This window comes from Myotis nattereri, assembly GCF_964212035.1.
Source record: "Myotis nattereri genome assembly, chromosome: 12".
In the NCBI taxonomy this organism is placed as follows: Eukaryota; Metazoa; Chordata; class Mammalia; order Chiroptera; family Vespertilionidae; genus Myotis; species Myotis nattereri.
This window is the reverse complement of record NC_138087.1, coordinates 11,519,698-11,640,492: the sequence shown is the minus strand read 5'-3', so window position 1 is coordinate 11,640,492 and position 120,795 is coordinate 11,519,698. Positions and strand designations below refer to the sequence as shown.

Genomic DNA, 120,795 nt, shown 5'->3' with positions numbered 1-120,795 from the left:
ATCATGCCCTCATGCCATGATGCCCTCATGCTGTCACAAGGAGGCTGCGTTTGCAGTGGGTGCGTGCTGGTGGGCGGGGCTGTGTGTGTGAGGAGGTATGCACGGGTCGGCAGGGACTTGATGTTGTGTGTGCGGTGCAGAGGCGGGGCCTGGCGACCGCTCCGCATGGCGAGGCCTGGGGGTCCCGCTGCTCTGTGTGCTGGGGAGGTGCAGGACCCCCAGCTCCAGCCTACCTCTTTGGGGCAATCCATTGAGGAGCCCCGGGGTCCCAGGTCTTGGTGATTTCATACGTAGGGTCACTATATAAAGAACTCTTAAAAATTAAGGGGTATCACACCCACAAGAATGGCTGCTATAAAAAAGACAGATAACAGCAAGTGCGGGAGAGGATGTGAAATCAGAACCCTCATACACTGCTAGTGGGAATGTAAAGTGGTGTGGTTGCTTTGGAAAACAATTGGACAGTTCTTCAGAATGGTAAACATACAGTTGCCATATGACCCAGCAATTCCACTCCTGGGTATTACTCAAGAGAAATAAAAATATACATTCACATAAAAGCTTGTATGTAAATGTTCTTACTGCCACTCTTCATCACAGACAAAAAGCGGAAACAACCCATTGTCCATGAACTGATAAATGGATAAACAACATGTACTCTTTATCCCTGCAGTGAAATATTTTCCAGCCATAAAGAGGAGTTAAGTACTTATGTGTACTTCAACATGGATAAGCCTTTAAAACATGCTAAGCGAAAGAAACCAGTCACAAAAATTCACAGTGAGGGATGTTCAACAATGTAACGGATCAATTCTCTTCGAAGGTGTCAGGATCATGAAAGACAAAGAACCACTGCAAAACCGTTACTGACTGCAGGGACAGAAGGCCAAGCGAAAACCTGTTCTCTTCTCTGTGAGATTCTAGCTAGGTCGTGGAAAGAAAAAGTGGAAAACTGATGAAGTTTGAATAAGGACTGTAGTTTATTTATTTTTTTTAAAATATATTTTATTGATTTTTTACAGAGAGGAAGGGAGAGAGATAGAGAGCTAGAAACATCGATGAGAGAGAAACATCGATCAGCTGCCTCCTGCACATCCCCTACTGGGGATGTGCCCACAACCCAGGTACATGCCCTTGACCGGAATCGAACCTGGGACCTCTCAGTCCGCAGGCCGACGCTCTATCCACTGAGCCAAACCGGTTTCGGCAAGAACTGTAGTTTAGTTAACAGTATTGTCCTAATGTTAATTTTCTGGTTTTGAGCATTGGCTATGGTGATAACAGTAGGGAAAAGTGAGGGAGGGATATTTGGGAACTCTCTCTACTATTTTTCAGCTCTTCTGTAAGTCCAAAATCAGGTATGAATAAAAAGTTATATATATGTGTATAGTGTGTGTGTATCAGTGATAACTACACTGACACCATTCTCCAAAGTTAATCAGTGACACAAAGAAGTGAAGAAGAATAGAACTTAAAATGGATTTGTCCTTATTTATCTTCATTAAATGACAATAATTAAGCTGAAATGCCACAGCAGAAAGTTCCCATAGGTACAAATGTTCTGACTACCTTTGGCGGAAGCTTACAACTAGTGCACCCAAGAGCTCCTTAAATGGATTTTACTCTAGCATGCCAAATTAGTGTTACTTAGTGTATAACCACAAGTCATTTTAAACTTGATTCCAAGTCCAGCTGATAATTCATTACTGTGGGCCTAAAATACAGGAAAACCCTCGATTTAACAGACTTTGGATTTAATGGACAAAATTTCCAGTCTGTATGCCATCTGTGAAAATTAATAGCCTGTTAATTTTAAAAAACATTTGCCTATAATTAAATTAACAGGTTTTTTTGGTTATTAATTCACTGCTATTTTTAACCAAGTTTAGTGAACAGGCCCTTTGTTGGGAAAAAAAAAACCCAACACTGGTTATTTCGCCAACATCAATAAATATCTACAACTATAGTTTATATTTAAATCCAAGAGTCAGCGTTCGTAAACAATGTTCAGGGAGTGATTAGCCTGCGATCATATCGCATCCTCAGCGACTATTGGCTATGGTGTCACGTGACGGGACTCTCTGCAGCAGTTTTCACCAGTGGGCTGCTGCTCCCACACGCGCTCAGCCCCGGCCCAGCCGTGGGCACTCATTTACTCGAGGTGAGTGGTGAATGCACCCATTTCCTAGCCCTATTCAGTATGAATTTAAAATGACTGTAATACACACAGAAAACTTTTCTGTGAAATTAAGCTTTTCTTACATACTTTTTATTACACAAATGTGTCTACATAAGTAACAACAGGTAAACTAATTTGTCAATTTTTTTAACATACGCATTTGAGAAACCTACTTTATATAACGGACTTTTGGCTTTCATGGACACCCCCTTGCCCAAATTAGTCCATTATATGGAGGTGTTACTGTAATGAAGATTATGTCTTTGGTGGAGCATAAGAGAATCAATATTAGTTCCTCTCAGCCACTGGTCGCAGTCAAGGCAGTGTGGAAGGGTAAAACTGCCCCATCTCCTAATGCTGCTGAGGTGGGGGTGTTGAGGAATGCTGAAAGATGGGCTCGCCTCCTAAATCACCACCTGTGTCAACAAAAGCAATTCTGGAGGTAACGATAGTAAAATCCACTTGTATGAATAGTTGAAACTGCCTCAACCTTGTGTAAATTTTACTAAAGTGTTTGCTGTTTTGTATTGACCTGTAACATACACTCTAAGTAAAAACATCATGTTTGCTGTGAAAGATAGTAGAAGGCAAGTCCCCTGGCACGGCCTTCCCACCAGAACTGTCACTCCCAAACACTCTCATGTGAGAATTCTGGCCCCTTGTGTCCCTACTTTACTATGAGTTCTGCAGTCACAGCTGAGGAGGGTTATCGGGTGAGCCCCAGGGCTATTCCACGGTTACCAGGGATTGGTGTCTGGTTAGCCAAGTTACACAGTCAGCCAAGAAGAAACCTACTACGCTTCCACGAGGGTAGGAAGGGGCAGGACGTATTTTCCTATGTGGTTTACATGAGCCCCAAGTTTACATTTGTATGGTATGAAGCTGTAGTCCTCTTGTTACAAAGTGTCTTTTGTAGGTCTGAGTTGCATATCATGTCCTATGTAGGTGTAAAGTTGCAACCGTGCAGTTTTCATCAGCGTCTTCTCAACATGTGGTACTGGAGTTGAGAGCCTGGACAACACAGAGGGAAACTTACTCAGCCAGACTTCAATGGGAGTAGAGGCTGACTCTTCACCCTTTCGTGTGTCCACATCCACAGACTCTTCATCCACTGGGGAGGGGTTTGACTGGAGGACACCCAGTGGGAGCCTATAAAGTTGGGGGCCCAGGGCAGAGACCCTGATTCCCAGGTCTACAGGTGGTACTAAATCCAACAAAATGAAAATTGAATTCCAATTGAAAAAATAGGACATGATAAACAAACAAGGAATAGACAACTATTTCATGGAATAGAATAGACCCATGCTTAATGGGACCCAGCATATAATAATTGTAACAACACTGAGAACTTTGTTGAGAGCTCACTACATACCATATTCTCTTTGACCCCACTTTACTTATGGGGAAACTGAGTCTTAGAGAGGTACGTATAACGCCCATGTTGTCAAAACAGTGCCATGGCTCTGCTCTTTTTTTCTTTTATTGATTTCAAAGAAGAAGGGAGGGTAGAGAGATGGAAATACCAATGATCAGAGAGAATCATTAATCAGCTGCTTCCTGCACACCCCACACTGGGGATTGAGCCCACAACCGGGCATGTGCCCTGACCAGGAATCCAACCGTGACTTCCTGGTTCATAGGTGGATGCTCAACCACTGAGCCACGCTGCCCAGGCCATGGCTCTTCTCTTAACGACTTAAATATTTATGATAAAGGTAAAAGGATCTCAGTTCAGTGGGGAAGGGATGAACCTTTCAATAAATAGTGTTGGGGAAACTGGGGTAATACTACCTGCTATAACTCCAGTGGTTTAACAATCCTATCTAATAAAAGACAAACATGGTAATTAACCGTACCTCCACTACGCTTCCCATTGGCTAATCAGCGAGATATGCAAATTAACTGCCAACCAAGATGGCGGCCAGCAGCCACACAGCTGAAGCAAGCAGGAGGCTTGCTTGCTCCAGTGATGGAGGAAGCCAAGGTTCCCTGCCTGCCGTGGCCCGGCTCTGAGCTCCGAAAGTAGCAATGTTTCAATTATAGAAGACAAACAAACCCCAGATACCTGCTTTCACCAAGCCTCAGCCTCAGAGCTGGGAGCGCCAGTGACGGCAACAGAGTTTCAATTCTAGAAGGTAAATAAACAAATTCCAGAATTAAAAAAAAAAAGAAAAGAAAGAAGAGGCTGGGAGCTTCAGTCGCAGGCCAGCCTGAAAACGGCCCTCAGCCCCTCACCCAGACTGGCCAGCACCCCAGTGGGACCCCCATCCTGATCCGGGACACCCTTCAGGGCAAACCAGCCGGCCCCCATCCATGCACCAGGCTTCTATCCTATATAGTAAAAGGGTAATATGCAAACAGCAGAAAGACTGGGAATGACTGGTCACTATGACACACACTGACCACCAGGGGGCAGACGCTCAATGCAGGAGCTGCCCTCTGGTGGTCATTGCGCTCAGCCACAAGCCAGGCTGATGGCTGCCAGTACAGTGGTGGTGGTGGGAGCCTCTCCTGCCTCCTCAGCAGCGCTAAGGATGTCCGACTGCAGCTTAGGCCTGCTCTCTGCTGGCAAGTGGACATCCCCCGAGGGCTGCCGGGCTGCCAGAGGGATGTCTGATTGCCAGCTTAGGCCCCATCCCCTGGGGAGCAGGCCTAAGCCAGCAGGTGGTCATCCCCCGAGGGGTCCCAGACTGTGAGAGGGCACAGGCCAGGCTGAGGAACACCCTCACCCCCAGTGCACAAATTTTTGTGCACTGGGCCTCTAGTATAAAATATTACTTCTTTCTCACTTACAGTCCAACATGGGTGTTCCTGACTGGTGGGGGCTTCTCCTCCAAATAATACTGTAGGGATGAAGATTTCTTCAATATTAGGATATTTCCACTTTCAAAATATGGTTTGCAAGGGTGTGTGCTCAATTGCATCACCCAGAAGGGGAACGAGTGTGGAGGATGGGAATGGGAGTATTTATGGGCCAGGCCTAAATGGGGTCCATAATTTCTACCCACATCATGTCACTAGAGCTTAGTCACATGGTCACACTCCACTGCAAAGAAGGCTGAGAAAGGGAGGTTGCCATGTGCCCAGGAAGAGGAAGACCTGTGTGGGTGAGCATCTAGCCATCTCTGCCAGTTACCCACTGAGGTTTCAAAAATAAGCTAGATTTGGACTTCATATCCTATCCATGATAAATTTAAGGTGGGTTTATAAGCTAACACCAAAGTCAACTATGAAAGAGGCAGAACAAAATATTGTTAATAATCTTGGGGTTGGAAAGGTCCTTAACAAATCACAGAACCCAGAAGCTATCAAGGAAAAGATTGTCAGATTTAACTGCATGAAAACTAAAAATATCTGAAAGATACTGTAAACAATGTAAAGGAAGTAATAGTTTTCTTTTCTTTTTTTTTAAAAAAAATATATTTCTTTATTGATTTCAGAGAGATAGGGAGAAGGAGAGAGATAGAAACATCAATGATGAGAGAGAATCATTGATCGGCTGCCTCCTGCACACCCCCCCATTGGGGATGGAGCCCGCAACCCAGGCATGTTGCCCCTGGCTGGAATCGAACCCAGGACCCTTCAGTCCGCAGGCTGACGCTCTATCCACTGAGCCAAGCTGGATAGGGCTACTTCCTTTTCTTAATACAGTTCACATACATCACTATATTTATAATCAACAATAGATAAATATATATAATATAAAAATATTTAGAAATCTTTGAGAAAAAGACAACTCAATGGAAAAATACATCAATGACATGGACAGGGAATTTTCTGAAGAAAAAATCGAATAGCTGCCCTACCCGATTTGGCTCAGTGGATAGAGGGTCGGCCTGCACACTGAAGGGTCCCAGGTTCGATTCTGGTTAAGAGCATGTACCTTGGTTGCGGGCACATCCCCAGTAGGGGGTGTGCAGGAGGCAGCTGAATTGATGTTTCTCTCTCATCAATGTTTCTAGCTCTCTATCCCTCTCCCTTCCTCTCTGTAAAAAATAAATAAAATATATTTAAAAAAAAGAAATAACTCTTTAAAAAAATCGAATAACTAGCAATACAACATAATCAAAGAAGTGCAAATTTAAATAATAAATTATTTTTGCCCATCAGTTTTGCAACAATAAAAAATATTTATATACTCAGGATTAAAGTGAATGTGAGAAAATAGGAACTGATTTACACTATTGGCAGAAATATAAATATAAAATCACAGTATTTTAGAAAGGCAATTTGGCTATACCTATCAGTTAAAAAGTTCTATAGCATTCAACCCAGTAATTTTCCAACCCAGCAACATTTTGCACATGCACCTAAGATGGTATAACTAAGAATGTTCATGGCATCAATCTTTCAAATATTAGAAAAATTGAAGCATTTAAATGTCACAAATACCCAAATATCTCTTAATGAGCAATGATGGTATTGCTACTTTTCTTACAAATAGCGCTTTTGGTTTCAAGTAGATCTAACTTGGGTTGCAAGCCTGTCAGACCAGGTAAGAAAACAAAGACAGAATTAATAAAAGGAAACAGGGGTGTCTAATAAATTCAAAGCCAAGATTAGAACCTGGAACTGGTCATCGAACCCTCTAGGGACTCTCTACACATAATGTGCTTCATCCCACCAATCCTCAAGTGTTCTTGTGAGACCCCCGAAGAGGGACCCTCACTCTGTCCCTCAGATCGACGGCGACCCCAATCAACCGCAGGAGACGTCACTTGATGCAAACAGCAAGAGGCTTTATTCCAGCGCGCTGGGGCCCAACTCGTAACTCACGCAGGAGCAGAGGAGCTGGACCCCGAGAAAAGAGTCTTTCAGATATTTATAGGCAAAAATCACACATCAGGGAGGGGTTGCATGCAGGAGGGTGAGAGGGGAACAAAGAAATTCCAAAGGGGTCTGGTTTGTGTCTTGATAGGGCATGAGATTTACTCATCATTCCTGCCTGGTGTTTTCACAACCTGCTCTTTGTGTTGGGGCTATTTCCTGGAACAGCCTTAGGGAGGGCGTCATTCCCTCAGTTCCTATCTCTAGTGGGGGAAGCCTGGGGAGTTGAGATAAAACCGGCAGCTAGGCCTGGCAGCTGGGCCTGTGTAGTCTGTAACATTCTTTTATTCTTTCATTCTATCTGATCCTTATCCAATTCGAATCAGGTCTGCATTGAAAGACCTACTTAAGCCAAACTTCAAATTCTCAGTAAGTTTTTTTTATTGCAGTTTACATACATCACTATATTCATTTCTTCTGTAGCAACCAACTTGTACTTTTTTTTGTTTTGTTTTGTCTTTTTGTCCTTTTGTTCTCCTTTGTTGTTCTTATAAACCCTTGTGTCGAGGTGTACTTCTTTTTTTAAAATACATTTTTATTGATTTCAGAAAGGAAGGAAGAGGGAGAGATAGAAACATCAATGATGAGAATCATTGATTGGATGCCTCCTGCACGCCCCCTAATGGGGATCCGAGCCCATAACCTGGGCATGTGCCCTTGGCAGGAACTGAATCTGAGATCCTTCAGTCCGCAGACTGAGTCGAGGCGGCCAGGGCAACCAATATGTACTTCTTAATCCCTTCACCTTTTTTGCTGCTCCCCCAACCCCCCTCCAAACTGGCAACCAACAAAAAGGTCTCTGTGTGTCTATGAGTCTGTTTCTGTTCTGCTTATTCATTTTGTTTTTAGATTAAATTTTTGGTAGATATGCATTTATTGCCATTTTATTGTTCATATTTGCCAAACAGAACATTGAGAAAATTATTTTGGAGAATTTTAATGGTAAAATATCTTCCTGTGAATCTCAAAACAACTGATCAGACATTTTTATCCTATTTCACCTATGCGTATTTGTAAAGTTGCCTTATCTGCACTCGTAGCTATGGAGACAAATTATTGAAAAGGATTTATGTTATGCTCAGACTCCTACGCTAACTAGGATAAAAGCAACCAGGCAGCTTCAAATGCTCTTATTGACAGTGTATTTCCAAAGTGAAAAAATAATTTTGTTTTGTTTCAAGATTTTATTTTGAAACTTTGAAGTACATTTAAAAAAGAGGGTTTGAGGTATATAGCCTTCCCAGAAGAGGCCTACATTTTAACAATAGGAAAAACTATTGTAACAATGTAGTAAGTGCTCTGAGATGGGTCTTAGTATTCTTCAGAGTCCATACATACTACGGGCTGGTGGCCAGGTCTGGGGCGGAACAGACACCAGGAATATGATGATCCACACACACTTCAGACAGCTTTCTAGTTGCAATAAAATGGAGCCAAGCGAGCTGCATGCCCTCAGCTTTGCTCCTGCAATCACCCTCTGCCCGCTTCACAGGCTCCTGGCGTGCCTTTTATTCTCTGGTGGCAGAGGGCACGTGGAGTTGCAAGGTTACGGTTAGTGAAGAGTCATTTTTAGAAACAGAAAGTCAGTGTTCTGTTCTGAATGATTCATCTTGCACTCCGGGGCATGTGAATGTTAACAGTTAACTATCAGTTGGTGCTTAATCTGTTAGATCTTGCTCAACCCATAATTTGAGTGCTCACTTTTTCTTTTTTTACTTTAAGTATGAAAGAGATGGATTATATTTTCCTTCCAGCTGATTCAGAAGTAAACAGCGCAATCATTTGGTATTAAATAGTGAAAACAAAATGAATGTTTACTAAATTAAGTGGAATGAGAGGTGAACTTTCAGCTTTCCACATCAACTATTAAAGTATCAAATTGGATTTAAGCCCTAAAACCTGAAAGTTTTGGAATATGAGGAATGTGGCTAAGAAATGTAGGGACCCCATTTTTTATTTATTTTTTTTAATTTTTTTTAAATTAAATCTTTATTGTTCAGATTATTACATTTGTTCCTCTTTTTTCCCCCCATAACTCCTCTCCTCCCAGTTCCCGCCCCACCCCCCGCCCTCACTCCCCACCCACTGTCCTCATCCATAGGTGCATGATTTTTTGTCCAGTCTCTTCCCGCATCTCCCACACCCCTTTCCCCCCCAATAGTCAGTCCATTCCCTTTCTATGGGACCCCATTTTTTAGCCTCTTCTTTTTGTTCAGCAGATGTGAGGTATAATCCGTCGGCAGTTTTCAGAGGCATCCTTCCAAAGGATTTATCAAGTTATGTGATTTGGGTTAGCCTCAAGTTTTCTCGTATGTAAAATGGGAATAATAACATCTGCCTCACAGAACAGTTGATATTAGAATGTAAGTGAAGCATCCATTTTATTATTGTAGGCCTCCAGGAAATGTTAGCTACATACTATTTTATTTATTGAAAGATACTTTTACTTGGTTCAAAGTTCAAAAGATACAGAGTTATATGCTGTATCTTTTGAAATCTTTTCCAGCCACATAATTCTCCTTGGAGTCAACAGATGTATCATTTTCTTGTGTATCTTGCTATTCTGCTTAACTAAAAGCAAAAATGTATATTCTTTCCCTATTTTTTAAAACACATGAATGAAATCTTACTAATTCACATTTTTCCTTTTTATCACTTAAACTGTATCTTAGAGGTTGTTCATATCAGTAACATTTTTTAATAACTGTGACTAAATTAGACATAGCTGTGTATCAGCGTGTGTGTGTGTGTGTGTGTGTGTGTGTGTGTGTGTGTGAGAGAGAGAGAGAGAGAGAGAGAGAGAGAGAAAGTGCGCGAGCGAGAGAGCTAACGTGCTCTAATTTAATTGCCAATTCTAACCCTTGACTACTGGATATTCATTCATACATTCATTTTATTAATTCATTCAACAGATGTTTTTTGGAGGCTTATCACGAGTCAGGCTAGGCTCTGGCAATACAGCCAAGAGCAAATGACACAGTCACTTTTCCCCGTTCTAGTGACTATGCGCTGGACATTCCACTCTGTGCGGTGCCTCAGCCTACCCTGGCCCTGGGGGCCGACTGTCAGGCTCGGACCTGCGTGGTTGTCCTGCATCCCTCTGGCTCGGGGTGTGGTCCAGAGGCGAGGGCGGGCGACAGAGGAGTCTGGACAGCGGGAACCCTGCGGGGAGCCCGGAGTCCGCGTGGATCCAGACGCAGGGATGAGCCAGAGGCCTGGAGACTGGGGGGGGGGAACCGCCGGCGGGGGTCCTCAGGCGACTTTGGGGCCTCGGTCCCAGACGCGAGCGGACACGCCCGAGTTCGTGTCCCTCCGCCCGCAAGCAGCGCACGGGTACCTGGGAGCCCACTTCCTAAAACCCCACCAAGATGGGCCCCAAGGCCCCGCTCACGAGGTCGGGACGGATGCCCAGCTAAGCCTGGGGGGAGTCAGGGGCGAGGACAGGGTCGGTTCGCAGCGAGCTCACCGCTGGGCAGACGGACACCGGTTAAGAGACGCAGCACCCCTGGGCGTGTGGCGAAAGCTCGTGCAGCGGGAAGGCTTCGGACCCGCAGAGCCAGCGGCGGGAGCCGAGCGCCGGGAGGACGCGCCGGTCCGGGGGCCCCAGACCTTTAAACTCCGGGCGCGCGGGAACCACAGCCCAACAGCCACAGGCGGGTCGCCAGCCAACCACCGCCCCGGACCCGCCTCTCGCCCAACGCTTGTCCAATCAGCAACTCTCTTGCCTCCCGCCCCCGCCCGTCCCTGTCCCCGCGCGCCTCCGCCCCTACGATCCTCCCCGGGCCCGGCAGAGGCGGGGCCCCCGGCGGGGTGCCGGGGCGAGCGCTGACGTCCACGCTCCCCGGGAGTTTCGAACGCAGTTGGCCTCCGGGCCAGAAAAAACACCAGCGGCGGCCAATGGCCGGCCAGGAAGAACCCGCGCGCGGCGCCGGCCCCGCCTCGCTCGGCTGGAAAGAAATGCCGATCCGGCCATTGGTTCGCGGGACCTGTCACTCCTCGCTGCGGCCAGTGGGCAGGCGCCTCGCTGTGATTGGTCCCGCCCAGGCGCGAAATGTAACGCGGGAAAAGTCCGAGTGGGGACCGCAGCAGCAGGTTGTTATTTTGGGGGTTCGGCGGCGTGAGTTTTGCTTTCCTGTCCCCGCCGGCCGGGCCGCCCGCTCTTCCCGGCTCTGCCGCCTGCGTGTGAAGAGAGGAGGGCGGGCTGGCCCCGGGGCTGGGGTCCGCCCTCACCCCGGTGCCCGCCGAGCTGCCCGGCTCCATCGCTGGCCGCCGCACAGGAGGATTCCGGGAAACGTCCGCGGCCATGAGCCCGCGGGACTGAGAGCCAGCGACTCGGAGCAGCGCGGGCAACGGGAGCGAAGGGCCAGCGGCCGGCGGAGCTGCGAATCGGGGAAGGGCGATGATCCGGGGTGTGGAAGTGCCGATGGCGGACCACCCGCCGCCGCCGCCGCCGCCCGTCATCTTCTGCCACGACTCCCCGAAGCGGGTGCTGGTGTCGGTCATCAGGACGACCCCGATCAAGGCCACGTGCGGCGGCGGAGGGGAGCCGGAGCCGCCGCCGCCGCTCATCCCCACCAGCCCCGGCTTCAGCGACTTCATGGTGTACCCGTGGCGCTGGGGCGAGAACGCGCACAACGTGACGCTCAGCCCGGGTGCTGCGGGGGGCGCCGCCTCGGCCGCCCAGCCCGCCGCCGCCGCCCAGCGCCCGGGGCTCCGCGGCCGGGGCGCGCCCCAGCCCGCCGCCTCGGGGGGCGAGGAAGAGGAGGAAGCGAGCAGCCCGGACAGCGGCCACCTCAAGGTGAGCGGGGCGGGCGGGGCGCGGGGCCGCGGGGCGGTTAACGGCGCGGCCGGGAGCTGGCAGCGCCCGCGGACGCGGCGGGTGGGGCGGGGCCGAGTTTAAAACGCGAACTTGCTGGGGCCGCGGCGGGGGCGGGGGCGGGGGACCGGACACTGACGTCACTGCCGCGCGCCAAAAATCGGGCCCCTGCGGGGGGTGGCGGGGCGGCGGCGCGGACGCGGGGGGAGACCGGGCGGCCGCCAGCAGGTGCAGGGGCCGGCGCGCAGCCCGGGTCGCGGAAGCCGACCGCAGAGTCCGCTGGCCTGGGAGGGAGGGAAGGAGCTGCCCCCTGGAGCTTCTCGGGGTGCGGGCGGGAAGGGGCTGCGCAGCCTCTGCTCCATCACCGCAGATCCCGGCCCCGGCCCCGACCCCGCCACAGAGGCCTGCGGAGGCAGCCGACGAGTGAGAAGGCGCGTCGGGGAATCTTCGGCCGCGGAGGTCGGGCCCTCGCCGCCCTCCGTGCATCCAGCGACCTGCTCTGCTAGGCGCTGAAGCACAGTGGCCTACGACGCTGTGGTCGCTGACCTCGAATTGATCGACTCCGGGACTGTTTAGCGCTGGGAAGGGTGTGACTGCCTGGTGCAGACCTACAGTTTACGGATTGGGCAGTTGAGGCTGAGCTGGAGCCTGGCGAAGGGACCTCCCCACGGCCGCTCAGCTGGGCAGTGGAGAGCTGGAGCTGGGCCTGGGGCTGGGTTTCTGTGGCTCCTGGTCCTGAAGCCTGTGTTCGGGCTGCCTCTCTGCATACATGTACTCAGCTCTGTAGACTGTCAACTCCAGGGGGGCTGCATCATTTCTCTCTGGTAGACCGAGTACCTTACACACTGTAAATGTGGAGTAAAGGTGCTCAGGAAGTAGTTATGGAATGAATGAGTGGTGCTACTATAAGTCAATATTCAGATTCTGTGTGTTAACTGACTCTATAAGATAAGCATCTTGCCAAAGATAAAACAAGTAAATCACCTAGTGGATAACTACATCTGTATTGGCAAATACTGTATTTATAAATTGAAACAAGTTTGATCATTTTACACTCAGTAGCAAAGATGTTGAAACTCCGTGTTGTTTGAGCCCCAAGGAAATGGATACACTTTGTGTTTCTAATGTCATTGTTATTGAAGAGCTATAAAGTTACAAAACTAGGAGCTTTGACACACTTCAGCGCTTGAAGCTGCACTTAAGTAAAAGTTTGAACAAGCAGTAAAAATGTGCACAATAGTGCTGAGTGAGTTTGTGAAGGAACCAATCACTCTTGGCTATCTCTAGGTACCCCTTCGTAAGATATATATATATTTATTTTTCTTTTTTTTCTTCTGGTGTTTAGACCTTTTTAAAAAACATGTTAGGTTATATAGTTGAGCAACATAAAGGCATACATGCACAAATACTTGTGGAAGGTTTTGGAATTATTTCATTAATTATAATCTAATTTGGGATTACCCAAGAAGATTAATGTTATCCTAGGCAAATGAAATCTGTATATATATATGTTTCTTTTGGCCTAAAACAGACTTATTTTCACACAAACCTTTTATAAAAGTTGCTCACGCAGGTTTGGATTTTATTTCCACTTTGTCCACCTCTTTTCAGAGCTAAAATATACGGGAAGTTATGAAGAATGTGTAAAAGTGAAAAGGTGTTTTATATTTCCTCAATCTTTCATATTGTAACTGTTTGGTAAATTATTAGATGAATTGATTCTAACTTGCCCTCTCATCAATGAACAATCCAAATACAACTCCAAAACTTCACTCATTTAAGCTTCCTCACCTTGCAGGGTTGGGGTGGTTGGGCAGGGTGGGGGAGTCTGGAATATGCCTTTATTTAAGGAAGTCACCGAGTATGATTTGTGATCGTATCCTCTAAAAACAGGGCGGCCGTCCCCTTTGTTTTCCTTCACTGAAAGTACTTACATGGTAGTTCTTCATCTCCACATGCTCATGGTGACGCACACTGATTGGATCTGCTTACTTTTGGGGACGATGGGACACAAGTTTGCAATAAAGCTGGTGCTAGTAGCACACTCCCCGCTACCTCCTTCTCAGTATGCAGGTTAGAGGCAGCAGCAGCTGTGGGTATGAGAACATTTGTGTTCATTGGTTGTCTGTTGCTGCTGCTCCCAAGGGAGGTGCCTGAGTCCTGCACTCCTGGTATAGCTTCTACTTGTTCTGTTTGTTCTTCCCCTGCCTGTGGGAAGAAACTCATCATCTAGCCCAGTGGTTCTCAGCCTTCCTAATGCCGACACCCTTTAATACAATTCCTCATGTTGTGGTGACCCCCAACCATAAAGTTATTTTCGTTGCTACTTCATAACTGTAATTTTGCTACTGTTATGAATCGTAATGTAAATATCTGATATGCAGGATGTATTTTCATTGTTACAAATTGAACATAATTAAAGCATAGTGATTAATCACAAAAACAATATGTAATTATATATGTGTTTTCCGATGGTCTTAGGTGACCCCTGTGAAAGGGTCGTTGGACTCCCCAAAGGGGTCTCGACCCACAGGTTGAGAACCACTGGTCTAGCCACTTATTTTGGCCCCTAAACACAAGATTGCTTAGCACTTTTGTGGGACTAATTACATATTAGCATTATCTTCTATAGAATTTTGGGAGGGAAGGGCAGGTCTGATTTCCCTTTGCCATGAGGTATTCCAAGCCTCCCACCTTGTGCCCTTGTACCCTCTCCCCAACCGCATTAATGAGGTTACTTCACTGGCTTCTCCGTGCTTAGCCTCAGATACCATTCACCCTTCAGGACCTGTCAGCTGCCTATCCTGCTTCCCCTTTCATCCCCTGAACTCTTCAACCATCTGATAGCTGATTAGTACAGAGCAATTACTTCCATATTAAACACAACATGTTAACACATTGCGCACCGCATAGAAATTTCTAAGACATACACCAGGGACTGCACGTTACTTAAATCATCATAATGCACTTTGGGTGTTGTTTTTCAATAATTATAACATTTTTATTTACAAAAACAATTAATTAAAGTCCCTAGTACTTTTTTAACGTATGGTACTGTGTAAAACATTTTCCTCTGTGAAGAGGGACCGAACAAAATTTACATAAGTATCTAGATTCGCTCCTTTTTCCATGGGCGTGAAAAACGAGAACACTCGTGAGAGGTCCTTAACAGATGGGGCGCGAAACACGAGAAAACTCCTAAGCGGTACGAAATGTGTTAAAAAGTTAAAAATGGAACTCCCATTTGACCCTGTGATCCCACTTCTAGGAACATATCCCAAGAAAACAGAAACACCAATCAGAAAGGATATATGCATCCCTATGTTCATAGCAGCACAATTTACCATAGCGAAGATCTGGAAACAGCCTAAGTGCCCATCAGCAGATGAATGGATTAGAAAACTGTGGTACATCTACACGATGGAATACTATGCTGCTGTAAAAAAGAAGGAACTCTTACCATTTGCAACAGCATGGATGGAACTGGAGAGCATTATGCTAAGTGAAATAAGCCAGGCAATGAAAGAAAAATACCACATGACCTCACTCATTTATGGATAATTAAGACCATTATAAACTGATGAACAAAAATAGATACAGAGGCAGAGCAACATCGAACAGACTCAAACTACAGCGGGAAGGCCAGGGAGGGTTTTGGGGGGGGGGGGTAAGAGATCAACCTAAAGACTTGTATGCATGCATACGAGCATAGCCAATGGACATAAGACATTGGGGGTAGGGGAGGCCAGGGGAAGGTCAAGGGGAGAAAAAAAAAGGAGACATATATAATACTCTTTGTAATACTTTAAGCAATAAAACAAAATTAACGGAAAAGAAAAAGAAAAAGCTAATAGACACACACACAAAAAAAAAACCAGTATGGTGATTACCAGAGGGAAAGGAAGATTAGGGAGGTAGAAGAGGGTAAAGGGAGGATAAATGGTGTTGGAAGGAAACTTGGGATAGTGAACACACAATACAATATACAGATGATGCCATTTTATTAACGAATATCACCCCAATGCATTCAATATTTAAAAAACAAAACAAAACACACAACATGTTAACGTAGTAGCTAGGTTCTGTGTTGAATATTTTGAATTCCTTTCCCAATTTACCTTGTTTACCTGATGAAGGAGGAATTAGAGAAAAGAGTCCCCAAGGTTAAGATTAAGTAATATCATATAGTAAGTGGCAGAACTGATTGGGACCCTCCACAGCCCTTGCACTTAATCCCTACATGATAATGCTCCCATGTATAACATGTATGAATTGACTTTAGGGGTTTATTATATTTCTAGTATTAAGCTAATGCAAGGAGACTGTACACATACTATCGATACCTGTCTATATCTTAATGGAGATGCTTTATGAGGGTACAGACAATATAATAGACACATTCAAATTAAGACTTGGAAAGTTTTGCAGATAGGTCAAGGTGGGGGATAGAGTTAGGATGCAGGTATGGGAACCATAGGAAATTTGTATCTAAATCTGATTTCGAAAGGGGAAATATGATAAATTTTACATTTTCTCTTTCTTGTCAATGTACATACGCCTCTCTCTGAGACTGATTTTCCTTTTCCTTCTATGTTACTTGAGTACTTGATTTGAATTTTACTTTGTATAAAAATGCGTCAAAGACTTTTAGTTCTTTAGTAATTACATGAATACCAAGTTTTAATACAACTTTATCTTTTAAAAATATTTTTATTGATTTCAGAAAGGAAGGGAGAGAGAGAGAGATACAAACATCAATGATGAAAGAGAATCATTGATCAGCTGCCTCCTGCATGCTCCCCACTGGGGATTGAACCTACAACCCAGGCATGTGCCCTTGACCGGAATTGAACCTCGAACCCTTTAGTCCTCAGGCTGACGCTCTATCCACTGAGCCAAACTAGCTAGGGCTTAATATAACATTTTCTAAAGCCTAAGTAAATGTGTACATTATGTTAAGTGGGTTGAGAAATAACCCAAATTTTATTAAATAATTTTAAAGTTAGTTATTGACATTGAGAACTCAAAACATTTATCATGAAATAGTTTAGAAAACACTTTGAAAAGTCATTAATCTACCTCTGGAGGTATTGAGATTCTATTTAAAAAATTTACTGAAGTACGAAACATTTTTGGCAATTTAATCATCTTGCTTCTTTCTTGTAGCTTCTTTTGCTGCACTTGCTACATAATAACAATGGGGTGTCTTGGAATTTGTTAACCTTTCCTTGCAAATCAAGCAGTCGCAACAAGATTTCTCTCTTAGGCTACAGGTATGTTTGGTTGCTGATGAGACTATTATTGTCAAAATGTACCTGGAAACGTTTTCTCATTGCTAAGGCCAAAATGAAAGTGGTCCTTTTTAAGTAGCACTGCTTATTATTTATTTTTATTTTTTTTAGCACTGCTTATTTTTATATGTATTTACAAGATGCTCTTCAGCTATTGATTTTAGGGCATTAGATCATTACTTATTTGCCTGGCCTAATTTTCTTAGTTCAAAGAATGCACTTGGTGGAGTCTTACTTGTATATGGCTAAGATGTTGTATTTTTTTAGCTATCTATTTCTCATCTGGAAAGTATACATGCATGGTTTGTAGGTGAAACAAGATCTTAAAGAGTTGCTGAAAGCAGCCAAATGATTAACTTTTAAAAGTATATCTCCTTACTAAACGTGCTTGTTTGTTTATTTTTTTTACCAGAAACATTGAAAATAGAAATGGGTAATTTAAAATTTTTATATTGATGAACTGATCAGTTATTTGAAATTGTAATAACCGGCTGCACATCCCAGCCAGCCCTGTGGTCCTGCTGTGCCTTTGGCCAGGGCCTTACCAAAATGCCATTTCAAATAGAACATTCCATGGGAACCATGATGTTTGCCTCTCACAAATTTGCTGGGGATAAAGGCTCTTTAACAAAGAAGGATCAGAGAGTACTCGTGAGAAAGGAGTTCCCTGGGTTTTTGGAAAATCAAAAAGGCCATGAGGCTGTGGACAAAATAATGAAGGACTGGACCAGTGCCGAGACGGCAGAGTGGGCTTCCAGAGCCCCTCTTCACTTAACTGCTAGGCTGCCATCGTTGCAGGGACTGTTTGTAGAATACAAGAAGCAGAAGAGAAAGAAGCAGGCAGCACTGAGCAGTTCTCCGCCCTGATAAGAGTTCTCCCAGTGGGTTGCTTAAGGAACCTCTGCTCCACAGCTTCTCCCTGTGTAAGGCTTTGATGAGCAGATTGGGATCCTTAGGAAATCTACATATATAAAAGGCTAATATGCTAAGTGTCTGACCATTTGACCATTCGACCCATAGCTATGCTGCACACTGACCACCAGGGGGTAGATACTCAAAGCACAGGCATGGAAACATGTAACAGACTGATGAATCTCAGAGGGAAGGGAGAGGTGGCGGGTGGGAGGAGATTAACCAAACATCTTATATGCACACTAGAGGCCCGGTGCACAGATTCATGCACCGGTGGAGTCCCTCGGCCTGGCCTGTGGGGATTGGGCCAAAACTGGCAGTCCAACATCCCCCAAGGGGTCCCGGATTGCGAGAGGGTTCAGGCCAGATGGAGGGACCCCACTGCTGCACGAATCCGTGCACCGGGCCTCTAGTGTACAAATAAAATCCCACCCCCATTTGACAGGAGAAGGAAACGCCAATTAAAGCTAGAGAAGCTTTTGATTTTAATATTGCTTGTATCCTCTTGCCTCAATAAACACATTTGTTTTTTAGTTCCTAAAATGAAAAAATAAAATAATTATAATAGTCAACAATATATTTTTTTGGTATTTAAACAATATTAGGAACCCTGCCTGGATAGCTCAATTGATTAGGGCATCTTCCAATTCACCAAGGTTATGAGCTCAATCCCGATTCAGCGCAATGTACGAATCAATCAATGAATGCATATATAAGTGGAACAACAAATTGAAGTTTCCCTCCCTCCCTACCCCTTCCTCTCAATAAATACATATATTAGGAAAAGGATTCTTTCAAGCAGAGGAGTTGTATCGCTAAGGGTTTTAATTAACCTGATTTCATGTTCAATTTCTTAACAGAATCACCTTTTTTATGCATCATATATGTTACATTTGTTTGTTTAGCATTTTAAAAACAATATTTAAAACAATTATTCATGATTTGACCATAACCAGCAACAATCTTACAATTATTGCTGCTCAATAAATGGTGGCAACAGATTCTCTAATTTTATTCCGATCTCCCTTTACTGATTCTGGATGAACAATTTTTTGGAAGCTTGTGCTCAGAGGTCACACAAGTAATTTGCTCTCTCATGTTATTAGCCAAAGCGAGTTATGTGGCCAGGTTGGCCTTATTGGGGCCCACAGCAAGAGAGGGCAGTGAATCTATAATAATAAAAGGGTAATATGCTAATTAGACCAGACGTCCTTCCTTACAAAGTCGGGCCCAAGGGAAGCCATCCTGGGTCCCAGGCACCTATGGGTGGCTGGAGGAGGGAAGCAGAGCGGGTCCCAGGTGCCTGTGGGCGGCCGGAGGAAGGAAGCAGCCCAGTCCCGGGTGCCTGTGGGCGGTCAGAGGAGGGATGCCGGTGCTGGCAGTCGGGGGAAGGGAGGCCTACTCTTGCACGAATTTGTGTTCATTGGGCCTCTAGTATTTTTATAATATAATCTGCCACTGTGCCTTTGCACATTCCTTTTTTTAAAAATTGTGGCAAAAAATACAACATAAAATGTATCATCTTAACCATTTTTCAGTGTTAACTATACATATTGTTGCGTACTAGATCTCTAAAACTTTTTTTATCTTGTAAAACTGCAACATTACTAGTATACCCACTGAACTCTTTTCTCCCTGCCCACAACCCTTGGCAACCACCATTCCACTTTCTGTTTCTAAATGTTTGACTACTTTAGCTACGTCATGTAAGTGGAATCATGTAAAATTTGTCTTTTTGTGACTGGCTTATTTACCTGAGCACAATGTCAAGGTTCATCCATGTGTAACATATGGCGGGACTGCCTTTTTCAAGGCTGAATCCCGTTGTATACACCATATACTTATCCATCCGTCTGTCAGTGCACACTTAGGTTGTTGTGGAAATAGATTTTAATATCTAAAGAAAAATTTAAATGTGATTTATTCTGTAAGGTAGCTCATCCATGTTGAGATTGAGCTTTTCAAGTAAATGTTTATAAAGTGTAATTCAGTAACATTTAAAAAATCACAGTGTTATGCAGTCACCACCTATATCAAGTTCCACAACAGCTTCCTCACTCTAAAGAAAGCCCTGCATCCCTTAAGTAGCCACTCCCTACCCCCTCTACAGTTAGTCTCTGGAAAGCACCCATCTGTTTTTGTGTCTGGACCTACCTAGTCTGGATGCTTCATCACATGGAGTGATACAATGTGTAGCCTTTTGTGTCTGGCTTCTTTCACTTCGCATACTGTTTTTGAGGATCTCTGCCTTGTAGCATGTATCATTTCTATGGCTTAATAACATTCCGTTGTAATGAAAGAGAAGAAGTAACAACTGACACCAAAGAAATACAAAGGATTATAAGAGGTTATTATGAACAACTATATGCCAACAAATTGGAAGAAATGGGTAAACTTCTAGAAACATAAAATTTTCCAAAACTGAATCAGAGAATCTGAATAGACAGATTACAACTAGTGAAACTGAAGCAGTAATAAAAACAACAACAACAACAACAAAAAAACTCCCAACAAACCAAAGTCCTGGACTGGATGGCTTCACAGGTGAATTTTATTAAATATTCCAAGAGGAACTGACGCCTATCCTCAATTCCGAAAAGTTCAAGAAGAGGGAAGGCTCCCAACTTCATTTTACAAGGCCAGCATTAGCCTAATTCCAAAATCAGTTAATGACACTAGAAAGAGAGAAAATTATTGGCCAGTATCTCTGATGAGCATAGATGCTAAAATCCTCAACAAAAGATTAGGCAGTTGGATCCAGCAATACATTAAAAAGATCATGCACCATGATCAAGTGGGATTTATTCTGGGGATGCAAGGTTGGTACAGTGTCTACAAATCAATAAAAGTGACACACCACATAAACAAAATGAAGGATAAAATCCACATGATCATGACAATAGATGCAGAAAAGGCATTGCATTTGATAAAATCCAGCTCCCATGTATGACAAAAACTCTTAACAAAGCAGGCATAGAGGAAACATACGGCAAGGTAATAAAGGCCATATATGACAAACCCCCAGAAAACATACTCAGTGGGCTAAAACTACCACCATTGTCCTTAAGATCAGCAGCAAGATAGGGACGTCCTCTTTCACCACTCTTGTTTAATATAGTACGGGAAGTCCAAGAGAGCAGTCAGACAAGAAATAAGAGGCATCCAAATGGAAAGGAAGAAGTAAAACTCATTATCTGTAGTTGACATGATACTGTATATAGAGAACCCTAAAGATTCCACCAACAAGCTAAGAACTGATAAATGAATTCAGTAAAGTAGTAGGATACAAAGTAAATAGAAAAAAAAAAACAGTTGTATTTTTATACAGCAATAATGGATGCTCAAAAGGAAAACTAAGAAAACAATCCCATTCACAACTGCTTCAAAAAGAGTAAAATACCTACGAGTAAAATTAAGGATGTAAAAGACCTGTACTTGGGAAAAATTATAAGACAGTGAAGAAAGAAACTGATGAAGATACAAATAATGTGGAAGCATATACCACGTATTCATGGATAGGAAGAATTAACATCATTATATTGTCCATACCACCCAAAGCAATCTACAGAGTCAACACAGTCTGTATCAAGATAACAAGACTAGAAAAAATATTCCAGAAACTTAAATGGAACCAAAAAGACCCCGAATAGACAGTGACCTTGAGAAAGAAGAACAAAGTTGGAGGAATTATGCTGATACCAAACTATACTACAAGGCCATAGTAATCAAAACAGCATGCTACTGCTCAGCTGGTGTTGCTCAGTGGTTGAGCGTCAGCCCATGAACCAGGAGGTCATTGTTCGATTCCTGGTTGGGGCACATGCCCAGGTTATGGGCTCCATACTCAGTAGAGGGTGTGCAGAAGGCAGCTGATCAGTGATTCTCTCTCATGATTGATGTTTCTATCTCTCCCTCTTCCTTCCTCTCTCTGAAATCAATAAAAACATGTAAAGAATACCTTAAGCCAGCATGGTACTGGCATTAAAAAAAAAAAAGACGTAGATCAATGGAACAGAATAGAGAGCCCCTAAAATAAACCCATGCCTTTATGGTCAATATTTGACAAAGGAGGTAAGAACAAAGAATGGGGTAAAGATAGTTTATTCAACAAATGGTGTTAGAAAAATTGTACAGATACGTGCAAAAAATTGAAACAAGACATTGTACCACCTGTTAAACTTTTCCACTGTGACTGAACCCTTTACATTCTTACACAATACACAAGAATAAATTAAAAATGGATTAGACTTAAATGTTAGACTCAAAATCATAAAATTCCTAGAAAACATAGGCAGTAATATCTCAGATATTTCTCATAGCAATAATTTTTTCTGATATGCCTTCTTGGACAAAACAAAAGAAAAAAATGAACAAATGGGAGTACATGAAACTAAAAAGTTTTTGCACAGCAAAGGAAACCATAAAGAAAATGAAGACAGTGCACTGAATGGGAGAACATATTCACCAATACACCTGGTAAGGTATTAACATTCCAGATTTTTTAAAAAATATATTTTTTATTGATTTTTTTACAGAGAGGAAGGGAGAGGGACAGAGAATCAGAAACATCAATCAGCTGCCTCCTGCACACCCCCCACTGGGGATGTGCCCGCAACCACGGTGCATGCCCTTGACCGGAATCGAACCTGGGACCCTTCAGTTCGCAGGCCAATGCTCTATCCACTGAGCCAACAGCTAGGGCCTCATTGTAGTTTTGATTTGCATTTCCCTAATGACTAATGATGATAGGCTTGCTGGCCATTTGTGTAACTACTATGGAGAAATGTGTATGTCCTTTATTCATATTTTAATTGGGTTGTCTTTTTGTTGTTGAGTTGTAAAAGTTCATTATGTGTGCTCGTTTCTAGACCCTTATTAGATATGTGAATATCAATCCTATTCTTTTTGTCGCTCATGCTTTTGATGCCATATCTGAGAGTCCATTGCCAAATACAAGGTCAGGAAGATTTATTTCTGTCTTTTTTTTTTTTAATTTCTTTATTGATTAACATATTACATATTGTTATTTCTGTCTTTTTAAGAGCTCTTTTAGTTTTTAGCTCTGCCACTTCGATGTATGATACATTTTGAGTTAATTTTTTATATATTGTATGAACAGGGGTCCAACTTCATTCTTTTACATGTAGAAATGGAGTTATTTTAGAACCATTCGTTGTTCTTTCCCCATTGAGTGTTCTTGGCCCCCTTGTTGAAAATTAATTGGTCATAGATAGGGGTTTATTTGTTGACTTTCAATTCTATTTTATTGGTCTATATGTCTTTCCTTATGCCAACACCACACTGTCTTGATTGTTGTTGCTTTATAATAGGGAAGTGTGAGTCCTTCTGTTTTGTTCTTTTTAAATATTGTTTTGGCTGTTGGAGCCTCTTGCATTTCCATATGAGCTGAGGATTGCTTTTCCCATATCTGCAAAAAAGGTCTTTAGAAATTTGATAGGGATTGCATTGACTCTCTAGATGGCGTTGGGCAGCAATTGCTGTCTTATCTTAAGCCTTTGGGTCCAAGAACTGTATCTCACAAGTTTTGATATGCTGTATTTTTGTTTTCGGTCATGTCAAAAGTATTTTCTAATTTCCCTGTGATTTCCTCTTTGATCCATTGGCTGTTTCAGTGTGTTGTCCAATTTCCACATGTTTGTGAATTTTCCAGTTTTTCCTTCTGTTACAGATTTATAGTTTTATTCCATATGTGTCAAAGTAGATACTTTGTATGATTTCAGTTTTTAAAAATTTATTGATAGTTGCTTTGTGGTCTGATATGGTGTGTCCTGGGAAATGTTCTATGTGCACTAGAGAAAAATGTGTATTTTGCTGTTTTTGTGTGGAATGTTTTGTATATGTCTGTTAAGTGTTAAGTCTTCCATATCTTTGTTGACTTATCTAGTTGTCCTGTCCATTAATTAACAGTGAAAATCTCCAGCTATTTTTGAACTATCGCTTTCTACCTTCAGTTCTGCTACTTTTCCTTCATACAGTTTGGGGACTCTTATTAGGTATGTATGTGTTTATAACTATTATCTCTTTTTCCATTTTTCACTTTTAACCTATCTGTATTTTTGAATCTAAAGTGAGTCTCTTATAGACAGCATATAGTTGGATTGTTTTTTTTTAAATCCATTCTGCCAATCTCTACCTTTTAGTTGGAGAATTTAACCTGTTTACATTCAAAGTGATGGCTGATATGGAAGAATTTACTTCTGCCATTTTGTTATTTTCTATATGTCTAGACCTATTTTGTTTCTCAATTCCTCCGTTACTACCTTCTTTTTGTTTAACTTATTTTTTGTAGTGTAGCATTTTCATTCATACAACCTTAGCTTCTGTAGTATAAAAAACTCTGTTCCTATACAGCTCTTACCCCCTTTCTGTTATTGTAGTTGCAAATTACATTATATTGTGTTCCCATTAATATAGATTAAAAATTTTTTATACTTTTGGCATTTGTCTTTCAAATTATATAGGCAAGAAAAGAGGAGGTACAAGCCAAAAATACAATAATTCTGACTTGTGTTGTTACATTTACTCGTGTTTGAGTGCAGCTTTGAGTTGTTGTCTAGTATCCTTTTATTTCTGCCTGAAGAACCCCCTTTAGATTTATTGTAAGGCAGGTCTCCTAGCAACAAACTCTCTTAGCATTTGTTTATGTAGGAATGCTTGATTTCTTCATTTTTGAAGGATAGATTATTGGTGACTTTTGTTTTTTCTTTCAGCACTTTAAGCATGTCTTCTCACTGCTTTCACTAGTTTCTCCTGGGAAATCAGTTATTAATCTTATTTGTGGACCCCTTGTATGTGATGAACTGCTTCTCTCTTGCTGCTTTCAAGATTCTCTCTTTGTAGTTGTCTTTTGATAGTTTGATGTAATGTGTCTCTGTGTATCTGTTTACCTGGTATTCTTCTTGAAGTGCATTGAGCTTCTTGCATCTTCAGACTTGTGTCTTATCAAATTTAGGAACTTTGCAGCCATTATTTCTCCAAATATGCTTTCTGCTCCTTTCCCTCTTGCCCCTGTCTTCAATTATGTTGGCATACTTGGTCTCAATGTTTGTGTCCTCCCCTGAAGAACTGTGTGTTCAGATCCTGACCCACAAAGATGGTGGTGTTGGGGAGTGCTTTGGGAGGTGCTTACGTGGTGGGAGCCCTCATTAATGGGATTAGTGCCTTCATCAAAGAGGTTCTGGGAGAACCCTTTCTCCTTCTACCACGTGTGAGGACACAGTGAGAAGGCGCTGGCTAGGAACCAGGAAGAGGGCCCTTACCTGATCATGCTGGCACCTTGATATTGGACTTCCCAGCTTCCAGAACTGTGAGAAATAAATGTCTGTGTTTGTAAGTTACCCAGTCTGGTATTTCATCATAGCAGCCTGAAACGACTAAAACACTTGATGTCCTACAGGTGTCTTAGGCTCATTATTTTCTGTTTCTATTTCTCTAACTCAGTGGTGGGGAATCTGCCAAGGGCCATTTGAATGTTTATAACACTAGAGGCCTGGTGCACGAAATTTGTGCATGGGTAGTCTCCTTAGGCCTGGCCAGTGATCAGGGCTGATCTGTGGGGCAACTGGCGGGGCGATCAGGGGCCCTCACTGGCACCCACCTTGGCTGGCCTGGTGCTACCCGCTCGCTGGCCCTGCTGCTGCCAGTCGGGGCCTGTGGGCTGGGGGCAGCTCCTGCGTTGAGCATCTGCCCCTTAGTGGTCAATGCGCATCATAGTGATCGGCCATTCGGTCAATTTACATATTAGACTTTTATTATATAGGACTAGAGGCCCGATGCACAAAATTCGTGCAAGAGGCTTGGTCCTCGCAGCGGTGGCAGCTTGCCTCGGCCCTCACAGCCCCGGTTTCGTCCGGAAGGTTGTTCAGCTGTCCGGTCTAATTAGCATATTATGCTTTTATTATAGAGATTATTCACAGGCCATATAAAAGTATCAACTTAAAAATTAGCCCACTATTTTTGGTCATACATTTAATTAACTCACCCTAATGTCTTGGTAGGGCCAGACCAAATGATCTTGTGGGTGTATACTGCCTGTGGACCAGATGTTCCCATCCCTGCTCTAACTAGATAATTTAAGTTGACTTATCTTCAAACTTGCTAACTTTTTCTTTTTGCCCTTTTAAATCTGCCATTAGTGATCTCTAGTCAAAATTTTCATTTTAGTTATTGTACTTTTTAGTTCCAGAATTTCTTTAAAAAAATAATTTGTTTCTTTATTGATATCCTCTATTTGTTGAAAGAGTGTTCTCCTGATTTTTTGTTATCCCTTATTCATTTAAAGTTTTTGTCTAGTAACGCCAATGTCTATTTTTATTAATTTTTTCTCTATATGGACCATGCTTTCGTTTCTTTGCATGCTTTATAATATTTTGTTGAAAACTGGATGTTTTAAATATTATAATGTGGTAACTCTGAAAATCAGATTCTTCTCTCTCAGAATTTGTTTTTGTTGTTTGCTGTGGATTCTAGTTGTCTGGCAGGTTTTCTAGACTGTTTTTGTAAACTCTATTTTGTTATGCTTGTTCTCTAAAGTCTGTTTCTTTAGCTTGTGATCAGCTCATCCTTTGAGAGAGATCTTGAATGCCGGGAGTCAAAAAAAGAAAGGGAAAAAACCCTGTAATTGTTGCAGAATGGCTCTGTGCCTTAGCTCTTTTTCAGCTCTGCCTTAGTCTTCATTTCCCGCTGTGTTGAGCCTAACATCAGCCGAAGGTGAAAGCTTCCCGCCTTTTTAGGTCTTTTCTGGGCATGCTTCCCACCTTGGGCAAGTGTGTGGCTTTCTCAATTCCTGTCCTTAGGCTTCAAGGGCACTCCCCAATGCCCTAATTTCCCAAAGACACTCTCTCCCCAGTGTTTCCTCCCAGGCTTTTGGCATATTTGTTTGCCTCAGTTGAATTCTTTTGCCCCCGGTGGCAGCACATTGTCAGTTGCCTCACAGAGGTTTTGAGTAGCACTGTTATACCCTGGAGAATTCTAAGATAGATCAAAAACACCCTGCATCAGTCCTTCAGGTCAAACAGACACAATTCTTCCATAATAATGTCTGCTCTGCTCTGCTCTGCTGTGCTCTCTCTGGAGCCAGGGACTAGGTTCCCATACTGAGAGTGAAGGCTGCTGCTTCAAGACCACTGTGTAGTAAGGAGAGGGGCAAGGGCAAGTGCAAAATGCTGTAAAGCTTTCCTACTATTTCAAGTTGCTTTTTTCTTGACTCAGTTCACTGAGTTGCTGTGATTTCCTGGAGCTGTGACAGCTGATTGTGACAACTCGATTTTTCAGTGATCTGGGGACGGATGGGTCCTTGAAACTATCTACTCTACCATTGTTGGTGATGTCACTCAAGAAGGAGTTTAAAAAGTCATTTATTATGATATTTTGCTATAATGAGTGGAGTCCAAGAAATATAATAGTGTTTATACAAATTGTTTACAGGATGGAATCCGGCGTGGTCGACCCAGAGCAGATACTGTCCGGGATTTAATAAATGAAGGAGAGCATTCGTCCAGCAGAATTCGTTGTAACATCTGTAACAGGGTGTTTCCACGGGAGAAATCGCTCCAGGCTCACAAAAGGACTCACACAGGTAAGTTGAGCCAATTTTAGAGAATGTCAAAAATAATACCTAACTGAAAGCTGATTTGATGTTTGGGCTTATAAATTAATTTTTTAATTGCCTTATATTTTCTCATTGTAGTTTTTTTTTAAACAGGCACTGTGTAAGTTACAGGTCCAAGGTTTGTGGGCCTGATACTTCAAAAGAAACACCAATATTCAATGGATCAGAGTTTTGAAGTAAGGAAAGGTTGATTGAGAAAGCCTGGCTTGAGAAGATGAACTAATTATCAAATCCATTTTAAGAAGAATCTGGAATTCAGGCATCTTTTATTGTTAAGGGAAGGGAGGAGGGGCAAGGCAGGGATGGGTGTAGGCAGGTAGGTGTTGAAAGGGATCCAAGGAAGAGTAAAATTTCCCAATCCCTTTGTTCCCAGTTGGTCCTGGTCCATTGACACCCACCCCTCCCCGACCCCACTGATCTGAGATCTGAGTCCAGTTATGGAGGCTCCTGTGAATTGTACATATTTCCTACCTCTTGGGGGTGTGGGGAAGCACCCTCTGTGGCAAGGGGCTGCTCTTGCAGAAACTCTAGCTCAGTTGGTTAGAGCATAGTCCCTGCTATACCAAGGTTGTGGGTTTGGTTGCCGGTCAGGGCACATCCAAGAATCAAGTGGAGCAACAAATCAATGATTCTCTCTCTCTCAAATCAATAAATAAAAATTAAAAAAAAACCAACCCAATACTGCAAGCAGAATACCTCTAGGTAATGATCATACCTATAGCAGGAGCTGTTAGCTGAAGGCCAAAAGAGAGAGGAAGCATTTTACTGTTACAGGTAGTCAGTTTATTTTTTGGTGGAAAGTGATGGCTTTCTGAACCACATGACTTCTGAAGTTATAGGGCAATTAATCTAGAAGTCAGAGGAATGTTATTACTACATTTAATGTTATCCTTCTACCTAGTTGAGTTTTACTTGATAGGCCCTTGTCTGTATAATTGTTTAAACGGACTTGTAGGCCATATACTAAAATAGTAATTGTCAAATTTTTAGTAAAATTTCCAGAGCCCTCAGTGTGCCATGCAAGTGTTTGACCTAGCCATTAAATCCAAGGTGAAGCATAACTTTTCAGAATTAATGTATTGTATGCAGCTATTTCAAGACTATCATACATCACTATTTGTGTTGTGTAGAGAAATGATACTGGCAATTAAAATACCATATAGAAAGAGAGCAAAAAATATAGCGTCCTTGCTCTTTCCACAGAGAAAGGAGGCCTCAGAAGAAGGAGCCTTATGGTTCTAGTCATGGTATCTAATTGTTCACAGTTGAGGAGACTGAGGTACCAAAAGGCAAATACCACTGCTTACACCCTCTCCTCCCCTGCAGTCTGCTGGCCCCTGGAGTAGCACATGTGCCTCGACTAATCTGAAAATGGGCAGTGTGTGTGAAGTACACTTGAATGATAAAAAGAGAGTAAATGATGTCCTTAATACTTTCTGATACTGAGTACATACTGAAATGATAATGTTAGATACAATGGGTTAAATAAAATACACTATCAAAATTAATTTAACCTGTTTTTCCTTTTTAATGTGGCTACTAGAAGTAGTTTATACTTTATTTCTGTTGGGCACTACTGGTCTGGCATTTGGGTTTTTAACTCTTAGTCCCCTATTTTTCCCACTATGGTCATCACCTATTTCTTTTTTAGTTTTTGAAAGAACATATTTTAATGTTATCTAGAATACAGCTAAATCCTTAGCTAAATTCCTAAAAAAGGGTAAAATTTGAATTTTGAATCATAGACTATGGTGTCCAAGAAGTTTTGACTATGAACCATTCAGTAAAACAATTATTTAGTGAATATCTGATTTTGAGAATTTTTAAAAAAATTTTCACCTGAAGATATGTTTTCATTGATTTTTTTTTAGAGGGAAAGAAAGGAGGGGGGGGGGCAGAGAGAAGTGTGAGAGAAGAGAGAGAAATATTGATGTGAGAGAGAAACATTAATCTGTTGCCTCCCATAAGTGCCCCACCAGTGACTGAACCTGAAACCTAGGTATGTGCCCTGACTGGGAATCGAACTCCCAACCTTTTGGTGTGTGGGACAACGCTCCAACCAACTGAGCCACCAGGAGGTAGTTGCTATGACAAAATTCTGCCCTGGCCAGAACAGAATTTTTGTATTTTTAAAAAATCTGAAAAATGGTGGCAGAGTAGGAGGATGCAGCACGGACATGCTCCCAGGAACAAGCTGGAATTACAACTGAAATACGGAAAGGCTTCTGGAATAATCAACGGAAAACTCGGACCGAAGGTGGAGACCACATAGAGACTGGTAGGAAGGGTGGAGGCGTGAAAGGGCTGGCCGGGCACCCACAGACAGCAACTGAAGTCCCGGAGAGATATTTCAGTTGTGGGGGGGAGCCACTGAGAACTCGGGAATCTAATCCCGAAGATGGGCTTCCCCAGCAGAGAGCACCAAACTGAGGAGGGTACTCACATAACAACTGACGGTGAAAAGCAGTGGGGTGCTGTCTGCCAGGGAGTGGCAGCTGGAAGTTCGGGCACCCTCTTAAAGGGCCAATGCACCTTGTGCTCTGGCAGAGGGAGGGTGAAATGGACTGGAACTGTGAGAGCAGAACCCAGGCCTGGGGACTTGGGGGATAGAGCTCAGAAGGCAGACACCCCAAGTTTCCTGGGCTGAGTCATTCTCTCACAGAGCGGAGGACATCTTTCCCTATATACACCTCTGCCTCGCCTGGGGGGAAGACAGTCGACATACCCTATTGTAAAACACCTTGCCCTGAGGCCACTTAAGAGTTTAAAAGTAACAGTTAGCCTCCAGGCAGAAGCAACTGCCCCACCCTGTTGAAAAAAAACTCTCAGCACACCTGAGGATGATTGCCTGGGGGCAATTCAAGCCAGAATCCTATTAGTCTATAGACAGAGGCGGTCTCTGGAGGCTTTGCAGGCTTTTCATCTTTGCCTGATCCAATGAGACAGAAACAGTTTTTAACACTGTCCTGTGCTAGAGATTGAGAGGTGTAGAGGACCTACCTAAGACATAGTCACAAACCCAGACAAACAAAATGAGAAACAAAGAAACAATCCCCAAATGAAAGAGCTAGCGAATTCTCCAGAAGAAGAGAGAAATGAAATAGAGATAAGAAATTATCTGAAATAGAGTTCAAAGTAATGATGTTAAAAATATTCAACAGGCCCTGACCGGTTTGGCTTAGTGGATAGAGCCTCAGCCTGAGGACTGAAGGGTCCCAGGTTCGATTCCGGTCAAGGGCATGTACCTTGGTTGTGGGCACATCCCCAGTCGGGGGCATGCAGGAGGCAGCTGAATCGATGTTTCTCTCATTGATGTTTCTGACTTTCTGTCCTTCTCCCTTCCTCTCTGTGGAAAATCAAGAAAGTATATTTTTAAAAAAATACTCAACAATATGAAGAAAGATATAGTAACTATGAAAAAATAACAGTCTGACATAAAGAATGACATAACACAAATAAAGAAACATTGGAAAGAATACACAGCAGATTAGGGGAAGCTGAGGATCGAATTAGTGAATTAGAAGACAGTTGAAAATATCACTCAGAGAACCAAAAAGAAAAAACAATTTAAAAAAAGGGGGAAAGCTTAAGGGAGCTGTGAGACAATGTGAAACGTAACAATATTAGAATAGTAGGTGTGTCAGAAGAGGGAGAAAGGGAGAAAGGAATAGAGAAGGTGTTTGAAGAAATAATGGTAGAAAACTTCCCTAACTTGGTAAAGGAAAAAGTCACACAAGTTCAGGAGGCACAGAGAACCCCAAACAAGAAGAACCCAAAAAGATGCACACCCAGACACATCATAATTAAAATGCCAAAAATTAAAGACAGAGAGAGAATCTTAAAGGCAACAAGAGAAAAGAAAACTGTTACCTACAAAGGAGTTCCCATAAGGCTGACACCTGATTTCTCACCAGAAACTCTACAGGCCAGAGGGGAATGGCATGAAGTACTCAAGGTGATGGAAAACAAGGATCTGAGACCAAGATTACTATATCCAGCAAGACTATCATTCAAAATAGACTGTCAAACAAAGAGTTTCCCAGACAAAGAAAAAGGCTAGGGAGTTCATCACCACCAAGCCAACATTACAAGAAATACTAAAGGGATTGCTGTAAGGGATTGTTGAGAAGAAGAAACAGAGAGAGAAACCTAGTCATACCGAATTCAAATGGCTATAAATAAGTACCTCTCAATAATCCTAAATGTAACTGGATTAAATGCTCCAATCAAAAGGTGTAGGGTAGCTGAATGGATACAAAAACATGACCCAACTATATGCTGTGTACAAGAGATCCACCTCAAAATAAAAGACACACACATGGTGAAAGTGCAGGGATGAGAAAAAAATTTCCCATGCAAATGGGAAAGAAAAACAAAAGCTGGAGTAGCAATACTCATATCTGACAAAATAGCCTTTAAAAGCATCATGCTAAGCAAAATAAGCCAGTCGGAGAAAGATGAATATCATATCATCTCACTCATTTGTGGAATATAAGGAACAACATGAACTGAACAAAAATAGAGCCAGAGGGGAAAAAAATATTCTAGAAGCATAATAGAAGTAATCCTGTTATTTGCAGATTTTTAATATTTCCTACAACTTTTGTGATATCATAATATGTTAGTATAGTTTTGGTAATATTATACTTAAAATCCTTTTATTCTTGAAATATTAATGTTTATTGCATGTGACATTTAAAATCATTTTTCTTGAGATGTTTATTACATGTAACATTATATTTAAGATCGTTTTTCTTGAAACATTATGGTTTATGTAACATTGTATTTTAAATCGCTTTTCTTGAAATTAAAAAAAAATCTGGAAGAAAAATCTAATTAATTTGAAATACCCCAAGTAATTGGTTTGCAGGCTGTGGAGTACATGTTGCCAGTGTAGATAAGATTCAAGACCATGTGGCATAATGAAAAGATCTCTGAGTCCCAGTCCTGATCATTAATCCACTGTGTGTCACCTGATACTTCCAGGTATCGGCCTGCTATGCTGTATGTCAGGAAATTGAACCCAAGATCATGGAATAGTTAAGATCTAATAATATATACTTTATAAAGAGCTTCTCTCTTACTATTTTAAATAATCCTCCTGTCTCCTGTGTTTTATTACCTTGTGTCCAACTATCACAACCATTTAGTACATTTCTAAATAATGAGAAATTTAGGGAGGACTGATTCCTGGTCTTTGAGTTATATTGGAAGAACCAGAATATAATTGTTGATCAAAGAATAATTTTTCAAGAAATAATTATTTAATTATGACTGAACAACATTGTTGAGCACTTCCTCCAGCCTAGCACTGTGTTGAGTATGGGAATTAAAGGGAGTATGAGGTGTTGTGCATCTTTGTATAAGGAGAGTTCCATGACCCACGAGCAACACAGGATACCAAGTGAAAGGATACAGAGCTTCCTTATTTGGAGGTAGGAGGAGTTTCACTGAGAGCCTACAGGATTGAGAAGGTCTGAATGGGCAGAGAAGATAGGACTTGCAAGGAGTAGAGCAAGATGAGGAACTGTCCTAGCTGGAATGAATCTCAGGTGAAGTAAAGATAAGCGCTGCCCCTTAACCCAGTAGCTACATTGCGCATCTTCGGGGACCAATTAGAAGTCAACAGATAATTATTATTATTATTTTTTTGGTTAATCCTCACTCAAGGACATTTTACCATTGATTTTTTTTTTTTTTTTTTTTTTTTTTAGAGCGAGGGTAAGGGAGGGGGAGAGACAGAGAGAGAAACATCTCCGTGAGAGAGACACATCAATTGGTTGCCCCCCAAAAGTGCCCTGATGAGCCTGCAACCGAGGTACATGCCCTTGACCAGAATTGAACCCGGGACCCCTCAGTACACAGGCCTACCCTTTATCCACTGAGCCAAACTGGCTAGGGCTCAGTAGATAATTGTTATTTGTCCAAGGAGTGTAGTAGGTTTTGGGGTTAGTTAGGAGGTAGTTGCTATGACAAAGGCAGGAGTTCTGTGCCAGCTGTTTTGGAAGTACTGTGCAGGTGGAGTGACTAGAGGACAGCCAGGGCTTGTTCGAGGTGGAGGGGCTGCCAGTCGACCAGGGCAAGTTGCAGGGGGAGTAGGAGTGGGAGACATTGTAAAGAATCTGCAAGAGGTGATTTGGATTATGCGGAGGAGAAAATATGGGCTCAGCTGAAGATGATAACTTCAAGGATTTGAACCTGGGTACCTAAAAGCTCAAGGCCTAAGGAAAATACTGTGCTCCCAGTGGACAGCTGCTTCAGAGCATGGAAGTGCTGCCTAGCATTTTCACTTGCAGTTCTATACAGGCTGATGTGTTTTATTGTTGTTTGGCATCATGACCTTTATCAGGGGTGGGGAACGTCCGGCCCCTGGGCTGTATAAGGCCCGAGAAATTATTTGGTCTGGCCCTGCCAAGGCAACCGCAGGCAGGACTCGAAATTCAATAAATCTAGGAGCTTTTTTCATAGCAACATAAATATATATGAAGTGAATAATATTATAAATAACCAAATGGCCCTTGGCAGAAAAAAGGTTCCCCACCCCTGATCTATATAGAGATTGATTCTCTCCCCCTGCCCCTCTTCTAACCTTATTTTCTCAGAAATAATATATCCCATCTGTCTACATAGGTGAGAGACCCTACCTGTGTGACTATCCTGACTGTGGCAAAGCCTTTGTTCAAAGCGGACAGCTCAAAACGCACCAGCGCCTTCACACGGGAGAGAAACCTTTTGTTTGTTCCGAAAATGGTATGATGTTAGGAGTTAAGTTTATGTAATAACTAGTAGTGAGTTAGTAGTTAAAAAATAACTTTTGCTCAAATTTTTTGAGAGGAGAGATTTTTTAAATCAAGATTTTAGAAAACACCATGTTCAATTTCTGAGGAAAGATTGATTTTTAAAATATTTTTAGGTGAAAATCTTAAAAGGCAAATAAAAATACTATATTCAGTTGTAGGCACTAGAAAAATCTATGAAAGTAAATACAGCCTTTAGAGTAGGCTTTTATGTTGATTTTAAACATTTTATCTGTTAAACTCAAGAAAGCATATTGTCTGTGTTTTCAGTGAAGGGGGAAACTTTTCCATTTTATTTATTTTTTTAAGTGTATTTTATTGACTTTTTACAGAGAGCAAGGAAGAGGGATAGAGAGTTAGAAACATCGATGAGAGAGAAACATCAATCAGCTGCCTCCTGCACACCCCCTACTGGGGATGTGCCCGCAACCAAGGTACATGCCCTTGACCGGAATCGAACCTGGGACCCTTCAGTCTGCAGGCCGACGCTCTATCCACTGAGCCAAACCGGTTAGGGTGAAACTTTTCCATTTTAACACGCCACTGTTAGTAATTTCTTGTCACTTTTCTGAAGTGATTTTCTTAACCTCTTATCACAGTTTCTTAAGATGTTTTTCTTGTGCACATTTTTAGGCAGTTACAATTAAAATTCAATGCAGTTCTGTTTTGTAGCTCTGTGGTTTTCTTCTTATTATTATTGTCAGTTACAGATGTCTTCAGGCTTTTTATCTAGTGAATTTGCTGAAGCATATACTAGTTATATCTGGATTTCTGCCCTAACCCCACATTGTTCAAGAGTCAGCTGTACACTGATTGCCTTATTGATATTGAATATTTAATTTGCTTTAAAAATTGTTTGTTACCAACAAAGCTAAAGGTCACGTTTTCCTACTTAAACTTTGTTCAAGCTTTGTTCATCTTTTGGGATGTTGCCTTATGAGAGAGCCTGAGAATACAATCCCAGGGTCGGAGGGTTTGACCATATTTATGACTCATGCAAATGAGTCACTTCCCAGGGGGGTTGCGTGCATTTATAACACAGTGACCGAGAGGTGAAAGACCATCGCCCGCCCCCCTCATGAGCATTGGTGAATACTGTGCTTAGGGTTTTATTTCCTCCTCCACCTTAGGGAATGCTGTCTCATGGTCTTACTTACTTTTCTGAGCATTTCCCATGTGGGCCGCAGTCCCGATGCTAATGGGTGTTTCCCTCTGTGCTTTGTAGGCTGCCTGAGCAGATTCACCCACGCCAACCGCCACTGCCCCAAGCACCCTTACGCCAGGCTGAAGCGGGAGGAGCCCACCGACGCTCTCAGCAAGCACCAGGCGGTGGACAACCAGGCTGCTGCCGAGTGGTTGGCAAAGTAAGGCCCCCCTGGACCACGGCCACCCCGCGCGTGGGCTGACGGGACTTCCGAAGTTCTCTCATTTTAAATAAGTTGCTTCTATACACATTCTATGAAATAACTTGAAAAGGTGCTTTATTTCTTAAACCACAGGAGTGTTATTAGGACCTGTGTGTGATAGAAAACTATATGATTTTAATTACTCTTGAGTAATTAATTGTCTGTACCACAGTGTATTTTAAAAGCAAGAGTTTTCCCTTATTTAAAAAGGATATTTAATGCATATTTCATTTGTTAGTGCAATGCCTCTTCATTTTCTTATATTAGAATTAGATCTGTGCTGTTATTGTGGGGATATATGTATATCCATATTTCCCCATATCTGTAGATACAGATATACGTATATGGGTAGAGCTATATAGAGAGAGATGTCCCAAGAATCACCCAGTTTAATTTTTTTTAATGGCAGCGAGGGGGGCGGGCAGTATAAAAAATGTTCCCTAAGGGTATTTTGACGTAAGGAGTCATCTCTTCTACACAAACCGCCAGCTGCTGACGGTGCCACTCCCTCGCTTTCTGGGCTTCCTCTGCCCTTGGGACAAAGTCTAAGCCCCTGAGTGCTGCTGAGCTCTGCCTCCCTCTGCAGTGCCGGCTGGGCCCCTGCTTTCTCAGCGCCGCGCTCCCTGCGGTTTCCGCGCTCCCTGCGGTTTCGGCCGTGCTCACTGCTGCCTCTGCAGGTAGGCTGCTTCCCTCTTCATTCAGCCACGAGGCTTAGTCTTCATTTCTTGCTCAGGTTCAACCTCACTTCAGGAAGTTCTTCCCCGACCTGCTCGCCAACCCCACACACAGGTTAGACTCACTTAATAGATACTTTTGTAACACACTGTGTTTTCCCTTTCAAGACCTGCATGGCACGCACTCGGGGTCCGTCCCCCCTCCTGCACTGAGCTCCACAGGGCAGGGCTTGTGTCTGCCTCGCTGCTGCATCACTTCCTACCTCCGCTCCCTCCTCCTGGCTGGCCTCCACTGCCCCCTTCTCTCTCATTTGGCTCAAGCCAGAAACTTGTTGGTCATCCTGTCTTTATCCTCTCTCCCATCTACTTCCTTAACAACTCACATTCAGCTACGTCATCCCTCTCAATCCATTCTCCATGCTGCTTCCACAGGATCTTTGTAAAATGCTGTGTGATCCTCAGTACGAAGTCTAAACTCTGTTGTGGCATTCAAAGCTCTTCCGTACCTGGTCCCTGCCGACCCAGTTAAACTTATCTTTTGCCACTCTCCTTTTCTAGTTGTCCTTCAAGTCAGACTGAACTGTTTGCATTTCTTTTTTTATACCTCTGAGTATTGCCACAACTTTTCCAGTTTGAGTAGCCTGGATTTCCTGACATCTAGTAGTTGTCCCTTTTTTTGTATCTAATTTTAAAAACAGGTTTGCTGAGGTATAATGGACATACAGTAAATTGTAAATATTTAAAGTGTGCAGTTTCACACATTTAGACACGTTTGCATCTGTGAAATCATCACCCATCAAGATCATGAACATATTCATCACTCCCAGCATTTCCTCAAGCCCTTTCATAATCCCTCCCTCCCACTTCGACCTGAACAACACTGACCTACTCCTGTTACTATGCATTACTTTGCATTTTCTAGTGTTTCATACAAGTGAAGCCATGCAGTATGCACTCCCTGTTTGTCTGGCTTCTTTCACTCAATTATTTTGAGATTCATCCATGTGTCAATAGTTCATTCTTTTTTATCACTGAGTAGTAATCCATTGTGTGGATATACTTCAACTTGTTTATTCAGTCATCTGTTGACGGACATTGGGTTATTGCAGGGTATAAATAAGGCTGTTATAAACATTAATATACAAGTCTTTGTAGGGGCATTTTTGGATGTAATGATACTGTCATTTATTTCTTTAATTTACCAAGTTTGCATTTTCTCTTGTGAATCACCAGTTGGCCATGTCATAGAATAATGGTGGAGTTCTTAAATTTTTGAATAAGTTCTATGTGTTACAGATATTAATCTGTAAATCATATTTTGTAAGTTTTAAGTTTCTCTTCGTTAACTCAGTCAGAAGTCACCATCCCTCTGTGGATTGTATAAATAGGTTTTTAATGTTTATTTGTTCTACTATTTCTATACCTTAGTGCATTTTACATATGATCTTTAAGGCATAGTTTAATGGCAAAAACACATGATTAGAGAGTTGAGTATGAGACCCAGAACTGCCAGTTTTTGAAAATCTGAGAAAGTCCCTCAACTTCTTGAACTTGTATTGTTTCCTCTGTAATGAGAAATGTGAAATCATTCTGTAACTTTGGGAACTAAAATGCATTGAATACCGCGGTAAAGAACACTTTCTTAAACAAGCAAAGTAAACCTTTGAGGACGTCAGCTATACCCTCTAATTCACGCGGTTGCATGTCCCGTAGGTATTGGGAAACAAAAGAGCAGCGCACCCCCACCTTGAAGGGAAAGCTCGCGCAGAAGGCGGACCAGGAGCAGCAGGACCCTCTGGAGTACCTGCAGTCGGACGAGGAGGACGACGAGAAGAGCGGGGCCCAACGGCGGCTGCAGGAGCAGCGCGAGCGCCTGCACGGAGCCCTGGCGCTCATCGAGCTCGCCAACCTGACCGGCGCGCCGCTCCGCCAGTAGCCTGCACACTGACTCCCACTGTACAAAAGTACTGCCCAGCATACTTCAAAAGTAGACCCTTGGGCATAAGCTAAGCACCTTATTTGCTTACCATAGGCTGCTATTCTGTAGAAATTGATGAAGAATGTTATTGCCCCAAAATATGGGGTGAGAGAGAATTGCACTTTTTTTTATATGGTAATGGATTGTTGTAAAGTTTAAAATATTTTGTAAATATGGGACTTCTAGTACAGGGTAGGAAACTACGTATTGTGGGAAGCTAGATTTTGCAAGTTTAATGCATTCATTGGAAGCAGTTTTCACAGGAAGCACTTTCAGAATAAGACACTTTTAGAGAAAAAAAACAAAAGCAGAATGGGACATGTAGCCAAAGAAGGTTAGGAGAGATTATTTATAAGATCATTTTTAACAATTTGTACTAGTACGTTTAACAATACTGTCAACACTGAAGTAAGTGAGAAAGTGGAAGATGTGTGAAAGATATTTTTAAATTGCAAAATAGTGTGACTAATAAGACTAGAGAAATGGAAAACTGCCTATTTCAGAAGATGTCCTAAGTTACGGATTTTGAAAGAAAAGTAGATATTTGAGGATCTTGGTAAGATGCATAATAGTTCAGAATTTTTAAAATTGGAGTAAAATTGGTCTTATTCTATCTTTCTGAGGCTTTACAACTTACTATGATGTTTAGTTTTGAAAAGCACTTGTTATCCCTCTCTTAACTTGGGAACTTTTGCACATTTCTTATTTCTCATTTGCTGAAATTGAGTGGTTAATCTTGCAAAGTCTAGGTAACCTGGTAATTTTTTTTTTTTTTAAATATGGGCCCTGTACTGAGATTTGGCACTTGGATTTTTATTAATAAAAGGGACATCTACAGGGTTGTTTTGTAGTGAACTGTTTTAGATCTTTTGTTAGCAAACACTAAATTTCAGTTGTACTGCTTGTTTAGAATTATTAGCAAATGAAAGCCTTCTATTTATATTTTCAGTGCATAAAGCCACCTTCTTGCTTTTCAGAATAACATGCCGAACTATTTTGTGCTCACTAAATTCAACTATCAGTTAAACACTGCAGAAAAGATTAGCTACTCAAATAAGTAGGCTTCTGGGATAGTTTTAACTGCATGTGTATTAACTTGTGTGGTGGTTTTAAACCGTTTTTCCAAATAGATGCCATTTTTAAACACCACTTTATGTACTGAAGCATGAACAGAAAAATCAAGAGCTGAGCGGTTCACCTCCTGTATGTAGGCAAAAGCCTCGATCATTTTAGCCTCTGTTTTAAGTAGAAACTAAATAACATGAACAACAGAAATTTTTAGATTGCTTAATTGGAGTAAACCTCAGAATAATAGAGGGAAACATGGCTCTCCAGCGCCTTTTACTTCGTAGCCGACAGATATGGTTAAACATTATCTAAATATATGCTTCTTTCTCCCCAAATCCCAGTGTGCTGCAGTCACAGTTCCACGTGTAGCTGTGGGGAGGGGAGGGATTAAATGCCTTGAAAAGGAACAAAAGTGTGAAAGATGGTAACAAATAATGTATATGATGAGGACATACTTTACAAATGTAATCCTCAGTACAGTAAATTACAGATCTTGAAGGATTTTTTAAATAAGAAAATTTATATTTGTAATGGTCTAAGAATTTTGTTTGTAATCTGATATATAGAATTTTAACTTGGAGCACTTATAGGCACAGTAAAAGAGACTATAGCATTGAATTTTCTTGGTTTAGCTGTCAACATTTTTCTCTAGATTTTTCCTTTCAAGTATGATTTAAATGAATTATAAAAAGCAACACTTACCAGTCTTGGGAAATCTAAAATTTGATGAAATTACATAAAGAAGGAAGATGGTAAGAATTTAAAAAATACAAATACTTGCCAATTCAAAAATAATACAATTTAAGGCCTTCAAAAGTAAGGGCTTTTGTTTCTCTGGTCAGCTTTTGTCAACTATAATAGTTATATTCACATTCTTTATTTGTATAATTGAAAGTTTCAGAAATTATTACAACTATTTACTATAGAAATATTTAAAATATAATACTTCAAAAGTAGATTCTTGGGCATAAGCTAAGGGTTTTTTTTGATATAAGCTATATACTTGGACAAAATACATTGGCATTTAAAATCTGAGGTGTGTTAGGACTGCTTTTTGTTTTAAAAATGTGGTTTACATTCAAATTTTTGAAGTGTTTTATGCTTCATATGGCTAAGCTGTAGTTTGGCAGAATTAACAGCATAAGAAATAAACATGCTGTAATTTGAAAAGATGCTTTGAATAAAATTTTAATTTACAGTTTAAAGTACATGCTCATTCTTGAACCCTTTATAATTTGTTTTCCTATCAAAAATATAACAACCATGATTTAAAAAATTAAGATTTAGAAAGAAATGTCACCTATGGCTCCACAGGCTTCTTTTATTATTTTGATACATTTTATATTTCACTAGAGGCCTTCCTTCCCCTGGCTGCCGGCACCGGTTTTCCTCCGGCACCCGGGACCCAGGCCTTCGCTCTGGCCACAGTGGAGAAGGCAAGCCTCTTCCTTCTGCATATGCAAGTTAGCCGCCATCTTTGTTGGGTTAAATTGCATACTCATCCTGATTGGCTGAGTGTAGTGGAGTGATACCAGTTTGCATGTTTCTCTTTTATTAGTGTAGATTCTGGTCTCATTCCAGTCATCTTTTTAGAATAGTTGGAACCATAGTATGAGTTGCTTTTTCTTACTTTAAAATGATGGGCTTTTAGGTTATAGATAGTCATTTAACTTTCTCATCTGGTTCATTATTAGTGTTAAAAGTACACTGGTGTACATAGTGTTGCCAGCCCTATGGCAGATCTTACATTAGGGAAATCAGGAATGGGATTTCATTTTACTTCTGTTCAAGATGTGTTGTATCTGGGGGCACCTGAGTCAAGCAGATCTTTGCATTTTTCATGACTTATTTTTGGTTTATCTTTAGTTCTGCACTGGAAATGGCAAGGTGCAGCCTGGGGCTTTGCAAAAGAATTGCAACTCCACTTCTGACGTCAACTGAGTAAGGATGAGATTTTAACAGCGATATGGTCTTGGAAGTATGGACATAGAAACAAATTAAATGCAAATATTAAGGCTGTCATTAAAAGTGACTTCATGTTTTGCAGTCAAAACTTATTTGGAGACTCACTGGAAACTTCAGTGATTTTTTAGGAAATTAACCAAAATGACTTCAAGTTCAGATGATTTTATTCAACTTGCCTATGAATTCATTTTCTATTTTAAAATGGTCTTGTGTGTTTTTTCTTGTTTTGGGTAATGTGGACTCTTCCTTCCTGCCTTTTTTAGTGCTAGTCATTTGTCAAAAGTTCTGCTTTAGTTCTTATCAGTGTTGAAAAGATTCTTGGTTGTTCAGTGCCTACAATGGAAAACCAATTGTATGCCATGGATATAATTAGGCTCAAACATCTAAGTTGAAATATTTAGCTTTTCTGAAAAGCTAAGATTTCAGATTTTTAAAGTTAATTATTTACAGTGAAAATATGGGACACTAAAAATTGCCAAAGCAGGTGGACTCTGGTCAGAGCGGGCGGTTCTGGGAGGCTCGCCTTCAGTTAACGTCACCAGCACACGTGCTTGGTTGCTGTCCCGAGAGAGAGGGCGTGGGCGCGGCGGGAGGCAACTGCAGAAAGCGCGCAGAAGCGAGGGAGCCTGAGCCCGCGCTCACGCACCAGCCCTCCCACTCCCGGCCTCCCGAACGGAAATGCACACACACACACACACACACACACACGAATGTTTGTGGAAACGTTTTTTAGAATCGCCCTAAACTGGAAACACCCTGCATGCCCACCAGCTGGCGAGGGGACACACTAGTGCTACTCGGTGAAAAGAAACGTGGGTGAGTCGCCAAAACGAAAAGAGGGGAAAAGCCTTAAAAGGGGACACAGGAATTTCTAGAAAAGGCAACTGTAACCCATGGCAATAGAGTAACTTCTGATTGACTTCATCCGGCAAAAAGGGCCCCTGGGGGTGGGGGGGGGGTGTTCTGTCTGGGTGGTGACATGGTGTATGCATTTGTCAAAAACATCACACTGACTCATAGAATCTGCATTCCATTTTGTGTAAACTGTACCTTTAAAAAGTACTGCAGAGAAAAAGTAAAGCCAACCCTAAAACTTAACTGCAGCGTTTCTCCCCAGAAGAGGTGCGGAGGAAGGCAGGGCTCCCCCAAGCCCGCTCTGCCCCCCGCCTCCCCGCCCCCGGACAGGTGCCCGGCGCGGGCTCCCGGACCAGCTCCCGCCGCGCGGCTCCTCCGCGCCCGCAGCTTTGGGGTGCCGGCCGGCCGCGCCGACACTGGGGTTCGCTGGGCCCCTTCCTGTTTGGACTGCGCCCTCTCGGGGCGACGGGGCGGAGACGGAACTGGGGCGGGGCGGCCCGGAGTGGGGCCGAGGCGGGCGGCGGGCGGCGGGCGCGGCGCGGGCATGACCCGCCAGGCCAATGGCGCGGGCGCGGACCCCGCCCCCGGCCGGCTGCCCCCCGGGATGGCCCAGCTGCTGTCGGCGCTCTTCTACGGGACCTGCTCCTTCCTCATCGTGCTGGTCAACAAGGCGCTGCTGACCACCTACGGGTGAGGCGGGCGCCAGGGGTCCGGCGGGGTCCGGGGGGGCGCTCAGCGGCGACCCGAGCCCGCACCGTCCGCGCCGCCGGCGGGGATGCGCGCGACCCGCGAGGTCCCGCGGGGCCGGCAGTGGCGGGGCCGCGGTTGCCCTCGGTGCGCTCAGGCCGGGCGGGCGGGCGGGGCCGGAAAGCGGAGTCCCAGTGCCCACGGGCGTCTGTGCTCCGCACCTTGACCGGGTTTCACAAGCCCGGGCCTCCTGGGAGCCCAGCCACACCTCGCCAAGTCCCCCTCCCTCGTGCGGGACGGCCTGGCCACTGCTTCCTCCCGCGGGGCAGCTCGCGACGCTGTGCTGCGGGAAACTTCGTCCCAGTGCTCCCAGGTGCACCATGAGCTGAACAAGTGAACACGTTTAAATATGTATCTAGAAGATGCTCAGGAAGCATGTCAGTCCTGAGCGGATAAGCTCATTTGTATTGTGTGATCTTTCTCAACCGACCGGACAGCTGGGGAAAACAATGCCAAGTTCCCATGATTACTATCTTGGATTGAGTGTGTGCTAAACCAGCAGATTTGCGGTTCCTTGAAACTTCTTGTAAGGACTAGAAAAACCTGTTTAATTCTGCTGTCACAGGAGCAGCGTTGAAAGCTGTGAATTCAGACCCAGCTCCACCGTGTCGTGGCTGTCCCTCCTGGGACAGTTAACAGTTAACAGTTAACAGTTTTCTCAGATGCAAAAGCTGGGTAATTACAACCCTGTAAGTCGCCTCCCAGAGCTTCCCAGGACCTGTCATAAGTGAGGCTCTTTGTAAACTATACTTGCTACAGACTGTAAATCAGCATTTTATAAAGAGCACAGGAGATGCCAGAGCATCGTCAGCCTTCTTATAATACTTGAGAAAGTGGACACCCACATGAGCTGGCTGGTTACACCGGCCACATACTTACTGAGCAGCACCTACTATGCGCCAAGCAGTTGCAGGCACCAGGGAAGCAGCTGTGAACAACACAAAGCCTCTGCTGGGAGGTCCCAGTTAGTGGTGGAGACAGAAAATAAACAAGTGGGTTCACGAATCAGCAAGATGGTTCCAGGTGTGAAATGCGAGTGCCCCGGTGGAGGGGTTGGTGCTGCAGCATTCCAGACAGCGGGGAAGGTGTTGAAGGGGCGTGGGCGTGGCCTGCTGCGGGAACAGAGACACGGCGCTGTGACTGGAGCTGAATGAGCAAGTGGAAGGAGGAGAGATGTCTGGGAGGTGGGCAGGGAAGGCAGGATCAGCTCCTTCATTCAATAATATTAATGAAGCAACTGTTTTGTGTCAAGCACTGTTCTAGGCACTTGGGATACAGAAGTGAACAAAGCAGATCAACATCCCAAGTGCCAAAGAGCGTACATCCATCCTCCCAGAGCTTACATGGAGCTTTCTAGTGAATCCTATATAATAAAAGCCTAATATGCTACGTGTCCGGTCGTCTGATCATCCATTCAACCAATCAAAGCGTAATATGCGAATGATATGCTAAGGTTGATCAACTGCTCACTATGATGTCCAGTGACTACCAGGAGGCAGACAGTCCAGTGGTCGACCAGTTGCTATGACGTCCAGTGACCACCACAGGGCAGATGCTCCAACCAGTAGGTTAGCTTGCTGCTGGGGTCTGGCCAATAGGGACTGAGCGAGATGGGCCGGACATGCCCTGGAGTCCTCCTGCGGTCCCTCTCCGGCTGGCCAACCTCCCGCGTCCCTTCCTGTCCCTGATTGTGCATTGGTGAGGTCCCTCAGTCTCCCTGCATCCTCTGGCAATCTAGGACCCCTTGGAGGATGTTGGAGAGCCAGTTTCGGCCCGATCCCACAGTTTCGGCTGAGGGACCCCACTGGTGCACAAATTTGTGCACTGGGCCTCTAATTAAGAAATAAACTGCTAGAATTTATGTCATGGCAGATGTGGCTGTGCAGTCAAGAGGAAAAAAATCAGGCAGGAAACGGAATGAGGTAGGGAGTGTGGGCATGGGAAAGCATTCCGTCTCGTCACGGTCAGTGAAGCCTCACCAAGGAAGTGACATTTGAGCCAAGACCTAAGTGAGACGAGTAAGGAGCTTGGGTGGGAACGAATGGTACTAGATGGGTCTCAGGTGATGGGTTGGTAGGTTGTGTAGGGCCTTTGCGGCCACCGTGGGGGCTCTGAGCTGGTTGGGAGCCACTGGGAGGAGCAGAGGAATAGCAGGGTCTAAATCACTCTGCCTGCTGTGTTGAGATCAGATATTGGGGGACAAGGGTAGAAGCAGGGAGACCTTCAAACCAAACAAATTATTTTAATTGTAGTCTGAATGCAATTGCAAGTCCCTGGGAAGGTTTTACAAAGGGAATGCTATGACATAACTTGTGTTTTTAAGATTTCTTTGGCTGATGGGTGGGTGGAGAAGTAATGATATTGGGAGCAGGGAGAAGAGCTAGGAAGCAACTGCAGTATTCTAGATAATTCTACGAGATTGCTTGGACTGGGGTAGGGTTAGCATGGGGTATGGGGGAGCAATAGATTTTGGGTATTTTTTGGTGGGCCTATGGCTGTTCATACTGCCACCAGGTCTCTCCCAGAGTTGCAGCGTGCTTGCTGGTGTCCATGGGAAACACAGACCCTGCTTTGAAGAAATCAGAATAGCCCAATGCCTAAACCTGGGCCATCTAACACATGCAGTGGAAGCCAATGAAAACGAACACGTGAACACCTAGGGTACAACACGAGAGATCGCTGTTCGTGGGCGTGTTTGGGAGTGGTTGGGCGTTGTGCCAGACGACACGAGCAGCTCAGCCCCACGTTCTGAACCCGAGTGAGCAGGTGTACTTTCTGGCCAGGTAGTCAGTGCCTCCAACACGGGCCTTCTTGTTGGAAGAGGGAGCAGTAAGCACGGCGGGAGCGCTTGGAAGATGAAGGGCAGTGCCCAGCCAGGAAGAGGATTACGGGAGACAGCCCATGCTCCCGCCTTTCCATCTTTAGCATTTCGAGTTCCACAATTGAAGGAGAAACTAGAGTTTTTGTCTCAGGGAGACAAAACCCTTGTAACCCTCCTATGAATCGGTTCACATTTCTGTAATGCCGTGTGTTATGCGATGGGAGAACCCCGTTCAAATAACACTGTCCATTCTCTCTTCTCAGCATGCTTCAGGAGCAGGTTTGAGGGGAGGAGGGTTGGTGTGATTTGGTTACGGCAATAACCATGGACACCTGATCTGAGCATTAGCTGCTCGGGCGATGTCGTGTTGTAGGTTGTACAGAAGGACGATCTTAGTCCTCACTGCCTTCACAGGTCAGGGAGCTGTAGCTCAGGGGACGTTTTTTCTCTGATTTTGAGCAGATTGTGGTTGGGGTACAAGGCGGATGGTGGTCTTAGTTATTTGTTTTGGTTATTTTATTTGGTTTTAGTTCAACATCATGCTATCTTTTCCCGGTTGGACAGAGGTCGCTGGCGGCCTGGAACTGTCAGCCGGTGCTGGGATGAGCGGGGAAAGCAAGGCTTTCAGATTCATGGTGGCTGGGCAGGTGGTCAGCGGTTTTGTTGCCGCTTTAATGCTATTTTTAAACAGCGGTTCTCAACCTGTGGGTCGCGACCCCTTTGGCGGTCGAATGATCCTTTCACAGGGGTCGCCTAAGACCGTCCTGCATATCAGATATTTACATGATGATTCATCACAGCAGCAACATGACAGTGATGAAGTAGCAAGAAAATAATTTTATGGTTGGGTCACACCATGAGGAACTGTATTTAAAGGGCCAGAGGTTGAGAGCCACTGCCTTATGACATGGAAACGTAGAAATGATGCTTTCAAAACACAGAGCTAAATGGCATCCAGCTCACAAGCGCGGCTGTGTGTCTCCTCTTTCTGCCCCCCGGGGCGAGGGGCTCACCCAGCAGCGGGTCCCACACCCGCCGGGTGGTGGGAGGTTTCTATACCAGCAAGAGCGGCAGACGGCATCCGTGGGGCAATGGGAAGTCGGCGGTAAGGAACGAAACCAGTTCTCAATTTTCTCAGAACTCTGATGAAAACGTGCCTCTCCGGAAGACGCTGCTCGCAGCCAGGGGCCAGAGCGGCGGAGGGGCCGGTGGCTCCCTAGCGACTCCTCCCTGCCCCCCGCGCCCCCCCACCCCCCCAGCACTTTCCTGCTCCCAGTGATGGGACCCGAGCCCCGGGACTCCGAGTGGAGAGGCCTGGTCACCCCTGGCTGCAGCGTGCACGCGCAGCACCCGGAGCCATGGCGGCTGGTCCCATGCCCCTGCCGGGCGGCTCCCAGGGCCACTGCTCCAGCCTCCGGCGGTCCACAGGGCCAGCCCTGGAAGCCATGTGGCTGCCATCAGGCCCCTGCCTGGGCTGTCGTGTCCAGCACCGCCGCCCCCTTTCATCTGCCTCCTTCCTTCAGAGCTTGAGCAGCTCTGACTGTCCCGAGAGAAAAACCACTGGTCTGGTGGGTTGGACGCTGAATTGTTGACCAGGAACCGCCAACAGCTCTCCTTGTCCCAGAAATGGCTCTTTCAGGCGTTGCTCTTGATGTGACACCTCCACACCCCCATCCTCCTCCTGCTCTTCAGATGGATGGATTGAAGACAGATGCATAGATTGAATTACTTTTTACATAAACGGTCCACACTATAAGTGTCACATACTCATCTATAATAATAAAAGCATAACATGCTAATTAGACCGGACGTCCTTCTGGACGAAGCCGGAGCTGCCAGGGAAGCCCGGGTCCCGGGTCCCAGAGGGAAGCTGGTGCCGGCAGCCGGGGGAAGGAAGGCCTGCTCTTGCACAAATTTCGTGCATGGGGCCTCTAGTTTATTTATAAATAGTTTTCCTGAATCCAAAAAGGAGTTGGGAAGGGGACTTTCACTTAATTACTTAATTTTTTTGAGGATCACCTACATCCTCCCCATCACATTTTATGATGAAAAGTTTTAAGCATACAGAAAAATGGAAAGCAAAGTACAATGAACACCCATATGCACACCACTGAGATGCAAGGGTTAACATGTTGCCATTTGCATTTTTTCCTCAGAACCATTGAAAGTAAGTTGCAAACATCATGATATTCGCTCTGAAATACCTCAACATGCCTCTCCTGAAATGTGGATATTCTTCTACATAGTTATCATTTTTTTCTGTTAAATTTAGCAGCAATTTCCAAAAATAATCTATTACCAACTTTATACTTATTCCTATTGTCCCCAAGAAGTTTTTATAGTTGTTTTTATGAAGTTTTTAAGTTGATTGGAATGAAAATCCAATCCAGCTTCATGCACTGCATTGAGCTATGTCTTGAGTTTATTTCCATCTGGAAAAGGGCCTCATTCCACCCCTTGGCCAGCTGTGTGTAAAATGCCCCATGGTCTGGATTTCCTGGTTTATTTCCTTAAGTCTCATTGAGTTTATTTTCCTCTATTCCCTCCCTGGAAGTTAGATCTAAAGATTTGATTACAGGCAGATTAAACATTCTTGGCAACACGACTTCATTGCTGGCCCTGTGAACTTCCTGTTACATCTTATCAGGGTTGTATCCCATTAATCATGCTGCCTGCATTTGAAGTCTTAATTAAGGTGGAGAATGCAAGTTGCATGTAAGTATGAAATTTACTTCTAAGTGATTTGAATGGAGAAAAGAGAAAGTTCAACTAAAAGAATAGTTGACTTTCAAGTATATATTTCTTCACTACAAGAGTTAATATTTCTTATAAGATCCCTCTAAGATTTAGAGGTCATGAAAAACATTAAGAAGTTGAAGTGATTATGTTTATTTTATAAACACGTTTCAATTTATGATAATATGTATAAACTCTCTGCTGTGAAAGGTGACTCCTGCACACTTCTCCCTCCACCCCCTCCTCTAAAAGTTCTTTATAATGTAGCATCCGGTGCTGTAATTATAATCCCAAGTTGTTTGACTCTGTTCTGTTAGATGGATACAGTGATCAGTAACAGCCCTTTACCACAATGTCTCCGTTCCAGGGTTCTTCATGTTGATTTGACTCCTAATGGGTGCATTCCCTTGTCAGGTAGTTTTTTTTATGGAGAGTTCATGGCTGCTGTGTTAATCATGTTCAGCATTCTTAATAGATTTTTCTGCAAACAGGTGTGCCTTTAGATCTGAAAACCCAGTTTATTTATTTTCTTTATGCCATAGAAATGACTTTCTTTTATCTTTAAACTAGTGGCCTGGTACACAAAATTCGTGCACATTAAAAGGGAATTAATTAGAGGAAATATTTTAATATTGCTATTTGCCTTTTCTCTATAATAGAAGTGTCAGAGATAAAAGAAAATTAATAAAATGTATATGAAAATCTCCCTCCTGTCAGAGTCTGGGGCATGCCTCGGGATCCAGAGTCAAGTTCCTCCCCAGCCGCATGCACCTCGAAATCACGCAAGACCCAGACCCAGCCAGCCCCACCCCCATCAAGCCCCAGCAGGCAGGGGATACAGTCTCAGGTCCCGCATCAAGCCCTGCCGGGCGGGGGGGCGCAGCCTCAGGTTCCCCGGTGGGGGAGAGTGAACCTGTGACCCAGGTCCGTGCCCTTGACTGGGAATCGAACCCTCGACCCTTCTATGTGTAGGCTGGTGCTCCAACCAGTGAGCCACACCAGCCAGGGCGTCATCATTTTCTTATTAAGGTGTTCTTTAGCTGGAAGCAATTATGAGGAGTTCCTTCTCTCCATGTGTTATATTTTCTTCTAGGCTGGGCTCTTTGTCTCCCTCCTGAAAGCCTTTCGTTGTTGTTGTTTTACTGTTCGTTTATATTGTTGTCTTTTATTTTGTTTGCTGTCCCACGTTGTGATCTGCAGGAGGCAGACTCTGGGATTGGGGGGATGTATCTGATGGCACTCTGGGATCCGCTCCAGCGCAGGGGATGAGGGAAGCAGGGTTAGGCAGAGGGAGGGGTGGGGCTGTGCTGTGCTCACCACAAAGCTGATCCCACTGTGACAGAGTTGTCCTGAGTTGGGGCGAGAGGCCATAGCCTTTCTACCTCTGCACAGACCAGCGGTTGGAATGCAGGCTGCTCTCAGAGAGGGCGTGTGCCATGGGCAAGGCAGCATTTTTCACCTGAGGATGCATGTGGGCTCCTAGGGAATGAAGCTGCAGTTCAGAAGAGGGTAGATATCTGGTTGGCACTAAACCCAGCGTCCATCCGTTAGAGTCAATTTTATTCTCACGTGGTACTGTCCAGATATTTTTCTGATTTTTCATTCTCTTCTTACCTGTCTGAAATAGGTGTGTTTCCTTCTGATAGGCAGATCGAGGGTGAGGTGGTTTGTTTTTTTAATTTCCCCCTATTTTTGTAGGTTGGGAGCCAGTGAAGGGTCGGACAGTGGGTGAGTCCGGTGAGGTGGTGGGCTGCCTTCAGGATGGTGTGATGTGGGGGTCAGGGTTATGCATCTACATTACCCAGAGCCATTTGTGGAAAGACATCTTCTCCCCATTGCTCTGCACTGTCACCTTTGTCACGAATCAGTCTATGTCTGTGTCTGCCCATCTCCGTTCTCTTCCATTGGCCTATTGGACTGTCATTGTCCGGATAGCACCCGTCTCATTTCTTGTAAGTTTACGATGGATGCTGACATCTAGTAGAGTCATTTCTTCTTCAAGATTATCTTGGGCAACCTTTGCGCTCCTTGCCTTTCTATTCACCTTTAGGATCACTTGTCAGTTTCCACAGAGCACCTGCTGATGTTTGTATGGAGATCGCGTGGATTGTGGGGCTCAGGTTGGGCATGATGGTCCTTTCCACAGAGCACCTGTTGATGTTTGTACGGAGATCGCGTGGATTGTGGGGCTCAGGTTGGGCACGATGGTCCTTGCTACAAGTGGGTTTCCAATCTGAGAGCGTTATTAGGGCTTCTTTATTTTTTAAAATATTGACTTACAGTTTTCTATGTAGAGGTGTTTCTTGGAAATATTTTATTAGTTTTATGCCTGGGTATATTATTTAAAAAAACACACACATCCAAAACAATGTTATGAATTACCATGTAGCCATCACTCAGTTTCCACAGCTTTGTTGCATTTATATCTCTCCTTTGCTCAATTCCACCATTTCCTCCCAGCTTATTTGGAAGCAAATTTAAAAAGATATTGCTCCAGCCGGTTAGGACCAGTGGATAGAGCGTCGGCCTGCAGACTGAAGGGTCGCGGGTTCAATTCCTGCCAAGGGCACATGCCTGGGTTGTGGGCTCGATCCCCAGTAGGAGGTGTGCAGGAAGCAGCCAATCAATGATTCGCTCTCATCATTGATGTTTCTCTCTCTCTCTCTCTCTCTTCCTTCCTCTCTGAAATCAATAAAAATATATTTAAATATATATATACTAGAGGCCTGGTGCACAAAAATGTGTGCACTCGGGGGAGGGGTCTCTCAAACCTCTTGCAGTCTGGGACCCCTCGGAGGATGTCCACCTGCTGGCTTAGGCCCGCTCCCTCGGGGATTGGGCCCAAGCTGGCAGTCAGACATCCCTCTGGCAGCCCAGCAGCCCTTGGGGGATGTCCACTTGCCAGCGGGGAGGAGGCCTAAGCTGCAGTCGGACATCCTTAGCGCTGCTGAGGAGGCGGGAGAGGCTCCCACCACCACCACTGTACTGGCAGCCATCAGCCTGGCTTGTGGCTGAGCAGAGCTCCCCCTGTGGGAGCGCACTGACCACCAGGAGGCAGCTCCTGCATTGAGCATTTGCCCCCTGGTGGTCAGTGTGTGTCATAGTGACCAGTGATTCCCAGTCCTTCTGCTGTTAGGGTCAGTTTGCATATTACCCTTTTATTATATAGGATAGAGCATCCATGGGCAAACTACAGCGCGCGGGCCGGATCCGGCCCATTTGAAATGAATAAAACTAAAAAAAAAAGACCGTACCCTTTTATGTAATGATGTTTACTTTGAATTTATATTAGTTCACACAAACACTCCATCCATGCTTTTGTTCCAGCCCTCCGGTCCAGTTTAAGAACCCATTGTGGCCCTCGAGTCAAAAAGTTTGCCCACCCCTGGGATAGAGACCTGGTGCATGGGCGGGGGCGGCTGGTTTGCCCTGAAGGGTGTCCTGGATCAGGGTGGGGGTCCCGCTGGGGTGCCTGGCCAGCCTGGGTGAGGGGCTGAGGGCTGTTTGCAGCTGGTCACACCCCCTTCAGTGTAGGGGTCCCCACTGGGGTGCCTGGCCAGCCTGGGTGAGGGGCTGATGGCTGTTTTCAGGCTGGCCACACATTCTTTAGGGTGAGGGGTCCCCACTGGGGTGCCAGGCCAGTCTGGGTGAGGGACTGAGGGCTGTTTTCAGGCTGGCCAAGCCCCCCTGCGACAGAAGCTCCCAGCCTCTCCTTTTTTTCTTTTTTTTTATTCTTGGATTTATTTACCTTCTATAATTGAAACTTTGTAGCCTTGAGAGGAGCTAAGAGCTGACCAGGGTGGGCAGGAGGGAAGCTTCCTGCTCGGTCCAGCTCCGTGGCCACGGCCAGCTGAAACCAGATATCTGGGGTTTATTTACCTTCTCTAATTGAAACTTTGTTGCTTTGAGTGGAGCTCAGAGCCACCACAGCAGGCGGGAAGCGTGGCTTCCTCCATCATTGGGGCAACCAAGCCTTCTGCTTGCTCCAGCTCCGTGGCTGCCGGCCGCCATCTTGGTTGGGTTAATTTGCATATAGTTGCTCTGATTGGCTGGTGGGCATGGCTTAAGGTGTAACAAAAGTACGGTCAATTTGCATGTTTGTCTTTTATTAGTGTAGATATCATTATAGGCATTGCAATATGTATTTCTAAGACATAAGAAGGACTCTTGTTTAAAAAAGATAAACATCACCCAAGGCGAGGAGGCGACGTTGCTTCTCCTGGTCTTGAAGCTGCCAAACCTGCCCACACCTCCAGGGTGTGGGGCCCATGGGGAAGGCTGTGGAGGAGGGCATGCAGGCCACGCCCACGCAGGCCGGCTCAGCTCTGACACCAGGAGGCATGGAGACTTCCGAGGAGTGGGCCACTGGTCATTCACGCCAAGCAGCCTAGCGGAGGGAGAGCCAGGGGTGGGCAAGGGCCCAGCAGGCTGGGGCCAGGGGCTGACCAGAAGGACCTGGTGGTAGAAATCACCAAAAAGCCTCAGGTCATTGTGGACTACGTGAGTGGACGGTCCGGTCCTAACCAGGCTCTGGGCAAGACGGAAAGCCCTCGGCCTCAAGCTCTGCAGGAAGGACAGGGGATGCTGCTGGAGAAGGGGCTGAGGGCAAAGTGAACACAAGCCTCAAAGTCCGTGCGACCGGCCACTTTCCTGGGGGGGTGGGACGGGGGTCTCTGCCTGCGACCACCGCACCAGCGTGGGCCTCTTCATGGGGCCAGCGGAACACAGGTCAGCCCTGCAGGAACCCCTTCCTCCCCAACTGCTGACAGACAAAGCCTTGTAGAGGGTTTGCTTCTGCTGATGGTTTTTCCTCCCTAACCTCAAGTTGGGGTGCAATACTGCTGGCCTCGCCCGCAGTGTGGGGTGTGGCTCCGGGGGCTGCGTGGGCGGCCCTCGCAGGGCGGGTCCAGTGCAGCACCAGGCAGGTGACCCTCCTGTCCGGCGGTTAGAGATGCCACGAGCGGCTGCTGCCCATAAAACAAAAGGCCCAGCGTCATTTTGTACCTGAAAATGTAGAAATAATTCCTTGAACCATAAAATACCCAGTTAGCGTTAGTTGGTGTTTTTTGGTGCTAGTGTAAATGATGTCTTTAAGATTTTCATTTTCTTTGTGTCTTTCTGGTATAGAGATATTTTTTATATGTTGGTCTTGTATCCAATAATCTTGCCCAAGTATTCATTACTTCTGATAATTTTTCCCTTGGCTTCCTATATACATAATCATGATGTTTGTTAATATAAGGACAGTCCAGCTCAAGGGGCAATAAAGTTTGCCAGGTTTTGCAACCATCAGTTTAAAAAGTAAAAGAGAAACCAACAGATAAAAAGTGAACGAATTTGATGTTAAGATTTCATCTAAGGTGGAAAAAAAGTTGAAGACTTTTTAAATAACGCCTATCACTGTGTATTATAGACTGTCCCCAAATTTTTATGAGTTGCTAAAATCACTTGTTATTCTATGTTTTGTTTTGTTTTGTAGTTTCCCATCACCAATTGTTCTTGGAATTGGACAGGTAAGTGGAAAAAAAAGTCAACCTCTTAATTAGTCAGTACACGTGGTGCAGTTTTCAGTGCTTTTGTGTATGACTGTGGCTTACAAATGTATTCATCTCATCATGGTACTTTTGGTGAAGTAATATGAAATAACACATATTTTATGTCATTCTAGAATTTAGGAACAGTGTATCTGTAGGAAAAACAAGTACTGATTTTAATTTCCTTAATGAAATTTAATTACTTTAAAACAAGGGGCCAGAAGACTGCAGTTTCCAAGGTCTGTCTGGTGGGTAACAAAGGAATGGCTGGGGGCCGAGGGTGGTACCGGGAACACAGCTACCATTGAGATGTGCACCTGCGACTCGGTTGAAGCTGGTGTGCCAGAGAGGAAAAGGGTACGGAGATGAGTACGGCCCACGGGGCCCTGATTATCAGAACTCCAGAGTTTTTTCAAGAGAAGCAGGTGTTTGAGTTTTTATGTCAGATCTCCCACTGGTAAATGCCAGCATTGGATCCAATTTCACAAGACTCTCGATGGGCCAAACAGAACATGTTTGCTTCCTGTGGTTTGTGATTTTTGTTCTCAGGTATAAAGTTGACCTGGAAAATCTTTCGGACTAACCTGCTTGGCTGTTTCTGAAATTTCCCATTAATATTAATTTGTGGATTGTTTATTCTTTTGGTCATAGGCTGGTGATTTCCATAGATAAGTGGTAACAGGCATCAGAGGTTTTATTTGTCCTGCTTTGCTTTAATTTATAGGGAGAAAAAAATTAAAATTATGGAAATTATATCTTGTTAACTGTGTAATTGTGAATCCTGAAAAGCTGTCATTTATATGATTAAACATTGTTCTGGTTCCATGTTTTGCTAATAAGGTACTCTTTGAAACATCATGTTAGGGGAAAAAACAAACAATATATTTCCTTAAGGTGAAAAAATATGTCATCTTTATATTTCATTGTGAAAATACGTACAGAAAAGCATTTAAAAGATTAGTGATAAGCTGTCCTTTGTAATCCCTGAGGCAAATAAAATCCCTGCTGTACTCAAGGTAAATAAAGGCTTTTTGATTTTTAATGTTGGGGGAAGAGGCCAGCAGACCTATTTTTAAAAGTCTGAATTACAGAATATTTTAAATAAGTGTTAGTATATTTCTGTAAGAATTATAAAGTAACTCATAAATGCAAACCACAGTTATAATTCAGCATGGGTTCCAGTTATATGAATCTATCATAAGTATTAAGTTTGTAAACTTATTGGGATCAAGGTTTAGGATTATGACCATGTTGAAGGAGTCTTTAAATTTTTGCATCCTAGTCCTAGCTGGTTTGGCTCAGTGGATAGAGCACGGGCCTGCATACTGAAGCATTCCAGGTTCGATTCTGATCAAGGGCACATGTCCGGGTTTCAGGTCCGATCCCCAGTAGGGGCCGTGCAGGAGGCAGCCGGTCAATGATTCTCTCTTATCCATTTTTTAAAAAATATTTTTATTGATTTCAGAGATAAAGGGAGAGGGAGAGAAATATAGAAACATCAATGATGAGAGAGAATCACTGCCTCCCCTCCCCTATTGGGAATCAAGCCTGCAACCCAGACATGTGCCCTTGACTGGAATGGAACCTATGATGCTTCAGTCTGCAGGCTGGTGCTCTATTCACTGAGCAAACCAGCTATGGCAGCTATATTGCTTTTTGATGAATCTGTTTTCTTCTGATGTCTTTGTACCTCAAACAGTCCACATATTTTGCTGAAGTTTCTTTTCCCCCCCTTTTTTAGATGGCGGCTACCATAATGATACTGTATGTGTCCAAGCTAAATAAAATAATTCACTTCCCTGATTTTGACAAGAAAATTCCTGTAAAGGTATGTGAGTAAAAGGACATATAGCTCTGATGGAAGATGTGAAAATATTACATAACGGCCGTGACCTTTGCAGTGGGGTTCAGGATCTGAAGGAGGGACTGACGCACAAATGAAAATACTATACACGAAATATGAATTTAGAAGGCATTGGGGGCCAGGCGGAGCCTCTTTCTTGAAGAGACATACCAAGACTCGGTCCTGTCTGCTTTTCATTCAATTTTAGATACACATCTTGCCCTCTAGCAATGCATACAGGCATATCAAAGGTAACGTTTGGTAAATAGTAAAAGGATTATCAGGTTAGGGAATTGCCTTGTGTCACCACTATCTCAACACGGAACAATCGAACAATTGGTGCTTAGCATCAGCCCTACTAACGCCCAAGGTCCATCAGCCTTCCATGTTCCTTGATGCACTCTCATGACAATATTGGCAAGTGGTGGCTACCTGCATCTCCCCCTTTTTGTTTTCTTAATAAATCTTGAAAGGTGTATGCCGTCTGCAGGGCTCAAGTCCTTTTAAGACTCTTCATTTCGTGTCTGCAGACTAGAATTAAACACATAAGAACAAGATTGAGACAGACAATAGTGGTTATGCTAAGAGGCAGATGTAAAGAGATCCAGTGAAAGGGATTAAATTCTTTCAAGTCCTTTTTAAATGGCTGCCAGGCGTCTAAGGAACTAGTTTGTAGTAGGCTCCTTCCTTGGCCATCAGTTCTTTATGGGTCCCCTTCTCAATCACTGTCCCCTGTGACATGACAGCCATGATATTTGAGTTTGGGATGGTGGACAAATGGTGGGCAATGACAGTGCAGGTCCATCCTTCTCTGGCTTTGTCCAGGGCAACCTGCACCTTTGCACAACTGATGACTGCTAGCATGGCAAGGAAAACATTCTCAGGGTTCTTGTTTTCTCACAAACTCGCTGAGCTTTCTGGACTGTCTTCTTTACCATCCCCCAGGTCATCTGCGGACTGTTTGTCATCTGTCTTGTCTGTCTCGTTCTCCTTCCATTCCTTATCTTCAGCATCTTGCTTGGGGCTACTGCTGTCTTTGGCTGGAGTAGTCGATTGTCTGCAGCCACAGGTACAAGACAAGGCTCCAGGTGCAAGGTCCTCATTAGTTTCATCAATTCCTCCCTCAGATCCATGTTGAAGTTTAATGTTCCTTGCAGGAATCCACATGGGCTTGGAGGAGTTTTCTGGAAATACACAAGCATATTCTCGACCAAAGGTTAATAAAGTTGGGACCTTTTCATAAACTAGACTCAGGATCCTTCCATTTGATCAAGCCCTTTTTCTTCTGGCTTATTCTGACACCAGTGTAAGTCCATAGGTGTCTTGCCATCAGCATTACAAGTGAAAAATTTTAAAGTAATTAAGGCTTGGTGTAGTCTACCTACAGGAGATTTCTCCAGCATCACTATTCCCCCTTTTTGTTTTTCAAGTTGGGATTTTAGTCGCTGCTGTTGGCGTTCTATAATTGCCTGTCCTTGGCAATTGTACGGTATTCCCGTAATGTGCCTGTTGTAATTGTATGCATTTCCTTTTGTTAAAGGACCAGGCAGGGTGGTATGAGCCCTAATATGAGTAATAAAAAGGGATATTGTCTTTGCTGTACAATTTGCTGTACCTGTTTAAATAGTATAAATAGACTTTGGTCACTGAGCCATTTTAACTGAGTAGTCTCAATTCTGTTTACCAGGCCAGCACTATAGGCAGAATCAGAAATAACATTGAGAGGCTCCTGGAAAGTCTGCAATGCAGCCTTGACAGCTTCTAATTCAATTCTTTGCACAGAAGTGTGACTGGTCTGGATGACTCGGTCTGAATTCATCATATGATAAACAGCTTTGCCATTAGATGAACCATTGGTAAAAACAGTTAATGCTCCAGGAATGGGTTCCTGTATTTTTTGGTATAATAGGGGTATAATATAAAAATTGTAGTAACTTGTTTTTTAGTAGGTGACAACTAAATTCTCCTGAATATCTTCTTAGTCTAATCTGCCAATTTAAATCAGTCTGAAATAACATTTCTAATTGCTTTCCAGTGAGGGGAAGATAGATGCATTGGGGTTCTTCTGTTCTGAGCTGCCTGCAGTGCTTTCTGAGTTGAGATAGTAATTGAGCCATGAGTTCTATATATGTACCTACAGTTTTAGAGGATTGATGCCCTAGGTCAGTGGTCGGCAAACTCACTAGTCAACAGAGCCAAATGTCAACAGTACAACGATTGAAATTTCTTTTGAGAGCCAAATTTTTTAAACTTAAACTATATAGGTAGGTACATTGTTATTAACTTAATTAGGGTACTCCTAAGCTGGCCTTTGCTAAAAACGTCCTCAATCTGATTGAGGTCCGTTCGCTGAGGTCGACCCCTTCCAACTCTCGCATCCACACTCATCTTGTATACTTGTTTCATCTATCTCCTTTCCGAAAACCAACATCTGCACATGGGCCACGAAGTTTCAATCGCACTGTACGTGTGCGCCCGCACGTGGTATTTTGTGGAAGAGCCACACTCAAGGGGCCAAAGAGCCGCATGTGGCTCGTGAGCCACAGTTTGCTGACCACTGCCCTAGGTGGACCCACTCAATAATAGTAAGAGAGCTTTTATTTTGGAAGATGACTCCAGTGGGACTATTTGCAGTAGGTTTTATCTGTCCTAATAAAGGCAATTCGGGCTGTACCCATGCTACTTGGGATGAGGAGATTCCCTGCTCAATTCCTAGTAACTCCTTCCTAGCTTCATTTGTTAATGTTTGAGGTGAGGAAAGATTAGAGTCACCCCTAAGTATATTGAATAAATTTGTCATTTCTTCTGTAGAGATTTTTAGATAAGGTCTTAACTAATGAATGTCCTCTAATAATTTCTAAAAGTCACTTAAGGTCTTAAGGCAATTCTTTTGTATTTCTATCTTTTGAGGCCTAATACATTGATTTTCAATTACAGTTCCTAGATATTTGAAGGGCGTTTCTTTCTGTACCTTTTTCGGAGCAATTTTTAAGCCCCATTGAGGGAGTTTCTTTTTAATTGGGTAAACATTGCTAAAGTTTGCTTTTCCTGTGGGCTTGACATAAATCGCTACATTAAAGACTTTTACTTTCTTTTAAACAGAACAACCAACTTGGTTGCTTTTCAGAAAAACAGGTAGGAAAGAAACATGCTGACCAATACTGCAATGCATACATTTCAAGTAAAAGTAACCTTTTTTTATGGTGTCTTATTAATGGTGAGATTTAATGCTTGAATAATAATTTTTAGTTTACTTTGTAAATAGTAGTGGAAGAGATTTTTAATTTTCTCTTTATTAAGCTTAAATTTACTTTTAAACAGTATTCTTTTTGGCTAGTGCTTATTTGCATATATATGCAAATTTTACTTTGGACTTTGTTAGAACCAATTGCTCATAAAATATTGGCTTCTCATATAAATGAGTTTATATGAGACCTTGATTATATTGTGAAAAGCTAACTTATTAAGTAATTTAAGTAGGCATCTTTATTGCAAAAGCAAAGTAAGCAAACTTATACATTTGAACCATGAAGCATAGATGCCGCCCCACCCCTCAGCCAATCTGAAGAGCAGGCTGGGTGGGGATCTGAGGCATTATGTATGCTCCTGTATTAAAATTCTGCTGCTGAATATTCTGGTTTAGCTTAAGAAGTAGCCAGCAACCTTGTCCTGCCAGGCTTGGAGACCGAAACCTCACTTTCTTGCTCAGAGTAAAATGGCCCTTTTACAATTCTTGTAAATAGTTAATTTTATAACTTCTTTCTTTCAACATTTCTCATCACATACGCAACCTTCACAAATTTCACACTTTCAAATTAGCCTTCAAACCTTCTTTCTATGTCCTTCAAAAATGCATAACCATGCCGTAGACCTTCCATTAAGTATTTCCACTCTAATGTTCATTCTCTCTGTCATCAACTTGCATATACCATCCGCAACTTGCACAGTTAAAACCATACAATATTTAAACCTTAATTTTCCAATGACAATTAAAAGTAAACAGCCAGCATTGACATTTATGAATATTCTCACCTTTAAGAAATATATTTTTAGATTTTCTATAGTAAAAGGTAAAACCAGGTGAACTTAAAACTTTTTGGAATATTTAGATGTTTACCATTTAATCCAGCAATGTTCCAAAACTTTTGAGTTGTCAAAAACTTTTGAAGATTGTGTATAGACATATATAATGACCACTGAAAAAGATTTATCATATACCCTTCATTTTAGTTATATACTAGAGGCCCAGTGCACAACATTCATGCACTGGGGGGGTGTGGGGGTCCCTCAGCCCGACCTGCACCCTCTCCAATCTGGGAACCCTCAGGGGAGCCCTCTCCAATCCGGGAGTTTCTGTCTGTCATTGCAATCATATGAGCGAATTGTCTGAGACCCCAACTCAGTTTGGTTTGTTGCTCACAGAATAATAGAGGCATTTTTTTTTCTTTGCTTCATTGGTGGAGATTTCCTGGAAGTTTTAGGATATCTTCCCTTTAATTTTTCCTAGACACTCTGATTTTACTTATGTCTCTCACCTTCACTTTCCCTCCATCCCCCACTGCAACAGGAACTCGCTCCAGGCTCACTTTGCTCTAGTGTCTAGGACAGTGGTTGGCAAACTGCGGCTCGCAAGACACATGTGGCTCTTTGGCCCCTTGAGTGTGGCTCTTCCACAAAATACCACGTGCGGGCGCGCTCGTACAGTGCGATTGAAACTTCGTGGCCCATGCGCAGAAGTCAGTATTTTGTGGAAGAGCCACACTCAATGGGCTAAAGAGCCGCATGTGTCTCGCAAGCTGCAGTTTACTGACCACTGGTCTAGGAGATCTGTCTGTCACCAGAACTATGATTCCCAGCATTCTTGGTGCTCCCCACATTCTGGGCTTCCACTTCTGGTCCTGGGGCTACCACCAGAACTACTATTCCCAGAATTCCTGGTGCTCCCCATGCTCTTGGTTTTCCCTTCCTGGTCTGTCTCTGTCCCATGGCCTCTCACTCTGCCAAGTCCTCCAAGCCACCAGCTCTCCCACTCTGCTGTCCATCTGGCAGCGTGGGGAACCCCAAGCCACTCCACTCTCCACCTGCTCTCCCTCTCTGCTCTCCACCTGGTGGCTTGGGAGGCGTGGCTCCCTCCGTCGCTATCCCAGCGACGGAGGGAGCCACGTCCCCCCAAGCCTCTGGCTCTCCCGCTCCAGTGGCTTGCAGGGAGCGACCTAGGGAGCCATATCCCCCCAAGCCATCGGCTCTCCCGCTCTGGTCTCTGCCCAGTGCCTGTGTATGCAACTTAACCAGTCACCTTTCTTGGGTTAATTTGCATACTCACTCCTGATTGGCTGGTGAGCATAGTGGAGGGATGGTCAATTTACATGTTTCTCTCTTATTATATAGGATGTTTTGCCTTAACAACTTTGAGATTTTGTTTTTTTATTTTTATTTTTAAAAAATATTTTTATTGACTTTAGAGAGGAAAGGAGAGGGAGAGATAGAAACATCAATGATGAGAGAGAATCATCGATTGGCTGCCTCTTGCATGCCCCACACTGGGGATTGAGCCTGAAACCTGGGTATATGCCCTTGACTAGAATCGAACCCAGGACCCTTCAGACCGCAGGCCAAAGCTCTATCCACTGAGCCAAACCAGGTAGGGTGAGATTTTAAAGTCAATTATTATTACCCAAGGCATTTTCCTTGGCCAATTCTGTAACAGAGATAACTTACTGACTTTCAGTGGCTTTAATGTTAAAGTATTACTTTATTTTATTTTCCTTTATAAAAACAGGAGTGCCCCCAGGACCCGGGAGGTAACCTTGGAATGCTGTCTATTATTATTCAGGAACTACCCATTATTATGGAAACACTAATCTTGTTGCCCAAACACAGCCTGTATATTTTCTTTGTGTCATTTTCGCCATCTTCCAAAGAAATAGAGTCTGGGGCCTATTTTATACCATCCGTGAAGAGATGGGGCTTAGGCCAAGAGGCCACCCAAAATCGGGTGGGGCGCCTGCCCCTTAAGCTAGCCTTTTTCTCTTCAGTGGTGTAGAAGTCCCATATGGCATCCCTAAATTGTGAGAAATGTCTCATCTATCCAAATTTCAAATGACGGACTGGGAAATAAAAACATGGCGAAAATGAGATTTTTAAGAATGCCCCTAAGAGCGGGAATCCATTTGGCAGGATCACCAAGAGACTTAGTAATTAATGGGCTGGGCCTTTTTTATTTACCTCTCGTTGTCTAGGGAATTTTCCTAGGATCTGTGTTATCAGCCACTTCTACCGCTTGTATTCTTTCTTTCCCCACCCCCACATCCTGTTTGCTCTGGGGAAATTTAGTAATGGCCTGGTCACCTACAGTTTCTTTTCTATGAAGATAAATTAAAGGCATGCTTAATAGACTAACAATAAACAAATTACAAAATAACAACAAACCCCATGGAAATACAAAGGATTGTTAAAAAATACTATGAACAACTCTACTCCAACAAACTAGACAACCTGCGGGAAATGGACATATTCCTAGAAAAATACAACCTTCCAAAACTCAATCAGGAAGAATCTAAAAATCTCAATAGGCCGATAACTATGGAAGAAATTGAAGCAGTCATCAAAAAGCTTCCAGCAAACAGCCAAAACCGGTTTGGCTCAGTGGATAGAGCGTCGGCCTGCGGACTGAAGGGTCCCAGGTTCGATTCCGGTCAGGGGCATGTACCTGGGTTGCGGGCATATCCCCAGTAGGAGATGTACAGGAAGCAGCTGATCGATGTTTCTCTCTCATCGATGTTTCTAACTCTCTATCTCTCTCCCTTCCTCTCTGCAAAAAATCAATAAAATATATTTAAAAAAAAAAAAAGCTTCCAGCAAACAAAAGCCCGGGGCCAGATGGCTTCACAGGGGAGTTTCATCAAACATTCAAGGAAGAACTAAAACCTATCCTCCTCAGACTATTCCAAAAAATTCAAAAGGAAGGAATACTTCCAAGCTCATTCTATGAAGCCAGCATTACCGTAATACCAAAACCAGAAAGACAACACAATGAAAGAGAATTACAGGCCAATATCCTTTATGAACATAGATGCCAAAATCCTCAAGAAAATCTTAGCAAATCGGATCCAGCAGTACATCAGAAAGATCATACACTATGACCAAGTAGGATTTATCCAGGGGATGCAAGGATGGTACAATATCCGCAAATCAATAAACGTGATACATCACATAAAAAAATTGAGAGATAAGAATCACATAGTCATATCAATTGATGCCGAAAAAGCATTTGACAAATTCCAACATCCTTTCTTGATAAAAACCCTCAGCAAAATGGGAATAGAGGGATCATACCTCAACATAATAAACGTCTTATATGACAAACCTACAGTCAGCATCATACTCAATGGGCAAAACCTAAACTTATTTCCCTTAAGAACAGGAACGAGACAGGGATGCCCACTTTCACCACTTCTGTTCAACATAGTTCTGGAAGTTCTAGCCATAGCAATTAGACAAGAAGAAGAAATAAAATGTATCCAAATTGGAAAAGAAGATGTAAAACTGTCATTATTCGCAGATGACATGATACTGTACATAGAAAACCCTAAAGACTCCATCAAAAAATTATTAGACTTAATAAATAAATTTGGCAATGTAGCAGGATACAAAATTAATGCCAAGAAATCTATTGCATTTCTATACACCAATAGTGAACTTACAGAAAGAGAGACTGAAAAAAATCCCATTTACCATCGCACCAAAAAAATTAAGATACCTAGGAATAAACTTAACTAAGGAGGTAAAAGACCTGTACTCAGAAAACTACAGGACGTTGAAAAAAGAGATAGAGGAAGACATAAACAGATGGGAGAACATACCATGTTCATGGATTGGTAGAATCAACATCATTAAAATGTCCATTCTACCAAAAGTAATCTATAGATTCAGTGCACTCCCCATTAAAATACCAATGACATATTTCACAGACCTAGAACAAACTCTCTAAAAATTCATCTGGAATTAAAAAAGACCCCGAATAGCTGCAGCAATCCTGAGAAAGAAGAACAAAGTAGGAGGGATCTCAATCCCAGATATCAAGCTGTATTACAAAGCCACTGTTCTCAAAACTTCCTGGTACTGGCACAAGAACAGACATATAGATCAATGGAATAGAATAGAGAACCCAGAAATCAACCCAAACCACTATGCTCAATTAATATTTGACAAAGGAGGCAAGAGCATAGAATGGAGTCAAGACAGTCTCTTCAATAAATGGTGTTGGGAAAATTGGACAGATACATGAAAAAAAAAAATGAAACTAGATCACCAACTTACACCATACACAAAAATAAACTCAGAATGGATAAAGGACTTAAATATAAGATGGGAAACCATAACAATATTAGAGGAATCCACAGGCAGCAAAATCTCAGACATATGCTGAAGCAACTACTTCACTGATACAGCTCCTAGGGCATTGGAAACTAAAGAGAAAACAAATGGAACTACATCAAAATTAAAAGCTTCTGCACAGCAAAAGAAACCATCAACAAAACAACAAGAAAGCCCACTGCATGGGAGAACATATTTGCCAATGTTATCACCGATAAGGGTTTAATCTCCAACATTTACAGGGAACTCATACAACTTAACAAAAGGAAGATAAAAAATCCAATCAAAAAAATGGACAAAGGACCTAAATAGACACTTTTCAAAAGAGGACATACGGAAGGCCAAGAGACATATGAAAACATGCTCAAAGTCATTAATCATCCGAGCGATGCAAATCAAAACGACAATGAGGTACCACCTCACATCTGTCCGAATGGCTATCATCAACAAATGACAAGTGCTGGAGAGGATGCAGAGAAAAAGGAACCCTCCTGCGCTGCTGGTGGGAATGCAGACTGGTGCAGCCACTGTGGAGAACAGTATGGAGTTTCCTCAAAAAACTAAAAATGGAACTAAAAATGGGAGGATAAGAACACATATGTAATACCTTAATCAATAAAAAAACCCCAAAAAAACCACACACCACACATGGGTGTGGGACCAGTCCATTCCATGCCTCTGCCACTCCTATCAGTCTCAACGTGCCTTCTTCTTGAATTCTCTAGTTGTAGAACTTCCATTCAGCCAGATTTCAGGCAGTTATGAAAGATGGTTATTCTGTATTTTATTTTCAATATTGATGTGCTTGCTGACGGAGGTGAGTGCCATTGTTTACCTGTGCCACCATCTTGGTTCCTCTGTCACAATATACTAGTATTTCTTGACAATCAGAAAATAATTCAGGAGCTCAGTGCTCAGTAAACCTAATTCAAGTACAACGTGTGTTGTTTGATTTAGGTAGATAATTATTTTAGGCTTTTAAAACAAAGTAATGTGTCTGGGATACACATTTTTTGAAGGGGTCACCAATCTTGTGACATTCCAGTGAGAGATATAAACCACCTTTTGTGGCGAGCTGGCACGGCCATGGCATACTCAGCCCCACATTGGGAGCCTTATGTGCCGCGCCAGCTCAGCCAGGTTCAGTGACCCTGAGACGGGGCAGTGAAGGATGGAGAAAAGACAGACAAGAGAAAAAAGCTGGGTCTGGGTGGGACGCTGTCCTCTCTGATGGAGAGCCTCTCTGATGGAGAGCTAGCAACAGCGCCACGGACTACAAGCCGTGTCTTTATTTTATAGCCAGATTCCACGAGGCAAAGTAAGGGCGTGGTCAAGATGTTTACAGCATTCTCATGGGTTTCGATCCTACTCAACTACATGCACCTGAACTCTATCTAACCCACTTCACTCAGGCACGTGGGGCCACGTGTTCGGACCATGGGTTCAAGCTCACAACTACAGCTGTTGGCTATAATTGTGCTGGGAGGGCCCTGCCCTCCAAGCTGGGACTTGCATGTGGCCATGAGAGGACTGTGCCCTCTCATTAGTCTGAGGCTTGAACCTGTCCAAACACTGTAGCCGCTCTCCACAAACTTTGTTTTTGCCCAGAAGAGTGAATGTAAGCACAAATAACAGAAGTTTGCACACCTTTTCACAGCCTTTTGAACTTGATGCATAAGCTGTAAACACCCATCCTTAACTCACCAACCAGGGGCCTCTACTCAGGAGAGTTCTTTTCCAGCGCCCTCCTTTAGAAGCATAGTCTATTAATATGGACAAGGTCAAGAGTTCTGTTTCTATCCAGCTCCCTCATAGTATGGGTATCAATGTACACCTAACCGTTTTGATCACATGGAGAAACTTGTGAATGTATTTTGGGTTCTGGACAGTTCACATTCATTGCAGGGAAGGGAACTCAGAAGTACTTGCTTAACCCTGCTGGGGAGTGAATGTCACCGTTTTTATATCTAAAGGAAAATATGTAACTGTGGTTCTAACCAAATATTCATTCTTTTTCATCGAAGCTGTTTCCCCTGCCTCTCCTCTACGTTGGGAACCACATCAGTGGATTATCAAGCACCAGCAAGTTAAGGTAGAGTGCAGGGCAATGGTTGATGGGTGGTTCTTCACTTATTTGCCTCTAATGGTGCAAAGACCAAGTTTGATTTTTTAAGATATTGCTTGTGCTACATAATATTATTTAATAATTGCAGAAAATAAGGTGGAGTTTTGAGTTTAATTTGTTAATGCTTTTATAAATGTTCAAAAGCTGATTTTTTTGTTTTGTTTATGGTCAAGTCTGAACATAGAAAGTGAGATCTCTAGAATCAAGATAAGAGGGGTGACTTATTAAGGAAAAACCATTTCTGTGTAACTTTTGGTTTCATCACAGTTTTATAAAAGTTGAAACATTCTGTCAGATGTGGTATAGGTCAGGCTTGGTACAGGGAGAATGAAATAACAGGCATTATTTTCAAGTATGTGCTATACACTTCTGAAATTTGCATTTATATTTATTTTAGGGTCCATTGATTGACTCTACTATTGTTAAAAGTCACTGTAAAAAATAAGAATGGAAGTGTAGAAAGAGCCAGTCATCATATAAATGAGGAAACCGGGTGTGGAATATGTGGCCTAATAAACACATCATAGTCACTAATCTTGTGACAGAGATGTAAATAATTAAGTTTCTGCAAAGGGTGAAAAAAATGGAGGAAAATGCCCAGCCGGTGTGGCTCAGTGTTTGAGCATCAGCTCATGAACCAAGAGGTCCCCAGTTTGATTCCCTAGTCAGGGCACGTGTCTTGGTTGCAGGCTCGATCCCTAGTAGGGGGCATGCAGGAGACAGCCAATTGATGACATTCCTCTCTCATTAACGTTTCTATCTCTCTGTCACTCCACTTTCTCTCTTTCTAAAAACTCAATAAAAACATATTTAAAAATGGAGGAAAACCTGCCTGTATAGTAAGATGAAACTTGGCAGATGGAAGGTAGATCAGAAGGAAAAGGACATATTAAACGAAGAATTGTGAAATTAGAACTGTTACCTTTCACTCTTGTTTGGAAAGGACAGGTATAGTCATGAAAAAGAAAAAGTGCCCTGGCCGGCATGGTTCAGTGGTTAGAGCACCGGCCTCCATCAAAGGGTGGAGGGTTTGATTCCTGGTCAAGGGCATGTACCTGGGTTGCAGGTTTGATCCCCAGTCCCTGGGCAGGGCATGTTTGGGAGATAACCAATCGATGTGTCTCTTTCATATGATTTTTCTCTCTCTCCCCTCTCTCTCTCCCTCATACCCCCTCCTTTCCACTCTCTCTGAAAAATCAGTGGAAAAAATATCCTTAGGTGAGGTTTAAAAACAAAAAAAACAAAAAATAAAGCATGAAATACTGTTTTCAGATATACATTTTATTATTTTATTTTTTCAAAATATATTTGTATTGATTCCTGAGAGGAAGGGAGAAGGAGAGAGAGTTAGAAACATCACTGATGAGAGAGAATCACTGATGGGCTGCCTCCTGCACGCCCCACACTGGGATCGAGCCCACAACCCAGGCATGTGCCCTGATCGGGAATGGAACCCTGACCTCCTGGTTCATAGGTTGACGCTCAACCACTGAGCCACGGTGGCAGGGCTTCCGTTATACATTTTAGTTGGTTTGTTGTTTCCTTCTGGAATCAGGACAATCATTTTTCCTTAATTGTCTCAAATTTGTTTTAGAGCTCCCTATAGTGGGTGTTTTTGCTGTCTTAACATGTGTCCTCTTCGGCTTCCTCTGAGTTTACCTTCAGCTCTGGGGGAGCCCTCAGCTAGCTGACAGCTGCCACCTCTCACATTCGGGGGCTCCGCCTCCCAGATGAGGGTTTCTTTTTTTAGTGATCCTAGTGGAAACATCTTTTTTTTAAAACATATATTTGATTTTTTACAGAGAGGAAGGGAGAGGGATAGAGAGTTAGAAACATCGATGAGAGAGAAACATCGATCAGCTGCCTCCTGCACACTCCCCACTGGCGATGTGCCCGCAACCAAGGTTCATGCCCTTGACCAGAATCGAACCTGGGACTCTTGAGTCCGCAGGCCGACGCTCTATCCACTGAGCCAAACTGGTTAGGACAACATCTTTTTTTTTTTTTAATTAAATTTGTTGGGGTAACATTGCTTAATAGCATGATATAAATTTTGGGTGCACAACTTTATAACTTTATAATACAACATCCATATACTGTGTTATGTGCTTACTACCTGACTTCTAGTCTCCTTTTGTTACCATATACAGGGTGGGGCAAAAGTAGGTTTACAGTTGTTCGTATGGAAAATAATACAAAGACTAAAAAAATAATCACACAAGAATGAACTCTGTGTTTTGCATACTTGCAGCTGTAAACCCACTTTTGCCCCACCTGTATTTGACCCCCTTTACCCTCTGTATCCTCCCCTCAGCTCCTTTCCCCTCTGGTAACCACCATTCTGTTGTCTCTATCTGTGAGCTTTTTTCTTTTTTAATTTCTTTCGTTTCTTCATTTGTTGCTTTTTTGTTTTATATTGAATATATGAGTGAAACCACATGGTTCTTGTCCTTTCCCATCTGACTTATTTTACTTGAGAGCTTTCCCTGTTGTTGTAAATGGCAGTATTTTATCTTTGTTTTCATGGCTGAGTATTATTTCATTGTATATATGGACCACATCTTCTTTTTGGGGGGTAGATACCCAGAAGAGGGATTGTGGGTCTTATGGTAGCTCTATTTTTAATTTTTTGAGGAACCTTCATACTGTACCAGTTTACATTCTCACCCGCAGAAAAGAGTGTCTTTTCAACAATTAGTGCTCAAACAACTGGACATCTACACACGGGAAACTGGATTTAGACACAGGCCTTACACCTTCCCCAAAATTACCTTCAAAATGATCGTACACCTAAATGTGAAATGTAAGCTATAAAGCTTCTGGAAGAAAACTTAAGAGAAATCTAGATGGCCTTGGGTTTGGCAATGAGTTTTTAAATACAACACCAAAAGTACAGTCCATTAAAGAAAAAAATGAAAGCAGAACTTCTTTAAAAGTTAAAGCACTTGCTCTGAAAGACAGTGTTAAGAGAATGACATGCCACAGGCTGAGAGAAAATACTTGCAAACACATATCTGATAAAGGACTTGTATCAAGTAAATGAAAATTTGTGAGTTCATAATGACAGCAAAAACAACTCTCACTGGTTACCAATGAAGGTGACAGAACACTATTATGACTCTGAACCTTTATAAATGATGCTTTTATCCTGTCTTTCCTGTGTGAAATGGTGAAAATTTGTATTTATTGGAGAAGTTTAGATAGAAAATGCAGAAGGTGTGATACGGTTAGAAAGTCACCATTTTGCAATTTGGAGTAGAAATAATGGGTCTAGATCAGTGGTTCTCAACCTTCTGGTCCTTTAAATACAGTTCCTCACGTTGTGACCCAACCATAAAATTATTTTTGTTGCTACTTCATAACTGTAATGTTGCTACTGTTATGAATCGTAATGTAAATATCTAATATGCAGGATGGTCTTAGGCGACCCCTGTGAAAGGGTCGTTCGACCGCCAAAGGGGTCGCGACCCACAGGTTGAGAACCGCTGGTCTAGATGTTAAATCACCATTAGGTGAAAAATTGATGTTTACTTGTCCCAGCATCATTTGTTCAAAACACTGTTCTCTCCCTGTTGTATTGTCTTGGGACCTTTGTTGGAAATAATTGACCATAATTGTACGGATTTATTTCATTTTTTCATAGTTACTATATCTTTTTTCGTGCTGTTGAGCATCTTTACTATCATTACCCTGAACTCTATTTCAGATAAATTTCTTATCTCTGCTTCATTTATCTCTTCTGGAGAATTCTCATGTACTTTCATTTGGGGGTTGTTTCTTTGTCTCCTCATTTTGGCTGTTTGTTTTGGTTTGTGGCTATGTATTAGGTAGGTCCTCTACGCCTGTCGCTCTCTAGTGCAGGACAGTATCAAACGATGTTTCTGACTACTTGGATCAGGCAAAGACTCAAAGCCTCCAGAGATTGCCTCTGCCTACAGACTAATAGGATTCCAACTTGAATTGCCCCCAGGCAATCATCCTCAGGTGTGGTGAGAGTTTTTTTCAACAGGGTGGGGCAGTTGCTTCTGCCTGGAGGCTAATTGTTACTTTTAATCTCTTAAATGGCCTCGGGGCAAGGTGTTTTCCAATAGGATGTGTCAACTATCTTCCCCCCAGGCGAGGCAGATGTCTATGTGGGAAAGATGTCCTCCTCTGCATGAGGGAATGACTCACCCAGGAAACTGGGGGTGTCTGCCTTCTTTTTTTTAAAAATATATTTTATTGATTTTTTTACAGAGAGGAAGGGAGAGGGAGAGGGATACAGAGTTAGAAACATCGATGAGAGAGAAACATCGATTCAGCTGCCTCTTGCACGCCCCCTACTGGGGATGTGCCCGCAACCCAAGCACATGCCCTTGACCGGAACCGAACCCGGGACCCTTCAGTCGGCAAGCCGACGCTCTATCCGCTGAGCCAAACCGGTTAGGGCGTGTCTGCCTTCTGAGCTCTAACCCCAAGTCCCCAATCCTGGCTTCTGCTTACACAGCTCCAGTCCACTCTGCCAGAGCACAAGGTGGGTGGCTCCACAGGGAATTTTGTGTGTTGGTCCTTTAAGAGGGTGCCTGTATTTCCAGCTCTCTCTCTGGCAGACGGCCACCCTGCTGCTTTTCACGACCAGATGTTGTGTGGGCACCCTTCTCAGTTGTGGTGCTCTCTGCTGGGGAGCCCAGCTTGGGGATTAGACCCCAGAGTTCTCAGCAGCTCCCCCCACAGCTGAGATATCTCTTCAGAACTTCAGTTGCTGTCTGGGGTGCCTGGCCAGCCCTCTTGCACCTCCACCCCTCCTACCAGTCCCTATGCGGTATCAGGGTTCTCTCCTGTGAATCTTCTATGGATTATTCAGGAAAATTTTCTGTATTTTAGTTGTAATTTCAGTTTGTTCCTGAGAGCATGTCCATGCAGCATCCACTTACTCTGCCGCCATCTTTCATTTCAGTCTGATGCTGAGCTTCTCAAGACTCCATGGCAGCGACCAACAGCTCAACTCACTTCCAAAACAATTCCCAAGTGGGTGCTCTGGCACCCAAGTGCTATCTTTATTGGACTGTTGCTAGGGACGCTTCTCCTAAATACTTTTTTAAAAAATTGATTTTTAGAGAGAGAGAAAGGGAGAGAGAATATAAATCCATGTGAGAGGTTGCCTCCCACACACACCCTCAAGGATTTATTGATTGATTATTGATCCTATTCCATTGGTTATATGTCTATCCTTAAATGAGTACTGATTATTGTAGGTTTGTAGTAAGTTTTGAAATTCAGTCCACCAATTCTGTTCTTTTTAAAATATTGTTTTGGCTTTCTAGCTTTCTTGCCTTTCCATGTTAATTTTAGAATCAGCTTGTCAATTTCTTAGGGGAAAATGCCAGCTGAGGTTTTGATAGGGATTGTGTTGCATCCATAGATCCATTTGGGGGAGTATTTCCATTTTAACAACAATAAGCCTTCTGATCCATAAACATGAAGTGTCTTTCTATTTTATCATCTTTCATCTTTCAGCAATATTTTGTAGTATTTTTTCCTGTCTTCTTTTTTGCAATTCTTACCTGAGGATATGTTTTTAATGATTTTTTAGAGAGAGAAGAAGAGAGAAAAACATCAATCTGTTGCCTCTGGTATGCATCCTGGCTAGGGCTCAAACCTGCAAACTTCAATTTCCTGACTGGGAATTGAACCCGCAACCTTTTGATGTATGGGATGGCACACCAACCAACTGAGCCTCACCAGCCAGGGCTATTTTGTAGTTTTTAGTGTAGAAGTCTTACATTCTGTTGTTAAATTTATTCCTGCCCTAGCTAGTTTGGCTCAGTGGATAGAGCGTTGGACTGCGGACTGAAGGGTCCCAGGTTTGATTCCAGTCAAGGGCATATGCCCGGGTTGCGGGCTCGATCCCCAGTTGGGGGCGTGCAGGAAGCAGCCAATCAATGGTTCTCTCTCATCATTGATGTTTCTGTCTCTCTCTCCCTCTCCCTTCCTCTCTGAAATCAATAGAAATATATTTTAAAAAAATTATTCCTAAGAATTTTGTTCTTTTTGTTGCTATCCAAGTGGAATGTTTTAATTTTCTTTTGGATTGTTCATTGAGAGTGAATATAAATACAATTGACTGTTGTAGATTCATTTTGTTTCTTGCATACTTGCTTAGTTCATTAGTTGTAATAATTATTAAATGAGTTCCTTAGGCTTTTCTAAATATATCCTCTGCAAATAAAGATACATTTCTTTCTTTTTTCAAAACTGTATTTTTTTTCCCCTTCCCTGTCTTTTTTTTTTTTTTTTTTTTTTTTTTTTTTTTTTTTTTTTTTTGCCTAATTGCCCTCTTTAGGACTTCAAGTATAATAGTAAATAGACTTAGTGGTGAGAGAACCTCCTGGTCTTAATCTTAGGGGGAAAACATTTAACTTTTGATCATTAAGTGTACCTTACCTGCTTTTCTTTCATTAATACTTTTTTAAATCCTCACCTGAGGGTATATTTATTGACTTGAGAGAGAGAGAGATAGAGGGAGAGAGAGAGAGAGAGAGAGAGAGAGAGAGAGAGAGAGAGAGAGAGATATTGCCTCCCATAGGCGCCCCAACCAGGGATCAAACCCACAACTTAGGTATGTGCCCTGATCAGGAATGGAAGCCACAACTTTAGATCTACCAGATGCTCCAACCAATTGAGTCACCTGCCAGGGCCCATTTAATGACTCCTGATAGATAGTCCCAGTTTGCTTTGCCAAAGGGTCCATTGGTTCTTCACATTGTATACTAGCTCTAGCACAGTTTTGTAGTAGTTGGATGTTATGATGTTTTAAATAGCTAATGCGTGAAAGTGGCATGAAAGTATTTCACCTCCATTTTTAGAATTATTCAATGTGATTTGTTAGTAGTAGTGTATGTGAGAATTAGATTAATTCCTCATATTCATTTGGAAAATCGGTGCCTTAAATAAAAATGTGAAACCTTTTTTGGTGTCTGATGTGATTCTGCTTCATCTTTCCTGACAGCCTGCCGATGTTCACGGTGCTCAGGAAGTTTACCATCCCCCTGACTTTACTCCTGGAAACCATCGTACTCGGGTGATTGCCTTTTCCTCTGTTCCTCCGGCTCCGCTCTCCCTTCCCTGGGGTCCTTTTCCCTAGCAAATCCTCAACATCCCGTCCTCTTTCCAAACAGTGGATTTGAATTACTAGTAGCTGTAACTTAAGGACAAATAGTTTAACTTAAAAGCAGTCTCCTGTTTTCATGATTCCCTGCCAACTTAATGAATGATTTGTTTTGTTTTATTTAATCTTCGCCAGAGGATATTTTTGCCATTGATTTTCCTACAGAGGGTGGAAGTGAGGGGGAGAGACAGAGAGAGAAACATCGATGTGAACGAGGCAAGTCAGTTGGTTGCCTCCCACACGCACCTGACGGGGACTGGGGATTGAGCCTGAAACCCAGGTACCTTTTCTTGACCAGGAATTGAACCTGGGACTCTTCAGTCCGAGGGCCAACACTCTATACACTGAGCCAAACTGGCTAGGGCGAGTGATTTTCAAAAAAAATCCTCACCTGAGGATATGTTTTTATTGATTTGAGAGATAGAGAGGAAGGGGAGAGAGAGCGAAACATCGATGGATTGCCTCCCAAATGCATCCCCAACTAGGGATGGAGCCCACAACCTTTGGTGTATGGGATGACGTCCAACCAACTTTGCCTCACTAACCAAGTCATGAGTGATTTTTTTATTGTAGTTTTACATTAGAAAAATAATGCATGTTTGTGGTAGATTTTTATAAAAAGCCACCACCACCACCAAATAGATGTAAATCTGTTTCCTGATCCAGAGGGAATGTACACTGATTTTGCAATACAGAGGAACAGTTGTCCACACCAAACTGTTAGGGTAGGAGGGAGGTGAGCTGGGATACCCATTCTGATGCAGAGATTATGATGTGTCATAATCAGAGTACGTTGATTTTTATAATGTTGGTTTAGAAATTTCTCATAAGGATACTAAGGTTGATATTCAAAAAGGCCATTCCTGATTTGCTGTGAAGATTATTTAGCCATGAAATTTGGGTGGTGGCCCAGTGCTTTAAGTCCTGCTGTTGAATTTTATCTTACCCTGTGGGTGCTTGATAAAGTACATACTGACTAGCCCTACCGGCACGAGCTGTCCTGCATTTTGTCTCAGCATCTCTCCAGTGAGAACAGAGAAAGACACTCATAACCAGATTAAGGCAGTTGCTTAAGAAACACAGTAAATTTGGTTTGACTTACTCATCTCCTTAAAGATACTTTTCTAATGCTTTCTCTAGGTAAAGCAGTATTCCTTAGATTTTAGCTATAAAACGGTTAACAATGTCTATTGTCAGTTTGTTTTAAAAATAGAATCCATATGTTTTCACGCTCCTTCTTTCCTTGGTCTGTCTGTCTGTCTAGCTAACCATCTATTTATCTGTGACAGGAAACAGTATCCCTTGAACATCATCATCAGCGTCTTTGCCATCGTTCTCGGTGCTTTCATAGCAGCTGGGTAAGACTTTGGGCAGCTTCTGCTCAGTAACTTCTTTGTGTCTTTGACAATAGGCCCAGCCTGCTCTCGCTTTTATTTCCCATCTGGCTGAGCAGCCAAGAGACAGATCCGTTGATGTCAGGGCGACCCCCGTGTGTTCCTGTGAAAGCCAAGCTGGATTCCATGTGGGCCAGAACATGTCTGAGGATATCCAAAGAGAGCGTTATATGACATTAATGCAGCTTTCCTTCATAAAAAGGACTGAACTGTTTACTTTCATTACTATTTGTCTTCAGTATAAAATTTTACTTGAAAACTTGGGCATTTGATCGAGAAGAATAGCCGATTCATAAAGCCCTTGAGTGCTGTGTTGCCTGAGGAGTCAGTATTCCAAGGGCAGAGCCTCTCGTGAAAAGCTTAGGTATGTTTGAGACCGGAGCCAGTGCCAGGCATGCCTCCAATCTTACTCCCTGGTATGCAAGACCAGGAGTGAGAACTCCACGTTGGCATTTGAAAGCCCGTCTTAATCATGAAGACTTTTGCTCAAACAAAATCAGACGAGTCAAGTAGCTAAGAAAGGGGTGTGCTCTGTTAGCGTGCCCTCCTCCCACAGTGCTCCGGGGTCTCCACGCAGCCTCCCCTCTGGGTCTCAGAGCTCGGTGTGAAACCGCTGACCTAGAGCCAGTGGAAGACTTTTACAGAAACTGGTTTGTAAGAATGTCTGTGAGCCCGTGGTGAGAAATGGCACTTCGGGTGCTGCATGCAGGGAAGCACATTCCAGAACCACTTTGTGGAAATTCAGCTCATCGTTAATCTGCGTGGCACCCTAATGAGCGGGAAGGGTGGCGTGCTTCCCAAATGTCCAACACAACCTGGGAGCCAGCTGGGAACATGAGTCTCGATTTCCCCCCTTCTCAGCACCCGCAGGGTGGATACCATCCTGGTGGGTGACAAGTGCAGTTCCGAGCAGTAGGCCAGCTGAGACCCCACCTTCTCCCCTCTCACTGAGATTAACTCATCCAAAGGCAAGTAATCCTAGAATGGACTCAGTTGGATCAGCCAACTCATGCTGCTGTAACAAACAGCCCCCACATCTCAGATCGGTGGTTTAGCATTGCCTCACATAGTCTGCTCCCACCACACTGCGAACCAACACCAGTTCATGCTGTGTGTGCTCTGCTCAGTGTAGCTTCAGGGATCCAGGTTGAGGGACCCTGCCTTCCGCAGGCCAGGAGAGGGCCCGTGGGGGACTGTGCACCAACTCTGCACACTTTGGCCCACAGTGATGAGTTAATTTCTCTGACATTTTATTTGCCAAATCGAGGCACATGTCCAGAAGAAGTTGAAATAGAATGTGCGTGAATAGCCCTACATGAGCCACAAGGGTTAACCATGAATCTGTGCATTTATAAACAAGTAAATTCTTCTCAAACTGCTGTGCTTTTACTACTGGCCTAAACAGATGACGTTCGGAACTACGCCCCCATCCCCAGCCCCTGAGAGATCTGAGAACTCCGGGGATCCCTCAGTTCCTGAGGAAGTGAGCTCCACCTTCCTCCCTCCCCCGGAGAAGCCTGGCTTTTTGCTCATTCAACTCTGCCAAGTTAGGGAACGGCCACCTTTTAGACACTGAGCCAAATGTGCGTAGGCGGGAGGTTTGAACCCTTATTTTGAGAGAGACTATTTCTGTGACTGAGCCAGAGAATTCTGATTTATAGTGATCTAAAATTAATTTACTTTCTCACAAATATATTTGTAGATGCTAATGCCAGTGGAAGCTTCAAGCAAAATCCAGTTTAATTTGTGTTCATATGTTGGTGCAGTTTTGGCCCCTCTCTACTCCCTCCTCTTTGGTTAGAAATCATCTTGTTTTGATGTTGAAGGGGATCAGGGTATGCTGCTCCAAAGAGGGCCACTTTGGCATAAGCATTATTTTGAGCAGAAGGCGGTGGAGAGTCAACAGGTGTAGGAATTCTCTGCCCTCCCCTTTCTGCCTACACGTTTCCCGGTGGGGTGCCCGGTCCTCCCCCAGGGACGTGAAGGCAGTTATTGCCCCGGGCGGTGAGGAGTCAGCATGACAGACCTCCCTCAGACAACCCTGCTCCTCCTCAGCTTCCCCAGGGATGGCCCGGTCCCTTTCCTGCAATGTATTTGTTCCTCCAAACCTAAACCCCCTTCTTTGTTAAAATGGCTTATAAGCCCCCGAGTCCACAGCTTCATGGACTTCCACTTCGTCTCTATGGACTCTGTACACATAAAATATGACTACAATTTGCATACCCAGTTCTGCTGCTCACCTGTCCATTGCCAGTCACATTCGCAGGCCCCAGTCACCGACCGTGAGAGGGCCGAGGGCCTCCTGGGCAGTGTCTGTCTGTGACTTAGGACGTGGGTCTGACGCCGCCTGGAAGGTCCAGGGCAGCGGGATGAGTGGCAGCCTGGCTGAGCTGCTGGTCTCTCTTCCCTACGCCACACGCCCCCACACATTCTCATGCTCCTCTCACCTATTTAAAGTGGGAATGGAGGAGAAGATCTTCAAACAAGTGGGAGGAGGGGAGCCGCAGAGGAGCCGCAGATTGAGCATGGGCCCCTGCTTGGCCTTTTGGACGGACAAGGTGCTGGGGGTGCGGTGTGTGACTGGGCACCAGATGGAGGCGTCAGTTTCTCCAGCGACTCCTCTTGCCCCGGTCACTGCCCAGCTGTCCCCACGGCTGGACCCTGGGGATGGGCCTGTTCGCTACCATAAGCAACGGCCGCTGGGTGTGTGGGAGAGTCAGTCCCCTTAGAAAAGCAGAGCTCAGCAGACATGCCAGCTGGTCCGTCAGCAAAAGAAAGGGCTTTGCAGTTACAGGACCGTTAATGTCCTCTGGGTTTAAGCCATTCGCGATGGAGGCGAAGCCGCCTGATGGCCTGGGTTTGTTTGTCTGGAGGCCAAGCAGAGCAGTGGGCGTTCACCGCGGGGGGCGGTGGGGGGGCGGTAATTACTAGCATCACCACGGATCTGTCAGGGAAAGATGGACCAGGCAGCCGGGGGGGCCGAGCTGTGAGCTTCTGAATCACCCTCCTCTGCTCTCCCTCCCAGTTCCGACCTGGCCTTTAACTTGGAAGGCTACGTGTTTGTGCTCCTGAATGACATCTTCACGGCAGCCAATGGGGTCTACATGAAGCAGAAAATGGACCCGAAGGTACCGTCTCTCCCTCCTGCGTCTCAGGCTGTGTCATCTGGCCCTGAACTTACGTGAAAACAGAAAATGGGTTGTAAAGTTGGCAAGTAATGTAATTTACACAATGTCCCTCATTTCTTTTCAGTGATCTTGTCCATATAGTTTCTTGTGACTTATCGCCTTGCAAAGTTTTGGTTGAAAATTAGATTGGACAGGAAAAGATGCCACTCTTTTGAAGCAAAGTCAGAATACATAAAAGGGATTGTTTTGAAAGGCAAATTAAAGTTAAAGGCAGCTTTTCCCCATCATCCTGTGCGACAGGGAAACTGAGAGCAACTCCAGCCTGAGAGTCTGGGATGAGGGCCGCAGTGAAGTCGGCTGCTTCCCGGGGCCATTGTGACTATCAGCCTAACTTCCTCAAACCTCCGTTTCCTCCTCTGTGTGCGAGGCAGCGGCTAAGTCCTGTCCGCAGTCCCGAGGGGCTGGTGGGCAGATGAGCTTTTCTTCTGAGCTGCTGCCTCCGTGGAGGCCCCAGCCCTCCCCCCACCCAGCTGTTCTGCAAACTCTGAGGATGAGCCAGACATGCGTTTCTTTGTTCCAAGTTCTTTGTGTCGCGTGAGGGGGTTGCTCTGATGACAGGCTCATTCCCGGTCTGCGTTAACGGCACTGCCTGTCTCTGCACAGCCCTTCTCTGCACTGCCTGTCTCTGCACAGCCCTTCTCTGCACAGTCTGTCTCTGCACAGCCTTTCTCTGCACAGCCTGTCTCTGCACTGCCTGTCTCTGCACTGCCTGTCTCTGCACAGCCCTTCTCTGCACAGCCTGTCTCTGCACAGCCCTTCTCTGCACTGCCTGTCTCTGCACAGCCTGTCTCTGCACAGCCTGTCTCTGCACAGCCCTTCTCTGCACTGCCTGTCTCTGCACAGCCTGTCTCTGCACTGCCTGTCTCTGCACAGCCTGTCTCTGCACTGCCTGTCTCTGCACAGCCCTTCTCTGCACAGCCTGTCTCTGCACAGCCTTTCTCTGCACTGCCTGTCTCTGCACAGCCTGTCTCTGCACAGCCTTTCTCTGCACAGCCTGTCTCTGCACAGCCCTTCTCTGCACAGCCTGTCTCTGCACAGCCCTTCTCTGCACTGCCTGTCTCTGCACAGCCTTTCTCTGCACTGCCTGTCTCTGCACAGCCCTTCTCTGCACTGCCTGTCTCTGCACAGCCTGTCTCTGCACAGCCTTTCTCTGCACAGCCTGTCTCTGCACAGCCTTTCTCTGCACAGGCTGTCTCTGCACAGCCTGTCTCTGCACTGCCTGTCTCTGCACAGCCCTTCTCTGCACTGCCTGTCTCTGCACAGCCTGTCTCTGCACAGCCTTTCTCTGCACAGCCTGTCTCTGCACAGCCTTTCTCTGCACAGCCTGTCTCTGCACAGCCCTTCTCTGCACTGCCTGTCTCTGCACAGCCCTTCTCTGCACTGCCTGTCTCTGCACAGCCCTTCTCTGCACTGCCTGTCTCTGCACAGCCTTTCTCTGCACTGCCTGTCTCTGCACAGCCCTTCTCTGCACTGCCTGTCTCTGCACAGCCTGTCTCTGCACAGCCTTTCTCTGCACAGCCTGTCTCTGCACAGCCTTTCTCTGCACAGGCTGTCTCTGCACAGCCTGTCTCTGCACTGCCTGTCTCTGCACAGCCCTTCTCTGCACTGCCTGTCTCTGCACAGCCTGTCTCTGCACAGCCTTTCTCTGCACAGCCTGTCTCTGCACAGCCTTTCTCTGCACAGCCTGTCTCTGCACAGCCCTTCTCTGCACTGCCTGTCTCTGCACAGCCCTTCTCTGCACTGCCTGTCTCTGCACAGCCCTTCTCTGCACTGCCTGTCTCTGCACAGCCCTTCTCTGCACAGCCTGTCTCTGCACAGCCCTTCTCTGCACTGCCTGTCTCTGCACAGCCCTTCTCTGCACTGCCTGTCTCTGCACAGCCCTTCTCTGCACTGCCTGTCTCTGCACAGCCTGTCTCTGCACTGCCTGTCTCTGCACAGCCTGTCTCTGCACAGCCTGTCTCTGCACTGCCTGTCTCTGCACAGCCTGTCTCTGCACAGCCTGTCTCTGCACAGCCTGTCTCTGCACAGCCGTTTGTTCTTTGATGGTGGCAGTTTTACAAAAGCACGTTTGCTGCCTTTTGAGAATCACAGTATGTCACCCTGTATGGACAGTGGTGGAGAAGTGTGTAGTCACTTTAAGGAAGTAAATTTATGGGTGACTGGGACATGAGATACCTGGTGTCTTAACCTGCGGTTCTTCAATGGAAAGAACAGATGTTTCTAAGGAGTTCTGTTTATATTAACTTTTTTTTTTTTTTTTAAAGAGCTCGCAGGGCCAAAGCTGGAACAATTTTCTCTCTCTCTCTCTCTCTCTCTCTCTCTCTCTCTCTCTCTCTCTCTTTCTTTCTTTCTTTTTCCCTCTCTCCCTTCTTTCCTTCCTTCCTTCCTTCCTTCCCTCCTTTCTTATTGATTTCAGAGAGGAAGGGAGGAGAGAGAGATAGAAACATCAATGATGAGAGAGAATCATTGATTGGCTGTCTCCTGCACGCCCCTTACTAGGGATCGAGCCAGCAACCCGGGCATGTGCCCCTGACCGGAATCAAACCCGGGACCCTTCAGTCCGCAGGCCGATGCTTTATTCAGTGAGCCAAACTGGCTAGGGTAATATGTTAACATTTTTTAATGTTCTTTATTTTGTCCCAGAGTTCCTATTTTTTTTAAAATATATTTTATTGATTTTTTACAGAGAGGAGGGAAGAGGGATAGAGAGTTAGAAACATCGATCAGCTGCTTCTTGCACGCCCCCCACTGGGGATGTGCCTGCAACCAAGGTACATGCCCCTGACGGGAATCGAACCTGGGATCCTTGAGTCCGCAGGCCGACGCTCTATCCGCTGAGCCAAACCGGTTAGGGCCAGAGTTCCTATTTTTAATAGCTTGCTTTAAAAAAAGTTAGAATGTCAGAGAAGGGTGGAACCTTGGAGGTCATCCATCTGCCTCCGTTTTATCTGTCCTTTTCGTGTGAAACGAATGTTTATTCTGAGATGACAGTGCACTTGAAGGGGAGCACTTTTTGTCAGAAATGTGCTGGAAATAGTCCGCTCCAGAGCTGGTCAGGGTGCACCTGCTAACCGCACACGCTGGCGGTAGCGATGGACCGGCTGCTGAGCGGAGTTTCCCTTGTCGCAGGAGCTGGGCCAGTACGGAGTGCTCTTCTACAACGCCTGCTTCATGATCGTCCCGGCCCTCATCCTCAGCGCCTCCACCGGGGACCTCCGGCAGGTGAGCCCGCCGCTCTGGCCAGCAGCCGGCCGTTTCCGTATGTAGCCTCCGGTGCCGCTGAAATCAAAGGGGACAGCTTGCGGGGTTCCATGAGAGCGGGATGGCCGACATCCCAGTCATGCCCTTTCCTGGGCCCGGAAGGTGGCTGGAGGCTTTGGGGGAAGCCCCATGAGAGTCCGAGGGTGGGTCTGGCTGCCCCTGCTGGTGTGGGGAGCCTGGGGAAGGGAATTTTGACGTTAAAAGTGAACGTATTTATGTATTACCTTGATCATGGACATTTTAAAACCATTTTAAAAGGAGAGAGAATAACTCAGTGAACTCCGGGGCCCGCCCAGCTTCCACGCTGCTGATCTCTTTCCATGCACCTGGCGCCCCGCCCCCGTGCCTGACTCCCACCCCTGGAATGTTTTAAAGCAAGTTCCAGACATCGAGCCCTTTGTCCCCTTATCCCAGGCTCTGTGTGTAAATCTTGAGAAGGTACTTTTCTTTCGCTGTCGCCCTGCTCCCTCCCGTAGGCGCTGCACACCAGCGAGGGACAAACACGGGGGGGGGGGGGGTGTCAGTGGGAATGCAGGGGGCCCAGCTGGAGAGAGTGGGGGCCGGCTCTTGGGGGGCGATTGGGCCCCAGCAGCGCGGGAATGCCGCCCTGCCAGCCCTGCCGCAGAAGTTGCCAGCCACGCCGCCTCCAGGAGCGTTGCCTGCATCGTAGGCAGATGTTCAAGTTCAAGTGGAACACTAGGTGCCACGCCCCGCTGCGGCCTTAACCCTCGCGCTGCCGGGCCTGGGCGTCCGAGCGGCCGGGCAGCGGTCCTGGAGTTGGCGTCAGCGCGGTGGGGAGCACTCAGGCTGAGGCAGCCCCATCTGCTGTCCTTCCCGGGTTTGAAGGCTGCGGCTCCGGGGCCTCCTGGGCTGATGCAGGGCTGATCATTGTTTCTGAAGCTGAACTGTCTCACTCGCGCAATTCCTCTCGGAAAACCAGGGGGCAGCAGGCGGGCTTGGCAGGGCGCCCCTGGCGTCAAGAGCCATGTCCGTGTTTTCTATGGAGAACTGCCCAGCAGCACCAGCGCTCAGGCAGGGCTGCCCGGCGTAGCGGGGCTCAGTGTTGCCGCGAGCACGCACCCCCTCGGAGGGGCAGGCAGGACGGCTGAAAGCAGTCCCTCCCTCTCAGCGCCATCCGCAGGCTTGGAGCCACGGACGAGGCGAGACTATGAGCCTCGGAGCGGTGGCCCTCGCCGCTCGCCCCATGTCATCGCCACGGGATCGAGTTTTCCTTTGAGTCCCTGAGTCCACCTGTGCTGACAGGTGGCGTTTCAGGGCAGTTGCAGATAAGGCCTGGGTTTCTTCCTTGAAGTAGAAATCTAGAAATTCCTAGAAACTCCTTCAACAGCTGATTGAAACTAAAAGCATTCTTCCCGTGGGAACAATGTCATGAATGGCATGGTGACCAGACACGGAATTTTAGGTGCCTGTGAGCAAACCGGCTGAACAGCGTGTGATGACATGTGCCGCTTCCGCCTGCTCTCCCGCCTCCGTCCGTGTGATCAGGAGCCCCCGGAAGAGCCTTGCGGGTGGAGGGCCTTTCCCCCGCCCGCAGGTGAATCAGGACAGCTTCTCCCCAGGGGTCATTTTCACCGGGGCTGCCTCCGTGTCAGATTGTGCACCAGACACCAGGGAGAAGGACTTTCTGTGCAGAGGTGTTAGTCTGCAGTAGGGCACTGCGCTTTACCCGCCAAGTGTGGTTTGCACCAGGAGTCCATTCGTGAATCAGACTAAATGTCAGCTTCTGTTGTTGGTGGCAGGAGCACTTGCGGAGTCGGTTTTCCTGGCTGACTGGAGGGGGGCAGTGGTGTGTGTGTGGGCGGGGGGTGGGGGGTGAGCCGCTGCGTGGGGGTCCCTCCTGGGCAGCGACTTCACAGGCAGCTGGTCTGCAATAGCAGCGATTGCTCACAGATGGGGCCTCTGTGAAAACACTCAGTGGGTGAACTTTCTTTAGTCATTTGAATCAAAGTACTTATTTATTTTAAAAAATTATTTTAACAATTTAAAATCATAGTTGACACACAGTGTTGTATTAGTTTCAGGTGTACAGTGTATTGATCAGACACTTACGTTGATATGACTTAAGAAGTGATCACCTGGGTAACTCCGGCATCCGTGCCCCTGTAGTGATCACAGTGTTATTGACTATATGCCCCAGGCTGGACTTCACATTCCTGTGGCTGTTTCTATGCCTGGCACTGTGCCAAAGGACATTGAGTGTGTTACAGTTGATGAACTACAAGTATGCCTTTTTATGATTAGAAAGTCCTTAAATGCAAAATGGAAAGGATTCATACACCAACACATTTTTACAGTAATAATAATTGTAAAGGAAGACGTGCTCTATTGTTACTCCTGAATTATTTTCTGTGTTTAAATAAACGTCATGCTACCTTGTTTTTTTAAAATGCTACCCACACGGCCCTGTCATCATGAGAGACAAAGCTAAAGCCTGTCCGACTTTCTGGGGCAAAGCATCCCGCCTCGGACTCAGGAACATTCCCCCGTCGCCCCTGGTTAAGTGGCGTCAGGAACAGAGAGCTTCCACTCACTGTTCACACACATGCCTGCCATCTTCGGGGAGGTCAGTGCTTCAGTTGGGGGAGTATGGTTTCCTCCTGCTCCCCATTTATCTGACTTTCAGACACAGAGCCTCCCGTAGTTTGTTTGGTTTTGACCTTAGTCCTGGCATCAGCCATGGGGATGCTCCTGCCCCTGTGATTGGCCTGGGGCTTGCCACTCAGTATAACAGGTTTGTACTCATTGCATACTTTTCTTTCACAAGTAAGCATTTTTTTTTGAAAAAAGTTTTAAGATGGAGACTTTCCAACCTCTGCAGAAGGAGAGCGAATAGTGTAACAATCCCCGTGTACCCAGCAACCAGTTTCAGAAATTATCAACATTTCATGTGTGACTTTTTTTTTTTTTAATCCTCACCCGAGGATACTTTTTCCATTGATTTCCAGAGAGAGTGAAAGAGAGGGGGAGAGGGTGGGGGGGGGGAGAGAAGGACATTGACGTGAGAGAGACATTGATCGTGCACTGACTGCGGCTGGGCACCCTGCAACCTGGTACATGCCCTTGACCGGGAATCAAACTCCCGATCCTTGGTCCTCAGGCTGACGCGCTAACTGCTGAGCCAAATGGGCCAGAGTGTGTGTGTCTTTTTGATAAGAGAGGTGGGCAAAGCATCACTAATGAAATGATGACAGTGAAGTGTGACAAGGTTGTAGTAATCAGATGAGAGAATTCTACTTAATTGGTTTAAACAATTTGAATTATTAACTTAAGGATTTAAATAATTTTGAACATAAAATTATTAGAACTTGGCTAACAGTATTGCTTAACAGAAAGTGAATAGAACTTAAATTTAATCATGTTATTCAGCAATACTTATGTATAGTCTTGAGTCACCTTAAAATTATTTTGGGAGGCGGGCAAGAGACAAATCATGAATAAATACTCCTTTTTATTGTCACCTGTCATTTCAAGAGGTTTGATTTTATTTTCTCAGCTAGGGACTAAGAGCAGAAAGCGAGTCCTAAACTTCTCTGTCTACTGGCTCCTCCACCAAAGCTATTTATTGCTTCATAAATAGCAAATAATTGTTTACTTGTTTATGATACTTCCTAAGTATTTGCAAATTCTTGAAAACTTAAAGTTTTCTTAAGTTCATAATTAATAATTAATGCCAGTATTATTTTTTAAAATATATTTTATTGATTTTTTACAGAGAGGAAGGGATAGGGATGGAGAGTCAGAAACATCAATGAGAGAGAAATGTCCATCAGCTGCCTCCTGCACACTCCCTACTGGGGATGTGCCCGCAACCAAGGTACATGCCCTTGACCGGAATCGAACCTGGGACCTTTCAATCCGCAGGCCGATGCTCTATCCACTGAGCCAAACCGGTTAGGGCTAATGCCAGTATTATTAATTTTATAATAAACTTTCTTCTAAGGTTATTTTATAGAAAGCAAACCTAACCTGATTTTGTGACTACAATTTTAGTGAAGATTTAATGGTAACCATAGCAACATAGCTACCACTTTGTTCTTGTCACCCGCAAGGTTCTAAACAATTTTATTAAATCCTCAGATCGATTTTTTGAGGAAGTTTTAAGAAAATAATCCTTATTTTGTAAAATGAACCTGAGGTTTTAGAGAAGAAAAGTAATTTGCCCAATCTCACATAACTGGTACTGCCTAGGATTTAAAAAAATACATATTTTCTGTTTGGGAAATTGGTTCCTGTACTAAATAAAATGAACAATTTGGTAAAACCAGTAGAGCTAAACTGTAATGTTATTAATCTCATCATTCGTTTCCTTCAGGCTACTGAATTCAACCAATGGAAGAATGTCCTATTTATCATACAGTTTCTTCTTTCCTGTTTTTTGGGGTAAGAAATCATAGATAAGTACAAGCTTTGGTCTATGGCATCTCTTGACAGGTAATATAAAAAAATACACATTCTCTCTGTTCTGTCAAAATTCCTTTGTTTGGGCTTCTCCTCTTTTCTCCGGAAAGTACCTCTGTAGCAGACGAGTGGACTGGGACCCATGTCACATGCCACATTCTATTCCAAACATGATGTTGCCTATTGATTTCCGACACTTAGTTTGACATGAAGCCAGCAGTTGGACATCCCCCAAGGAGTCCTGGACTGCAAGAGGGCGCAGACCAGGCTAGGGCACCCCCCCCCCAGTGCACGAATGTCATGCACTGGGCTTCTAGTGTTATTATAAACTTGAAGAGAGACTTTTTTTCACTTGAACTTTACTATGTAATCATTCCATGAAGGGAATCAAGAAGTGAGCCCTCTGAGGGAGCTGTCCTGTAAGTGCTGTGGCCTGGGGAGCTGGGTGGGAGCTGTCACTCTCTGGGGCTTGACCCCATCTGTGTACAGTTCCATATACCCCCCCCCCCATTTAATAATGTGCTTTTTAGAAAACAAATACTCTCCTGTTAAAAGTTTTTAATATACTATTTTATCAGTACTCACTTTGCAAATGAAATGTCCTAAAGCATAGTAATTATAGATAAATTAGTAAAAATGATGAAATCATTAACATTTTGGATTTCACCCAACTTTAAGGATGAAAACTTGGTAGGTCTCAGTTTTTTTAAAAATTTAATTAAATCTTTATTGTTCAGATTATTACATTTGTTCCTCCTTTTACCCCCCATAACTCCCCTCCACCCAGTTCCCACCTCACCCTCCGCCCTCACTCGCCACCCACTGTCCTCATCCATAGGTGCACGATTTTTGTCCAGTCTCTTCCCACATCTCCTTCACTCCTTCCCCCCCCCCAAGAATAGCCAGTCCATTCCCTTTCTATGTCCCTGATTCTATTATAATCACCAGTTCATTCTGTTCATCAGATTATTCACTTGATTTTCAGATTCACTTGTTGATAGATGTGTATTTGTTGTTCATTATTTGTATCTTTACCTTTTTCTTCTTCTTCCTCTTCTTAAAGGATACCGTTCAGCATTTCATGTAATACTGGTTTGGTGGTGATGAACTCCTTTAGCTTTTTCTTATCTGTGAAGCTCTTTATCTGACCTTCAATTCTGAATGATAGCTTTGCTGGATAAAGTAATCTTGGTTGTAGGTTCTTGCTATTCATCACTTTGAATATTTCTTGCCACTCCCTTATGGCATGCAAAGTTTCTGTTGAGAAATCCGCTGACAGTCGTATGGGTATTCCCTTGTAGGTAACTGAGTTTCTTTCTCTTGCTGCTTTTAAGATTCTCTCTTTGTCTTTTGCTCTTGGCATTTTAATTATGATGTGTCTTGGAGTTCCTTTTGTTTGAGGTTCTCTGCACTTCCTGGACTTGTAAGTCTATTTCTTTCACCAGGTAGGGGAAGTTTTCTGTCATTATTTCTTCAAATAGGTTTTCAATATCTTGCTCTCTCTCTTCTTCTGGCACCCCCATAATTCGGATGTTGATACACTTGAAGCTGTCCCAGAGGCTCCTTACACTATCTTAGTATTTTTGGATTCTTTTTTCATTTTGCTTTTCCAGTTGGGTGTTTTTTGCTTCTTCGTATTTCAAATCGTTGACTTGATTCTTGCAATCCTCTAGTCTGCTATTGGGAGTCTGTATAATATTCTTCATTTCAGTCAGTGCATGCTTAATTTCTAGTTGGTCCTTTATCACAACATTGAGGGTCTCATTAGATTTCTTGTAGGTCTCATTAAGTTTATCAGCAGTTTCTAGAAAATTCTTGAAAAACCTTAAAAGTGTGGTTTTGAACTCTATATCCAGTCATTTTCTTTCCTCCATTTCTGTCATTTGTGTCCTTTTTCTTTGTCTCCGCATTTTTTATGCTTCACTGTGTTGATAAAGTAGTTTTCTGTGCTAAGTGTTCTCTAGGGCCCAGTGGTTCAGCCCCCCAATTACCTAAGGAGGACACTTTTGGTGCTCCCCCTTGTGGTCTTTGTGCACAGTCTTGTTGTAGTTAAGCCTTGATTGTTGTAGGATCACTGGGAGGAATTGACCTCCAGGCCAGTTAATTGGCTGTGAGAATCAGCTGTGTCTGCAGTGGGAGAACTTCCGTGCTGGAGACACCCTTATGGGGCAAGACTTGCTTCAATGGGGCTTTGGTGCTCACTGAGTCTGCCCCCTGAGTGTGTCCTTTATGGTTCCACAGAGCTGCAAAGTGAATGGTCCCACTCTGACCTCTGGGTACACTGGCTCCTGGATCTCTAGGGAGGTGCTTATCTAGCCTCTGCCTGAGGCTATCCAGCAAAAGCCTCCCTACAGGGCTTGGGTGGGGTGGGTACCATGGGATCAACAGGGCAGGGCTGGCAGTTATGGCTGCTCTCAGAGGCCCCGCTTCTCAGTGTCTCGGCAATCGCTGCAAGCCCCTTCGAGAGAAAGCTGCCCTCGAGTTCCAACCGATGCCAGACAGTCCCACTTCTCCCGTATGAGTCTGGGTCCCCAGAGACTCGCCTGGAACTGGAGCTCAGAGCCTGAGACTCCCTCCCGATTGAAAACGACAGCCGCGCCCTCAGCCACCAGCCCGCTCTGTGTGCACCTCTGTACCTTAGTATTTTACTTTCGCACTGCGCTTCCTCTGAGTCTCGGTATGCTTTTCTCTTTCCTTCTAGTTGTAGAATTTCCACTCAGCAAGTCTTCCTGTGGTTCTGGATGGTGTCCGTTCCGTCTTTTAGTTGTATTTTTGAAGTGGTTGTTCGAGGCAGCAAACTCCAGTGTTTACCTATGCCACCATCTTGGTTTCCAGGTCTCAGTTTTTTAAGTAGGTCTTTTGAGGACACAAAAATCATCACATCAATCCACCAGCTAAATGTCTGAACTGTGGAATCAGATGGTCTGTGTTTCAGTTGTGGCTTTGCCACTTATTATCAACTAGAGGCCCGGTGCACAAAATTCATGCACAGGGTCGGGGAAGGGTGTCCCTCGGCCCAGCCTGCACCCTCTCCAATCTGGGACCCCTTGGGGGATGTCCGATTGCTGGTTTAGGCCCAATACCAGGGATCAGGCCCAAACCAGCAGTTGGACATCCCTCGCACAATCCGGGATTGCTGGCTCCTAACCTCTCGCCTGCCTGCCTGATTGCCCCCTAACTGCTCCCCTGCTGGCCTGGTTGACACCTAACTGCTCCCCTGCCGCCCTGATCATCCCCAACTGCCCTCCCCTGCTGGCCTGATTGCCCCCTACTGCCCTCCCTTGCCAGCCTGATCGCCCCCAACTGCCCTTTCCTGCAGGCCTGGTCACCCCTAACTGCCCTCCCCTGTTGGCCTGATCTCGCCCCCAACTGCCCTCCCCTGCTGGCCTGATGGCCCCCAACTGCCCTCCCCTGCCGGCCTGGTCACACCCAACTGCTCTCCCCTGCAGGCCTGGTTGCCCCCAACTGCCCTCCCCTGCCGGCCATCTTGTGATGACATTGCACGTGACACCACCTAGGCTTTTATTATATAGGATGGTTCTTGGTTAAATTATTTAACCTTGTCGAGCCTCCGTTTCCTTACTCTAAACTGGGAACAATGAGCTAAACTTTAGCTGCTGAAGTATCTGATTTATAAGGTGGGCTTCTGTGAACTGCATGAGCAAAGAGCACTTAGAACAGTGCTAGACACATATAGAAATGCTCAATAAGTATTAATACAATATATAATATTATTGTTAATATTTCTGTTTCTTGAGGCCAGCCTGTTCAGTTTGGCTGTCCTCCCTCTCTCTCTCTCTCTCTCTCTAATTCTCACCTGAGAATATGGTTTTATTGATTTTAGAGAGAGGAAGGGAAATAGAGAGAAACATTGATCGGTTGCCTCCTGTACCCACCCCAACCGGGGATCAAACCCGCAACCTAGGTAGGTGTCCTGCCCAGAAATCAGACCTGCAACCTATGGGACGACGCTCCAACCAACTGCACCACGTGGCCAGGGCTTGCTGTCCTTTGTTCATTCCGGATAGATTTGGGTCCACCTTAGCATGGATTTGAGAGTTTTCTTCTGTGGTGTGCACTTTACTCCAGGGTCCAGTGTTCATTCTGAAGCTGCTCTAGAGAGAAGCTTCCATTTTGGCCTGGAGGGTTTTCCAGAACTTTCTGCAGTTTCCCATCTAAAGGACACTGGGATGGGCCCATTGCTGCTTCGCTGTAGTAGCAACCAGTGTGAGCTCTGAGAACGTCCTTGGGTTTCAGAACAACGGGCGCTGGGCTCGGGCTGTCCCTTCTCTCAGGTCCCTGCTCAAGGGGCGTCCACCCCAGACCCCAGAGGCCTCAGACCCTCAGCCTCCTACTTCTAGGCGCTGCTTTCAGGTTTGCATTGCAAACTTTTTCAACCACCAAACCTCTATTCCAAGTTGAAAATAAATTTAAAAAATTATAACACTTTAAAAATGTGATTTAAAAGCCAATGGAATGGTGAAGAAGAGGGGCTTTTCTCTGGAGAAATGGTGAAGGACTCGGCGTTAAGAAATGCTGTTTGTAATCAGGAGTTTGTGAACAAAGCGTGTGACGGAGTGAAAGTGTGTCAGGAAGATAAGCAGGGCTGTGGGAGCGAAGATGGTAAAACACAGACCGGAAGTGAGCTGAGCCGCGGGATTTTAACAGCTGGTTCTGCAGGTCTTCTTAATCTCGCTGAGAAATGACAGGTTCCGATTCACTGATACCAGCCACGGGCACCCGCCCCCAGGCCCGAGGACAATTATCCTAATATGTTTCTGCCCCAGTAACAGGCCCTTTAATCTCACGGAAGCAGTAATATATTCCTTAATAAAAACACAAAAGCATCAAGTTTCCCTACTCAGGGGATAAAAAGTATTCTATTCTTTGAACTGTCATTGATACTGGCGAGATGCGGCATACGAGAGAAACAGGATGCTGTGGATTGCTGGGCGATGGGACGACAGAGCTCTGAGGTTTGCAGATATTGCCATAATTCCCCAGCAAACAAATCTTAGTGTGTGATCGATGCTCTACAGTGATGGCGAACCTATGACACGCGTACTCATTTTTTTGGTTGATTTTTCTTTGTTGAATGGCATTTAAATATATAAAATAAATATCAAAAATATACATCTTTGTTTTACTATGGTTGCAAATATCAAAAATTTCTATATGTGACACGGCACCAGAGTTAAGTTAGGGTTTTTCAAAATGCTGACACGCCGAGCTCAAAAGGTTCGCCATCACTGCCCTAGGAAGACGGGCCCTATTCATCCCATGACCAGCGTCCTCACACATCACAGAGGCCTGGGGTTGGAGAGTCCTACCAGAGATGGCAAGATGAGAATTCTTGACATTCTTTGAAACCTGGAATTATAGAACAGCAATGTTCTGGGTACCATTGTGGTCGGTGCAGGAGTGTTCAAGTGCGTTTTAGTATCTGAACATCTGTTTTGAATTTCTATATACGCTTGTGCATGGGATGGTAGCCAGAGCAGGTTGTAAATGAGGCCATTTAAGTTCTGTTTGTGACTGCCACCAGCGTGCCAGGCAGGCTTGGGTAAATATTTGTGTATGTGTGTCATTTGCAGAAACAGGAAGAAACCTTTGAGCAGGGGTTCTGGTCCAGGATTGTCCACATGGGCACCTCTATCCCTTGGGCATAGCTGGCATCTGCTATCTAAATAGATGTATATCATATACTAGTGGACTGGTGCATGAAATTCGTGCGGGGGGGTGGGGGGGTGGTGTCCCTCAGCCTGGCCTGCACCCTCTCCAATCTGGGAACCCTTAGGGGATGTCTGACTGCCGGTTTAGGCCCGATCCCATGGATCAGGCCTAAACCGGCAGTCAGACATCCCTCTTGCAATCAGGGACTGCTGGTTCCTAACCCCTCACCTGCCTGCCTGCCTGATTGCCCCTAACCACTCTGCCTGATAGCCTGCTCACCCCCAACTTCCTCCCCTACTGGCCTTCTCACCTCCAACTGCCCCCTCCCACTGGCCTGCTTTCCCCCAACTGCCCCCTACCCCCGCCAGCCTGCTTGCCCCCAACTGCCCCCCACCCCTGACCGGCCTGATCAACTCCAACTTCCCTCCCTTCGTGGCCTAATTGCCCCTAGCTTCCTCTGCCTTTCCCCTGCCACCATGGCTTTGTCTGGAAGGTCTCCGGGAAGGTCTCCCAGTCTAATTAGCATATTACCCTTTTATTAGTATAGATCTGCTATTATTTTTCAAATGGACACAGATGATATGCAATTTAAAAAATGCAGAATGGAAAAAAGCTGCTGAGTATTTGCAGTGCTTTTAAATATCTTTGCATTTTATTCATCCACAGGTGCCCAAATCAAAACTATCATATGCAGGTCGGCTTTTTGGTGTTAAAAGTGGTGTGGTTTCCTTTGGACTGAGTTAATAGAAGTTCTTTTAGTTTAGAACCTGGGTCTTTACCAAAGGATTGCACAGGTACTTATTTGCATATAGAAATACATTATGTTTCTTAGGAAAAAAAACAACACTACTTTGATCTCAGTGGTTTTATATTTATCCTCTTTGGGGACACCTAGTGGTTACACTAAGAAGTGCAGCCTTTCTGTGGAGATGCCATCTGTTACCAAGATCTGCTGGCTAATTCAGACCCCCCCCACCCCCCCACCCCCGCCAATGCCCAGGATGTTAGAGAGGGGGCTCCTCCCCAGCTGGCCAGTGAGTATCCTGGTTGCCCACACTCGTGGTAGATGGACATTGGAGTCTTAGATCCAAGGTGTCCATGATTCTGAACACAGCCCAGATGGTTTCACTAAAGTGTGGGATGGAGAAAATGCATGACCAGAACCCTGGGATAGGAACCAAAGTGAAAATAAAACTAAAGGAGGTCCATGCTGGCCCTGGTGTGAGGCCGCAGTGCCGGTGAGGAAGCCTGCTGGATGCTTTCCTGTGTCCGAGTTGGGGTGGTCCCCTGCCCTGGGCTGCTCTCTCTGATGTAGACTCGGAGCTCCTGCAGAGCAGGTGCTGGGGGCACTGTCTCTTACCCCCGGGCCCAGCAGAGCCACCACTCACAAAGGCTGTGCTTTTTAATCTTTTCATTTTATGCATGAGCAGGATTATTCATAGTTCCTCAGGGCTCTACATTAATGTTGAATTTATTAAAAATGTAAAAATTAAAACGGAGATTTTGTTAAGCCTTTAATATATAAATACTGCTGTTCTATTTATAAAGCCAGTAATTTTTGCATGAACATAATTTTACTTTCATTATTTGATTAATGGTTTGTTTTCTAAAGTTTAACTGATTAAAATCTCCTAAACAATTTACTATAAATTAGTTCCATTTACAACTTAGTGAATTAAAAGGTTTTTATCCTTTTAAAACTGCATTTACAATCTGCTTTACCTGATTTCCCCCAGTAATTTCAGGCCCTAATGCGGCCCTAGCAAAGCTGACGAACCTGGTGGCTTTGCACAGCCAAGCAGCCCTTTGAGACCTAAGAAACCAAAGTTGAAAATGTCGTAAATCAGCTTCTTTTCAACATGCGAGTAGCGTGTACCAATTTACTCAGATTCCCCGACTCCTTTCAGATGAAACCTGCAAGTCTGTCAGCTGCACATTTCAAATTAAAGCCACACAGACCAAGATGGCGGCTTCTCTCACTTGTCAAATTATTGCAATTACCTCGATAACAGACATTTTCCAGAGAATTACAAAATTGAAAGATTGTAATTGAGTCTGTTCGTCAGCTTTATGTTAACGCATGATGTACTTTAATCTTTGTTCTCTACCACCCCTGCTAATCTACACTAATAAAAGACAAACATGCAAATTGACCTTACCTCTGCTATGCCTTAAGCCATGCCCACCAGCCAATCAGAGCAACTATATGCAAATTAACCCAACCAAGATGGCGGCCGGCAGCCACAGAGCTGGAGCAAGCAGGAGGCCTGGTTGCCCCAGTGATGGAGGAAGCCAAGCTTCCCGCCTGCCACAGCAGGCTCTGGACTCCACTCAAGGCAACAAAGTTTCAATTATAGAAGATAAATAAACCCCAGATACCTGCTTTTAGCCGGCTGTGGCCAAGGAGCTGGAGCGAGCAGGAGGCTTGGGTTGCCCCTGGTGATGGAGGAAGCCAAGCTTCCTGCCTGCCCTGGCTGGCTCTGAGCTCTACTTAAGGCTACAAAGTTTCAATTATAGAAGGTAAATAAATTCCAGAATAAAAAAAGAAAAGAAAAAAAGGAGAGGCTGGGAGCTTCTGTCGCCAGGGGGCTTGGCCAGCCTGAAAACGGCCCCCAGCCCCTCACCCAGACTGGACAGGCACCCCAGTGGGGACCCCTCACCCTAAAGAATGTGTGGCCAGCCTGCAAACAGCCCTCAGCCCCTCACCCAGGCTGGCCAGGCACCCCAGCGGGACCCCCACCCTGATCCGGGACACCCTTCAGGGCAAACCAGCCGGCCCCCATCCGTGCACCAGTCCTCTATCCTATATAATAAAAGGGTAATATGCAAATTGACCCTAACAGCAGAACAACTGGGAATGACTGGTCACTATGACACACACTGACCACCAGGGGGCAGATGCTCAATGCAGGAGCTGTCCCCTGGTGGTCAGTGCGCTCCCACAGGGGGAGCTTTGCTCAGCCACAAGCCAGGCTGACGGCTACCAGTACAGCGGTGGTGGCAGGAGCCTTTCCCGCCTCCTCAGCAGCACTAAGGATGTCTGACTGCAGCTTAGGCCTGCTCGCCGCTGGCAAGTGGACGTCCCCCGAGGGCTGCCAGAGGGATGTCTGACTGCCAGCTCAGGCCCAATTCCCCAGGGAGCAGGCCTAAGCCAGCAGATGGACATCCTCTGAGGGGTCCCAGACTGCAATAGGGCATAGGCCAGGCTGAGGGACTCCCCTGAGTGCACAAATTTTTGTGAGTGGGCCTCTAGTAAAATAATAAACGTCTCAGACCAAACGCCATTACTGTTCTGATTCTCACTAGCAGTGAGAGTTCTGGGCCTGGACTGGAGACTGAGCGCTGACTTTCCGCAGGATTTATCCTCCAGGCATACTGGCTGAGTCCTGTCTTAGGGTTCCCTCTGCTCCTGCCTTCCAACTGGGATTTGGCTTTAAAATCCAGTGTTGTTCTCTCCCTCCCCCGCCCCCCGCCCCGTATTGATTGTGATCTCTGTCAGCATTTAATCACCCGATTCAGGTGGGTGGTATGTCGCACCCCACTTGGGTTGAAGCCAGTTTCCTTGACTCCTTGGTTGAAATGAATCTCTTTCTTCCTGTCCCTGTGGCTGGGTTGTAGATTCTCTCCTGGGCGGGTATATTCTCCTGTCTGGTGCCTGGGCACAGTCTGTGGTCATTTCATTGACAAGTGGGTATGAAATACTGACAGGGTCGACTGCCTGTCACGTTAACTTTGGTAATAGGTGCAGGGGCGTCACTGACATGGACACCCATTCACGTCCATCGCCTTTGTCCAAAGCCAGCAGCTACTCGCCGATTTTCCCTCCTGACACCTGTGCTTCTCAGCGCTGGCTGCTCATGGGCTTCCTCACGGAGCCGAGACCGCCTGCGGCCCCCCGCCCCACTGGAAGGAGGGCTCTGCCAGGCACCACTGTGTGGAAAAGGGCACCAGGTGCCTGGCTGGTGGCCAGGGGTTAGAGTGCGGGCTGTGCACTGGAGGCTCTCAGGTTCAATTCCCAGTCAAGGGCACGTACCTGGGTTGCAGGTTCTATCCCTGCCCCGGTCGGAGCATGTGCAGGAGGCAGCTAATCAATGTGTCTCTCTCACATCGATGTTTCTATCTCTCTGTCTCTCTCTCTCCCTCTCTCTCCCTTCCTCCCTTCTACTCTCTCTAAAACAACAAATCAATGGAAAAAATATCCTCGGGTGAGGCTTAACAACAACAAAAAAGTGCACCAGGTGATTCTGATGCACAGAGAGGATTAAAACCCAGGGCTGTCGTGTGGCTGTCAAACAAAAGATTTCAGATCGTTTAAAAAAATCTCATTGTTCTTACCCCTTTCTGAGGAAACATGAGTGGGAAAGAGACAGACAACATGGAAAAGGCACTTAAGGTAGGAAGTCTGGCAAATGCATGACGGACCATTCTCCTGTGAAAGGGCAGAGTTAAAAAGACGTTTTAATATGTAGGCTCTAAAGCCCATTAAAGTGCCCGCGGGGTCACTCGCCGACTGAGGCAGCCCGTGGTTCTCAGTGCTCAGGTGTCGCTCCCTCGCAGGTTCCTGCTGATGTACTCCACCGTGCTGTGCAGCCACTACAACTCGGCGCTGACCACCGCCGTGGTGGGAGCCATCAAGGTAAGGGGTGAAGCCGGCCGGGGGTGTGGAGTGGAATCGGGACTTCCCGGGAGCCCAGTCTTCGCCGTCGGAACCGAGTTTGATTTTATTGTTATTAATTAATGGAGTAAGAAGGGAGGCTGTGACATTTCCACCTGTGCCTGGGCGATCACTTCCTCCGTCCTCTAACCCAGAAAACGGAGGGAGGACTAGCTCATTGGAAAAGGGGAGGCACATTATGACGTTTTAATGGGGGGTCGTGCAGGGGCATGGTCTGGGAAATGGAGTCAAAAGCTGAAACATGGCCAACCTCCCGCGCTCACCGAGACACCCTGCCATCTGCACGTTGGTTTCCTGGGAGGATCTGCCGGCGAAGAGCGGGAGCCCTTGTGAAGAGGGCCGCTCAGTGACAAGGTGCCCCGCTCACGTGGGCCCTGGGTGTGTGTGTGTGTGTGTGTGTGTGTGTGTGTGTGTGTGTGTGTGTGCAGGCAGCTGAGGGCACACATGGATGAAGAGGACAGGCATCTGCGTTCGCTTCCACGTTGCTTTGTCTTTCTACTCACGTGGACGAGGTGGGGAAGCTGCCTGGGCCCGGGAGGCTGTCCGCAGGCTGCCCAGAGGCCTCCTGGGATTCGCGGGGCAGAGCGCGGCCTGGAATTGATGAGACGTCTCTGCTCCGTTCAAGTTTAGGGTCGATGTAATGAAAGTTCACGACCCAGTGATGGTAGAGAGATGGGGTCTGGAAAGTTGGTTATTACGCAACTCTTACCTCTGCTTCCTGTGTGTGAAGCATGAATAATGCCATCTTCTGTGATTGCCGTGCCACAGTTCACTTCTCTTTATTTATCTGCAATGGAGTTTTATTCATTCACCCAACATTCTGTGAGCACCTACTGTGTGCAAAGCAACTAAAAGACTTAGTTTCAGATTTCACCATGGACATGTATTTTCCCCCTAAATTCTTCACTTTAAAAATGACTGACTGTCTCTTTCCCTGCAGAACGTATCCATTGCCTACATTGGGATGTTAGTCGGTGGAGACTACGTTTTCTCTGTGTTAAACTTCATAGGGTTAAATATTTGGTAAGTGGGGGTTTTAAGTGAACTCATTTTTGCAAAATATGAATTTGTAAAAGTCTGACTAATCTATAATAATAAAAGCATAATATGCAAATTGACCGAACGACTGAACAGCAGAACGACCGTCCGGATGACCACGCTATGACACGCACTGGCTCCAGGCCAGCCAAGGTGGATGTGATGTGATTGGTTGAGGGGCCCCGCCATCGCCTCACGATCGCCCCGCAGAGGGAGGCCCAGGCCAGCCAAGCGATCGCACACCACGCCTGTTGCCCAGAGAGGGAGGCGACCAATGGTGGGGGGAGGGGGGTGCAGCACCGCACAGATAGCAGGCAGTGGCAGTGGTGGAGGCAGGGCCAGCTGCCAGCAACCGGGGGAAGGAAAGCCCCGATAGGCCCTGATTGCCAGCCAGGTCTAGGGACCCTACCCGAGGGGTCTCGGATTGCGAGAGGGCGCAGGCCAGGCTGAGGGACACCCCCTCCCCCTGCCCATGCATGAATTTTGTGCACTGGGCCTCTAGTGTGTTATAAGTGAAGGAGTAGTGTTTTGACATGCCAATTTCTAAGATAATTTCACTTAAACCACTCAGCTCATCTGTTTCCCCTCATGTGTCAGGAGTAATGAACATTCCAGGGCTGAGGTCAGCTTTAATCCACGGGCCTTCCTCCCGGAAGAGCCCCCGTCTGTCTCCCTCTGGTGCAGTGGCCTCGTTAAACTCATGCAGGTCAAAGCGCCACATGCTGAGAATAGCAGGAGGGAAGACCAAGATACTCTTAAAGGGCATTTTGGGGTCCCAGACATGGGGTGCTATTTTAGGATAAGAATGTATAGTTTATTCAGTAATAACCAAGTGCTTATTTTCTCAACCAAGTTCTGTGTTAGATTTGATCTACTCTTTTTTTTTTTTTCTGCCCTCAAAGATTTCTGAAATAAGAGGGGTAATTCTCACCAAGTAACCTACAAACAGGGATAACACGGGGCTCGTAGCTCCCTTCCGAGGAAGCTGACTGCGTACAGAGGTGGGGCAGCTGCCGGGGTTCTTTATCCTCCCCTTTCTCCCCCTCTCAGCATGGCGGGGGGCCTGCGCTACTCCTTCTTAACCCTGAGCAGCCAGTTGAAGCCGAAACAGCCTGTGGATGAGGAAAACATCCCCCCGGATTTGAAGAGTTAGACTCGGGCAGCCTGGCGGCTGAGGGGTTGTTCCGACCTTGGACGTGGGCCGGCCTCTGGTCAAAGCAAGAAAAGGAACATCTGCAAAACGCAAAGAGAACCTACCTCGCGCGCTGCCAAGGGAGCCACGTGGCCGGAGAACTGCGTCTGGGCAAAGCCTCGCGGCCGAAAGGGAATCTCGGAATAAGCCAGGGGGTAACGGGCTGTCCCAGGGGGTGCGGCCGCTCTGCTGTCCCGGGGCTGCAGGTGCCTGCAAGGCGCTGGGAGGGCGATGGCTTTCTCACCAGCACCTCGGCCTTCATGGCAAAGGTCCCAGCCGAGGCGGTGACTGAGTGCTGTTTGGTTTAAACAGGCGCATCTTTATTTTCACAAAATTACCCAATTAACTGCCAGTACAGACACCTGTTAGCTTCGATTCCGCCTTACATGTTGGTGTTTTCCCAATCGTCAAAGTGAAATAAACAATAATCCATACGCACGCCTCCTGCTGTGTGTGACATTACGGTGGACAGGCAGGAAAAGGGCCGGTTCTTCACTCTGCCTGGGGGGTGACCTTCCTTTTAAGGCCTGTGCTGGGGAAAGGTACAGAACAGCCCGGTGGAACACACACAAGACCTCGCGTGCCCTGTGATGTCTCAGTGGGTCACCTCTCTCCTCGTCTCCCCCCAGGCGTGTTCAGGGGCTGTGACAGTCAGACCATGTGCACTTTAACCAGAGGCCTGTTTCCTTCCCTCAGCCTGTCTGGCTGCCAGGCCCGAGATGTGGGAAGGCCCCCTAGTGGATGTGAGTTATTATTACTCTTCCATCACAAGCTGGGGTCGGGGTGCAGGGCAGGCCTCAGTCTGAGCAACAAGAGCCCAGGGGTCTTGGTGTCTGGCAGGGGAGGTGGGGGGGTGGGGGGGGCGGGGGGGGGGCCTGCAGGAGCAGATGGCCCTGGTGCCCCTTTCCGGCAGCCCCCTCTACAGCAATCCTCTCCCTCTAGTGTCTGGGCTCCTAGCCGGACCCCAGAGGGTCAGGGTGCGACCCAGGACTGGGCCCTTCAGCAGAGGCTGTGGGCGCCTCCTGGGGGTTCAGGCGCTCCCCTTGCTCTCTGCAAAAAGGCATTATGTGCCTCTGGACACTTCAGACAACACAGGCATGATGCAGCAGAAACGACAAAAGTAACCATCTCAGCCGGTTAACTGGGTCAGGACCCTCTGTTGCTCACAATGCGCCCCAGAGCCCCACTGACCCCCAACAAGGCGTCCGCTAGGCCACCGGCTCTGCTCAGGGCAGCGGGCCTTCTCCTGGCTCTGCCGCAGGGCCTGTGCTTCGGCTCTGCCCTCTGCCTGACATTCTCCACCTGGCTCCTGCGCTGTCCCCCTTCCAGCCCCTGCTGGAGGGTCATCGGCTCGGTGCGCCCTGTCCAGTCCCAGTTTCACTCTCAGCATGCCCCAAACCAGCTGCACCCCCACGCCCCCCACCTACACACAGCCCCCCAGCACCCTCCCAAATCCAGCCAAGCTTCTGACTTCCCCGCTGTTCCCAGGACAGCGAGGCCTCCCGTCCTCCTCCGTCTCGTGTGGTTTAGGGTTGGAACCGTCTTTCCCCACCTGTTCTTTTTCCTGAGGGCGGCTCTCCAAGGCGGCCAGGCGCTGTCCGAGGCCGCTGCCGTTTTCACTCCGGGTGAAGCCGCACTGGCATCATGGCTCTCGTGTGCCTAGTAAGTGGGAGTGGGCTCTAGGCTGCACTGCGGGACCCAGCCGCCGCCCGCACGTGGGGCCTTTACAGCGTAGGTTATAGTAATAACAACAAACTGAGTTTGACATTCTCCTTCTTGGCCAGACTGGCTAAATGTCCCTGCTCAGGAGCCCATGCGCATTGGGCCTTGCTGGACATACCAGAGACCCCCAGCGCCTGCCCCAGGGCAAGGGGATAAAGTGGGCCTGGCCTCTCCATTGGAAAAATTTATTTTCCCCTTTGCAACTAACAAGTGATCTGGGGGTCGTGGGGAGGGGAGGTGATCCATAATACTTTCAAGAGAGTGCATTTTTGAGCACCTACTGAATGCAGGCACCACGCAGAGCACAGGAAGAGAAGGACTTTAGCCTCCTGGTTGTGGGAGCGCAGTTGTGGTCTGTGTGCCCACTCAGGCTGTGGGGCTCCCAGGATTATGACACCCGACAGGTAGGCGTGGAAGGCTTTCCTCAACCTGTGGGCGCCAGCTGAAGTCTCCTCCCTCCCTTAGCACGCGATTCATTGAGCACAGCCGCCCCACAAGCTGCCATGTCCTGGCCTTTGTCGGAGGCCCCATGTGCCTCCCTGAGGCTGGGCGCTCAACACGAGGAAGCAGAGCAGACGCCCCCTTGTGTGCTCATTTCCCTGGAGCCATTTGCAGCAGGCGGAGGTGTCCATTGTCCTTCAGGGCGGCTGCTGAGGGTCCTGGCCCCATGGCCCCTGTCTCGGCTCCTGCCTGGTGCGCTCCATGCAGCCAGGCCCCGCCTAGACTGTTGGAGCGTGTGGGGGCTGTGGAGGGAGTGGAAGCGCGTGGCATAGCTGGGAGGGATGGCAAAAACCTAAAGATGAGAAGAAAAACCTCGGCTCAGCAAACCACTCTTCCCTCTTCCCTCGCGCCGGGGTTCAGAGTGACCGTCCCCAGCCGGCGAGTTGCTGGTTCCGAGCCTGGCACCCCTGGTACCTGGCATAGCCGCCCTAACGCCAAATCAAGCTTTGAGGAGAGAGGCTGGGCACCACGACACCTTATGACGCCAGATGGGCCAAGCTGGCCACGGTCATGAGGCGTCAGGGGGCGCCGGGCGGAACCCGCAAAGATTTGCAAAGAGCACTGACTCCAGCTGGTCCTGGATGAAGAATTTAAAAGCGAAGAGAAAAGTTCCCTTTACAGTTACAGCGATATAGTTTACGCTTCCATTTGACCTGGCTTCTTACGGCGCCACATCAGAGAACATCTCCTATTGCTGCGTTTACTTCAGGCGTCTTTCATCACGTAAATCCCTCATCTATTGACTAGTTTTACCGTCCAAGCACGTCCTAGAGCCGAGGGGTATTGTGGGTGCAGTATGCAAAACACCGGGCAGACGCAGCCCCGCCCCCCGCCGCAGCCCCGGAGAGGGGCCGCTCTCGCCGGCGCTGCGACTCGCTGGCGTCAGCCGGGGCGGAGGCGGATGGCAGCGGAGAGGCTTTTGTTGGGTTTATTCTGAAGGTCAGAGAACAGGCCACCCCAACATATGCCATGTTGTTATATTGATGATCTTGACCTGCAGATGCTTGAAAAACAGCAAATGCAAGGATAGGTTTTCACTGAAGTCTCCTGCTCTGCCTATAATCGGACCCCCCAAAAGGTTCCCTTGATGGGAAAAGTGCCATCAGCCAGTGAAGACTGACTCCTGTCACAGGACAGGAGGCTAGAAGTTGACATCACATCCAAACTTTGTTACAAACTATCTCCCCCACCCCCATTGATCTTTCCTAAAAATCACGTACTCTCCTCTAAGAGGCCTACATCTCCCGTCCCCTTTCCCTAGGAAGAAGGTATTTATATCTGGATTCTAAGCCACTTTGGGAAGTTATTCATTTTTCCCTGGGATCTCCCACATATACACGAGGTACACATGTTAATGAACTTTAGTTTTTCTCTTGGTAATCTGTCTTTCATTACAAGGGCCTCCACCAAGAACTCAGAAGGGTAGAGGAAAACTATCTTTCCTCCTCCATAATTCTATCTCGGGAAATCAAGTCCTGGGCTGAACAGTGAGTTTGGCTCAAGTACCAAGCAGTCCCAGCTGAGGGGAGGGAAGCTTCTAGGGGGAAATCAATGATACTGGCATCAAAGTAGGACAGAGGGCACACGCATGGTTGCTGGTGGGAGTTTAAAGTGGTTCAACATTTTTGGAGGATGATTTGGCAAAATTGATAGAAATGTTGAAGGTACATCCAAGAGTCTTCTAGGAATCTCATCTGCTGAGATAAAGCATGAGTGCATAAGCCCTGGTCAGAACCCAGGATGCTACTGTGGGCTCTCCTTCCATGACAGGAAAACCTGCTAACAACCTGCATTTTTAGGCAAGGTGGCATCTATACTAATAAAAAGGTAATATGCTAATTAGACTGAACATCTTCCAGACGACCTTCCGGACGTCCTTCCAGACAAAGCCATGGTGGCAGGGCTGAGGCAGAGGCGGTTAGAGGTGATCAGGCAGGCAGGGGAGAGCAGTTAGGAGGATCAGACCATCAGGGGAGAGCAGTTAGAGAAATCAGGCCAACAGGGGAGAGCAGTTAGGGCAGGGGTGGGCAAACTTTTTGACTCGAGGGCCACAATGGGTTCTTAAACTGGACCGGAGGGCCGGAACAAAAGCATGGATGGAGTGTTTGTGTGAACTAATATAAATTCAAAGTAAACATCATTACATAAAAGGGTACGGTCTTTTTTATTATTATTTCAATAGTTTTATTCATTTCAAACATTTTAACAAGAAGAATGTAAACACTAATTATTATAATTTGAAACTTCAAAAAATGGAGGAATCATAGCACAATAACATACCTTACATTGAAGATGGCAAAGGCAAAATAAAATTGCCTAACAAAGGAAAGGTACAAAAGCCTTTCAAATTAAACTTAAATATAATAATTTAAAACTAAAACAAATAGAAAAGAACAAAATGTGTAAACAGTAAATTAAACATTTTCTTTAGTGCAACTTCCAAATTATGCCCGGGACGTAGATGTAGATGGCAATGTAGACTGGGTTGAAAGGTTTTTGGTCTTTAAAACATCAACTTCAGGGGGAACAGTGTTGTTGGTCTCCTTTTTTAGCTAATGCATCAAAGTCTGGAGTTAGTTTTGTTGTGGCTATTCTCAGGATAGACCTGAGGTGTTCATCAGTTAAGCTGGATCTGTGAGGGGCTTTGTTGATGTTCATGATGCTAAATGTCTGCTCACAAACATAGGTTGACCCAAACAGCACCAGTATCTTCTGTGCCATCCTCCGGATGTTTGGAAAAGTGGCTTCATTAAGTGAAGCATAAAAGTCTCTTAGTTCAAGAGAGCTGAATTTCTCCTTTAGGACAAAGTCAGACTGAAGATCGATGAGTTCCTGTTGCACCTCTTCTGGTGCTGTTTCAGGGTTTTGTGACAAAGGACAGGCCACCAGTTGAAGTGACTGGTCAATTTTTTCAACATCAGAAAACCGACGACAGAATTCTGCATGCAGGTCATCCAGTGATTTGCTGTATTTCTTCATGTTTTGGATGGTCTCCTTCTGTGTGGCTAGTGTGGCAAAATGAGTGAAGACTTTGTCTGAAATTTGTCTGGAAAAGAAAATCAGCTTCGATTTAAAGGCTTTCACTTAGTGTACATGTCATGTACATACTGATCTTTTCTCTGTAGCTTCACATTTAGCTCATTCAAATGTGAAAATATATCTACAGCAAATGCAAAGTCACACAGCCAATTCTTGTCACTCAGCTCAGTAAATTCGTCAGACTTCCCCTTTAATTTCAAAAATGCACCAATCTCTTCTTTGAGCTCCCACACTCGTTGGAAAACTTTGCCCAAACTCAACCAGCGGACACGAGAGTGGTAAAGTAAGTCGTGGTGATCCCCATCAGTTTCCTCCAGAAACTTAATAAACTGACGGTGCCGAAGTCCCTTTGCTCGAATGAAATTAACAAGCTTTACGACTGGATTAACAACATGATTAAGTTGTAATATAGACTTGCACAATGATTCCTGGTGAATAATACAGTGAAGAAAAATAACATCTTGGTTAGGGTTCTCCTCTTTCACTTTATCCTGAATTCTTTTTAGTTAAATTTGGAGATCCATCTGTCGTGACATTAGCAAGTTTACTCCATGGTAGCTTCATTTTCTCAATGACAGTAGACACCTGGTCATACAAGTCCTCTCCCCGTGTTTTTCCTTTCAGTGGCTCCATGGCTAAAAACTCCTCCGTAATTTCAAAATTGTCACTAATCCCTCGGATAAAAATTAAGAGCTGAGCAGTGTCCTTTATGTCATTACTTTCATCCAATGCTAGTGAATAAAACTTAAAGAACTCTGCCTTACTATTTAACTTGCTGGCCAAGTCTTCATCAATCAGTTCCACTCGACGAGTCACTGTCCTGCGCGATAAGCTGAGTTTTTCAAACTTGCCTTTGCTCTCTGGACACAAGAGACCTGCTGTCTCTATCATACATTCTTTCAAAAACTCTCCTTCAGAGAGAGGTTTGCTAGCTTTTGCTAATTTGAATGATAGCATAAAACTTGCTTTGGTAGTTGTCTCTTGAATTGCAGTTTGTCTGTGAAAGACATTTTGCTGAGCCTGTAATTTAGCCATCAACCTCTGTGCAGTAGCCTCCCGTTCTTGAGGTGACTGCTTGCTAGCATAGTTGCCATGCTTTGTGGCAAAGTGACGGCAGAGATTGTACTCTTTGAAGACTGCAAGTGTTTCCTGGCATATCAGACATACCGGCATTGATCGGACTTTGGTGAAAAAATATTTTGTTGTCCACTCACTCTTAAACACTCGGCATTCACTGTCCACTTTCCTTTTCTTTTTTTAAATATATTTTATTGATTTTTTACAGAGAGGAAGGGAGAGAGATAGATAGTTAGAAACATCAATGGGAGAGAAACATCAATCAGCCGCCTCCTGCACATCTCCCACTGGGGATGTGCCCGCAACCCAGGTACATGCCCTTGACCGGAATCGAACCTGGGACCTTTCAGTCCGCAGGCCAACGCTCTATCCACTGAGCCAAACCGGTTTCGGCCACTTTCCTTTTCTTTGGTCCACTCATGTTTAATACTGGGCTAAAACCAACAGTACCGTTCTCTTATTAAATTCTTTACTAAAATAAGACAGTAAAGTATAAAAACAAGTGATTAAATTTGCTCTACTATAACATTTTTGGTCTTCTAAAAAATATATATATAACAAAATCATCTGAAAAAGTTCAGACATGGGACAGAGGCACACCCTGACCATAGAGAACAACCTCTTTCCTCCATAGGAAACCTGTGTATCTTTCACACAGGCCCTTTGTTTATGGTAACACACATAGCTGCACATTGCTGTGTCTTCCAGACACACTTGTATGGGAGGTGCTAGGGCAGTGCAAAACATGGGTAACCAGTAGTTACCACTAGCACTTCCGTTACTGGCAAAAAACAGCCGCAGTGCACATAGTGTGAAAGAGCCCATTATCAATGTCAGATTGCATCCACTGGACTCTATAAAAACAACCAAGTGCCACTTTTAAATGCCCATTGCAACAGTTTTTCTTATTAAAAGCTGGAAATGGCAGGATATTATATATATATTTATACCCCTACTGTGACAGCCTGGCAGAGCATTACAAAGGAGAAAACCCAGCATCTGGTGATGTCCATAAGTACAAGACTTCAGGCTGTCATTACCAGGAAAGGGTTTCATCCAAGTATTAGATTTGATTTTCAGTTTTTCATTTGTCCAATTACTTCTGAAACCCGGAAATTAAGCGATTTAGTAATAAAATCTTTAGTTCATCACATTTCTATACAATCTTTTTGTTCAACCCACTGAATGAGGGTTCGTTCACACTAGCCGTGCTGCCGTTGCAGTGTGGTGCAGTACTGCAATGCAGCACAGCTAGGGTTAATGCAGGGTACACAGGTTTCCATCATGTTTGCGTTGATGCTAATGTGCAGTGGTGCATGTTAACACAAATGCCCTGTAGCACGCGTTTTTACAGCTGAAAGTCTTTGTAGTTTTATTAACAAGTCATTGTGCTGTCCAGAATGTGGGAACAGGAAAAAATTGTGTTTGAGTAGAGCCCTTAATCTTACCTCAGAAAGGCTCTGATACTGTGCTCTCCAGGGGCGTGCCTCCCTACATCACCACGATAAGGTGTCTACGCATTCCCAGGGTGATGTCGGGAGACGCGTCCGCGGGCATTACAAGGAGCCTCTGGAAGATTGAGAGGTAGTTCCTTCTACTGAATGGGCGGATATAAATCCACCCACTCAGAAGAAGGAGCTGCGGCCGTGTTTCCGACGCTGCCATGTTTACACTGCTGCTGGTGAAGGAGCGGAGGGGAGAGCAAGAGAACCCTCCGCTCTTTCGGCTCCGTGGGCCGGATGGAACAGCCGAACGGGCCAGATCTGGCCCGCGGGCCGTAGTTTGCCCACGGCTGAGTTAGGGGGATCAGGCCAGCAGGCAGGTGAGCGGTTAGGTGCCAGCAGCCCCAAGGGGTCCCAGATTGGAGAGGGTGCAGGCCAGGCTGAGGGACCCCCCACTCCATTGCACGAATTTCATGCACTGGGCCTCTAGTTTATATATATATGCCTAATATGCTAAGTGTCCAACCGTTTGGTAGACTGTTCAATCCTTTGCTCGACCAGTCGCTGTGACGCACACTGACCACCAGGGGGCAGACGCTCCAACCTGTAGGTTAGGTTCTACTGGGGTCCCGCTGATCAGGACTGGGTGAGACAGGCTGAATATGCCCTAGAGCCAACCTCCCGTGAGCCCTCCCTGGCATCTAAAATATTTCTTCTAATTAATTTCCTTTTGATGTGTACGAATTTGTGCACTGGGCCTCTAGTCTTTTTATAAAGTGAAAGCTGACTGTGCATATTCCCGGTCAGGGACTTGTAACAATACTTTATGGCTGAAGGTCATTCGTTAGAGTGAATGTAATTTACTGTGAAAAACGTCAGCATAGATATTGTTACCTGAGAAATGCATGGATTGCCTTTCTCCTTTGTTTGGGGTACCTCTGGGAAAAAATTTCTGGAGGCTCCCACAGGAGAAAGCTTTAGTTGCATGAAATTACCAGGTGTATTGGTTAGTAATGTGGATTTTGTAATCAAAACATGATAATTTCAAGAACAACATCAACAGTACTTTATTCAAAGTAATGTCCATCGCTAGCTACATATTTCCCCCATCTTTCAGGTAATTTGTGGATAGCGTCCCAATAGAACTTTTCTTGTTTTGAGGCAAACCATTCAGAGACCCAATTTTCCACTTCGTACTTTTTTTTTGCAGGATTCTATTTTATTTTTCAATTATAGTTTACATTCAATATTATTATTATTTTATTATTATTTTTTTAATTGCTTAAAGTATTACAAAAAGTATTACATATGTCTCCTTCCCTTCCCCCCCCCCCCCGACATTCCCCCAGCCTCCCGTACCCCCCATTTTCCATAGTGGCTGCACCAGTCTGCATTCCAACCAGCAGAGCATGAGTGTTCCCTTTTCTCCGCATCCTCTCCAGCACTTGTCGTTTGATGATTTGTTGATGATAGCCATTCTGACAGGTGTGAGGTGATACCTCATTGTTTTGATTTGCATCTCTTAGATGATTAGTGACTTTGAGCATGTTTTCATATGTCTCTTGGCTTTCTGAATGTCCTCTTTTGAAAAGTGTCTATTTAGGTCCTTTGCCCATTTTTTGATTGGATTGTTTATCTTCCTTTTGTTAAGTTGTATGAGTTCCCTATAAATGTTGGAGATTAAGCCCTTATCGGTGATAACATTGGCAAATATGTTCTCCCATGCAGTGGGCTTTCTTGTTGTTTTGTTGATGGTTTCTTTTGCTGTGCAGAAGCTTTTTATTTTGATGTAGTCCCATTTGTTTATTTTCTCTTTAGTTTCCAATGTCCTAGGAGTAGTATCAGTGAAGAAATTGCTTCGGCATATGTCTGAGATTTTGTTGCCTTTGAATTCCTCTAGTATTTTTATGGTTTCCCGTCTTACATTTAAGTCCTTTATCCATTTTGAGTTTATTTTTGTGTATGGTGTGAGTTGGTGCTCTAGTTTCATTTTTTTGCATATATCTGTCCAATTTTCCCAACACCATTTATTGAAGAGACTATCTTGACTCCATTGTATGTTCTTGCCTCCTTTGTCAAATATTAATTGAGCATATTGGTTCGGTTCAATTTCTGGGTTCTCTATTCTATTCCATTATCAATATGTCTGTTCTTGTGCCAGTACCAGGAAGTTTTGAGAACGGTGGCTTTGTAATACAGCTTGATATCAGGTGTTGAGATCCCACCTACTTTGTTCTTCTTTCTCAGGATTGCTGCAACTATTTGGGGCCTTTTTTTTTTTTTTTTATTCCAGATGAATTTTTGGAGAGTTCGTTCTAGGTCTGTGAAATATGCTGTTCGTATATTTTAATTGGAAGTGCGTTGAATTTATAGATTGCTTTGGGTAATATGGACATTTTAATGATGTTGATTCTAACAATCCATGAACACGGTATATTCTTCCATCTTTTTATGTCTTTATCTCTTTTTCAACATCCGGTAGTTTTCTGAGTAGAGGTCTTTTACCTCTTTAGTTAAGTTTATTCCTAAGTATATTAATTTTTTTGGTGTGATGGTAAATGGGATTGTTTTTTTAGTCTCTCTTTCTGTAAGTTCACTATTGGCAAATAGAAATGCCATAGATTTCTTGGGGTTAATTTTGTATCCTGCTACATTGCTGAATTCATTTATCAAGTCTAATCGGTTTTTGGTGGAGTCTTTAGGGTTTTTTTATGCACAATATCATGTCATCTGCGAATAAGGACAGTTTTACTTCTTCTTTTCCAATTTGGATGCCTTTTATTTCTTCTTCTTGTCTAATTGCAATGGATAATACTTCCAGTACTATGTCGAACAGGAGTGGTGAGAGTGGGCATCCTTGTCTTGTTCCTGTTCTTAGGGGAAATGGTTTTAGTTTTTGCCCATTGAGTATGATGTTGGCTGTGGGTTTGTCATATATGGCTTTTATTATGTTGAGGTATGATCCTTCTATTCCCACCTTGCTGAGAGTTTTTATCAGAAATGGGTGTTGGATTTTGTCAAATGCTTTTTCTGCATCAATTGATATGACCATGTGGTTTTTTTCTTTCAATTTGTTTATGTGATGTATCACGTTTATTGATTTGTGGATATTGTACCATCCTTGCATCCCAGGGATAAATTCTACTTGGTAATGGTGTATGATCTTTCTGATGTACTGCTGGATCCGATTTGCTAAGATTTTGTTGAGGATTTTGGCATCTATGTTCATGAGGGATATTGGCCTGTAATTCTCTTTCATTGTATTGTCTTTATCTGTTTTTGGTATGAGGGTTATGCTGGCTTCATAGAATGAGCTTGGAAGTGTTCCTTCCTCTTGAATTTTTTGGAATAGTCTGAGGAAGATAGGTTTTAGTTCTTCCTTGAATGTTTGGTAAAACTCCCCTGTGAAGCCGTCTGGCCCTGGGCTTTTGTTTGCTGGAAGCTTTTTGATGACTGCTTCAGTTTCTCCCACAGTTATCAGCCTATTGAGATTTTTAGATTCTTTCTGATTGAGTTTTGGAAGGTTGTATTTTTCTAGGAATATGTCCATTTCCTCCAGGTTTTCTGGTTTGTTGGAGTAGAGTTGTTCATAGTATTTTTTAACAATCATTTACATTTCTGTGGGGTCTGTTGTTATTTCACCTCTGTCATTTCTGATTTTATTTATTTGGGTCCTCTCTCTTTGCTTCTTGGTGAGCCTGGCTAGAGGTTCATCAATCTTGTTTATCCTCTCAAAGAACCAGCTCTCAGTTTCATTGATCTTATGTATTGTTTTTTTTTGGTCTCTATGTCATTTATTTCTGCTGTGATCGTTATTATCTCCTTCCTTCTGCTCACTCTAGGCTTTTCTTGTTGCTCTCTTTCTAATTCTTTGAGTTGTAGAGTTAGATGATTTACTACCATTTTTTCTTGTTTTTTTGAGGTAGGCCTGTAGAGCTATAAACTTCCCTCTCAGGACTGCTTTCATTGTGTCCCATAGGTTTTGGATTGTTGTGTTTTCATTGTCATTAGTTTCCAGGATGTTTTTAATTTCTTCTTTGACCTCGTTGGTAACCCAATCAATATTTAATAACACGCTATTCAGCTTCCAAGTGTTTGAGTGTTTTGAATTGTTTTATTGTAGTTTATTTCTAATACTATGCCATTGTGGTCTGAGAAGATGCTTGGTATGATTTCAATCTTCTTGAGTTTGGGGAGACTTTGCTTGTGACCCAGTATGTGGTCTATTTTTGAAAATGTCCCATGTGCACTTGAGAAGAACGTATATTCCGTGGCTTTGGGGTGAAATGTTCTGAAGATGTCAATTAAGTCCATCTGATCTAGTGAGTCATTTAGGATTGCTGTTTCTTTGCCAAATTTTTGTCTAGAGGATTTATCCAGTGATGTCAGTGGTGTATTAAAGTCCCCTACTATGATTGTATTGTTGTTGATCTCTCCCTTGCTATCTTCCAGGAGTTTTTTTTATGTATTTGGGTGCTCTTACATTGGGTGCATATATGTTTATCAGAGTTATATCCTCTTGTTGTATTTATCCCTTTAGTATTATGAAGTGGCCTTCTTTATCTCTTGTGATGGCCTTCACTTTGAGGTCTATTTTGTCTGATATAAGTATTGCTACCCCAGCTTTTTTTTCATTTCCATTTGCCTGAAAGATATTTTTCCATCCCTTCACTTTCAGTCTGTGTTAGTCCTTTGTTCTGAAATGGATCTCTTGTAGACAGCAAATAATATGGGTCATGTTTTTTATCCATTCAGCCACTTGATGTCTTTTGATTGGAGCATTTAGTCCATCTACACTTAAAGTTATTATTGAAAGGTACTTGTTTGTAGCCATTTCTATTTTTTACGGCTGTTTTCTTTCTTAGCTTTTTATTTCTTCTTTTTATACCAGTCCCTTTAGCATTTCTTGCATTGCTGGCTTGGTGGTGATAAACTCCCTTAGCCTTTTTTTGTTTGTGAAGTTTCTTATTTCCCCTTCAATTTTGAATGATAGCCTTGCTGGATAGAGTATTCTTGGATTCAGTCCTTTGCTTTGCATCACTTTGTAAATTTCCATCCATTCTTTTCTGGCCTGATGTGTTTCTGTTGTGAAATCATTTGATAATCTAATGGGAGATCCCTTGTATGTAACTTTCTGTCTCTCTCTTGCAGCCTTTAAGATTCTCTCTTTGTCCTGAACATTTGCCATGGTAATTATGATGTGTCTTGGTGTGGGTCTTTTCGGGTTCATCTTGCTTAGGACTCTCTGTGCTTGTGTGACTTTTTTCTTCCCCACATCAGGGAAGTTTTCTGATATTATTTCTTCAAATAGGTTTTCTAATCCTTGTTCCTCTTCCTGTTGTTCTGATACCCCTATTATTTGTATGTTGCTTCGTTTCATGTTGTCCCATAGCTTCCTTAGACTCTCCTCCTGTCTTTTAATTTTTTTCTCCAATTGCAGTTCAGTTTGGGTGTGTTTTACTTCCCTGTCTTCTAATTCGCTAATTCGGTCCTCTGCTTCTCCTAGCCTACTTTTGAAACTTTCCATGGTGTTTTTTATTGCAGCTATATCACTCTTTATTTCTTCTTGATTCTTACATACGTTGTTGATTTTTTCCTCCAAATGGTTTATGCATCCTAGGACCCTTATTCTGAATTCTTTTTCTGACATATTGCATGCCTCTGTTTTACTTAGCTGCTTTTCTGACAATTTCTCATTTTCTTTCCTTTGGGGTTTCTTTGTCTACCCATTTTTGGTCTCACCCACTGATCTAGATGTCAAGTCGTGCAGGGGCTGCTCCTTGGGTGGCAGTGGTTCCTCGGGCTGCAGTTGCCCTTCTAGTTGTTGCAGTAGTGGCTGTTCCTCAGTTGGCAGCGGCTCCTCTGGTGGGTGCTGTTCGCAGCAGTGGTGTCTCCTCTGGTTGGTAGGTGAGGCTGCTCGCACAGCTGCTGGTCCTTGGACAGGGGTGGGCTGATCACAAGGCTGCTGCTCTTCAGGTCGGGTGGGCTGAGCATGGCTGCTGCTCCTTGGACAGGAGTGGGCTGTTCACGTGGCTTCTGCTCCTCGGATGGGCACGGACTGCTCATGTGGCTGCTGCTCCTTGGATCAGGGCTGGCTGCACGCTGCTACTGTTCCTCAGATGGGGCGGGCTGCTTGTGAGGCTGCCGCTCTTTGGACAGGGGCAGGTTGCTTACAGGGCTGCTGCTCCTCATATGGGTGGGGGCTGCTCGTGCAGCTGTTGCTCCTCAGATGGGGGGCAGGCTGCTTGCGTGGCTGCTGCTCCTCAGGTGGGGGTGAGCTGCACGTGTGGCTGCTGCTCCTCAGATGGGGGAGGGATGCTCACCCAGCTGCTGCTCGTCGGACAAGTGCTGATTGCATGTGGCTGCTGCTCCTTGGACCAGTGTAGGCTGCGCAGGGCTGCTGCTCCTCAGGTGTGGTTTGTCTGTCTGTTCGTGTGGCTGCTACTCCTCGGATGGGGGCGAGCTGCTCAGGCAGCTGTTTCTCCTTGGGCCAGATTGAGCTGCATGTGCAGCTGCTACACCTTGTACAGGGGCTGTCTTCTTGCATGGCTGCTTCTCTTCAGGCGGGAGCAAGCTGCACGTGTGTCTGCTGCTCCTCGGATGGGAACAGGCCGCTTACCCAGCTGCTGCTCATCGGACAGGTGCAGGCTGCGTGTGGCTGCTGCTCCTCGGACCAGTGTGGACTGTGCAGGGCTGCCGCTCCTCAGATATGGGTGGTCTGCTCATGTGGCTGCTGCTCCTCAGACTGGGGGAGCTGCTTGGGCGGCTACTGCTCCTTGAATGGGAGCGGGCTGCTCGCGGCGATGCTGTTCCTCGTATGGGTATGGGTTGCTCACACCGCTGCTGCTCCTCGTATGGGGGCAGGCTGCTCGTGCAGCTGCTGCTCCTCAGATGGGAGCGGGCTGCGTGGGGCTGCCGCTCCTCAATTGTGGGCAGGCTGCTCGTATGGCTGCCGCTCCTCAGATGGGGCAGGCTGCTCACGTGGTTGCTGCTCCTTGGATGAGGGAGCGGGCTGCTCACACAGCTGACAGCTGCTGCTCCTTGGACTGGGGTAGGCCACGTGAGGCTTCTGCTCTTAGGCCCGGGACAGGCTGCTCATGGGGTGCTGCTCCTTGGACTGGAGTGGGCTGCTCACGTGTCTGCTGCTTGCGTGGTTGCAGTGTCCCGGGCTAAGGCGTTGGGCCAGTCAGGGGGGAGCACGCTTCAAAACTCACAAGAGCCTGTGTCCAGGGTGGCTGGAGATTCGTTGATCATGGGACCCCACCTGAGGTAGCAGGTCCCTGGCAGGGGTGTATGTAGAGTCCTAGGTGTTATCTGAGGGCACCCTGGGTGGGGGTGAGGCCTGGCTCCCAGTTACAGCAGCTCTCCCCTTAAAAACACTAGGCTTCTGAGGACGAGCCAGCCTCCTGGAACTGCTTACATGGTAGCAGAGGCTGCCTAATTAGGCAAGCCCGTTTAGCCTGACCCCGAAGGCCCTGCAGGATCTATCTGTGCCTCACTCACATACACACACACACATCCCACATGACCACACACTCCTCTTTTGGTCCCTCACTGACTCTCGCTCTCTCCCTCACTGCCGCTTTCTTCCTGCCTCTGTAGTTGGGTCTGAGGTGTTATTGACCCGTTTGTGGATGGAGTTTCCTCTCCAGGTGTTTGGTTATGAGCTGACTCTCTAACATCTGGCCAGACAGGATAAAATTCACTTCGACAAGACATAACACAAAGGGACCAAAGCACGAATGCACTCACGACAATAATAACCCTATTATCAGTGACCACCTGAGGAAAGAGGATTAGGGGCGAGAAAAGAGAACATAAGTGATATCGAAGAGAGTGAAAAAGATAGAAAAGAAGAAGGAAGAAAAGGAGATCATATATATATATATATATATATATATATATATATATATATATAAAACACTACAGAACCAATACATAAACAAACAAACAAAACAAACAAAAATAATAGTAATAATAAAAATAAAAAGTAAAAATAAAAAAATACAAACACCAAACCCCCAGGAAAGAGAAGGGGGCAGAATCTGTAGATGCTGAGCTTATATATAGAAGATAAGGTTAAAAGTTGAATGAATATGGGGAGGATCTCAGTTCAGTATAGAGAAAGTAGAAAGGGGATGGATGGATAATAGGAAAGAGAATGAGAAAAAATAATAATAAGTTTATAAAAAATTTGATTTCAAAAATGGTATAAAAATAGCAAATAAAAATAAAATAAAATAGAGTGGTGGAAAGATAATGTGAAAAGAAATAGAAAATAAAGCAACAAACAAAAACAGGAACAAAAAAACAAAACAAACAAACACAAAAGAGATAACAAAGTAATAAAAAATAAAATAAAATAAAAATGAAAAAGTGAAGTGTTTCTTTGGCTGGCTTAAGATCCCAATCTTCTGTACTGTAGTGTTTCTCTTTAGTCCCTCTTCGTACGTTTTGAAGTGCTGCTCAGAAAATGTGTGTGCCATGTGCCATCAATCCGAACAAGTGGTAATCTGAAGGAGAAGGCCTGGTGAATATGGCGGGTGGGTTCATACTTCCCAGGCAAGATCTTTTAATGAGTCTTTAACTGGTTTTGAAGCGTGTGATGGTGTGCTATCATGAAGCAAAATTACTTTGCCAAGTCTTCTGGCCCATTCTGGTCGTTTCACAATCAAAGCGTGGTGCAAATTGATTATTTGTTGTCGGTAGCGATCAGTATTAATGGTTTCACCTGGTTTTAGAAGCTCATAATACACCACACCTTCCTGATCCCACCAAACGCAGAGCATTGTCTTCTTTCCGAAGCGATTTGGCCTTGCAGTCGATGTTCATGTTTGACCTGGATCAACCCATGATTCTGTGCGTTTGGGATTCTCAGAATAAATCCACTTTTCATCGCCAGTCACAATTCGATGGAAAAAAAGACTTTCTTTCGTGCCATTGAAGCAACATTTTACTGATGACTTTTTGGTTTTCCATTTGTCTTTGGTCAGTTGATGTGGCACCCATTTTCCTTCCTTTAAAATCTTTCCCATTGCTTGTAAATGATCATAAATTGTTTGCTGAGCAACGTTTAATCTTTCTGCAAGCTGTTTTTGAGTTTGACACCCATCTTCATCCAATAATGCTGGTCATTGTTGGTCTTCAAACTTTTTCGGTTGACCTGGATGTTCTTTGTCTTTCACATCGAAATCATCCCTTTTAAAGCGTTTAAACCAGCGTTCACAGGTATCTCGAGATGGAGCGTGTTCACCATAAGCTTCCTGAAGTACACGGTAACTTTCAGCACTGCCATCAGAGCAGGTGGGCTCCACTGCCAGGTCCTCCTCGTTCAGAGGTCAGAACAGAGATGTGGATCCTCAGTGTCACTGCACAGAACTTGATCCTTCAGGCTCTGCGCCTGCTGCCCGGAGCGTGAGCTACGAGTCGATGGGAGTGGGATGACTGCATGAGGACTCCGTGAACCCACTTCCCAGGGAAACCAGCAAAACCAAAGACGACTATAAAAAATTTAGTCTCTTGAAATTGTCCTAAGGTAGCAAATGGAGGACATTGATTCAAAAAAACCATGCCCTGACCAGTTTGGCTCAGTGGATAGAGCGTCAGCCTGTGGACTGAAGGGTCCCTGGTGCGATTCCGGTCAAGGGCATGTACCTTGGTTGCGGGCATATCCTCAGTGGGGGGTGTGCAGGAGGCAGCTGATGGATGTTTCTCTCTCATCGATGTTTCTAACTCTCTATCCCTCTCCCTTCCTCTCTGTAAAAAACCAATAAAATATATTTTATGTAAAAAGATGCAGAAAAAAAAACATTTAAAAAAAGAAAAAGAAAACCTGGCAAAACTTGGTAAGAAGAGTGAGAGGCTGTGGCATTTGAGTCTTGCCCCAGTCCCGTCCCAGCTTGATGGACGCTCCATCCTAGGTGGGTGTGGCCAAGAAGGCGGGGCTCACTCTCTTCCCAGCTCCCAGTGGAGTGTCGCCATAGCTGAGTAGGAGGGCAGCCACCAGCATCTCTCATCTCCATGTTGAAGAGGCTCAATTACTGGTGCGTGCAGCTGAAGGATAGGGCCACCTCCACCAAGCCCTGCCCATAGGATGGAGGCTCTCCCCCAGGGGCAGGAGGCCAAGAATACTGGGTTCCCATCACCCTCACCCCAACATTTTTTTATATATATTTTTATTGATTTCAGAGAGGGAGAGAGAGATAGAAACATCAATGATGATAGAGAGTCATTGATTGGCTGCCTCCTGCACACCCCCCACTGGCCTATGCCCTTGACCAGAATCAAACCCTCGACCCTTGAGTCCGCAGGCCAACGCTTTATCCACTGAGCCAAGCCGGCTAGGGCCTCACCCCAACTTGATGGTAGGGCAGAGGCTCCATGCTGGGGAGAGGCAAGCAGACAAGACCAGGCGAGGCTGCTACCCAGCCTGGCACATACAGGAGCAGGTCAGAGGCTTTTCCCAGAAGGTGCAGTCTGTGCAGTAAAGAATTTAACCTCTTATCCAAAAAGATGTCTGGCTTCTGGGAGATAATCCTAATCCCTTGGCATGTTAGGCCTGATGAAATGTCATTGCTTACTTGGGGACTGTGGGTCATACGGGAGAGTCTAACAATGTGATTTGAGATGGGGGCCGGCCTTACCTGCATGTGGTCTGACCACACCCGAAAGATCAATACTGTGGTTTAGGGTGGGTGCGATGGGTGATGCCTGGGGGTGCTGGAGACTTGAGGTCGCCATTGGGCATCAGTCACGCCTCTGTAATGGAGCCATGATGTAGTGAAAGAATAAAAAATGTTACAAACTGCACAGGCCCAGCTGCCAGGCTTAGCTGCCTGTTTTATCTCAACTCCCTAGGCTTCCCCCACTAGAGATAGGAACAAAAGGGAATGACACCCTCTCAAGGCTGCTCCTCCAGGAGATAGCCCTAACAAAGGGCGGGCTGAGTAAACCAGGCTTCAATCAACCTTGAGATAAACAGGTTGTAAAAACACCTGGCAGGAATGCCCTATCCCTATCAAGACACAAACCAGACCCTTTGGAATTTCTTTGTTCTTACCCTCCTGTATGCAACCCCTCCCTGATGTATGATTTTTGCATATAAATAGCTGAAAGACCCCTTGCTGGGCGCCCAACTCCTCTGCTCCTGCGTGAGTACGAGTTGAGCCCCAGCGCCCTGGAATAAAGCCTCTTGCTGTTTGCATCAAGTGACGTCTCCTGCAGTTGATTGGGGTCGCAGTCGGTCGGTGGGACAGAGTGAGGGTCCCACTTCGGGGGTCTCACAGTAGCACGAGGTGATAGGATAACCGCTCTGAACGCCGAGGTCGGGGGGGGGGGGGGGGGGTGTCCCTTGTTGGGACTCCATGCCTGTGCTCACAGCGCGGTGCAGGGGAAGTCATGTGTCCTGACTCCATGGAGAGAGCAATGGCAGCCCCAACTAGGTACTTCCTCAGACTCTCCTCTCTGCTCTCAGCCCTGTGGTGTGCTGATGGAAGACTGTTCCGGAAAGTTGGCTTTTGTGGTACTAAAAATTACTTGAGGGTGAATTTTGAGGACGTTCCCCAGGGACTTGGGGATTTTTGTTTAGGACAAGCCCTTTCGGCTGAGTCCTTGTGCATTTCCATCTCGGACTTGGGGTACTGGCCTGAAGAGATGGGGGTGGGTAGGGTTCCCGTGGATGTAGTTTTGAATGGGATGGCCTAGCACTTTGCCGGAGACCAATGCCAGCATGTCATCATTTCAAGGGTTTCATCAAAAGGTTGATGAGACTTGGGGACTCCACAGGGTTGAGTCACACATGTAGTCACCTGTTGGGAATGGCTACAGGCATTTCCCCAAACCTGAATAGGAAACTGATTGTGGCTGCCAGACAGTTAAAGGGCATCTTAATCTACATGTTATTGCCTCCTAAACAGCCGTAGGCTATTCCCCCATTCTGACGATGGACCCTGTACCCTTTGAAACCTTACCCTTTGAGGTGTATTATCTCCACCTTGCCTTAGGACAAATTGTGTTAATAAAAGCAAGGGTCCTAGACAAGGAGGGATTCTTCAGTTCCTTTAGCTGAAGGTCCTCTGACCCCCAATGCCTTTCAAAATTATATCTCATCTCCGGACTCTTTATTAGTCCCTGGATTCCTATGTCATCTACGCGCAGCCCCTTTTCCAGATTCCTGAGCCCTTCTTGACGCTGGGACAAGAACCCCGGCAGTACTTGTGTATTTTATCTGGGAAACCAACCGAGGATATTGCTGCGGCCTAGATCAGTGGTCGGCCAACTGTGGCTCGCGAGCCACACGCGGCTCTTTGGCCCCTTGAGTGTGGCTCTTCCACAAAATACCGACTTCTGCACATGGGCCATGAAGTTTCAATCGCACTGTACATGCATGCGCGCCCGCACTTGGTATTTTGTGGAACAGCCACACTCAAGGGGCCAAAGAGCCGCGTGTGGCTCGAGAGCCGCAGTTTGATGACCACTGGCCTAGATGATGGGCATTTTCTAACTGTGGTGTATTCTTCTGTTGTGATGGTACCTTCTGCCCTCAGATGGACTGGGTTTACGTTCAAGCCTCCCAATTCAAAAAAACAGAGTTATGGAGGTTTTATTAAAATACTATAAAATGTACCAGTTGTAAAGTGTATGATTTAATGATTTTTTGGTAAATTTTTAGAGTCATGCAACCATCACCACAATCCAGTTTTAGAGCCTTTCCATCACCCCCCCGAACAACCCCTCATTCCATTTGTAGTCAATCTCCATTTCTATCCCCAGCCCTCAGCACTCACCTGCTTGCATGCCGTGCATCTTAACCAAGTTTTGCCAGTTTAATCTACCGCCACTAATGCATGAAGGAGAATGTCAGTTTCTTTTTTAAAAATATATCTTATTGATTTTTTTACAGAGAGGAAGGGAGAGGGATAGAGAGTTAGAAACATCGATGAGAGAGAAACATCAATCAGCTGCCTCCTGCACACCCCCTACTGGGGATGTGCCGGCAACCAAGGTACATGCCCTTGACCGGAATCGAACCCGGGACCCTTTAATCTGCAAGCCAACGCTCTACCCACTGAGCCAAACCAGTTAGGGTGAGAATGTCAGTTTCATTGCATCCTCGTGAGCACTGGGTAACTGCTTGAAGTTCTATTTACTAATTTATGTGTATGTAGCATTTTATTCATTTCATTTAAATTTCTTTTTTTTTCCAGACAGAAATATATGATTCTGGGTAGTTAGTTCTCTGACTTCAGTGTCCCTGCCTTGGAGCCAGGTCCACAGGATGACTGCCCACCTGGCTGTGTGGACTTCTGCAATCATGCCCCACCTTCCCGTGCCTCCCTCTCCTGTCTGTAAAGCGCCTACTCCCTTAGGGCTGACGTCTGCCGATTCATCTGTGTAAACCCTGAGGTAAAGGCTGTTGAGTGAACACAGGTCAAAACCTTAGGGATTTTGGCCTCAGTCAGGGAACCTGGCCGGGAGGTCTTGAGCTTCTGCAACTACTCTGTGCCCTGAGCCCACAGCGCTCACTGATCGAACCAGGCTGACCTCTGGGGAGACTGCAGGGGCTGGAGGACCAGTGGTTTCAGGGGTCTCGGGTCCTGGGCAGGGGTCTGAAGCCAGAGATATTTTTAAAATATATATTTGTATTGATTTCAGAGAGGAAGAGAGTAGGAGAGAGAGAAACATCAATGATGAGAGAGAATCATTGATTGGCTGCCTCCTGCAAGCCCCCCACTGGGGATCCAGCTTGAAACCTGGGCATGTGCCCTGACCGGGAATGGAACACTGACCTCCTGGCTCATACGTTGACTCTCAACCACAGAGCCACGCAGCCGGGTGAGAGCCCAGGGGTCTTGGTGTCTGGCACGGGCGGGTGGGGGGTGGGGGGGTGGGGGGGGGCGCTGCAGGAGCAGATGGCTTGGCGCCCCTTTCCGGCAGCCCCCTCTACAGCAATCCTCTCCCTCTAGTGTCTGGGCTCCTAGCCGGACCCCAGAGGGTCAGGGTGCGACCCAGGACTGGGCCCTTCAGCAGAGGCTGTGGGCGCCTCCTGGGGGTTCAGGCGCTCCCCTTGCTCTCTGCAAAAAGGCATTATGTGCCTCTGGACACTTCAGACAACACAGGCATGATGCAGCAGAAACGACAAAAGTAACCATCTCAGCCGGTTAACTGGGTCAGGACCCTCTGTTGCTCACAATGCGCCCCAGAGCCCCACTGACCCCCAACAAGGCGTCCGCTAGGCCACCGGCTCTGCTCAGGGCAGCGGGCCTTCTCCTGGCTCTGCCGCAGGGCCTGTGCTTCGGCTCTGCCCTCTGCCTGACATTCTCCACCTGGTTCCTGCGCTGTCCCCCTTCCAGCCCCTGCTGGAGGGTCATCGGTTCAGTGCGCCCTGTCCAGTCCCAGTTTCACTCTCAGCACGCCCCAAACCAGCTGCACCCCCACGCCCCCCACC

The 120,795-nt window shown here is 45.2% G+C and overlaps 2 protein-coding genes across 3 annotated transcripts; both read left to right on the top strand.

The window, feature by feature from the left end:
- Positions 1-11,405: 11,405 nt before the first annotated feature.
- Positions 11,406-40,775, top strand: ZNF367 (zinc finger protein 367; the record flags this gene model as incomplete). Its single annotated transcript, XM_081103709.1, has 5 exons — positions 11,406-11,804; positions 27,473-27,623; positions 34,287-34,406; positions 35,679-35,817; positions 38,247-40,775. 5 exons carry the CDS (start codon positions 11,406-11,408, stop codon positions 38,467-38,469), a joined length of 1,032 nt encoding a protein of 343 aa, XP_080959835.1. The 3' UTR covers positions 38,470-40,775.
- A 2,124-nt stretch (positions 40,776-42,899) lies between these two features.
- On the top strand, positions 42,900-99,004 carry SLC35D2 (solute carrier family 35 member D2). Of its 2 annotated transcripts, XM_081104211.1 has the most exons (12): positions 42,916-43,089; positions 54,183-54,216; positions 55,979-56,065; positions 66,481-66,548; positions 73,570-73,641; positions 75,018-75,086; positions 78,148-78,250; positions 81,440-81,532; positions 85,905-85,972; positions 96,221-96,299; positions 97,279-97,361; positions 98,427-99,004. In XM_081104211.1, exons 1-12 carry the CDS (start codon positions 42,944-42,946, stop codon positions 98,527-98,529), a joined length of 1,005 nt encoding a protein of 334 aa, XP_080960337.1. In that variant the 5' UTR covers positions 42,916-42,943; the 3' UTR covers positions 98,530-99,004. The 2 variants fall into 2 exon arrangements, with proteins under 2 accessions (XP_080960338.1, XP_080960337.1); XM_081104212.1 differs by lacking the exon at positions 85,905-85,972 and having other exon boundaries at positions 42,900-43,089; positions 98,427-99,001.
- The last annotated feature ends 21,791 nt before the right edge of the window (positions 99,005-120,795 follow it).

Bases quoted from the DNA above. Each gene is read 5' to 3' on its own strand.
- SLC35D2 (XM_081104211.1), top strand. From the start codon at position 42,944: ATGACCCGCCAGGCCAATGGCGCGGGCGCGGACCCCGCCCCCGGCCGG. The intron at 85,973-96,220 runs GTAAGAAATCAT...GCTCCCTCGCAG, and splicing joins CTTCTTTCCTGTTTTTTGGG to GTTCCTGCTGATGTACTCCA. The intron at 97,362-98,426 runs GTAAGTGGGGGT...TCCCCCTCTCAG, and splicing joins TTCATAGGGTTAAATATTTG to CATGGCGGGGGGCCTGCGCT.